General features: G+C 40.6%; 2 protein-coding genes and 1 non-coding gene across 5 annotated transcripts; all 3 read left to right on the top strand.

Annotated features, from left to right (window-relative positions):
• Window positions 1-19271: 19271 nt before the first annotated feature.
• Window positions 19272-21241, top strand: MRLN (myoregulin). The gene is made up of 2 exons (XM_013063050.2): window positions 19272-19503; window positions 21006-21241. The coding sequence occupies exons 1-2, from the start codon at window positions 19377-19379 to the stop codon at window positions 21164-21166; spliced, it is 288 nt and encodes a 95-aa protein (XP_012918504.1). The 5' UTR covers window positions 19272-19376; the 3' UTR covers window positions 21167-21241.
• A 16513-nt stretch (window positions 21242-37754) lies between these two features.
• Window positions 37755-91853, top strand: SLC16A9 (solute carrier family 16 member 9). Of its 3 annotated transcripts, XM_004765659.3 has the most exons (6): window positions 37755-37843; window positions 60851-61084; window positions 72741-72884; window positions 85618-85713; window positions 88381-89298; window positions 89722-91853. In XM_004765659.3, the coding sequence occupies exons 2-6, from the start codon at window positions 60889-60891 to the stop codon at window positions 89898-89900; spliced, it is 1533 nt and encodes a 510-aa protein (XP_004765716.1). In that variant the 5' UTR covers window positions 37755-37843; window positions 60851-60888; the 3' UTR covers window positions 89901-91853. The 3 variants fall into 3 exon arrangements, with proteins under 3 accessions (XP_004765716.1, XP_012918510.1, XP_004765718.1); XM_013063056.2 differs by lacking the exon at window positions 72741-72884; XM_004765661.3 differs by lacking the exons at window positions 37755-37843; window positions 60851-61084 and adding an exon at window positions 67539-67629.
• On the top strand, window positions 45477-45583 carry LOC123389129. Its single transcript, XR_006603657.1, has one exon. It is a non-coding gene; the product is annotated as a U6 spliceosomal RNA (small nuclear RNA).
• Window positions 91854-144179: the final 52326 nt, after the last annotated feature.

Below are 144179 nucleotides of genomic sequence, written 5' to 3' on the forward strand. Positions count from 1 at the left end.
TTGACAGAGAGAGAGAGATCCCAACTAGGCAGAGCAGCAGACAGAGAGAGAGGGAAGCAGGCTCCCTGCTGAGCAGAGAGTCCGATGCGGGGCCCGACTCCAGGACCCTGAGATCATGACCTGAGCTGAAGGCAGAGGCTTAACCCACTGAGCCACCCAGGCGCCCCCAATATGTATTTCCTAACCAGTTCCATAGGTTTCCCCAACTTTAGTTAGCCTATGTATGGCAGCCCCATGCCTCCAGCCTCCAATCAAGCCATACTTAGGGCCTTCTTTCTTATGCACTGTAAAGTGTTCCCAGTGTTCTGCCTGCCTTTGAGTCTCCACCCAGTGTATGTGAGGGCCAACTCCCTTGCCAGAGCAGCCTCTGAAGAAACAGATTTGGTGGTTCTCATTTGGATGGTTTTCATTCATTTCCATGGATAGAACGAAGTTCTGTTAAGCTGTGGGTATTCTGTTCAATTTTTTTCACTCTTGGATCCATTTCCCTTTTCTTAGAATTCTGGAGAAAGTTTTCGTCAACTACAAATATTGACCAAGATTAGGCACGTTCTTGCTGGAAAGGGCATTGTTTTGTAGGAGATCAGCAATAGCACCCAATTCCTACTCTGTCATGGTGCTGGGACTGTCAGCCTGTTCTTTGGCCTTCTTATAATTCCACCTCCTTACCTAGAAAATGGGATTAAGAAATTATTATCTGGGGTGCCTGGGTGGCTCAGTGGGTTAAACCTCTGCTTTTGGCTCAGGTCATGATCTCAGGGTCCCAGGATTGAGCCCCACATCGGGCTCTCTGCTCAGCAGGGAGCCTGCTTCCCCCTCTCTCTCTCTCTGCCTGCCTCTTTGCCTACTTGTGATCCCTCTGTCAAATAAATAAATAAAATCTTTAAAAAAAAAAACTCTAAAAAAAAAAAAAGAATTTATTATCTGCCTAAAGTCTGGGACCACATCCATGGTTCTCAAAGTCTGTGTCTAGCAGTACACCTCTCAGCATTTTCTCATTAATCCTGGTCAAATAAAAACAAATCCAGACTAAGGTATGGAGAAATTTTATTTGAGAAGACTATTGCAATAGATAGATGGGACTATTGCAATGGTGAGAACATTCTGAACGGAAGATTGATTGGCAAGCATCTCATAAGTTTCTGCAGACTGGGGTGGTGAGGAAAGGCTGTTCTGTGTTCTAATCAAGGGCCTGTGGGAAGGGGAGAAGCTTGACTAAAGTTTAGCCATTATTTAATCCAGATTGGTTGGTAGGAGCGAACAATTCAGCTAATCATTTTATGAGACAAAGAAGGGGAAGTTGGAGAGTGTGTGTCTGGTCTTGTCTTAGATAAGTAGTTGGCCATCCATGGGTCTTATCTAAATCACAAAACAACTGTGGTTCTTTGCAGAAAGCCATTTTGAAGCACAAAAGTGTGAGGGGATTTTTTGACTACTGTTTTCTAGGAACATAAGGCTCAGGTAAAGTTCAACGTTATCATCCACTGATGGATGAATGGATAAACAACACATGGTAAATGCATTTAATAGAATATGATTCAGCCTTGAAAAGGAAGGAAACTCTGACATGCTACAACACCCATGAATCTTGAGGACATTGTGTAAATGAAATAAACCAGTGGCCAAAAGACAAATGCTGTACAAGTCCACTCACACCAGGTCTCTAGAGTGGTCAAAATCATAGAAACAGGGGTGCCTGGGTGGCTCAGTGGGTTAAAGTCTCTGCCTTGGGCTCAGGTCATGATCAGGGCTCAGGGTCCTGGGATGGAACCTGGCATCTCTGCACAGTGGGGAGCCTGCTTTCCCCCACCCCACCCCCGCCCTGCCTGACTCTCCACCTACTTGTGATCTCTGTCAAATAAACAAATAAAATCTTTAAAAAAATCATAGAAACAGAAAGTAGCAGAGTAGTTTACAGTGGTTAGCAGGTTGGGAAGAGAGGAAAATCGGGAGTTATTTTTGAAAGGACAAAAAATTTCAGTTTTGCAAGACAGAAAGAGTTCTGGAGATTGGTTGTCCAACAACGTGGATGCATTTAACACCACTGAACTGTACACCTGAAAATGGTTAAGATGGTAGATTTAATGTTGTGTGTCTTTTACTACACTCAAAAATTTTTAGAAATTCAGCATGGTCAGTCCCTTCTTTTTTTTTTTTTCTTTTTAAGATTTTATTTATTTATTTGAGAGAGAGAGAGAGAGGAGAGGAGAAGCACAAGCAAGGAGAAGGTGCAGAGGCAGAGGGAGAGGGAGAAACAAACTCCCCGCTGATCAGGGAGCCCGACTGGGGCCTTGATTCTAGGCCCCTGGAATCAGGACCTGAGCCAAAGACAGATGCTTAACTGACTGAACCATTCAGGTACCCCATGTCCATCCTTCTTTTGTTCAAGATGAATAGATATCATTTATCACTAACAACTCAGAGGCAGTCATAAATCTCCTGAGTGGAAAAACCATCTAAAAAGTAGTCTCCAGAAGACTCTCATTGGTGTTGTTTCTGAAACATCAGTTAAGTCATTTACTGAGAGGTAGTAGATGAGATTGGTTGACTAAGAATCCCACTGATCAGGCCTTTGAAGAGAAAGTTGACTGGAGTAAAATAGAGAAATATCAAAAATAAAGAGTTATTTTAGGTAAAGAGCCAGAAGTTGTCCTGGGGCTGTGTATTCCAGTAAGTTCTGAGAGGCAGGTGGTAATCTAGCACTGGTCATTGCACTTGTCGATGCTAAGATGTCAGTGCTCTTGGAAATGCTGTCTGTGGTCATGGTTGCCTTATATATAAAGGCATACATAACCTGAGCATTTCACCAGGTTTCTTTGCTAGCCCAATCAAGGCCCTTTCCAGGGAGAATTCTGGTCTGTGCATAGGCTGCTGCGGGGAATTCTTTTGAGGTCTATAGAGGTTTTATTTATTTTTTAAAGGAGTTTGTTTCTTTGACAGGGAGAGACACAGCGAGAGAGGGAACACAAGCAAGGGGAGTGGGAGAGGGCCAAGTAGGTTCTCCGCTGAACAGGGAGCCCATGCAGGGCTCGATCCTAGGACTCTGGGATCATGACCTGAGCCAAAGGCAGACACTTAATGACTGGGCCACCCAGGTGCCCCTACAGAGGTTTTAGGTTGCACTGCTGCCTCAGATGCTGGGGATGAAGCCAATGACAAGGCAACCTACAGTCCCAAGGAGGATCTGCTAAGTCATATTTTCGTTCTTGGTGATGCCAAGACAAGGTGGGGAGGGGGAGAAAAATTGGAAATATTAGTTTGGATGGTTGTACACAGATACTGAAGGAAAATAACAGATGTGAAAATTCAACAAGTTTTGACGATGTGTGCAAGATGATAGGATCGAGTTCAGTTTACAGAGGTGCATATTCCTCAGTTACAGGCAATTACAAAGACGCCCAGGCTAGCTCAGAAACAATGAACAGGGCCAGAATCTGATAACCCACAAGTTGTGCTACTGCTTTCCAATGAAACAAAATTCTCTCGAGAGTTATCTCCCTTTTGATCAAAGACAATCACAAGGAAAGATCATTCTCAATCATAAAATAAAGATAGTCTTATTAGATATGACTTGATTATTGGCAGAGGTTCAGCAAGAATGATGATTTAATGTGCAGGCCTTTTTAAGTTTGCTTTGTTGGAAGCTTTCATAAGAAATATCAGAATGGACTTTTAAAAGCTTTCTTGAGCCTCAACTCCAGTCATGATCTCAGGGTTGTGAGATGGAGCCCTGCATCAGGCTCTGTGCTGGGCATGGAGCCTACTTAAGATTCTCTCTCTCTCTCTCTGCCCCTCCCCACCCTGCAAATAAAATAAATAAATAAATAAATAAATAAATATGACATGATCATAAAGAAACGTTAGCTATTTCCAAAATAGGAAGATTTCATTCATCTAGCAAAGACAAAAGTTTAGTTTTGCATCAGTGTAATATTTGATACTAAAACTCTTCTCCTTTTTTAAGGTTTTACTTATTTATTTGAGAGCGAGAGACAGAGATAATGAGAGAGAGCACAAATGGAGAGGAGAGTGAGAAACAGCCTTCCTGCTGAGCAGGAAGCCCAATGTATGGCTGGATCCCAGCACCCCAGGGTCATGACCTGAGTCGAAGGCAGACACTTAACCGGCTGAGCCACCCAGGTGCCCTGACACTAACGCTCTATTAAAGATAAACTTATAAATAAGCCCATCAAACTTTCACCAGCATTGACCATGACAAATGAAATTATCTTTCTATGAAACTTCTAACCCTTTCTCTATCCATTCAGATTTTGTCCTACATGTTCCTCTTCCTCGGTCTTAAACACCCAGTCATTACTTTAGGACAAATCTACTCTCCTTTCCCTTAACAAGGGTGCATCCTGGTTATCTTGTATTATTTCTTTCTGCAATTGTGTGTCCCAGAGAGTTTCATTCAAGGGTAACATTTTTTTTTTTTTTCTTGAGAAAGAGAGAGAGGGAGAGATATGTCATTTTCTGAACTGTGAATAAAATTTTGGACAAAGGGCTGAGAGGGACCAAGTCGCCCGTCTAAGTGTCTTAAATACCCCATCTGTGTCCAGTTCGTTTTTTCAAGTGTCCTTGAACCCCTTGAGGACCCTGACAAGGGGAGGGCCACCTCTAGCTCCAGTGACTATAGAAGCTGATGGGCCAGCCTGGGAAGGGTAGGGTAGAAATAGAGATGGAAGACGGAAGAGTTTTGAAGGGGAACAGATCAAACAATGCAAGGGAATTTAAAGGAAGGTCAGACTTAGTAAAAAGGAGGAAGAAGGAGCCATGAGGGACAGGGAATGACAGGAAGGAAGATTTTAGGTGAGGACCAGACTGAGGAGTTGTCTCGTTTCCTCAAGAAGTCACTCGAGTTCTAAGGGGTCTTCAGGAAAATTTGGCCATTACTGAAGATATTGAACTGAATCAGTGTCATCGGGGCAAAGTAGAGGGAGGGAGAAGAGGAGGGGAGTGCCAGAGAGAGAATTATTGTCCTGGATCAAATTGTGTCCCTTCTAAAGACACGTTGATGTCCTAACTCTGGTACCTATAAATGTGGTTTTACATGGAAATAGGATGTTTATAGGGATAAACAAGTTAGGCGGAGGTCATTGGGGTGGGCCATAATCCAACATGACTGGTGTCCTTATAAGAAGAGAAGATAGAGACACACAGGGAGAAGGTGACTGTGCGGAGCCAGGGAGGGGTAAGGAGGGCTCTTCCCCTATAGCCTCCGGGGGAGGACACCTCCCTCCCTGGCCCCGGACCCTTGATTTCAGACTGGAGGCCTCTAGATCTGTGAGACAACAAAACTCCATTGTTGAAAGCCTCCTCGTTCTGGTATTTTATGATGACAGCCCAGGGAAACTAATATATCCAATAACCCAGGGGATTAGATGATTTAATCAGGCATAAGACCTTAAAGAAGACAGAAAAGATACTACTTGTTTTATTTCTCTAGTTCTCCTTACACAATCCCAATCACCCTTTGTTCAGACCTCAGTGGAGGAGCTGAGGGTACTTCCTTACAAAACAAATCATTAGAGAAACAGGACAAATGGAAGAAGCCTCGCAGAAGAGACAGAGAAAATTCTCCTTGCATGAAAGAATCAGTGTACCTCCTTAGAGTGTTACAACACACAAATGTCCAGAGCCCTGGATCCACTCACCATCATGGATGCCACACCCCCAGGACGCAAAGAGTCCGAGAAGCCAGCATGAACACCAGGGTGAAGACGGAGGGGTCCGGCGGGGGGGGGGGGGTCGGCGCACTATGTAAGACACGGCACCAGAAAACCGTCAAAGAAAAACAAATCTAGATTCAGGTAAGGGGAGACTTTATTTGAAAAGACTGTTGCAGGTGGTTGACAGGGTCTGAGGCTGGGGAGAAGGGGGAGGGGAGAGTTGCTGTTTAGGGGGTATGGAGTTTCAGTTTTGCAAGATGAAAAAGTTCTGAACCTCTGTTGCCCAACAGTGTAAATATACTTAACATTGCTGAATGGAAACTTAAAAGTAATTAAGATGCGAGGCACCTGGGTGGCTCATTCAGGTAAGTGTCTGCCTTCAACTCAGATCATGATCCCGGGGTGTTGGGATTGAGTCCGGCTTCGGGCTCCTTGCTCAGCTGGGATCCTGATTCTCCCTCTGCCTGCCACCCACTACTGCTTATATTGTCTCTATCTCTCTGATAAATAAATAAATAAAATCTTTAAAAAAAATGATTAAGATGGTAAAGATTATGATATGTGTATTTTACCACAATTAAAGACATTTTAAATTATTAAAAAGAAGAGACATGATATGGCAGGGACCCATTAAAATTCAGAAAACAGTGATCAAAATATCTACAAGCATCTCAAATTTCAGGCAGAAAATGGCTTTTTCGGGACACCTGGGAGGCTCAGTTGTTAAGCATCTGCCTTCAGCTCAGGTCATGATCTCAGGGTCTTGGGATCCAGCCCCACGTGGGGCTCCCTGCTCAGCGGGGAGTCTGCTTCTCCCCCTGCCTCTGCTGCTTCCCCTGCTTGTGCTCTTTTTCTCGCTGTCTCTCTCTCTTATTCAAAGAAATAAAATCTTTTAAAAAAGGGAAAAGAAAATGGCTTTTTTTTTTTTTAAATAAAGAGGAGTAAACAAAGCTGAAAGGACTGGGTGTCCACAATTAGGTGAGAGGGTGTATGATCAGACAACTGATCAGAGAATGTCTGTGGTCAACTTATTTTTAGAAAACATGCTAAGGAAGGGCTGTTCTGTATTCTGATGCAGGGGGGTCAAAGTTCAGGGGACCGTGGAGCAAGAAGCCTGAGTAGAGTTCGGTCAAGACACGTGAGCAGGTATTTTGTTCAGATTAGTCAGTGGGGGCAAAAGACTCAGCTGACCGTTTCTGAGACAGAGGGCAATGGAGAGGGTTTGTGTCTGGGCTTGCTGCCGTGAACAAGGGAGTGACCCACCAGTCTTGTCGAAGTCATTTGTAGAAGGGTGGTTATTTGTGGTAAACCTCTTCCCGGAACACAAAGTGGTAAGGAATTTCAGGGGAACAGGATTCAGGTAGAGCCCGGCAGTATCACGCCACTGCCCCTTCTCCCCGTCCCCCACCGCCCCCACACGAGTTGCCGAGTGGCAAGTTTTTGAAGGAGTGCTCCACCAAAGTTGGCCAGCCCCGGTCCTTGCTCGTAAGGCTTCCTAAAGTGCAAGCTATTTTTTGAGTGTTCCTGGTGCCATGCTGAGGACAGGGCATATCTTATGTCACTCATTTCTTGAAACAACCTGATCCCATTTCGATTGCCATTTTACAGATGAAGAAAGTGAGGCACAAGAAGAATATGTCACATTACTAATGTCGCATTGCTAATATCACATAATTAATATATTCGTTTCCTAGGGCTGCGAGACAAATGACCACAAACTTGGTGGCTTAAAACAACAGAAATGTATTGTCTCCGTTTTGGAAACTGAAAGTCCAAGATCCAAGTGTCCACAAGGCCCTCCTTTCTCTGAAGTCACCGGGGAGGATTCTTCCTTGTGTTGTCATAGCTGAAGTGGTTGTCAGCAGTGTTCCTGGCTCATGGACCTACCATTCCGTCTCTGTTTCCTTTGTCACATGGTGTCCTCTCTGGGTCCAAATTGCCCTCTCTTCTAAGTACTACCAATCTTAATCCAGTAAGAGCTCATCTTAAATGGATTATACGAGGATTATATAAGATCCTACTTCCAAATAAGGCCACAGTCTCAGGTCCTGGGAGGGAGGACTTGAACATATCTTTTTGAGGGACACAATTCAACCCATAGCAGGTAGTAGGTGAGAGCTAGGGCTTGGAACCACTCCCCAGTCATCTGCAGAGTGGGATCTCGGGCCGCAGTACTGGTCAAAATGTCCCTTGAGGGGGTGTTAAGATGATATCAGAATGTCTATTTTTAAAATTTCATCTTTAAGAAAATTCCATTTGTGTTTTAGATGTACGTCATGTATTCGCAATAGTACATGAATGTGTTCTATAAAGGTACGGATATTCAGTGGGTACTCAAGAACTGTAACTGATCAGTGAATGAAAAAGAAAATTAAGGCCTTGTACCTATTTGACGAGATTTTTTTCCCTTCAGTTTGTATCCTTATGTATTTCAGTAACTTTGTCTAATGGTCAGTTTCCTTTTCAACACCCACACAGACAGGGAGAGCTAGTGTTCAATAAAATTTAGGTCTGAAGACATGCTGTTAATGATCCAAACAATTTAACATCAGTTGTTGGGGACTGGGGAGGCGTATCTTTTTTGGGCTTTTTGTGAGATGCAGTTTTTCAAAAGGAGAAACACTACAACCAGTAGCCAGGTTGTGACTGACTTCAAAGCTGCAGCTTCCCTGTTGTGATATTATCCCGAGGCCTGCTTCCTTCCCCCGACACACTCACATACATACACTTCACCAGGAATGCTTTCGGGTTCCGGTTCCGTAAGGGGAAGACAGGGATATGCTCACAGGTAACTAGATCTCAAAATGATAATGTGCGTTTGAAAATCCATTTGTTTAGTGTTTCTTTCTTTCTTTTTTGAAAATCCACTTGTTTATATATTTTAAAAACAGGAGGAAGTCAAGGTAAACAAGGCAAAATGGATACATGTGAAAAGATACTCAGCTATCCATGGACAAGGATCGCTCCGAAGAACAAAGGGTAGTATGACGTTGAATGAGTCATGGTGTTCTCCAAGAGAGTAAAACGGTATTCTTGTAAGTTATGGTTTGATTCTTAGAACATCTGACAGAGGGTCTATCGATTACTGGGGCGGGGGAGCGGTTCCCCTCCTCACGGGCTGTTTGAGCTCCTGTGGGGCCAAGCATATTTTTGTTGTAATTTATCCCACCTGTGCCTGTCAGTTCCTTTCCACTTGCCTCCTCCCGTGACAGCCTGGCTCATGTTTCTTCATGAAGCTCTAAGCCAGTTATTAATAATGGCCCAGCGCGTCTCCTGACCCACCTAAGAGCATATGGTGTTTTTCACAAAAGAGAAGAGACATCATTCTCCTTGGCTTTGGACTTCACTTACCGAGCCCCTGAGCAGTAAGTTTGGGTGTTTAAACTATAGGACGTTTTGCAATGTGGACGTGGGAGGGAAGTTTATGCAACTCCCGTTTGCTTCTGGTAGGGGGAGAATGCAGTAAGCCAAAACTTAGACTCCCAAAGCCAATTTCTCTCACTCTGTTTCAGCCTCCCTTCAATGTGGATGAGGCTGTTTGCACGACAGACGAATGCATTAGAATTCGCTTCCTCTCATGTGTTTCTGGCTAAGTAAAGGTAGGAGGAGAAGCAAGGGAGTAATAAATCCTAAATGACTTGCCCACACCTGGTGGTACGCTTGGTCTTCCCGTCGCTCCGGTGACTGCGAAAGGAAGTCTCCCCCAGGGAGAGTGTTCGCATGGAGGGCTGCCCAGGAGCTGTGGGTCTTGTCGTTCCCCCGTCCTGGAGTCTCCATTCAGACACGGCACCTGCCTTGTTCCAGCGATTCATCGCCTTCTTGTTTTCTTTTAGCCGAAGGCTTTGTCTTTGCAGCCTCCTTTATAATGGTTGCTTCTGAGAGTCCTGAAAAGTAGGTCACTGTGTTTTCTGTCTGGAAAACGAGGACCAGCTTGGTCCCCGCGAGCTCAGCTAAAACCAGACAATCCAGTCATTCTTCCGGACCGGGGTCGCATGCAGCTTCCTGCTTTGGTTACGATGTATTCGGTGCTCTTGAACGTGGACATCAGGCTTTTCTAAGTGACATGTGTGAGGGAGGCATTGCAGCGAACTGGAAGGAGGCCGGTGCTGGCCTGGTGTGGAGCCCTGGCCTGGAGCGCTAACCAACTGTGCGAGTTCAAGCAAGTCCTAAGCTCTCTGAGCGGAGTGGGGTTTTCTCATAATGTATATAAGTGGCCAAGTATACTAACGGTATTTATGAAACCCCTCATTTGAATGTCTCCTGAATCTTCTTAATCATCTCTTGTTTGTTTCAGAATCAAATCTAGACACTCCGGGGTGGGTCTTTGACAGAAAGTATTAATCTAAATGGTAGAGACGAAGGAGGCAGGTGGACCGGGGATGGGGTAAATCGGTGACGGACATTAAGGAGGACACGTGTTGTGATGAGTACTGGGTATCATATGTAAATGATGAATCACTAAATCCTACTTCTAAACCCAAACTACGCTATTTTGTTAGCTAGCTTGAATTTAAATTAAATCTTGGAAGGAAACAACAAGGGGGACGAAGAAAAAAATAAATGGTAGAGACAATAATTGGTTTCCTCTTTAGGATGGGCAAGCGGTGTGGAGGTCGAGGCTGGAGCATACGGTTGGTTGGCAGTTCGGGACGTTAGGCTATAGCTAAGATCAAGGAAGATGCCAAAGCTTCCAAAACAATTTCAAAGTGTAAGCTAGTATTTTCATAAACTTGCCAGGTTTACCCGTATTCTAACATTTGTTTTTCGGTTATGTGTTTCTATGGCTAGAAGGGACTGGTTCCCCCGGCTTGCCAGATCGATTCTGTGCCTGGAGGAAACAGGAGATGAGATTCTTGCTTTCCTCTACAAGCTTTCATCATGCACACATTTATTTAATTCCTACTGTGTGCAAGGTTAGCAAGGCATCAGTGAGCTCTGTATTCAGTAGGAGAAAGAAGTCATTTTGTGAGTAACTCAGGCGTAAGTCAGAACGGGCTTTTTCTGTGATACTTGAGAAGTTCAGACAGAAGACAGACAGGGCCCGGATTCCACAGGCCTTCACATCCAAAACTGACCCACCAAAAACAGGCATTGTTGGTTAGGCTTCCCCTTGGAAGGCTGTAAATTCTTGGAAAATGATTCCGGAATTTTCAGGGTTCCTCCTAAGATTCACCTTCTAAGTAATGAGCTGGTGAGGCATAAAAGGACAGCACCTTAAACCGGCGCCTCATTCTTATCCCTCGACCTCCCACTTCCCCAGTTACTTTTTTAAAAGATTTTATTTACTTATTTGCAAGAGAGCGAGAAAGCCCATGCGTGGGAGAGCAGGGGGAGGGCCAGCAGGTAAGGGAGAAGCAGACTCCCCACTGAGTGGGGAGCCTGACTTGGGTCCCCAGCTCAGGACTCTGAGATCATGACCTCACTGAAACGACTGAGCCACCCAGGTGCCCCCACTTACTTTGTATTAAACACATAGTTTTCTTCTAGGGCCTGTGCTAAATGCTGGAAGTATAATTCTGCCTTTAAAGACTCACAGATTTTCATTTAACTTAAAATTCTGTTCTCCCCCCAGCCACCTACCTTCTCAGCTAAACTTGACTCCAAAAAACACTTAACTGGTTTCAGAAATCAAATCTGTGCCTTAATGAATCCAAAATTGCCATCACAGAATTTATGCAGTGTGTGTGTTGCAGAAAGTAGTTTGAAAGGTTCTGCCAGATGCTTTTTAGAGCTCCAAAAGACCTCCAGACAGGCCTCCGCTCTCCTGCACTCACCAGCCCCCCAGCCTGGAAGGGCCATTGTGTGGCTGTACGAATTCTGCAGATAAAAAACGCAGACCTCACAAACATCACCCTCTGTCTCACTCCTGCTTCCTCACACCAGGGCAGGACAAATATGTGCTGGGGCTTCCTCCTAAAACCTTGCTGAGCTAATCCCCACCACCTTGCAGAGCTAATCCCCACCCAGACTCGGGGCAGTTCATCCGGCCTTGTAAGACGACACTATAGCTGTGATTCATGGAGGAGGTCGGGGAACTTGTCAGGGAGAAGATTGATAACATTTTGATTATTGTGGTTCCAGAAGACTTCTTCATGTTAAGTGCCCATTAACTTGGGGGCAAGGCACAATCTTCTATTTGGGGCAGGAATGTGCCAGTGAGATATCTTAACCTTCAGAAGTCTTGGTCATGGATGATTAAGAGACGTTTGTTCATGTGTCGAAAAATAGTTCATTTTAGGGCCGAGATATTTACTTAACAAAAATCTGAGGCATGGTCAGGATGGTCTGGGAAGACCCCAACTGCACAGGATCAACAGAAAGAAAACATGAGAGAGGGAGAGTTGAAGAGAAGTAGAGTAGATCCACCCAGGTTGGGGAGCCCCCTCCCACCAGCTCCCTAAGAGTCAGGGGGACCCTCGGGAGTGCTGCCAGGCAATCCAGCCCACATACCTGCACGCCTGTCTCCACCTCCCCTTTCCATCTCTAGATCCACTTGTTTCCTCTCCTTCATCAGAGTCACTATGCTTTCCACGGTGCTGGGCGGCGGGGAAGTGACCATGTTTCTAATTCCTCAGCTTCACTGCAACAACGACTGTTTGCTCGAGCACCAGGCAGCATGCTGGGCTCCTGGCTTCCCTTCTTCCTGATCCTGAGATACAGCGGCAGCGGCAAAGTCTGTGGGGTCAGACAGACCTTCATTCAGATCCCAGTTTATCCCTGGTGTGTGATGTGAAGTGGTTTATTTAACCTCTCTGCTCTTCAGTTTCTAGAACTAAGGAAATGGGAGTGCTAATTACTCATGGTATCAGGCTTTACGTGATGACAATCAAAGCATTCATAGGCTTTTCCTAATGATAGTGACGAATAAAATCCTTTCAATCCCCTGCAAGACCGATAGCGTCTCTGAGTAGCAGGTGAGGTTAAGGGCAGGGTCTGAGGCTACAGGGTTATACCACCTAGAACCAGGATCTAAAACCAGTTTGGTCTGGCTCTAAAACCTATATTCTCTCCTCGCTGCACTTTGCTGACCGACCATCTGTGACCAAGCGGTTTTTGTCCTCAGCGGAAGTCTACTTTGTCAAGTTGAGACCTGCCAAAAGTGCTCCAGTCTTCGCTTGTAACTTCCTTGGTTTTGGACTCGCTCGTCTGACCCTGGCCGGAATCGGAGAAGTTGGGAGGTGAGGAAGGTAGAGTGTCTCCAAATAGGCGAGTGAAATGCAGAAATGATTTATCTCAAATGTCAAAACATGGCTAAGGCCATCGTGATGGTCTTTGTGAAAGACAGTAGCTGTGGAGGAGCCTCAGACAAGTCTCTGGAATTCCTGTCCTTCTCTGGGCCTCGTTGGTCGGATGGGAAGTGTCAAAATCGCAAATACCTTTTCCAGAGCCAGCATTTCTGTCATATTTCAGACCTTTCACTGCTATTGTTTTTCTTAGCTGGAAAGAGAAAAATCTCTTTGAAATCCTATCTCAAGCAGGAAACAAGATACAATGATCATGCCACAGTCATTTAAGTGCAAAGCCATATGCCATTTATTATGATTCTCATTCAACAACATTTCTCTCATACAAGACTCATATCATTGATGAATTAATTTTTCAGATGTGTGTTAAATTTCCTTTCTCACATAATTTGGCTTTGGGCAGAATCTAAGGGAGGCTTAGCTAGTTCAAAAAATGCAATTTGAACTCAAATTTTAGAAACTTATGTAACGCACAATACTGTTGAATAGGTCTGAGTTTTTGGTTAACTTCTAAATGACTCAAATTTGAAGGTCTCCTGCCCTGCCACAACCAGTGGCCATTTCTAGAGACCCCAGGGGACAAATCTCCATGATGCCATAGAAACGGTAGCCATCCTAACAGGATGTTCCTATCCTAAAATCCCCTATGGCTGCTGTCAAATTTTAGTTGCCTTCTAGCAACTAGACTCGGTTCCCTAATTACAAATAAAACATAAATACAGAAGCAAAACCACCAACGAGATATAACTCCCCTATGATTTCCGAAGTGTCTAAAAGTAATTTTATTAAACATAAACTTGAAAAGAGACATTTTCCATGTAGAAAGCATCCAACTTTGGGATTTTGGATGCTTTTCAAATATTGGCTAGAAAAGGTAGACTTAATACATATGTTTTTCTTGTTGCAATTGTCATTTAAACCAAATGGCCTTCCAGTCTTCTGAAAACACTTCTACTTTACATGCAGCTATTAAATCAATATTTGTTGAAAATGGATTGGTGTCAGATACTGTGAGGCACTGGGATCCAGGGTGGGTAAAGCCATCCTCATCGCAGTTTATGCAGTGCTATACGCAAACCAATAATCATAATGGGGTGTAGTGAGTTGAAATGTGGGAGAGACAAGCTGGCTTCAGTTCTGCCCAAGGAAGTCAGGATAGATCACAGAGGAGGTACCATCACAGAGGAGGTTTCAAAGGTGTGTGACAGTTCTGTGTGTTTAGGTGTTTAAAGAGAGCCCGAGAAGAATGACTCATTCAAGGATACCCTCTAGGAGGTAATATGCTAGATTATAATTACAATAATATTTACCATTGCTTATGATGTGTACTTGCCAGGCACAAGAATCATCTCATTTCATGCTCATACTGCCCCATTTTCTAGAAGGGCTAATGAAGGCACAGAGGGATCGTCTAAGGTTTCATGGTAAGTAACAGATCTGAGGGAAACTCTATCAGTCTGATTCTACACCCATCGCTCAACCATCATGTGCAGAAAACATTCTTGTTATTTCTTTGTCTAGTTAAGGTTAAGGAGGTCAAGGGGGAAAAAAAAAACCTATCAGTCAAAGGTTGATAAGTGGATCAAAAACAAGGTAATAATAAACCAGAATAAAATTGCAAATAAAAAAGCTAATAAATATGTTTTAAAACCTGTACTTTCAGCAAACCTGGCTGCTAGAGTAAGGTCACACTGGTGGTCTGTGACTGTCCCATTCACAAAGAGCAGGCTATTTTGATGTGAGAGAATGGACAGCTGACTGTTGTAGAGATTTTCCAGCAGATTCTGGGTTCTCTCTCCCAGAAGGGCCATTGCAAGACAGTATATAGCATTATTTGATCAACAGTTCACATACACAGAAAGGAGTTGGGACTGAAGAGGAAGAGTGGCCGTTAATAATTACATGCAGGTATTTCCACTTCAGTATGGTCAATTTCGATTGTAAAACAGATCTTTTCAAAAGTAACTTCTTGTTTGAAAACATTAATAAATCTATGTATTTGAAAGATGGTGCCATTTGGAGCCCTGGGCTAGGAGAATCTAGGACCCAGCACAGAATACTGAGTGGCCCTGGGTAGTTGCTCTATGTTCTCATGGCGTGTCGCCACAGCCTGGCACAGGCTAGCTCCTCAATAAATGGGAATTACTGTACTCTACTGGAGTGACCTAAAGGTAAAAATGGACAGACAGATTTCAATTATGTGTCATTTTCAACATGTGTCTTTAGGCAACTTTGCTCAGTATTATTTTGACCATTAGATACTGATGGAAACAGGAGTAGGATGAACAAATTCTTGTCAAAAAAGAAAATATTTTTGAACTATGACTCAAGAGTTTAAGACTATAAACTTGAATCCAATGAAAATTGTTTTTCTTTTGACTGAAAAGAGACTTTCCAAAGTATGTTCTGTTCTTTGTCTCGACCAAGAATCCATGCCCAGTAAGGGGAAATAGTAGAGGTTAAGAGAAATTGAGAAAATGGTGAGGTCTTACTTGGGGGGGGGGTGAGGTGCAAGCCATTTAGTAAATCCACTCTTCTTATGGTTGCAGAAGTCAGAGTTGATTTGAGAAGCCTCATTTTATATAAAAACAAATTCATGAAGGTTTTAAAGGCAAGAGCCTAGGGCCACCTGGGTGGTTCAGTCGTTAAGTGTTTGCCTTAGGCTCAGGTCATGATCCAGGGGTCGGGATCGAGCCCCACATGGGGCTCCCTGCTCGGTGGGAAGCTTGATTCTCCTTCTCCCACTCCCCCTGCTTGTGTTCATTCTCTTGTTGTCTCTCTCTCTGTCAAATAAATAAATAAAATCTTAAAAAAAAAAAAAGGCAAGAACCTACAAGCTGATGGCAGGAGGAAAAATAGGGCATACAGTGAAATTCCATTCCCAGAGACCAAAGTTTATTGCTACTTTCTATTTGTCCAACTTTGGGGGATACCACTTTTCAACCACTGATAAACAATGAACAGGTCACTTTGAATTAGATTATTTGGACTCTTTCTGGAGTCAAAAGATAAAATAAATACAAATTTTAAAAAACAGATGAGAGTATTTGCAGTACAACAGTCTATAAAATAATAATTTGATTCCCAGTACCTTCTGAAATAGGGAAAAGAAAGGTAGGTAGAAGCATTGTGAATGAGATGATAAATTATTCGCAATCTTCTGAAATTTCTACACGAAGGTCCAAAATAATCGGGGATGTCTTAGATTAGAAATTGGAGATTATTTTAGTTATGACTTTTAAATACTATATTCAAGATAAGCCTGTGGTCTCGAAATAGTCACACTCAATATGGTCTATCATACTCTTAAAAGTGTCCTAATTTATTTGAAATTTGTTATTTATTTATTTATTTATTTTAAAGGTTTTATTTATTTATTTGACAGAGAGAAATTACAAGTACACTGAGAGGCAGGCAGAGAGAGAGAGAAGGAAGCAGGCTCCCTGCTGAGCAGAGAGCCCGATGCGGGACTCGATCCCAGGACCCTGAGATCATGACCTGAGCCGAAGGCAGTGGTTTAACCCACTGAGCCACCCAGGCGCCCCAAAATTTGTTTTTTTTTTAAGATTTTATTTATTTGACAGACTGAGATCACTAGTAGGCAGAAAGGCAGGCAGAGAGAAAGAGAGAGAGGGAGAGGAGGAAGCAGGCTCCCCGCTGAGCAGAGAGTCCCAGGATCTTGGGATCATGACCCGAGCTGAAGGCAGAGGCTTTAACCCATTGAACCACCCAGGTGCCCCTGAAATTTGTGATGCGTGTTGTACCCAATAAAAAACACTAGGAATCTTTTTGCTCTGAGTATTGCTGTTGCTAAATAGCTTTCCCCCCAAAAGAATGTCCCTCCAATCCCAAAGAAAAAAACACCTGATTACAAAGCTTCTAGCCATGTAAGAATTAGACAAAACATAAATTAAGCTGCAGTGACACTCATAATTTTAATCCACAGTAAAATCTGAGCACATTAGTAAGCTTGTGATGATACAAGTCTGTGTCCTTCCAGTGACTGAGATCTAAAAGCAGATCTATCATCAAGCAGAAGAGCTAAACAGGAACCACCCATATTCCTATTGATCATGAGTGTTTTGGATGAGACAAGAACATGTTCTTTAGCAAAAAAGACTTACAATGAACTCAAGGAAAGTTAAGTTTATCAGTGAAACATTTTAATTGAAAATATCATTTGTACTGATATGTTTTCAATTAAAATGTTTCATGGATAAATCTAATTTTCCCAAGTTCATACTTGCTTAAATGATCGGTTTCACAAAATAAAATTAGTATATGTTACTGTTATATATATGAAGAAAGAAGAAGACTGGCGGTTTAAACTATTTTCCAAAGTTATATAAGCAAGCAATGCCCCTTTAAATGAAAATGGGAGAAATGGAAACAGAAGGATAAAAAACCACATACTGTCCTTCCTTCCAAAATTGACCACTGTGATCATTTGTAGGTATTTCTTACTGTTCTGTTCTTTCCTTTCTCCACCCCCACCCCCATAGTCCCATTGTGGAGTTTAATATACATACAGAAAAGTGCATAAAACTTACAGGTACAGTTTAACAAATGGTTAAAAAGTGATTGCCAGTGTGGGACGCCTGGGTGGCTCAGTGGATTAAAGCCTCTGCCTTCAGCTCAGGTCATGGTCCTGGGGTCCTGGGTTCGAGCCCCACATCGGGCTCTCAGCGGGGAGTCTGCTTCCTCCCTCTCTCTGCCTGCCTCTCTGCCTACTTGTGATCTCTGTCAAATGAATGAAAAAACTCTTAAAAAAAAAAAGTGATTGCCAGTGTCACCACTGCCCAGGACGGGAAATTAAACAGTGTTGGGGGCTCCTCATCCCACTTATCTCTTCCCTTAACCCTCACTGAAGTCACCCATCCTGACATGGTAGCCAATCCCTTGCTTTCCTTGATAAATTTACCTCCTACACAGCTGCCATTCACATTCACCCCTTAATTGTGCACTCTTTAAAAAAGATTTATTATTTATTTGAGAGAGAGAGAGTGTGTGCAGTGGGAGGGGCAGAGAGAGAGAATCTCAAGCAGACTCCATACTGTGTGCAGAGCCTGAGGTGGGGCACGATCTCGTGACCCTGAGATTATGACCTGAGCCAAAACCGGGAGTTGGACGTTTTACCCAACTGTGCGAAGCCAGGAGCCCTTTTGGGGCCTTGCTTTTTAAGACTTTGATATTATGATCATAAAATTTACCCCTGCTTTTATATGTAGCTATAGCTTAATGTTCATTATTGTGCAGTATTCCATTCTATGAATTTATCTATTTATCTGCTAATGGTCCTGTGGGTTGTTGCTGAGTGGAGAGTATGATGAACAATGGGTGCCCTAATGCGGATATTCATGTATCTCGTATGTACTTTGGAGTGTATGGGTGGTCATAAGGTATGGGTTTCAATCATATTTAAATATTAAACATAATTTTCTTTTCTTTTTTTAAGATTTTATTTATTATTTATTTAACACAGAGAGAGAGAGATCACAAGCAGGCAGAGCGGCAGGGGGAGAGAGGGGGAAGCAGGCTCCCTGCTGAGCAGAGAGCCTGACGTGGGGCTCAATCCCAGGACCCTGAGATCATGACTTGAGCCGAAGGCAGAGCCTCAGTCTGCTGAGCCACTCAGGTACCCCTAAACATAATTTTCTAAGTAGTGTTTTTATTATTTTGTAGTTATAATAACCATCATTTTATTGGATAAATAATCTTCCATTGGTACCTTAATTTTGTAGCCTGGTCTTTTGTAATAAATTTACTCCTGCACTTTTTAATTTGTTCATAAAAGTGGTACAAAGTCCTAAAACTTATAGAATTTATAGCAGACATACAGTCACATGAACTATGGTCTTATGTAGACAGTGGCGTTTTGTTCATTGTCATAGAAGGTATTGAAGCAATTATATTTAAAACAACTCTTAGGGAATTTTTTGGTTGTGTTGTACAGTATGATTGCCGTAGTAGTATTAGCCAATACCTATATCATACCACATAATTATCATCTCTTCTTGTGTTGAAAACAATTAAAACCTAGTCTTTTAGCAAGTTTAATATTATAATACAGTTTTATTATCTATAATCACTGTAATGGGAATTAGGTCTTTAGAATTTACTTACTAGTTGCAAATGTATGTATCTTTAAACATTTCTCAGAGAGAGAAATGTTTAATATCTTTAAACATTTCTCAGAGAGAGAAATGTTTAATCAGAGAGAGAAATGTTTAAAAGATACAGTGAATGTTTTCCCTGCCAGGAAAACCTTAAAATTCAGCTTAACCTTTCTGTTAAAGTTTTACTGTTTAGCTGCACAAATCTGTGATAAATTAAAATTAAAGTGTCATATTTTCCGAAGTCTGACCTTTGACATCTTCCTGACTTCTTTTAGAAGTTTCTCCAAGCAGGCTCCCTGCCCCTCTACTTTGTACACTACCTCACTATCTACTAAAACCTTTCAATGTGCTTTGACACAGGGACCAAGGTTGCTAAGAGACCACCTGCGCTGAATGCACTTTGTTCAAGCAAGAGCTTGCGGAGTGAACCCCAGGAGTGGGGTTATCTACCATTACCTGGGATCAAGTCAGGTGAGAAATGGGTTTCTACTCACTCATCAGTCCCCACCCGCTACCTGGTCTTTTCCAAACTTCCTATCTCAGTCTCTTGCTGTTGTTGGAGGAAAGTAAAAGTGTCCTTCAGAGCACAGATGAAAGAAACACAAGCTGGAGGCCATAGGAATGAAAAAATCACTTTACAAACTCGTATATTCTTCTCACCCATTGCTTCTGAAACATAGGTGAAAGGAATCTTTGGATGTCAGGGAAATTCTAGGTGTTTACTTTGCCAGTGACTGCTGCGTAGTTTGGGGCATGTCATTCCCTCCTCCAGGATCGGGGCTAGTTATTACAGAACTTAAACCAGATTGCTGAAATGGGAGAAGACAATACCGTAGAAACCTCGTCTAGTCCTCTCTCTTACAACTCAACCTGCCTTTTTGGTTTTTGAGTGAAAATAGCAAAAAGTATTCTTCTACTCCAACATTGCCACTTTTAAAAAGTATTGACACTCCTTTTGAGTGTATAAAAGGAACTCTGATGCAAGTCTTTGAAAACTGCTTGATTTATTTGACCTTGCATTCCTGAAAAAGGAATTCAGAACGGTTCTAAACGCCCTCCCTGACAGGCGTTCATTTGGTAAAATGTTCCAACAGTGTGCTGAACTCACATTAATACCTTTTAAAATTCCGTAATATTTTTTGAAATTGCTCTTGTTTGTAAAAACTATCTGATTAACACAGAAATGTGGAGGAAATTAAATGTTTGATATCTTGTTAAGTGACCAAAATAATGAGAGAGAGGATCTTGAGGAAAGATCAGGACAATGAAAAAGACCTTTTGTTGCTTAATTAAAAAAACATTTTGTCACCTGCCTTTTTCTGTGTCTTCTAATTCTCATTTCCTGGTGATGCCACCCATATAGGTGGGAAGAATGGCAATTTCACTGATGCCAGTAGAAATGATGGTAAATAACTTTGTAGATAAGATTTCATACAAAACTAATTACATGATAACATGACAAGAGAATGGCCATTCTGCTAGTCCCTTGAACTGTTTCTTTTTCTTCCTTTTTTTTTTTTTTTTAAGATTTTGTACATTTATTTGGCAAAGAGAGATAGAGCAAGAGCACACAAACAGGGGGGATCAGCCGGCAGAGAAAGAAGCAGACTCCCTGCTGAGCAGGGAGCCCTATGCAGGGCTCAATCCCAGGACCCCAGGATCATGACCTGAGTCTAAGGCAGAAGCTTAACCGACTGAGCCACCCAAGTGCCCCAAGCTGTCCCTTTTTAGAAAGAAAGGCATATTTGACATGTAGAAAAATGTCTGATTATGACATAAAGTGGTCAAAATGAGTGTGTAGAAAATGTTTTAATTAATTAGGGGGAAAAGTATTTTAGTTTATTGGTAGGTTACAGATGTGTACAGATGTTCCCTCATCACTATTTTTTACAGTGCAACTATTCCACTGAAGTTAAAAAATCAGGATTATAAATACGTTTATTTCAGGATACTTTTCTCTTTTCCCCCATCAGGGAGCAAGAGCATTCTGGATATGATGTGTAAAAACTGGATATTAATGTCTACTACTATTCCTGCAAGTCCAGAAGATGAAATTCTTGGAAGACTTCTAAAAATTTTGTTTGTTATCTTTGTTGACTTTATGTCTATTATATATGTCATTATAACTTCCTAAAGAACTGAATTCCCTTGCTTCACATGTAAATTTCACATTAATTCCACTGAATAAAATTTGTAGTTTAATTTTTTGAGTGATTTTAATTTGCTAATATTCTAGAAGCCAAAAGGACATTACAATCAAAACAATACCGTGTATTGCTTAGTACCTTAAGGTTTATAAAGCATTATAAAAATTCATGTTTTTTTTTCCCCAGAAATCTACACTATTGACTTATAAAACTTCTTGACTTTTTAATATGATTGTAATTTGGTATATTGACTAAAATTTATAAGTGTAAGTATGGGTGATTTTTTTTCAGGATGCATAACTATGTGAAATTTTATATGGTTCTATTTTTAACACACCAAGCTTAACATATGACAATCTTTCCATACGATATGCCAGTAAGTTATACTCATTTTCTTATACACTTATCTCATCTGTGTGGAGGTAGGTATGTTTTTCCAAACCCTGGACAATTTTATGTTTCTATCAACAAGAACTTAAAGTTAGGAATAGAAATACCATAAAGAGATTCTTTTAAGAAAACAGAAGTTACAAGAGAGGAGAGAAAACAGGAGCAACGTGTCGATTTTCTATTTGGGTCTAAAGGCTTCCCGTATGTCATTTAATGTAAGGCTCACAAAATTCTAGGAGACAGCTTTGTTGCCCTCATTTTACAGAAGGAAAAATGGGATGTTGGGGAGAAATATGCTAGCGTGAGACTAAAAAGAGGAAGTGACCAGAACCAGGTCTTGGGCCTTCGCAATCCAAAGGTAAATAAGAAGACGAGTGTGATTAAAAACCAATCTGCAGAGCTCAGCTTCTTCTCACAATGTTTTAGTTAAGTCTTTAGGGTTGTATTTTTTTTTTTTAAGATTTTATTTATTTATTTGGCAAAAAGAGATCACAAGTAGGCAGAGAGAGAGGCAGGCTGAGAGAGAGGGGGAAGCAGGCTCCTTGCTTTAGAGGCTTTACCCTACTGAGCCACCCAGGTGCTCCTTAGGGCTGTACTTTTATATCACCACTATTTATTTTCTTATTCTGCATTTAAAAATCTTTTATGAAAGAGACATCAATTACCCTGCTTGACAATGCATTCTCTTTACTTGTTTTCTTGATTTCCTCATTTTCTGACAGTGTTAAAATATAACTGTTGAACTTCTGCTTTTTAAGCTTCTGAAAAGCAAAGGTCACTCTGTCCTTTAGACTTTCTGACTTTTTACATTGGACACACATGCTTCACCAAATTCTGATTTCCTCCATGTGATGACCATTTTCTCAGATTTGGCCCAGTCATTAATGCAAGCTTTCATAAGAGGCCTAATGAAGTGTGAAAGGAATCTGGGACCTTTGAGACTTATTACTTAACTGACTCTTACTTAACCTTTCAGTGGTGTTGTGTATTTAACCATAAGCCAAGCAGAGTCAAACTCCTTGCACACTTGCTGTAACAGAAAATCCTACTTTTTCTACACTATACATTCACACCCTTCCTTTTGGATATAAGAGTCACGTCCTGGGTGCCTGGGTGGCTCAGTTGGTTGAGCGACTGCCTTGGGCTCAGGTTATGAGCCCGGACTTCCAGGATCGAGTCCCGCATCGAGCTCCCAGCACCTTGAGGAGTCTGCTTCTCCCTCTGACCTTCTCCTCTCTCATGCTCTCTCTCACTCATTCTCTCTCAAATAAATAAATAAAATCTTAAAAAAAAAAATGTCATGTCCTGTTGATGTATAACAGGTTTCTCCCCACTTCCCTGTATTTGGGATTTGTTGGGGCCTATATTATCAGGTTACTGACAGGAGAGCAAAGTCACTCCATCTTCTAGAAATTGTTTTTCTTCCACCCTGTCTGCTTCCAGGCAGTAGACAGTGTGGTTAGAAGCACTGACTATGAAGCCAGATTACGTGTGTCCAAATCTGGGCTATGCCTCCTACAGTTTAATAACCCTGCGTCTCCCCTCCCTGACCTATAAAACAAGTGCCTGTGTCCCAGGTTTTTAGAGAGGATGAAATGAGCATGCAAAACGCTTAGCATAGTTCTTGGTGTATGGAAAACAGAAAACTGTGACAGACTGGTGTTATCAGCATCCTCAGGGAGAAGCACAGGTGACTTGGCTTCCTTCAAGCTGAATGTTAGTGGGTCTCAGTCAACCGCCTGTCCTATATGCCCCCCTTGCTCTCAGAATGACCTCACATTAACCCATTCCCTGCGAGTGTGACTGTTTGCCACTGGGCCCAGCAGAGTTCTGGGCGAGGTGTAGGTCTAAACCTGTTGACAGTGCAGGCCTCCTTTGGGGATGTTATTTTGGGACCTGGCAATTACTGCTAGGTACAGTATGACTTGCGACAACAAAGAAACACTGGTAAATATCTTCTTGCAATAAGTAGAGTCCTGGCTTTATAATCAGAAATATATCTTTTTTTTTTTTTTTCACTCTTCAAAAATACTCATTGAATATTTTTCATGGTATTGAATAATTCATGGTATTGAATAACCTGGGCAAAGTAGTGAACAAAGCATACTTTTCCTGCTCCCAGGGAGCTCAAAGTCCAGTGGGGGTGGAGGTGAATGGATACCCAAAGGGTTCAATTGCCATGGGGTGAGTAGTAGACAGAATATGCCTGGGAGGGTGTGGTGTTGTGGAGGACGTTCTCCAGCAGCAGAGTCCCGGGATCCTGTTAGACATGCAGAACCCTAGCTTCCCCGCAGACCTACTGAATTCAGAAGCTGCACTGTAACCAGATCCCTAGTGATTCATATGCATGCTACAGTTGGAGAAACACTTACGTGGAAGGAAGCTTACTGGACTAAGTGTTCCTACTGTCTGGCTAGTGGACAGATAACGTGACCTCTGGGCAAATTGCTTAACCTCTCTGGGTCTCATACTCCTCCTGCATTAAAATGGGACAGAATGAACAGAATGAAGAAATACCGAAAATGGCATAAATACTACCTGCTTTGCAGAACATGTAGAAATATTGTGAATTTTAAACGAACTGAATGGAAACACACAGAAATGCGTTACAGAAAACAGTTATATAAATCTAAGACTTCATAAACATCAAGAAAACAGGAATAGCTCTGGGAGGTAAGGGACCCATGACTCCTTTTAGGAGAACTGGAAACGGATTGTTCTTCTAAATGGCAACCATATCCACTGCACGGATGCAGGTCTGCAGCCCGGATTAGGTAACGTGTGTTTTCTTGGATGAATTTCTGTGGAGTTTCGTAGAACTTAACATCCACAGGCACTGTTATAGTCAACCCTCCAGCTGAACTGGGTGATGTTTTTTTTTTTAACTTGCCACTAATAGGTATGAATCGTCTGGCCATGCCTGAGCTCATGTGTCTACACGCTGTCAATTTCATAATCTCGGTATCAACTCAAGTGCCCTTGCACCTTTCCCAGTTCTGCAGTCCTTGGAGAACTTCAGAGAGACGTCAGAAGTTACTTGCTAGAATCCTCCTAACTCATCAATGGCAAAACCTGAAGTTGGAATGGGCTGTGCTAAATGTTTTGCATACATTATGCAATTTAATTTGTACTGAGAGATCTATGAGGTATTTCCACTCTGCAGATGAAGAGATGCCCCCTCAGAGGAATTAAGTACGATGGCCAAGTTCGCACAGGACATCCTGACGGTGGTCACACCGCTGAAAGTGAGAGAACCCAGACCCTCGATGCAAAATGATCTGCCTCCAGAACCCTGTTCTTGACCATGCAGTTATCTTCACATCAAGTCATAGAGGTTAATTTCCTCACTGGCTTTTTGCTTGGAAGGGCAAGAAGTTTGACTAAATGAAGCAGTCTAATCCTACGCTGAGGGAGGCAACCTGTCGCATATAACCTATTGTATTGTGACACCTTGCAATGTGATGACTATTCACCTTACGGGCGCTGGTCTTTCTAAGGCTTCTGTCTATAATAAAAGGGCATATGTACTCTCTGGTCATTGAGTCCCATTGCTGCATGTTATCAAATATGAAGTCAGTCTTTATAAAAAGGAAGTCTTGGATTATTGTGCTGCATTTGGTACACAAAGAAATAGAAATTGTGTCTATAAAATTATTTCATGTCAATTTCTTAATAATTGAAAAATCTCAAATACTATTTTGAGCAATCTGTCCCCAAAGAACTCACAAGGGACACCTTGGTAAATGTGCCAATTGCCTGGGCTTAATACTAGCATCTTTTGAGTGATAAGCATTCTACAGTTTACGCATTAACTTCAGTGTTTACTTGACTGAAATGACTTACAAAAAACAATAAGCCAGGTAGCCCCTCTGAGTTAGCGCTCCAGGGTAGGACCGGGGTGGACTACTGCCGTAGAGACTGGGACCGAGGTTTGGGAGAGAATCTTCAACGTGTGGTGTTTGTGTGAGGACGCAGAACAGGTTTTTGTTCTGGGCTGCTCTCCGCGCGATGGTTATTTGCTAACCTGACGGGGAGCAGTCCTACTAACTGAGCAAACTGAGGGCGTGTTGCCATGTAGGCCAGTCTGGGATCAGCCATGAGCACAGACTTATTTATAAACCTACAGGAAAGGCCCCTTGAGTGTGCTCTGCCTTCCGACCGGGAATGATGGTGAGAGATTAGTGAGAGAGCACGGGAAGTCCTTGAGGGCCAACTGGGTTTCCAGCCTGGGCATCTGCCCTTTCAGCCAGGAGCTAGCTACAGACTGTTCTCTGGATGGTCAGTGTCCCTCGACTGGTGTGATCTCAAGGCACAGAGACTGACCTTTGGGTGTTGTTTACGAAGTTGATTATAACTTGCACTATGGAGATCATTTGCTCAATAAATATTTAACAAGCACTCATTGCCTGTCTGGTAGTGCTGTAGGCACGGGGCAAGATTACAGGTTCTGTCCTCGCAGAGCTTGCCTTCTGATGGGGGAGGCAGACAACAGGCTGATAAAGTCATGAGAATTTTGGATAGTTCTAAATGCTGTGAAGGAAATAAAACAAAGCAATGAAAGAGAGAGTTTATGTGGGATAAGACTACTTTAGCTCAGAGGATCTAAGAAATGTTTCCCGAGAAAGCAACATTGGAGCAGAGCCTCGACTGATGAGCAGCCTGAGCGTTAGGACTTCAGGTACAGAGAACAGTATGTACAAAGGCCCTGAGGTAGGCCGAGCTCAGCAAAAACATTACGAAGGCCAGTGTGACTACAGATCAGTGAACAAGTAGGGAGAGTTTTTTTTAGCATTGATAAAAATCAGCTTCTATATGACTTCTTTAATATTTGTTGCATAACCTGGATGGTTACTGAAACTTTCTCATGGCAAACTGGAGAAAGAACGTGAGCATAGCTCATGTTCTGTGTCCTTTGTATTGGCACACTCTCAATAAATATTGAGCAGACAACCAACCCTCTCTGAAGATTGTGATTTTTCCATGGTTACTCCAGGCTGACCATAACTGGCCCCTAACTTGTTGCAATGTGAGGGAGCTTCATTGCTTGACTCGTTAACTTTAAAAGTCACGTTTTTAGGACAGCTTTTTAAAAACCACATGCAGAGCAAAAATTGTATCTGCTGTGGTTTTTTAAATAACAGCTTTATTATTATAATTCATATACCATACAGTTCATCAACAATGTGTACAATTCTGTCATTTTTAGTATATTTACCGAGCTGAGTAACCATCAGCACAATTAATTTTAGAACATGTTCACCACCCTAAAGAGAAACCCCACGAGCACCCATCAGTAGTTATTCCCAGCTGCTCCCAATGACCCCTCCCCCAGCAGCCCCAGGCAACTACTGACCCACTCTCTGTCTCTATAGATCTCCTCTTCTGGGCATTTAATAGAACTAGAATCATCCAATATATAATATTTTGTATTGGCTTCTTTATGGTCATCCATTACATGGATACATCACCATTTAGTTACCTACTCATCAGTTGATGGACGTTTGGATTATTTCCATTTTTTGGCAATGATGAATGGTACTTTTAGGAACACTCATGTATACATTCTTTTGTGTGTGAAAGCATATGTTTTCATTTATTTTGGATATTTACCAGTTTGTGGAATTACTGGGTTGTATGATGACTCTACTTTTAAACTTTTTTTAAATTTTAAACTTTTGAGGAACTGCCAGACTATTTCACAGAGGAGCTGCCCCACATCTAAGTTTTTGAAAAGGTTTTCTTTTGATCTCTAGGGACAGAAAGAACATTTAAAAGATATATATACTTATACATATATATGTATATATATATATTTTTTTAAATTTTATTTATTTATTTTTTAATTCTATTTGAGGGAAAGAGTGTGAGTGGGGTGGAGGGGAGGGAGGTGCAGAGAGAGAGAGGGAGATAATCCAAAGCGTCAGGCTCAATTCCATGACTTTGAGATCATGACCTGAACCAAAATCAAGAGTCAGAGGCTTAACCAACTGAGCCATCCATGTGCCCCTAGAGAACACTTTTGTTACCTTGATAATCCGTAGGATTTCAAATATTAAATAGGTGGATCATGAAATAAGGGCTAAAGATGAAAGCATCTGCCCTTTCCTCTAGATTTGAGTTTTAAAACCTTTAATAAATTTCTTTAAATCTCTATTTTATGCTATCTGCAATCACAACTTGTTATCTGTGTTCCTTATTATCCATTTCATTTCAAAAATTAATTACATAAAAAATTCCTGGGGCGCCTGGGTGGCTCAGTGGGTTAAGCCGCTGCCTTCGGCTCAGGTCATGATCTCAGGGTCCTGGGATCGAGTGCCGCATCGGGCTCTCTGCTCAGCAGGGAGCCTGCTTCCCTCTCTCTCTCTCTGTCTGCCTCTCCGACTACTTGTGATTTCTCTCTGTCAAATAAATAAATAAAATCTTTAAAAAAAAAAATTCCTGACATTTTCTTTAAGTACTTTAGGTCCAGTTAAAAAAAAACCCAAGTTAGCATGAGATACTTTTTCACTGACGGAGGTTAGATTTATTTGATTACTATTCATTGGATACCTACTCTAAGCCAGGCATGTTCTAGGTGTTGGATAGTTCCTCTCTGCTTTCTACTTCAGAAGGTTCACTTTATTAGTTATGTGGTTGGAGGAATACTCTGTAGTGTAATTGATTCTTTTTTTTTTAAGGTTTTATTTATTTATTTGAGAGATAGATCGTAGGAGAAAGACAGTGATCATGGGCAGGGAGGAAGAGCAAAGGGAGAAGCAGACTCCCCACTGAGCAGGAAGCTCGAGGTGGGGCTTGATCCCAGGACCCTGGGATGACAACCTGAGCTGAAGGCAGATGCTTAATGACTGAGCCACACAGGTGCTCTATAAATGATTCCTATAGTTCATTTTCCACAAGCAGACCCTTCGCAGATTGAATTTTTGGCTTTTGATATTCATTAGCTTACTTTCTCCAACATATACTATTTGGGCTGCACATAGGGAGTCAGATCTACTGCAGCGTTGTCAGCATGACGAGAATTCCAATAGGTGTTTCTTTATTCACCCCACAGCAATATTAATTTCTTGGCTTATCTGGTGGTATATTGTAACACTATTGGCTAAAGAATCTGTTGAAAAATAATCTTGGCCAGCCAAAGAAAAGTTCACCTAACAGCCTTCCCAAGAATTACACCTAAGCCAGGATTCAGCCCTTGAGTTCATTAAGACCATAGTTGACAGAGCATAGACCCATGTCGACACCGGAGGAAAGATTCAAGTCTTCTTGGTTTTAAGGCTAACTACCATATGAGATTATTCTACTCATTTTCAGATGAGGGAACAGGCACAGGAAGGATAAGGAACCTCATCAAGGTTACAAAGCTATCTTCGACCACATTATCCAAACCAAGAATTAGAAAACTTGAATATGATCAAAGAATTTTGTACCATTTCAAATGGCAAAATAAATCTCGGAGACATATTTTAGATCTGGAGTTTTGGGAAACTTTTCATGTTTTATTGGAGCAATGAATATAATATTTGAAATTTGGCCTATTACATGAGGGTCTTTCAGGGTGTCCCTTTATTTTCCTATTAGTGTCCCTAATTTTCCAACAATTCCCTATAAAGCTCTTAGGGGAAAACTGGAGGCCACAATAGCCTTTCCTTTTACCAATCCTCATGTGGTACTTCTTAATCTCTCAAATTGGTCCCCTTCTCCTTTCATAATCTCATAGGTTTTACAACTTCCTAAGTTTTTTTCCTCAACTGTTTAATCAGCCTCCTAACTAGTCTCTCTCTCTCAGTCTACCCTTCAGTGGTTTCAAAGATTGATCATGTTGAAACACAAATCTAACCATGTCACCCTTCTGTTTAGAATCCTTCAGTGCTTCCTCTTTATTTCCCAGATAAAGCCTTCATATGGAGACAAGAACTCGCATGGTCTAACCCATTGGAGAAGACATTTGTTGTGTTTTGGCTAGTCAGCAATCCAATTTGCTTTTGGAGAATCTTCTGCTGTGGGTAACTCCATGGAGTGCTTCTCCATGTGCCCCTAGTTGAGAGATGGTTATCTTGCCCAAGCCAATGTCCGTTTTACCTTTCCTCTGGAACTCTGAATCTTGAATAGAATCTGGCAAGGAGGGAGAAAATAGAGCCCATTCATTTGCTGATGAGACTATGAGTCCCTGCCAACTAGATCTCTAAGTGGACTCATGTCCACTTGGGTTCTCCATTTATGCAATCCTGCCAAGAGATGGGAACTACTGCTTTCAGTTAAAAGCTCTGTTGCTGTTTACTTTCTACTTCCCACAAATATGCTTACCCTTAATCCTTTGTAATTATCCACTGTAGTTCTCAGTGTAGTCCTTAACAGAAGAAGCTTTCATGCCATTAAGACTTTGTAAACGTAAAGACCTTTTAAATGCTCTTACCTCTGTCTTGGGATGCCTCCTTCTCTACCCAAGCTGTGTTTCTGTTTCTGTGTTCCCTTAATGCAGCATGGGTACCTTAACGGAGGTACTTAGCACATTCTCCTTACTATTTACCTGTCAGTATTCCCTCCTAGATAGTAGGACCCTTTGTTTTGTGAAATGCCTGGGGCAAAATAAATGATTAAGAATTTTTGATGAGTGAGTAAATAAGAATAAATAAGAATTGACAATATATTTTGTAGTTCATGCATGAGGTTTTGTGTTATGGACAACAGATTTCAGAAAACAGATTGCAAGTTGTAGATCATAGAATCGACATAAATTGCAAGAGACTAACCATCAGGTAAATTGCTGATGAGATTAAGATAAATTTATCAGAATAAGGGTGGTGATCACTAAGTCTTACAACAAATAGATAGCATTTGTTTTACTGTTAAGCTTTTATTTTTTTTTAAAATAGATAGTAATTTTAAAACATTATTTTAAATACAGCTTAGTTAAAGAGTGTAGCAGTTAAGAGCACAGAATGCCAGAGTTAGACAGTCTGGATTTAAACTTCACTACTTCTTTTTTTCCATCTATAAAATAGGAGAAATAATATTCTTAAGTGCTTAGCACAGCCCCTAGTAGTTCTGGTCATCTCCATTTGCCAGTTTCTCCCATTCAATTCAGTTTCTGCCCTTCTTTGTCCTGCTCTGGACCCAGGAGGCTGACCACTTGTGGGGTTCTTGGTGCATGGCTTCACCTTGGCTTTGGCCAATGGTGAGCACCATTGAGAGGCGTGCAAGCAGAGAGTGGCAGGGGTATTCTCTCCACACTCGTCTTGGCACTTTGTCTCTGACACTCAGACTATGTCTCCTCTCAATTCCAGCTCCCTTTGGTGGGGGGGGGGTGTCAGGGGGTGGGGTCCATCCTTTGCAAGCTCTGCTTTCCTAGGTACTGGTAACACTAGGTCTTCTCTTTGTTACTTAAGGCCCAGCAGCAGCAATCACATCCCACTGTCTGGTCTTTGGATGCCTCTTGTTTATGCCTTTAACCCTGCCCACAGTGCTAAAATTATTTCCCTTAAGATTCCTTCACTTAATTATCTGAGATGTCTTCTGTTTCCTGCCTGGATCTTGACTAATACACTCTTATATATAAATCACTTAAAAATGTGAACTATTTTTATATTTAATTATTAATATTAAATGTTCAATTATTCGATTTTAAAATGAATATTAAACACCATTAATGGAACATAGGTAAGTTGCCATAAATAGATTATTGTAAATATTAAATATTGTTATGATATTAAAACATTTACGGCTATTGAGTAGAAAATAGGATTCACACCTTTAAAATAAAGCAGAGGACTTCAAGCACATTTCAGCTGTACAGTTGGCTGTTTTGCCTGTGGTTTGGAACAACTGCCAAGTACTCAGATGGAAAGTTGAAGAAGCTGTCCAGGGTGTGGGTAGGAGGGCGAGAGCCGAGCACACCTTCCCACGTGAGCACGCCTGGGATGGTGGGAACAGTCTGCTCGCGCTGTTGGGCTGATCCCACCCGCACTTTTCCCGCCTATGCCCAAACTCTTACAGAACTTGGTTGACTGTACACTTTCGTCCCTCAAGGGTGTATTTTTTTCTTTATAACTTCGAGTTTCATAGGTTAGCTACCATGTTTGAAATCAGGCTCAACAAGCCAAAAGAGGTGACCATTTTTCAAACCCCAAAACCCCGAATGTTTACTCACTGAGACCATGTGGTAAACTGGTTGGATTGTCCACGGTCTTGGACCACATAGACCCTGTGCACAGAGTAGAGGTCAGGCATTCTCACCTCCATCATGTGGTGAGGAAGGGAAGACTAAAACTTCCCACCTGGGGGCGGAAACTTTGTTCCCGGCTGTCTGAAACACACAGCACGTAAGTCAGATATCAAGGCAGAACCCCATGAACAAAATAGGCTCTGTTTCACAAAAAGGTTCAGTTCAGTGGCCTTAGGTTTATTTTAAAACAACATTAATCAATTCCACCTGTGTTTTCAAAAAAAGACATTGAATTCATTGGTACATTTGAACCTGACAGCCTGCCTTTGGGATTAAAGCCTTTTCTGGTGATCTATTATCCAATAAGATTACATCATAAATCATACAACCTGAATTTGTAACAGACACGATTCTGTGAGTCAATTAAAATGTAAGAAATAGTCTGAAACTGTCCCGGACACATGAGGGAGTTCTCTCCTTCCCTCCTTCAGTATAGTTCTGGAGACTCTCCTACGCACAAGCGCGGTGCTGGATCCTGAGCTAGTGCTGTGAACAGGAGAAAGGCAGAAGCCATACAGTCTCATCTCACAAGCGTGGTCTCTGCATTCCCACTGCCTGTCTGCTTCCATCTCTGCTGCTTTGTTGCCTTCTGACTTTGGGAGTTCACTGAACCTAATGGGGCCTTAGTTTCCCATCTATAAAATGGAAACTCTAATTTAAAAAGAAATATCTATCTATTGATATCCCTGTGTTCACCACAGTATTATTTACAATAGCCAAGATATAGCAGTAACCTAAGTGTCCATCAATAGGTGAATGGATCAAGAAGACGTGGCATGTGGGCGCCTGGGTGGCTCAGTGGGTTAAGCCGCTGCCTTCGGCTCAGGTCATGATCTCAGGGTCCTGGGATCGAGTGCCGCATCGGGCTCTCTGCTCAGCAGGGAGCCTGCTTCCCTCTCTCTCTCTCTGCCTGCCTCTCCATCTACTTGTGATTTCTCTCTGTCAAATAAATAAATAAAATCTTAAAAAAAAAAAAAAGAAGACGTGGCATGTATATACACAATGGAATATTACCAAGCCATAAAAAAGAATGAGGTCTTGCCATTTGCGACCACATGGAAGAAACTAGAGGGTAGCATGCTAAGTGAAAGAAGTTATACAGAAAAAACCAAATACCATATGACTTCACTTACATGTATAATCTAAAAACAAAACAGACAAAAAAAAAAAATAAAACAGTAACAGACTCATAGATCCAGAGAACAAACTGATGGTTGCCAGAGGGGAGGGAGGTGGTGGATGAAATCGGTAAGGGGGTTCAGAGGTACAATCTTCCAGTTATAAAATAAATAAGACATGGAGATTTAAGGTATAGTATAGTTGTTACAATATTGTAACAACTTCATATAGTGTCAGATGGTAACTAGACTTATTATGGTGACCCTCTCATACTTGTATGTAAATACTGAATCATTATGTTGTACACCTGAAGCTAACATAATATTGCATGTCGATCATTCTTCAGTTAAAAAAAGTAATAGAATAGAGCTTGGCAGAGTACGGGCACTGTTGCAGCAAAAAAGCCACCAACAGTTTGAGCATGTATTCATGCATTCACGGCTCATTTGGCCACTCACTCATCAGCAAAAGTTCATTAAGCAAAGTGCTTCCCTACTGCTGTCACTGTGCCCTAGGGAGCAGTGATGAACAGGACAGACCAGGTACCTGCCTTCAGGATTTTATTGTTGCCCTGTGCAAACAATGAGTACATCATAGATGTCTGGAGTCCCATATGTGGATATAAACTGGGTGCTCTGGAAACTGGTACCTATAAAAATGTAATTTTTTTTTATGGCCTTGAAACCAGGCAAAGCAGGTCAGAAGGCTGTAGAGTGGAACGTGTACACACACACACACACACACACACAGAGAAGGACACACATTCTATGTAGTTTTACATTTCTGATTTCCACTTCCATGAAGATAGAGAGTAGTGGTTCAGAGCATGGATGCCTAGATTAAAACTCCAGCCCTACTGTCATTCACTGTGTGATTAGAGGCAAATTATTTAACTTCTCTCTGGTTCATTTTCATTAGCAGCCAACGTGGATGATTATAATAGCGCGTACTTCGGTCCACTGTGGATTGTAGTGAGTTTAGTGAGCTGACGGTCCACAATGTCAGCTCTTACCAGCCTTGGATCATTTTCATAAGGTAGAGTGGGAAAGGCACAGGTTTAATAACCAGCCAGACCAGGGCCTGAGTCCTACTTCATCACTTACCAACCAAGCCAGTAACTCAGCTTCTGAATTCCAGTTTTCTCACCTGTAAAACAAAGATAGCAATACGTAACTCTATGAGATTGCATAGTTCTTGGCAATTACCAGGCACTCAAAGAACAGCATTCATCCCTCTTTATCCCTCCCCTAAGATTAAAAACCATTTGAGCCCAATAATGGGATGAAAGTAAAGGCAAGAAACAGAAGAAACAATATTTTGGAGAATTACAAGTAAAAATATGATGCAGTATGTTTTTTAAGGTCATTTTTAACATTTGAAAATGTGTCTTTAAAAACAAATCTCTGTAAGTATGTGAGAGAATGGCTTATCCACTTCTAGTTTTGTTTTTCATCTTTTGTCTGTTAGAGTGTGAGTGAATGAAATGGAATTCATAGAATGATCTCTAGATCTGAGCTAACTGCTGTAAAAAACTCTATTTTCTTTATTTTTATTTTCAAATGTAGTGTCTATGTAGCTATGCCATCATTCATAAACAGGGGAAGAGCAGCATGTACAAAAGAAGAGAAGCATGTCCTGCTGTAGTAAGTCAGGAAAGAAAGGCTGCTCAGCTGGGCAGGCTCTGGACGGATGACTCAGGTGTTGTGCAAGTGTCCCACCCTCCCCTGACCCCTGATGCGTCCATCCACCCTCCGCATTTCTGGCTTCCTGGCTGGTGTGAGGTCTGCACAGCAATTTTGGGTTAATTTCTCTGTCTTTTCTCTAAATGATTAAATCAGCAAATGGTCTACGTGGGGGGTGGGCCTTAGGCTGTCTCACAAATCACCAACTTCTTAGTAAGTGCTCCGAACAATAATAATAATGCAAGACAAAGGACCAACTTCTCAGTCCAGGGTACTGCCTTTATATCAATTTTTCTTTAAATGCACATTCAGGTTTTTGTTCTTCCCAAGGGAGTTTTATTAAATCCAGCTTATTTGATGACCTGTCTTTTTCTCTTACTCTGTCTTGCAAGTACATATGCTTCTGGGCCGAAGAGAGGCCCGAAGGGCAAGGCCTGCACACAGCTATAAAGCCAGAATACTGAAACTCATCTGACCCTTACCTCGCTAGCAAATCTTGCTTCTTCCAGTCAATGGGGACGAAAATTCTGGATGATAAGGAGGTGGTTTTGGTCTTGTCTTTGCCAACCTGCTCTCCACTTCCTCTGCACTGTGAGAGCAGTGTGGGAGCATGTGAGATCAGAACATCCCCAGCTTCTCTGGGTCAAATTCCACTCATGGGTAAAGTGTCAGGGTTGGGCTAGATTTCTGAGCTCTCTTGCATGTCTAATTGCTCTGCTGAGGTGTGACTGAACAATGAACCTTCACAAGCGGGTAGGGGCAATTCTTACATTCTAGTAATGGCAGCAATTCCCTAAGCCAGCATCCACTGCTCCCAGAGCCACCTTCCTAACTCCTGAAGTCCTCTGGGCTTCTTCTGCCCACTCTGTTCATTGCAGTAGAAGCCTGGACCCCCAGCCATGCGAGTTTTGGACCCAGTCTTTGGGATCCAGTCTTACACTAAAGTTGGGACCATGCTCCCGTGTGTAAGAATGAGCTCATTTTCAGTTCTTACTTGATAGGTATGGACTGGCCTGAGCAGACATGGGAGTACTGGTCATACACTCTCCTTTAAAAAAATCTGGGAGGGGCCCCTGGAGAGTGCAGTCTGGCTAAGTGACCACCTCTTGGTTTCGACTCAGGTGGTGATCTCAGGGTCTTGGGATCAAGCCTCGCATGGGGCTCCATGCTCAGCACGGGGTCTGCTTGGAATTCTCTCCCTCTGCCCCTCCTGCTGGGGCTTGTTCTCTCTAGAAATAAAGGATTAAATCTTAGGGAAAAAAAATTCTGGGAAAACTTGGTGGAGATGAGAACAGGGACAGGCACCTTCAGAAACCAACTGGTGAACAAATATTTTCAAGAACACAAATATTTTTCCTTGTCCTCAAAATATAATTTTATATACATGGATTTCTTCAACCAACTAACTACCAAGATGACACTTTTTTTGGTGGTTAGAAGGTATTTGAATCAAAGATAAAACTTTCTAAAATATCTTTTATCAAAACATATGGAGAAAAAGACACATGCGATCAATGTGCAGGTCAATACATTCTTATAAAGTGAACCATTGAGTAACCAAAACCAACTCAAAAGTAGAACATAGTGAGAAGTCCTTATTCTATCTTCTCTCCTTCTCAGGAATATGTTTATGATCTTATTGACAGCATCACCTCTCTGTGTTCCCTTCCAGAACCATTCCTGGGGCCACCCCCCTCTCATTCTCACGGTTACTTCATTCCCCGCCCCCCCATCTTCCGCCCTCTTAGGACAAAACAAAACACCCTGTATCAACTAGCACTGGCCATTCTCTTCCTCATAACCTGAAAGTCAGTAAATTGGGTCCAAAAGGAATGGTGGGGCGCAAAGGGGATGAACCACTGTTTTCCTATCAGTAAGAAAACTGGATATGTGCTGTCAGGGTCCTCAGGATTTCGGGGAGACCGTACCATGCAGCCAAGATGAGAAAAGAGAGGCTCAGGAAGGTGAGGCAGCTTAATCTCGATTTCAGAAAAGAAACCTTTGCAAAGTGTGGAGTCTTGGCCTAGGTCAGAACCAGAGGCTTCAGGGTATAAGGAGAACTCTCACCTCGGTAATGAATAGTGGCCCTAGGCCTCTTTGAGAAGCTGGTGGAAGGCATGGTGCTTTTTCCCAGAAAAATGTATACACCGAAAGCACCTATCAATTTAGGGGTTCCCCTCACCAGTGAGCCCCTGGTACTTAGGAACTGTCCCCCATCTGCTGCAGTGCCTCTCTGTGGGGATTCAGCACACATCCAGTTCAGCTCCCATGACCATTACCTTTCAGCCACAGACAGGTGTACTGTTAATGCAGTGCGCCTGCCCCACAGACGGAACTGTACTTAGATGCACCCTCTCTCCCAGCAGCCGTGCGCACTGCAGGGTCGCCCTCCTTTCCCATGGAGCTGTCACAAAGGACAGCACTTGGCATCCTCACTCCTCACTGCCCAGGAGCACCGACTCCACAAAGTTCTGGTGCCCGGTTCTCTGGGATCGCTGCCAGCTGGGTATACAGCTCTGGCCAGGAGGGCGCCCAGCGGCCCCAGGAGACTAGGAGACCGGAGGCGGCTTGCCCTCATCTCGGCTAGACCCCGGCTTCCGCAAATACACTGGGTCTTTGGCGAGCCGGTGCGGGCACGCGGTGGGCGGCAAGGGCGCAGAGGCGCGGGGGGGCGCGCGCGTGTGCGCACCGATAGGGCGCCTGGCCGGCGGTGCCCCGCTCTCCCGAGGCCTTGGTGGCCCGGGGCCGGGCGGGGGCCGGAGCCGCGAGAGCAGGAGCAGCGCCCCTACCGCCCGCTTTTCCGCCTCCATCTCCTCCGCCTCCTCCTCCTTCCCCCAGCCACCCGCGCAGTCACAACCGGTTCAGACTGGCCAGGGTGCCCCGCAAAGGAAAGAGGCAGGGGGCAAACTGCGGGGAAGAACTTCCCGGGAAGGAGTAGGAGGAGGAGGAAGAGAAGGTGGAGCCCCGAGGAGGGGGCCGGCTCCCTCTCTCCCTGCACGCGGCCGCCGCCGGCGCGGGGCTCGGCGGGGGCAGAGGGCGGCGGCTCCCGGGGCCGCGCGTAGCGGGACCGATTGCCCAATACTCCGGCAGGGGCCGGGGCCGGGCCCGGGCCCCCGGATAAATACCTCCTGCAGGCCGCGAGCAGCAGGGGAGAGCAGCGGCCGCGGTTCTCACCGCACCACCCGCCCGGCTCGCCCGGGGCTCTGCGCCCGCAGCTGCGCCCCGGAGCCCCGGCCGAGGCCGCTACCCAGGTAAAGGGCTGGAGCTCGCGGGAGGGCGCCAAGGCTCGGCGGGCACCCGCGCTGCCTCGCCTCCCAGAGGCGAGAAGTAAACTCCTCTGGCTCGGAGCGGGAGGCGGCGGCGGCGACGCTGTCACCCGCGGTCAAGCACTTTGGAACAGGTTTCTGGTTTAGGGTGTGTACCGGGGGGCTGAGCGTCCTCCGTGTGCCCAGCCCTGGATACCCGCCCCTATGGAAAGGTGCTTCTCCGCGGTGGGCAAGTTTTCCCAGCAATCTCAGGGGGCATTTTGCGCGGAGGTGGAAGAGGGAGACACAGATATAAAGAAAGGGGTCCTGGAGGAAGGACCGTGCTCAGGTCCGGCTCAGAACTCCCGAGACAGCAGCTGGTGGCAGAGAGGGGCTTGGGGGGCAATGCGACCGGGTGGTCCCCTCTTTCTCAGAGAGCAGAGAGGACTCCAGGTACCTCGCTGGTGCACGCTGCCGCCCCCGGGAGGGTCGCGGCCGGGGCCCCCGGGTACTCCAGGGCTTGCGGGGGCGGGCGGGAGGCAGCGCGCGGGGCTAGCTGCTTCTACGCCGCCGCGCCAGGTTCAGCACCACCGGGTCAGTCCGGGCGACCGCCGCGGGAGGCACAGCACCTCGGCCTCCCGGACACGGGCGGGAATTGGGAGGACTTGGAGATTACCGCTCCATCTGTGGTTCGCGGCGGGTAACCTGCTCAGCTGTCCGCGGCGCCGGAGGCTCTGGAAAGTGCTGAAACCATTTAAAAACTTGGTCATCAAAAGCAAATCAATGCTTCTTTGGTTGCCAGGTCTAATTCATTCAGCACAGGTCAATCCATCCGGGCTGTTTAGGGGGGATTTACACTAAACAATATACTTAAACAATAAGTTATTTCATATAACATTTTGGGGACCAATTTCCTGGGTCACAATTAGTTTCGGTGTTTTTTTGTTTTTTTTTTGTTTTTTTTTTTTTTTAAATCTCCAATTATCTGGGTAGTAGTTCAGAACGCAGATGGATTCTTCCTTCCCCCCAGTAGGATATTTAGTTGTTCCATCAAATTGTGTTAATTTAGTATGTTCTGATAGTTTCTTAGATTCAGGTTGGCTTTAGCTCTGAGAAATTGTTCTGACCGCAAGAGTACTTATATTTTGAGCTAGTTGGCCTTTTCTTTGGGAGAGGCTTTGCAGATACCGGCATATTTCTTGTAGCTAATGAGATTGAGCAAGTATTTAACAACCGAGTTTAAGCAAAGAACACATGGTCCCTGCCTTCAAAGAGTTTAGTCTAGTGCGAAATGGGTATGTTTACAAATATCTACAATACAAGATAGTACAAATGGAGTCAGATGGCAGCAACATCATTAGTGTGCTGTTGATGGCAGAGAAAAGGGAAGGTTCATTCAAGGTTAAGAACTAAAAAAAGTTACATAGCAGGTGTAGTGTTTGAGCTGGTATTTGAAGAAGGAAGAGGATTTCCTCCATTGAAGGGAGCCTTGCTGGAACAAGTGAATGGCACAGAGTTCTGGAAGTCCAATGTGTCCAAAGGAAGCAGGGTAGTTTGGAGTGGCTGGAGCCTGGAATTTCAGATAGATAAGGCTGGGAGGTAGGATGGGCTAGATTGGGGAGAATATGACCAGCCATGTGAAGAAATTAAAAATGTGATTGAACATCATTATTATTGTTATTATTATTATTTATACCAGCAATGTTAGCATCCTTAACTATAATTTATACCTTGAAGTTCATTTTTGTTTTTTTATTTTTTAAAAGATTTTACTTATTTATTTGACACAGAGAGAGAGATCACAAGTAGGCAGAGAGGCAAGCAGGGGGGTGAGGGGAGGCAGGCTCCTTACTGAGCAGAGAGCCTGATGTGGGGCTAGATCCCAGGATCCTGAGATCATGACCTGAGCCAAAAGCAAAGGCTTTAGCCCACTGAACCACCCAGGCGCCCTCAGTTTTGTATATATCCTAAAATAAATAAAGGGATATAATCTCAATGGTATTTGCTTCCTATAAACATTACTGTAAAAGAGTAATATATTTCAAGTAGCCTTTAATGCTTTATATAAATCCAATAGTTTTCCCTCCAAGTCTGCAGTCTTATGGTATACCGACTCTTAGTTTGATGAAAATTCCGGATAGGAAGACACGTCCACTTTCCTGAGCAATATGCAGAGTAGAGCCACTGTCTGTTCTGTGTTTCCACTGCCAATAATAATAATTATTATTAATGTTTATTAAAGATGATATGTCATGTGAGCCACATGCCTTATTTTGTCAAGGAAGAAGGCATAATTTTGATCTTAAGCTGATAATGTTAATAAGATCACTCAGCTAAGTAGATGATGGGACCAGAATTTGAAGCCCAGAAATGTCTCTCAAAAGCCCATCCTTTGAACTTGAATCCTATTGTTGAACTGTCACGCAACAAGGGCATAATACATGATAGCTAGTTAAAAGAAATTAGAAATTGAGCCTGCTACCAGTAGAAGTGTTTCTGTATTTTTTTAAATTTGCATCCTCATTCACATCATTCTGATTTTATTATTTTAATTGTTATAAAGACGTATAGCATTGTATTACTTTTACATGTACAGCATAATGATTCGATATATGTATATATTGTGAAGTGATTACGACTGTAAGCTTAGTTAACGCCCATCATCACACATACAGTTCTTTGGGTGATGAGAACTTTTAAGATCCATTCTTTCAAATATATAATATACTAGGTCATCATATTGTACATTACTCATCATTCTGATTAATTTCACTTTATAAATTAATGATGCAACATTAAAAAAATTTTTTTTAAAGATTTTGTTTATTTGTTTGACAGAGAGAGACAGTGAGAGAGGGAACACAAGCAGGGGGATTGGGAGAGGGAGAAGCAGGCTTCCGGCTGAGCGGGGGCTCCGTGTGGGACCCCATCCAGGACTCTGGGATCATGATCTGAGCTGAAGGCAGACGCTTAACGACTGAGCCATCCAGGTGCCCGAGACATTTAAATGTTTTAACACATCTTCAAACTATTCTATGATCTTGTGTTTTTATGACACACCCAAAAGAAACTCTTTAGCACTTTGAGAAAAGAGAGATAGGTTATGGATGGGTAAAACATTAGCAAATATGACACAAAGACCAGATCTGCCAGATTCTCTGGAAGAGTGTTAATTTCAAATATCCTTCTCATTATTCCCAATAACCCTCCCGAATGCACCAGATATTTTTGTGTTTCAACATCCCATATAGGTTGCCTTGTGTCTTGAGTTTTTATTCTGAAAGTGATACAGCAAATATACTGGTTTATACATGACATACTCAATTGTGTGCTCAGACAACAGATTGGACTCTACATAATCATGTACAAATTATGCAAAACATATACTAAGCAAAAGAATACACCGGTGTAGATACTATCATCACGCGAACCATATCACTCAAAGCATGGCCCAAATAGTAGCTACCACTCCAGGGAAAAGCTAAAACAAGAGCCCAGTAGCATAGGACACATGATAAGAGTATGGGATGCTGCGAAATGATTATACCAAATTTAAGCATCTGTCTCTCACTTGCTGGTTCTTAACTCTGTTAAATCTAGATCTTTCCATCTTTTCTCAGACTCTGCGTGGTTTACAAATTTGGCCATTTTCTCTTCTGAGCCTGAGAACGGTACTGGAAGTAGGTGACTGTTACTGGATTAGTCAGTGAGGGACCTGGGTACTGGCCTCTCCTCTAACCACACACCCCCAGATTGGTGGAAGCAAGTTCACAGGGTTCAGCCAGGGGAGACAGGCAAGGCAGATGATGGGTAGAGTGGGGAGAGCACAGGTGAAACTCTCAATGCAGGTCAACCTTGGTCTTGTGTCAGGGAGCTCTTAGAGAGTGGAAGGAACTGGAGAGAACATGGCCATTCCGTGACGATGAAAGCAACTCAGTTCCAGCCAACTGTTATGTGGGAATAAGGGCCCAGTGTTGCTGGGTCTTCTGATGGATTTTCAAGAGAAAATGTGAAATCTTCCAGTTTTAAATTCATTCAGAATTTGCAAAAGTAAAATAAAAATAAAATAAAAAAATAAAAAATTGTGCAGGCCAACAAAATACCTTTGGAGATCTAGAGATCAGATCTGGTTTGAAGGCTGTCACTTTGCTAGATGATTCCTAAGGCTCCTTCTGGCTTCAGGCTTCCATGATCCTATACTCAATCCGTGTTATCTCTAACCTATTTCTTCCATTTTGGTGAAACATAACACCATATCTAAGTCATGCTTTGGAGGATAATTTAGCTTTGGAGGAGCTCTTTGCTAAGTGCTGGACTGTGATCGATTTGTAAGGCCTTAAAGAGAAAGAATGTCCTTTTTTGATGGCCAAGCTGTTTTCATAATTCATAGGTTCCAGCAGTTAATTACTTGTGTTAATTATCTCTTTTGGGGATGGTTAATGTGATTTAATTCGAGGGCCCAGAGTTATTTCTCTAAACATTTTCCTTCTCACTCCAACCTGAGATAATAACCCATCAGGAAATTGATCCTGGCTCCCCCTTGGGCAACTTGTACTCGTGGTCTGACTTATGGCCCTTGGACAAAGAAATCATCGTCTTTACCCTGGCAAAGTTTCACTGTGTAGTCTGTCTCTCCTTTTAAACTTGGAAGTATTTGGGAATGTTCTTGAATTGCATACTGAATTAAGAGTTTAGCTTTTGAGTTGTGTTAATTCAGCAGTATAGGGCCTTTTTTTTTTTTTTTAACATTCTTATATGGACCCCAAAGTAAAAATGAAAACAAAAAGTAATGCATTTATGTCTGATTCCAATTCCAAATTACCTTTAATAACTCTGGTTCCTCTGCAGTGAAAACTCTTTAATATAAATTTTTTTTAAAGCTCAGTGTATTGGATTTAACTGGCTAAGATGTGTTCCTCACTTTATGTCAATGAGCCATTTTACAAACAAAAGAGTCTGATTCTAACTGAAAAGTTCAGAGCAGATGTTGACAATGAGACGGAAGCATTTGAATAAATAACACAAGAATGGCATGTTTAGAGAAACTACATATCTTCTTGTGACGGAGCTGATTTCAAGAGGACAGAGGACAAACAGAAGGCTCTGGATGACAGTTGTGAGCCACAGTTTGTCCTTGTTCTGGCTCCAGGAATGTGTCGCCCACCCCCACCTCCCAAAGTGCCCCCTGCCCTTGCCCCCCTACCATGTTGCCCTTCAGTGTGTCAATCATGTTTAACATTTAAAACCAAATCTAGAATCAGGTAACTGTCTGGCCATTAAAGACATAGCATTTGATATTATATTGGTAAAAAAGTTTGAATTAGAAAAAACCCTACAATTTCTTTATTTTTACCCACGTGTTTGGCTAGTCCTTCAGATTCAATGATGGAAGCAACCTCTAATCTCCATGGATGCAGGGACCAGGCCGTCTTGGTTCCACCGTGCCTTCTAATTCATTTTCTTCTAAATAAAGGCATGTTATCTTCTAAATGCACGTAATTCATTTTGTTGAATGAGAGATGTTTGATTCATCATTTTAATAGAGTTAGGTAAGTAGGTTTTTTTTTTTTTAGCATTCATTAATTTCATAAAGATTTATTGAGCTTTTACTATGTGTCCAACACAATTCTTAGTGCTTGGGATGTGGGACAGGCTTGTAAGTTAACAAATAGTAACAAACAATAACAGTTTATTGGGATGAATGTTGTAATAGCAAGATTGTCCAAATTGGTGTGAGATATTAGGGGAGGATAGATTGACTGTTGAAGAGTCAGGATGGCATTAAGTAGAAAGAGACATTTTAGGCTAAGTCTTAGAGGAAAAGCAGGAGCTTGTCAGTAGGCAGGTTGGAGATAGGCATTACAGCCCCTCTCTAAAGGACGGAAGGAGCGGGGCTCATGTGCTGAACTGCGACAATGGCTTGGGGACCACAGGCTTGTGGGACATCCTAAAGGGGTATAGTTGGGAGTTGGATTGTTGCAGATTTTTAGAGGAAAACAAAAGGCATCTACTAACTCGCTGGGTATTTAAAGATGTAAATACCTAATGTATGAACAAAACATGGATTTCTAGAACAAATTTTTCATTTTTATAAGTTTTGAATACTCATTCATTGATGGGGGACTGTCAGCTCCATGAGGGCAGGAAAAATCTTAGATTTTCTTATATGCTTTTACTAATGAATTAAACAGAGAGCTTGTGCCCTACTAGTGGATACACTGTGGGTGGTGAGGGATGGCTGAGAGATCTGAGAAGTTGGAGGCGGAATTTGAGATGAGGAGAAGCCTGGTTTGGCCGCAGCCTGCAGGTGCATTGCTGCAGGGAGAGAGCAGAAGCAGAAGGGTCTGTGAGCAGGCAGCTGTACGGATTTGCAAAGATGTAGAGGGAGGGTCCGACCCCAGAGCTCCTGCTTGGTAGGCCCAGTCCTGGCTGACCTGGAACCCAGGGGAGGAGGATCAGGGACGGGCTGCAGACGGCGCTTTCTGCTTGGTCCAATGAAAGCCTGGCTGTGTTGGTTTTCCAGATGAAATTCCAGATGAATTTGGGAGGAGGAGGTTGATGGCTGCATGGGGTGGGAGGGGCCTGAACCCAGCCAGAGGGGCATCTTGACATAGAAAATGATAAGAAATGGGGTAGACCTGTGGGTTTGGAGTTCTGGAGAGAGGTCAGGCCTGCGGATGGAGACTTGGGACTCCATCCTTTGCAGACATGCGGTCCCCCAGTGAGGCTAGAGAGCTTGTGGGGTCGGGTGGGTGCGGAAGACCAGGGGGGCGCTGGTTTGCAGAGAAGATTGGGGAGGGGAGCGGTGGTTGGGCACTGTCAGGAGGACGGTGGAAGGCAAGCCCGACCTGGCTCCGCGCTGAGGCGGTGGGGGCTCCACAGCCGGAGCATTTCTCTTGTGTGGACGCGTGGGAGCCAGACCACAGTTGCGGAATCATCAGGGGGTGAGAAAGTGAAGCCAGGGAGCGTGTTCTTTCGCGTTTTTCTCAGAAAACCTGTGAAAGGCGCAAGGACCGTGAGGAGAACGGTGCGCACTCACTCTGCCAAGCCCCGGGCTTTGGGTTGCGTGGATTGTGTCCTGTGTTTCTCCTAAAAGTCCCGAGACGTTGGAGTTCTTGCTCTTTCCATTCTGTAGATGAAGAAACTGGGAAGATCGTGAACTTGCGGTGAGTCTCGGGGCTAAGGGCTAGGTGCAACCACGAACCCCAGAGAAATGACTCCAGGGTCCATGTTCTAGCGCAGGGACTTGTGGCAATTTGACAGTGACCCGCAGTGCGATATGTTTGTGCGCCCTGCACACACACACACACACACACACACACGCACACACACACTCACACATCCCGAAGCGCAGTTTCCCAGACTGCCACGGAGCCCTCACCACCCTGCAGGAGCTGTTCTTACATTTTTGATTCTTACCTGTTTTGTTCCAATTAAAAAAAAAAAAATGTACTCACAATCAACACTTGATTTCATGACCTGCGATGCATTGCAGAGTTTGGACAACACTGCTCTAGCCCACAGCTTGGTGGGCTTCCCAAACTGCTGCTTAATACTCTTTTCTGTTACACTCAAGGAACATTGATTCAGTGCCTATTGTATGCATAGATGCAGAAAGAACGTAAAGAAGATAAGTTGTGTGCTTGCTTCAGCAGCACATATACTAAAATTGGAACGATACAGAGAAGATTAGCATGGCCCCTGCGCAAGGATAACACGCAAATTTCTGAAGCGTTCCATATTTTTAAAAAAATAAAAAATAAAAATCAAAAAAACAAAAACAAAAACAAAAACAAAAGAATATAAGTTGTGCCCTTTGCCCAGGAATTTTTGTTAGTGAAGAGGAAGGGAAGAAGATGAGTAAATGGCACACCAGAATGAAGTAAGAAGAAAAGAGTGATGTAAGCCACATCGCATGGAAGCCCAGGGCGCTTAATGCTGGCTCTAAATGTGTATGGATTTGACTAGTAGTGTCTGTTGTTTCCTGTGCTATGAAAATATTTAAAAAAAAACTTTTATGAAATGAATACAAATGTCTCTGGTAAAGACTTTTAAGAGTAGAGGCCAACGGAGATTTGAAGACCATGATATTCTGTGTATTTTTCTCAAAGCTCCTGAAGTGGTCAAAATATTATTTTTATCTAGACATCTGTTTGTTCAGTGTAAACCCCCTGGATGATGTTAGCAAATTCAGTCATATTAAAGAAATCCATTAAAGGGGCGCCTGGGTGGCTCAGTCGGTTAAACATTCAACTCTTGGCTCTGGCTCAGGTCATGATCTCAGGGTCATGAGACTGAGACTATGTCAGGTTCCACACTCAGCATGGAGTGGGCATGAGTTCCTCTCCCTCTGCCTCTCTCCCTCAGCTCTCTCTCTCTCTCTCTAAGTAAATAAAATCTTAAAAAAATAATAAAGTACATCCACTGAAACATTTTAAAATCCAAGAGCATCCGTTAAAAAAAGTTTACCATCAACTTCCCGAAGTAAAAGAATGCAACCATGCATTCTTCATGAACCTGCATTAGGCAACAGCTCCTCGGGTGGAATGGAGAAGCTTCATATAGAATTTGACAGAAAACCTATGGACGCTGGAGTAGAATGGGAATTATTAATAACTACCTAAGTTTTATGTAGGGTTGTATGCAGATTAAAAAGATAACGTTTGAATGGCGCCTGGGTGGCTTAGTCAGTTAAACCTGTGCCTTCAGCTCAGGTCCTGATCCCAGGGTCCTGGGATAGAGACCCCATCAAGGGTGACAGGGTTCCTGCTCAGTGGGAAGTCTGCTCCCCACCCCCCTACCCCTTCCCCACCCCTGCTCATGCTCTCGTGCTCATGCTCTCTCTCCTTCTCCTCCTCTCTCAAATAAATAAATAAAATCTTTTTTAAAAAAGATAATATTTGAAAGACCTGTCTGACGTACAGGAGGTGTCAATAGAAAATGGCAATTAGAAGTTATTCCATGATATGGCTAAGTAGTAGTACATTTAAACCTTAGAAAACTTTCTTCAGTCCACTGTTTAGGGACTTTTTAGCAAAGTATGATATCATTTTTGGGATTAAGGACATTTTGAAATATTTTTCCATAGCTGTGATTGAAGTGGGGAAAAAAAAAGAAAGAAAATCTATTTAAATAACTAAAAGCAGCCATGCCTTTCATTTTATGATTGTACGTTAGGATGTTATTTAAGATGGCTTGTAGTGCTGTTGTCCCCTTCTTTTGCTCAGAATCACATGGTAAAATCACCCAGAGCTCTCTAACAACCTGGTCTCCCCTCCAGAGATCCTGTTTTCGTTGCTGGAGGGTGGGCCCAGACATGGGTCATTCTTAAGCTCCCAAGGTGATTCTGCCAGGTAGTCAGATTTGCAATATCCTGCAGGTCTTAGTGTGCTAAGTGCTTAGTATGTAGGTATGTGTTTCTTACTAAGTGTGCTTAGGATGGTTCCATCAAACCATTAGAAGCAAGCTCAAGTGCAGATATAACCTCAAAATAGGATTCTGCCTTTTTGCTCCTCGATTGCATGTAGAGTCACCACCTTTCCTTGAGAACTGATTTAGAAAGGAAGATCTTAGGAGTCTTTGGAATAGGAAAGGGGGTTTTGAACTGGGACGATTAGAAAACTGGGGTGTGAAGAGTACAAAGAGGAGCTCGAGTTCTTGCAGTTCTTTGAGAGGCAAAGGAGCTGAGTTTAAAAGTTTCTGGCCCGCTCTGGTGATCAGTGCTTTCCTCCACTCTACCAGGTGCAGCAGCGGCTGGAAAAGGTGCTGGAAAGTTGTGTGGCTTCCTGAGTTGGGAAGAAAAGGAAGGGAGAAAATGAAAGGGAGAAAGAGAACAAAAGAAAGGAGATGAAAGCAAATCTTGTTTGGATTTCAGCACCTCCTCGTTCTGTCTTTTCTTGACTCTTGGTGACCTAAGAGCAGACTGTCCTTTTCATTGTGTTCTTCCCTCACGGAGACTTCCTTCTTTCCATTTGCTGAATTTTTCTTACTGCCAGGAAATTATCCATGATGTGTCATTTCCATATCTTTTTTTTTTTTTTCCTGGAGGGAGGAATTTGGAAGTGGAGTGAGTGAGTGTGTGTGTGTGTGTGTGTGCTTGTGCGCACGCACTATTGCGGCAGGGAAGGAGAGGTAGCTGTGGTTGTTCTGGTCAGCGGTATTTGTGGGTATAGTACTTTCAGATTTTGAGAGGATCTCTGCCAAGATAAAAAAAGAACGTTTTTATGACAGATGATTATATTCAAAAGGATAAGAAATAATAATGTACATTAAAATTGCTACGTGGGGCGCCTGGGTGGCTCAGTGGGTTAAGGCCTCTGCCTTCAGCTCGGGTCGTGATCCCAGGGTCCTGGGATCGAGCCCCGCATCAGGCTCTCTGCTCAGTAGGGAGCTTCCTCTCTCTGCTTCCTTCCTCTCTCTCTGCCTACTTGTGATCTCTGTCCATCGAATAAAAAAACAAAAAAACAAAAAAAAAAACAACCTTAAAATTGCTACGTGCCAGGCACTGTGCTGAGTGCTTTATGTAAAGTAACTCATGTCATCATCATAGTAGTCTGGCGAAGTAAATACTATCATCCCCTCCTCTATGGATGGAAAAAGTGAGGCACAGAGGAACTTGCTAAAAGTCACACTCTTGGCTGGTATCAGAGATGGGATGTGCAAACAAGCCACATTCTTATCCTTTATGCTAAAACTTCTAGAATATAGATCTTCCTATATTTTTAGATATAAATATCTGTGTATGTACTTGTATGAAGCTGTAGCTTTTTTTTTTAAAGAAGTGTTTATTTACTGAACTTGGGGCAGATTAGATACACAACCAATTTTAAATGTACATCTTTTAATTCAATTTTGAAGTGTTTTCACACCCCCCCCAAAAAAATTGGCATTGCAACTGTTGTCTTAAGGTAAAATACAGTCACCTTAAACTGTTGCAAGTATTTTCACCAAAGGTTGAAAAATTGTTTATCCTGAACATGAAAACCTGTAACAAATTTAAATTAATTATACAAAACTCGTTACTTGTAGCTTTCCCCTTGTAAAGATCCGGAAAAAATGTACAAGTAACTAATATACATCAGTCACAACATAATCCTGGATCACCCCCACACCACGACCAGATGCTCCTTTAATTTTAAACCCATCATCAAAGACCAAAAAAAAAAGTCATTTCATTTTATACAAAACAAAATCCACATGTGCCAAGAAAGACCCAAAAAACAAAAACAAAATCCTAGCTAACCAAAATCCCACTAACCACATTTGGGGACCTCACAATACCATTCCTAGAAGATCCCAGCTTCTCTCCCACTACCGTCCTCAAATGGAGAGGTTCCTTGACGAATGTGAACAAATCACTAGGTGACGCCATCATTCTGCGGGCAGATTATTAGAATTATCACCGTCTATCATCATCATCATCATCATTAGAATCTGCTCAGAGTTTCACCTGCCAACCGCAGGCCTGCTCTGCTGGGGACTATCGAGGCTGGGGCTGCAGATGCCCTCTGTTGGGGCATGTGACTTGGACCCAGAGAGGTGGGGTGACCATTTTTGCACCGACTGCCTGGAGGTTTTTGGAGCTACTTCTCCTCAGGTTTTGGCTGGGCTGCTGTGCTAGAGAAGCGTGGCATTATGGGTGATTGAGTGTTCTCTACAAGGAGTGTGCCTGGGCTTGGCCATTTGGGTCAGAGGAAGAAAGAGAGGAAAAATGTTCTCTCTTCTGGCTGGCAATGGGTGCTTGCTTTCTCGGGAGCCACAAGGGTGGAACTCTGCTCATTCTCCAGCCGGAAAGCAGCCAACAGATTTTGGGGAGTTGCCACATCAAAGTGTGGGGTTAGTAGCATGGCCACCACCAGTGGGGACAGAGCCAAGTGTCACAAATGAAGAGAGAGCAGGCAACTGTCCATTCCTTTGTTCTCCCTCTGCACGCTGGGGTAGTTAAAAAATAAAAGCCGTGCTCTCTTGAGAAGGTCCAATTATTCTGCTCTTTTGTTTTGTCAAGTTAGGATTCTTTGGAGAGGGATGCTTACTTGTCTCTAGCCTTCGAATTCACTAGGGCACATTAACATGTTGGAGGTTGTTTTTTGAGTCGATACACTCTCTGACGCTATGTTCTCCTGTTTTCATTAAAAAAAAAAAACAACAACAAAACTTTTGCAAGCCTTCAGATAAATGGATGTAATCATCTTTTAAATTTTGTATCATAGATAATGATCCCCTTTTGCGCCTTCTCAAACATTTTATAGAAAATCAAGAAAATACCTTTGTCGTGGCCATCACTTCTATAGCAATTTTTGCTTTGGGTCAATGGAGCTTTGGGGGTAAATAAGCTTTGTCCTTGGCCATGTTATAGATGACAGGGCTGAGCCGAAAGAGCAGAAAAGTACTGGCGCTGCACTGGGACCAGCAGGCTCAGGTAAGAGTTTGCATGTGTTCCTGTCTCCCACTTCGTCCCTAGCTCTCAATCTCTTCTCTCCCTCGCCTGTATTCCTTCTCTGCTGGGAAAGAAGATGTGATGTTTGGTCAAAGGTTGTTCTCCCTTGTAGGACAGTGGTTCTCAACTCTGACTGCACAATGGAAGGACAGAAAAGGTCAGGCCCTATCCCAGAGCAGTGTGTGTGGGGCCATCCATCACAGATGGATGATTAAACTCTCCAGATGATTCCAGTCAAGGACCCCAGTGGTTGGGCAGCCGTTTTCAGAGTGTGTCTGTGGATGACCTCCGTTAGAGTCACAGGGTGATTTTTTAAAAATGCAATTTCTGAGGTTCTAACACACTAAAAATGCTTAGGCCTTGAACCTGCAATAAAAGGAAACTAAATCTGGTAGGAAACAAAATTTTTGAATGATTCAAGTTGGAATCTGGTAATATCCGGATCTTGGTATAACTATTATTCTAAATATTAAGAGATAACTGAGATTAAAAAGTCTTAGAGGGGCACCTGGGTGGCTCAGTGGGTTAAAGCCTCTGCCTTCAGCTCAGGTCATGATCCCAGGGTCCTGGGATCGAGCCCCTCATTGGGCTCTCTGCTCAGCAGGGAGCCTGCTTCCCTTCCTCTCTCTCTGCCTGCCTCTCTGCCTACTTGTGATCTCTGTTTGTCAAATAAATAATTAAAATCTTTTTTTAAAAATTAAAAAATTAAAAGTCATAGAAACCCTAGATTTAAATATGATTCAGTAACTAGTTGCTATGAAACTCTTACATGAGTAACTAGTAACTACTTCTTGAAGAGGCTATCAAGTGATCAGGAATCCTTTATGGTTTTTAAAATAATGGCTAACATTTATTAAACCTTTTTACTGCGTGCTAGGCACTAAGGTTTGCACTTGAAGTTCACTGTTATCCCATTTTAAGATGAGAAAAGTGGGGCCTAGAGATAGTAAGTAATTGGCTCAAAAACACATGGTAAGTAGCATAGACTAGGTTAGAAGCCAAATGTATATGTGTAATAACAAAGCTCCTGAAATTCTGGAACTACATATTGGAAAAATTTCCCTCTTCCTCTCTACCCCATCTTTATGGTAAAATTAAGAGGAATAAAGAGAAGCTATTATGCAATTGAAAATGTTAACTTGCTTCATACCATTTTCTTTACATCCTTCTTGTGTGTAGACATAAAACATCCAGACACCATGATGTACTCCAGAAACCCTGAATTTACGTTTCATTTTCATCGCTTAGATTCTTCTTTTATGATATGTGGTCACTCCTGCACCTTTGTTCGAGGAGCTACATGTTGAAATAAGCAACACATCATCTCCTGATTTCATTTCCTTAGTATAACCTGTTTTCTAGGTTAAAAGTCTGGGCATGTGTGTTGGGGGAGTGTGTGTGGGGAGAAGGACTATATTGGCCCCGGGGAATTCCTCCCCTGGGTGGAAGACCTTCTACAAAGATTATCGATTTTACCTCCAGATCAGATCATATATCTGGCGATTGTAACTGTGTGTGTGTTTATAGAATTATTTTTTTCCTTCATAAAGTCAGCTTTATTGAGGTATAATTTACCTATAGTAAAATTCGATGGTTATTAGTGTGTAATATAACGAATTTTGGCAAATATATACAGTTGGAGTTTACATTAAGTTTTTGATAAAGGTTTATCAAAAATGTAACCCACATACCCTATAATGCATATTTAAAGTTTGTTTGATTGTTTTCAGTATATTCACAGACTTGTGCAACCATCATCAGAATTTTTTTTTTTTAAAGATTTTATTTATTTATTTGACAAGCAGAGAGGAAGGGAAGCAGGCTCCCTGCTGAGTAGGGAGCCCAACTCGGGGCTCAATCCCAGGACCCTGGGATCATGACCTGAGCCAAAGGCAGAGGCTTTAACCCACTGAGCCACCTAGGTGCCCCAGGATTAATTCTAAAACATTTTCTTCACCCCAGAGAGAAACTTCATACATATTAGCAGTTACTTCCTGTCCCCCCTACCAAACCTCCTAAACCTAGGCAACCCCTAATCTACTTCCTGTCTCTAGATTCCCTATACTGAAGTTTCATATAAATGAGAATCCTGTAATAGGTGGTCTTTCGTGTTTGGCTCCTTTCATTTAGCATCATGTTTTTAAGGTTCATGATGTGGGAGCATGAACCAGCACTTCTCCCCTTTAGACCACATTTCAGTCATCCAGTCATCAGTGGATGGACATTGGGGTTGTTCACCCTTTTTTGGCTGATAGCATTAATTTTTAAAGTGCAAACTTTTAACAGATAATCTTGATTTCTCTAACCTCATTTTGGCTTTTTTTCTTCTATATTTAATATACCAGAAGTCTGAAATGGCTTATTTCTTTTAACTTCTGAGACCGTCCGATTAAGGCCACCACAATTGATTTCACAGTAGTATTAAAGTTGTTATTTGGAGTTGTCTTCCTTTTATAGCTCTGCCATTTTGTAGAAAATGCTTACAGAATTGTAAATATAGAAATCTGTGTGTATGTCTGTGTGTGTATAAAATAAGGCTATCTCAATATGACTTTACCAAGAGTTCTAATAGTTTTCTAGAAGGACAACAAGGTGGATTCTTTTCCTTTAAAAACGACCTTGATCTGGGGCAAATAATACATTACATGTTTATTAAAAAAATGTTTATATATGTTAAAAAAAGACCTTGATATATAACTAAGTTTATTTTACTTCAGAAGAGAAATCGTAAGCTGTACTGATTATGACATGTCATTGGAAAATGACAAAATTCATCCACTGACTATAACATTTAAAGGACTAACATTGGTGTTAATGTGTCTGTGTTCACTAACACATGAATCGCCAAGTGGAGTAGACTCACTTCAAAGTTTATATTATTGGCTCAGAGGGAATTTCTACTATTTTAAATCTTTATGCTACTCCCAAGTAACCAAAAATCAGTCATAAGTGTGTTGACTCTTGCAAGTGATGAGTACACATGCTACACTTTTCACTCCTCAAACACTGTAGAACGAAGCTACTTGAGAATAGGAAAGTGAAAGAGGTGGCGTCATAGGCGAGCTGGAGGCGGGCTCAAGCGCTGGCCACAGGCACAATTACTTGTACCTCTGAACTGCCTCTCTTGTGCTCGTGTCCCACTAAATGGAATTTAATTAACTTATAGTTGAATTATGAGCCTCAATATATGTTAAAGGGTATTTTTTTACCTATATATTTTTAGAATTCCCAAATAATTATTTCCTTGTCTTCATTTTTATTAAAACAAAGAATGATTTGTTTACTCACATTTTTTATGAGAATTCCCCCCATTTTTTTCCCCCTCAATTTCCAGCATCCCTGGACCCAGACTGCAGTGGTGGAGGATCTATGATGGATGTTTGGGAAAGCAGAAGTCACCGTTGTGCAAGCGCGGTGTCAGTGCTAGAACTGCTTCCCACAGAGCAGTAGTTTATGAAGCTTGTTACTTGCATTGGAGTCAGAACCAAAACCTAATATCCAGTAGCTTTCGAATGTGTTTTACTCTAAGGGGTTTGTGATAAAGCTCACCTACTTAATGTGTTCAGGTCTGTTGATTCTAACCAGGAGTTGTGCAAAGTGTATCATAATCTATTTTTAAAATACTTCAAAATAATTTGAAAACATTTCCATTACCCCAGAAAGAAATCTTGTGCCCTTGACAGTCCACGCTCATGCCCACTTTCAAACGCTTCTCAGTAGTGGCTGCCGTGTTTTCATCCCCAACAGTGACGTGCTAGGGTTTCAGGTTGCCTCATCCTGGCCTCTGGTTTAGAGCCTTTCATTTAACAAGAGTAGCATCAATGTAACTGAGGAAAGTCACAAAGCCCAGGTTGACTTAGACTTTTGACACAGCTGATGGATGACCAGGTCAAGACAAAACCAACCTGGAATCAACCATTTCCTCCACCAGGATGTAGTCATGTGATCCTATGCTCCTAATTAAAAAAAAAAAAAAAGTGTTTCAGCATCAGGTAATTTGGCAGTGATTGAGATTGAACAAAAGAAAAAAAAAGTTCTCTTTTACCTCCTAAGATTTGAGCGAAAAATGTATCTAGGACTCTTTACTGACATATAGGTAACACTCAAAAGGGGTAGGGTGATTGGGTTATGGACATGGGGGAGCATATGTGCTGTGGTGAGTGTTGTGTATTGTGTAAGACTAATGATTCACAGACGTGTACCCCTGAAGCAAATAATATATTATATGTTAATAAAAATGAATGAATGAATGGTAAAATGCTTTCTGGTATAAAAACTTAAAAATGGACTATTAAAAATTATTATCGTGGGGGGAACAAAGGCAAGAGGGACCATCAACTGAAAGTAAGATCAATTGTAAATCACTCCCAATTTGGCAAAAAGTAGTATAGTATGTGTGTATACATTTCAGGGACAAAAAGCTTCTATGTCAACAGTGAATATTCATAAATGTCAAATATGCAGTTCTGGGATCCTATATGTGGAGAATAGACATTTTCAGCCAGTGGATGCTTAAGGAAATAGCAAAGAATTGGCATTACTTGAACAGAACTAAATGCAGTCTAAGGTATTAGAGCTTAATCACCATCAGTGAAATGTAGACTTTCATCAACAGTTGGCATTTGCCTTTGACAAAACAAATTCTAGAGTTAAGAGATACACTGTCCTTTATACTATGATAATCTGATTTTCTTGAGTAATAATATGTTGCCATGGTAAGTTTTATTTCATGCTGTTTTCTCTCCACTCCAAACAAGGTTTATAATATGTAGAACGTATTTACTGTTTAAATTAAAAATAAGAAGTGCACTTAAATGATAAGTTAACATTAATTTTGTGGTGTTCCCTTAGACTGTAGTGTGACAAAGAATGGTCTTCTCAAAATGGCTTGTAATTTTGAGTTTTATAAGGTGTCTTGTTATGCAAAGTCTTGGTGTGTGAACACTCCGATTAAAAAAGATTCCAAATTTTCAAAGAATGTACTAGAATATGCTACAATGTGTGTGTTTCCTAGAAGCATACTTTCCTACAGTTATATGTGTAAGAGCCCCAAACTTTGAATATACTCATGGAACTCTAGTCCAAATAAAACAACATTCTCTGATGTTACAGAGCTTGTTATTTTTTAGTACAAAAAAAAAATCCATCGTTTAGGTAATATAAGTGGGTTATTAATGCCAGCATACATTATGTAAAATATGAAAAAAAATCCTATCTTAGGATTATAGGTATAGGCTTCCTGAGATACTTTCTTCTTCAGTTTCAACTGAGAGTGCTACCTTTCTAATCTTGTTTTCCTCTGTGAGTCCTCTAAGATCTGCCTTCTTTACCTTCCCCCAAACGTAGCAGGCCTGTCCTGATTCCACACCCAGGTGCATGTTGTTTTTCTTGCCAGAGCCACGCTTTCCCGAATCTCTCCATTGTTCTTTAGAAACCTACTTCCTAAGGCCTTCCACTCCTGATTTCATTTTCCTCTGACTCCCAAACGTTTAATAGCCGGACACCTCTTTGGAACTCAGAGATCACACGTTATCTTAAGGCCATGTCATATTTCTTCTGAGTTCACTTGCTGTCTAGGGCAATATAATTTAATTTGTAAGTGATCGAGAAACTTATTGTGTAAAAACCCCTTTTATAAAGCTGCATTTCTGTAGATATTAGTGTAAGTGTGCTTAGTGGAAATTTCAGTTAATTTGAAGTTTTTATTTAAATAATGCCAGAGAAGAGATTGTTATCATATATGGAATCATAAGATATGAAGAAGGAAGGATAATTAATTTCAGAAAAAAATATGACATATCTATATTTCCTATATTATGTGGCCATAGACTATATCCCTAAACTTGCCCTTTGACCCAAATGGAACCAAGTAGGGCATAGAAAGTTAAAATAATCAATTTGAAATTATGGGGTACTCAAATTTATTTAGTCTGTTCTAAGTAAAAGAAACAAACACCAGCTAACTTCACAACTAATCTTTTGAGTTAGCTCATGGAGTGAAATGAAAGCCTGGAGAAACCAATCTTGGGTTTCCCCTAGGTAGTCAAGGTAGTAGGAACTGACAGAAGGTCTCTTCAGTGTACTATCTTTGAAATCAATAAACTTCAAATGTCTGTTTTTTTCCTTATGGCATTTCACCTAAGATTCAGAAACCTGATAGAGAGGTCCTGTTGCCCTTGCTTGGGTTAGATACTGTCCTATGGGTCAAGATCAAGGAATCTTAATCAGCAGTGTTACCAACTGTCTACCTATAGAGAAGATCCAAGTCTTCCACAGGAAATTGGGAGCCATTACAGAAGGGGGGGGAGGGAAATAAAGATTAGTTTATTTGTGAAATCAACTTGCAGAATATATAATGTCAGAGAAATAGCAGGTGAGAAACACCTAAGGAATAGAGAGACCTGTAGGAGGAAGTTATTCATTACCCTGACAAGAAATCACGAAATGGTATTTTCCAGCATGTTCTAATGAGACTACATGTATATCAAACTATGAGACAATTAAAGATTAGAAACTGTTAGCCAACTCGTTGTAAAAACTTGTCTTTCTAGTCAGAGTTGATATACATGGGAGCTTTGTATTTCAAAGGTTGTTCTCCCAAATATTTATGGTGAGAAGAATTCTCTGGCTCTTGTCCTATGTGTTGAAATGTCACCCTAGGCAAAGCAAAGTAAAGCAAGGCCAAGGTATTTTGTGTATAAAGGCATTTCTGTCTCCTGAAGTGTGCACACTGGCAAGGGAGATTCTCCTCACCCCTTCACTTTCCCCACCCTCCAGAAAATACTGGGGCTTTCTTTGCAATTCTGGTGTTCTGCCTATGTAATTGTATACTTTTCCTGAAGTTCTGTAATTTGAAGATTTAAATAAACAACAGTCTCATATGCATTTGTTCTTATATAGCTTTTTAGTCTCGCTAGCTGTTTGGCTATTGCTATCATATAGTATCTAGTTTAGGGAATCAAGACTATATTTTCTTTAAAAGAAATTTTGACCAAGAAAAATGGCAGAATACCCAATTGTCATTAGAAGGACCAGCATTATATTATTTGCTTTTATAGTAGAGTAGGTACTAGAAAGAGTTAGTTTCTGATGGTTATTTCAAAGGATTTAGATATTTGGAAGTTTGCAGTATTCTGTCTGCTAACACAATCATTTGGTCTGAGAGGCTGGCCTTTAGACTCTGCAATTTTGTGTACAAATTGTAACCTCTTCCAGTTTTCAGTTATGAAATACTGAAAGTTAATTTATACAAAGGCCTGTGGCAGGTGGGGATGTGATTTTTGCCTAGTGTTCTGAATGTCAAAGTGAATACATTCACTGAAGCGCAGATAAATTGGTGGTTGTAACCATGACTCTCTTAAGATAGCCAAATGCTCCACCATCTAATTAGGGGCATGCATGAATGGCTGAATGATATTTTCCACTGTCTTTAGCTATTATCTGATGAAACAACAGCCAAGGGAATGGCTAAGAAAGACCTGTGGTCAAAGAAGACTCTGTTGAAACTGTAAACCTGACATGGTACAGGGACATAGGAAGTGTAGATTAAGTGGGAAGCCTTGCGGGGGCAGGGAGGTGGAGATTTGGCCCTCCAAATCCATTGCCATGTAAACTGTTTTAGAACTTTGGAAGAAGTAATATTTTCAAATTCTTTGAAAATATTACTTTGATTAAAAAAATTTAGTAAAAATTAAAAACAAAAAGAAAAATCTCACTTGTCAATTTAAAAATCCTTCCCCTGTCCCCCAAATAGGCAGATATAATCAAAATAGTGCATGAACCAAGGATGATTTAATCCAATAATGCAAGGGTGGTTCAAGGTAGAAAAATAGAGTTTTAGGGGTGCCTGGGTGGCTCAATTGCCTTAAGCCTCTGCCTTCGGCTCAGGTCATGATCCTGGGGTCCTGGAATTGAACTTCACATCTGCCTTCCTGCTCAGTGGGGAACCTGCTTTTCCCTCTGCCTGCTGCTCACCCCTGCTTGTGCTTTCTCTCTCTTTCTGACGAATAAAGAAAGGAAAAGAAAAGAAAAGAAAAGAAAGTACAGATTTTATTACATTTAAAGTTCTATGGAAGAGATCATAATCATCTCCCTGTGCACCAGAAATGCCTTTGATAAAACATAGTAAGCATTCTCTATAAGAACACTCAAAATTAGGGAAATAGATAGATATATTTTCTTAATTTTGTGGAATAAATTGATTTAAGCCCCAGAGGCAGCACCTTGGCATTTGAAGGTGTTCTAAGTTAGGAGCCAGAGACATACACCCTCATTATTTGACATTATCCTGTATACCCTGTTTGATGCAAAGGCAAAAGAAGGAAATCTGAAGTGTAAAAATACAAGGTAAAAATGTAAAACTATTACTGTTAGTAGATGACTGTGGAACTTTATTGTATTATATATTGTATATACCCAAGAGAATTGTCCAAGCATCTAAGGCAAATGAGAGAATTTAGTAAGGTAGTAGGACACAAAATTAACATACAGACATCAATAACTTTTACGCACAAAAGCCAAAGAAATAACCCCAATTATAATATTAGCAAAAAGAATAGAGTACTTAAAATTACCTTAAACTTAATAATTAAACTAATGTGGTAATGGTGAGTGAATAGGCACAGAATGGAAAATCCCGAAACACACCCGTATATACATACCCAAGAACTAGGTAGGAATTACAGATAGCTTTTCATCTATGAGATGACATACAACATTCAGGGAAAGCTGAAAAATGCAAGTGAAGTCTATAATGAAATACTGTTCTACAGTTACCATATTGGCAAAAATCCAAAAGTTTATGACACACGGCAAATTGCCGGGCATGACGTAAATTGGTTTAATCCCTTGAAGCCAATTTTGTAATATTAGTTACAATTACAGTGTACATAGCTTTTGACTCTGCAATTCCTCTTTTAGGTTTTACCTAACAGATACGCATATATGCAAAAAGATATATGTATATGTAAGGTTATTCACTGCGGTGTTGTTTTCATTGTAAATCACAGGGAACTAAGAGAATTAGTTAAGAATTAAGAGAAAGCCCTATACTGAAACACAGGGCAGCACAAAGAAGAGAATGAGGAAGGTCGCTATGCATTGATGGGAAAGATCTTTAGGATATTTTCCAAGTGAAAAAAAGCAAGACATATACAGATACATATGTATATATGTACATATATATCATGCTATTTTTCTGTGTAAAAAATAGAGGAAAGCTATATTTGAGTTAGCAATATATGCATAAACAAACTCTAAAGAAGGATATAAAAGAAACAAGAAGCACTGGTTTCCTGTGGAGGATATGGGAGTTAGGCGAGAAATAGGTAGGTGTGGATTATATACCTTTGGTCCCTCTTTTTCATTCTTGAACTAGATAATAATCTAGGTAATAAACAATAATATATGATAACAATAGCCAAACACCTCAAGAGACTAAAAGGCTGTGTAATGTTTTGCTTATTTGGTAACTAAATAAACAGTGTGCAACCATATGGTGAGATACTTTGTGCTTAATTAAGAAAAAAATGACTAGGGATGCTGTCTATGTATTGATAGGGAAAAATCTTGGGGATGTTAAGGGCATGAGACAAGGTTTGGAATAGAATGTACAATATGCTATTTTTTGTCAAAAAAGAGGAAATTTCCTGTACATTCGTGGAGAAAGTCTGGGAGGATACTCAAGTTGGTGGGTGTTATGATGTACTACCAGTTCCCCTCCAGACTCCCTTTGGGACTGAGAGATTCCTTGCCCTAGCTGCACTGTGTGGATGCCTTCAGCTGACACCCCTACAGAAATGATTGCCTCATTTGAAGGGAGCCCCCTCACCAATGGTCATGCCCACTCCCTGGATGGCCTGAACCCGGTGAATGACCAACATGGGAGTGTGATGGGCCAACTCTCCATGCCTAACTCTTCAGAGCAACTCTGAAGGGCATTCCAGCTTTAGAAGTCCCCTTCCTTGACACTACATGGCTGCTTATCTTTTTTCCTCTCCGGCCTATTACCTTCCAATGGAAAAGAATAGTTCTAAAAAACTTTCTTCTTACTAAGAACCTTCTTCCTGGGGAAGCTAACATGTGGCAAGAAACCAAACCTGGTGAATGGGGACAAGGTGTTCAAACTGTGCCTTTTTGCAATTAAAAAATTTCTTTTGAAGCATGTGGATGTATTCTTTACTCAAATCAAGAGTAAACATTTTAAAGTTAGGGCACCTGGATGGCTCAGTGGATTAAAGCCTCTGCCTTTGGTTCAGGTCATGATCTCAGGGTCCTGGGATAGAGCCCCGCATCGTGTTCTCTGCTCAGCAGGGAGACTGTTTCCTCCTCTCTCTCTGCCTGCCTCTCTGCCTGCCTCTCTGCCTGCTTGTGATCTCTGTCTGTCAAATAGATAAGTAAAATTAAAAAAAAAATTTTTTTTAAGTTAACTTGATATGTCAGTGATATTTTATGCTTTTCCATGTGTATTTTTAAAGAAGACTTTTATGACTTAATTTAGGAGGAGATATTTTTAATCCAAAATACTGTGCCCTACCACACTCTAAATATGTTTTTCTCCTTTTTTTTTTTTTGCTTAGGACCTACAGAAGAATACTTTCTTGATCTCTTACCTACGATGGAATTTAAAAAGTCACCTGATGGTGGATGGGGCTGGGTGATTGTGCTTGTCTCCTTTTTTACTCAGTTTTTGTGTTATGGATCACCGTTGGCTGTTGGAGTCTTGTACATAGAATGGCTGGACATCTTTGGTGAAGGAAAAGGAAAAACAGCCTGGGTCGGATCCCTTGCAAGTGGAGTTGGCTTGCTTGCAAGTAAGTGGATAAATGCATGCTTCTCCTCTGTCCCCTATCGTTGAATTAAATTTGCGGCCTCACTAACACTGTGCAAGCCATAGAAAGATATATATATATTTTAAGTATAACATATTCCCTGCTTTCATTGAAATTTTAGTACCTTTTCACTATAATAAATCTATGTGAAAATACAGGGATCTGGAAGATTGTCATTCATCTCTTTATCCATTTATTTGCTGTTATATGCCAGTCAGTGTGCTAGATTCTGGATATAAAAAGATGAACAGTAAACACACTGTTCCTGCCCTTAAGAGACTCACAGGGAGATGAGGGCACAGATCCAGGCATGTCCAGTGAATGCTGGTAACCAGAGGACCACGTGATGTTGGGCAGTACTAAGCAGATCCTGTATAATTCAAAGTTAGTTCTCTGCCATTTAGGCACACTGTGATCAAATTGTATGAACATCATTTGTGTCCCCTTTATAAGAGAAGTGTGACATAGCAAGGGGTTGTCCCATCTCACAATGGTGATGCTATTCAGAATTCTAATGCAGTGTTATGCATGATGTAGATGTGATATATTTGTCTTCAAAGGCTTTTTATAATGTCTCCAAGAGTAATGTTCTTCATAAACATTTATATATGATATAATGTGATTCCTGTCATCTTTAGAAAGAACAATAGAGGGTTTTAATTTACCTTTAAAGGATGAAAATCATATGACCCTTCTATTTCTGAAGTAATAGTTTGAACTCTGCAGCAGTGTTTAATGATCATGTAATTTACTTGGAACTATCTAAGCACAGGAGTGCTAGGATGGTTTGGGGTCAGTTGCCCCGGAGTCTCTTCCTATTGCTACGAAGTTGACGTGGTTCATTGAACAAATCACAATCTCTGTTCTGTGGGAACATAGGGAGAAAATAAGGACATTGGATGTGGTGATTTGTAAGGTAATTTTCAGTTCTGAAATGATTTCATGAAAACAAAATAAACTAGCTGTACCTTCTTTTGAGTATGTTATCTTTCCTGATCTCTAAAAGGGATTTTTTAAAAGATTTTATTTATTTATTTGAGAGAGAGAGAGAGAATGAGAGAGAGAGAGAGCATGAGAGGGGAGAGGTCGGAGGGAGAAGCAGACTCCCTGCTGAGCAAGGAGCCCAGTGCGGGACTCGATCCTAAGACTCCAGGATCATGACCTGAGCTGAAGGCAGTTGCTTAATCAACTGAGCCACCCAGGTACCCCTAAAAGGGATTTCTCAAAACAAAACAAAAACATTTGCTTCCAATTAATGTATTACCTTGTTAAATTAAAAGCAGGACTTGAAAAACAATCCTGGATCATCTGGTCATGCCAGATAAGATAACTAAACATAACTAAACAAATGAAAATAATACTGTCATTATGAACTCAAGAAAAACAGGAAGAGTTTGCTCAAGATTTGTTTGAAAGAGTTTTTTAAAACGCGGATTGTTTGCAAAGCTGTCAAAGTACAAAAGGATGATAACTGATATGTTAATATACGGGTTTGCAAGTACTGATTTCTTGAAAATGATCAGGTATGAAGAGGAAATAGTTTTTTTTAATTTAATTTAATTTATTTTTTTCAGTGTTCCAAGATTTATCGTTTATGCACCACACCTAGTGCTCCATGCAATACGTGCCCTCCTTAATATCCACCACCAGTCCTTCCTTCCACCCCTGTCCATCCTTCCACCCCCGTCCCCTCCAAAACCCTCAGTTTGTTTCTCAGAGTCCACAGCCTCTCATGCTTTGTCTCCCCCTCCTATTTGCCCCAATTCACTTTTCCTATCCTTCTCCTAATGTCCTCCATGATATTCCTTATGCTCCACAAGTAAGTGAAACCGTATGATAATTGACGCTCTCTGCTTGACTTATTTTACTCAGCATAATCTCCTCCAGTCCCAGCCACGTGATACAAAAGTTGGGTATTCATCCCTTCTGATGGAGGCATAATACTCCATTGTATATATGGACCCTATCTTCTTTATCCATTCGTCTGGTGAAGGGCATCTTGGCTCTTTCCACAGTTTGGAGACAATGACCATTGCTGCTGTGAACCCTGGGGTACAGATGGCCCTTCTTTTCACTAGATCTATATCGTTGGGGTAAATACCCAGTAGTGCAATTGCTGGGTCATAGGGTAGCTCTATTTTTAATTTTTTGAGGAATCTCAACACTATTTTCCAAAGTGGCTGCACCAACTTGCTTTCCCACCAACATTGCAAGAGGGTTCCCCTTTCTCCACATCCTCTCCAACACTTGTTGTTTCCTGTCTTATTATTTTGGCCATTCTAACTGGTGTAAGGTGGTATGTCAATGTGGTTTTGATCAATTTCCCTGATGGCTAATGATGAACATTTTTTCATGTGTCTATTAGCCATTTGTATGTCTTCTTTGGAGAAGTGTCTTCTGTCTGTCTTCATGTCTTCTGCCCATTTTTTGACATGATTATCTGTTTTTTGGGTGTTGAGTTTGAGGATTTCTTTATAGATCTTGGGTATCAGCCCTTTGTCTGTGGTAGGACAGAATTTTTTAATGTTCTCCAATTAGTCACCATTTTTATTAGCAAATACTAAGTTAAACAGAAATGTCATTACTTCATCTTCCAGCAAGGGTCAGGGATGATGAAAATGATATATACCTCAGTTAGCACATACTCAGAAAACAAATTTTTTCACAAAGTCTGTCCAGGTAGGTGTTGAGGGTTCAGAGGAGCTGAGAGCTCCTTAGGGATGGATGGGGCCCTGGTTGTCAGAACTCAGGCTGAGACTCAAAGTGAACTGCAGCTCTGCACTTACTCCAACTTCCCTCTGCTTCAAGGGCACCCCGTTAATCTGTAGCCAGGACCAGCTACATAATTTGCAGGCCCCATTGCAAAATAAAAATGCAAGGCCCCTTGTTAAAAATTAAGAATTTTGAGACAACAACAGCAGAGGAGTCAATCAAGTTTACTCTCTTCAACCCTCAGACATTCTAATTCAGTCAATCTATGATGGGGCCCACATACATGAATTTTTGTAAGCCTGAAAAGTGATTTTCAATTGAGAGCTACCATTGGCTTAGACCCTCTTGACTTAGATTTCAATCTTGCCCTTCTTGAGAATTCTCCAATGTATGATTTGCTTTGACTTATTTGTAAATGGAGCTACTGTAGGTTTCTGCTTGGTTGTAGCACCATTCATGCTATATAAAACATGAAAAATAATGTCCACTGACTCTGATTCTGGTGAAAAGAAACCCCACAAAAATGGATGACCTTGCATCTTTTTGATAAAATATAATGTATACATATGTATATATATATATATTTACATTCATACATTTTTTGATAAAGATGGGATTTATACACATACATATATGTATGTGTGTGTGTATTTGCTTTTAAATTCAGGAGTGTATGTAAATTACTCAAGCTTGTCTAAAAAGGCAATTTCCTACCTATCAGTGCAGTGGGGTGGGGGGAGGAGGGGTCGTCCTGGGCGTCTTCATTTTAACTAGCTCCCCAGATGACTATGATGCAGGCGGGCCATATTATATCTGAGAAACATGAGTCATTGCCTTTACCCAGTTTTGTCCAGAGAAAACATAGAAGATGTCATCCTCAGTTCTGTGATCCAATGTCTGAAGCTTTATAACTGAGCAAGGCACAGAAGAGTAAGTACTTTTGCCAAGCAACATCTAAATTCTGAGGTTCTTGTGCTTGTCCTTTAACGTTCACTAAGCACCCTTTTGTGTGCTTGGCTCAGTATCAGCCGCTTTCACTTACTTGATCTTAGTTGATCCTCCGAACAATGCACCGATATAGGCATTATTGTCCTTAAGATATAGAGCCTAAGATGCCCACACAAAGATGACGCCCAAGGCAAAGCACATTCTCTAGGAGGAATAGTGGTCCCCCAGGCTCCAGTTTTCCTAACGTGTTCAACCCATTTCTTCATCTTTAAATTGGGGACAATAAAGTATTACCTTCTATGATTGTTGTGTAGAATAATGGAGATGGTGCTTGGTATGACTGAGATGCAGGTGCTCAACAAATATTAGCTATTAGAGGACAAGAATCAGCCACAAATAAAATTACTTTAACAAGCAATTCAGACCAAACTGTGGAAGCCGCAAAAGAAAGGGACCCTTCAGAATGAGAGACAAAGATATTTCTGGGCTATGGACTGGAGGGAGACTGGAACTTTGGTAAGATTGTACCTGAGCATCTCAAATGTAAAGGCCCACCCCTTTTCTCTGGCAAACCTAGACTTGGACAGTAGCTAACAGTAGAATATTCGAACCATGCAAGACATGCACTCCTTTACTTCACACTCTTCATCATCTTAATTCTTCATTCCTTCTCTTTGAAACTCGAGCAGTTGAGGGGAAAATACTTCTTCCTCTCGTCTGAATTATTTGCTTATTCAGATGATCCTTGCGTTAAAAAAAGCTGGGAATTGGGGTTATATTGTAAACGAGCTCACCTCCGTTACACATCTCCTCCGTGCTCAGGATTCAAAAGCTTATCCTCTGTGCTTATCAGGGATTTTAGTTTCAGGGAAGAGATAGAAAAAAGGCTTACTGATAATTTCAGACTTCGAAAATGCAAAGGCAAAGCAATGTCTGGAGTTTTATAGAGATGGGTTGTTAGATGGAAGGAAGGGCTGTGCATGGTGGGCTGACAGGGAGAAGGCCATCCACACTGACTCCCTCTATGCAAAGGTCTGCAGCCTGCACTGCAGGTACGCCAGGTAGAGTAAATCCGGCAGAAGGAGGCCTTGCATTGGGAAATGTGATGGTCAGCATCCACCTGGGTAGCCTGTATTCCCCAGTTAGTCAAACACCAGTGTAGGTGTTATTTTAAAGGTATTTTACAGATGTGCTTCAAGTTCACCATCAACTGACTTTAAGTAAGAGAGATTATCCTCAATAATTTGGGTGAACTTGACTCAGTACATTTAAAAAGACTTAAGAGCAGAAATGAACTTTCCCAGAAGAAATTCCGTCTTCATGCTGTAGCTTCCGCCTGTGCCAGAGAGTGTCAAGCCGCCCCTCCTGGTGGCCTGCCCTATGGGTTTTGTACTTGCCTCGCCGGGTCTCACAATCGCATAAGCCCGTTTTTTGCAATAAATTTCCCAACACACATCTTCTGGTTCTGTTTCTCTGGTTGAAATGTGACGGATACAGGAGGGAAGGAACTTAACTGAAATCAGGGGCTCTCATGGCCCTGCATTGTTTTCAGATGAGCTCAAACACTTTTCCTTTAGACGTCATTCTTCAAATTCAAGAAGGGTGGGGCCGTTTTTCAGGCAACAGTGTTGCTGAAACAGCAGGGAGACCTTTTGTTCTCTATTTTTGTGCTCTAAGCAGATTTAACAGTCTCTCCCCTCCCTTTTCTCCTTAATTTCTCCAAAGGCCTGCAAACTGATAATAAGTCAATAAATCTATGCTCAGCTTAATAGTGACTCAGCATAGCCAGTTGGGCTTGCTGAATGAGTTGTGAGTGCAGGCAGAGTGGTGTTAGAGGATATCTGGACGATTTTACTCTCAGGCACTGTTACTCCTTCAAGTAGGACTGAATTTCTGCCTCCTGCAAGGGTTCTGTTGCATCGGCCAGTTCCCAGGATGCTAGGCATTTCCAGGATTGGTGAGAATGACTCCAGGTTTTGCTTAAGCTTTCCGTGCTCTTTATAGATCAGCAAACCAACCAGCAAGCAAAGCAGCTGTATGCATGATCAAGAATTTGAGTGGGTTTGGCTCCTTAGTGCCTTTCTCTTCCTTTAGGGAGATGAACTTGAAATTCTGGTCTCAGCAGGAACAAGGGATGAGAACCTACAAGAGTTTGCTGGGCTCCCTGCATTGTGGGTATCGGGGTAAGACTTTCCTGGCTCAGTCATCTGCTCTCTTAGGAAATGCTTGCTCTGCTGCCAGCATACAACCTGGTTACAGCTCTGTTTTTTTTTTTTTTTTTTTTTCCCCTCACTGTGCTGTCAGCCTACTTACGGCTTCAGTGCAGTAGGCCTCACCATCTGACCACTCTTGGGATTCTGAAACATTTTAGGAGAAATAAGTGCATGGAAGTGATTTGTTTCCCAAAAGGCATGCTTTCTTTCCCAAAGCTATCTTATAATAATGACAAATTTGAAAACCACATTATGTTTCGGTTTTCCTCCATTTAGAATTTTCATCCCTTTGTTGATATAAGCACATTTTAGGGCCCAGTTCAAGGCTTTTTTTTTTTTTTTCCCATGGCGGTCTCCCTTTTCTGAAATCCCTAAACACATGATTTGAGCCTTTCTTTCGGTGCCTCTTATCTGTGACCTTGGTTTTATTTTATTTTATTTATTTGACAGAGATCACAAGCAGGCAGAGAGGCAGGCAGAGAGAGAGGAGGAAGCAGTCTCCCCGCTGAGCAGAGAGCCTGATGCGGGACTCGATCCCAGGAACCTGGGACCATGACCTGAGCCGAAAGCAGAGGCTTAACCCACTGAGCCACCCAGGCACCCCATGACCTTGGATTTTAATTGAACACTTGTGTGTTTATTTTGTCTTCTGGGGTAGGTCTTATATTGTGTGTCCTCCTCTCTGTGCTTCTGCCATGATAGGAGACTCCGGGGCTGGGCTGTCCAGCACAGCTGCCACCCACCACATGTGGCTACTGAGCACTTGAAATGCAGCAAGCTCAAGTTGAGAAGTACTCTAAGTGTAAAAAATTCACACTGGATTTCAAAACCTTACTACAAAACAAAAGAATTTCAAATGTCTCCTTAATGATATTGCAGTGTTGAAATGATAAGGTTTTAGATGTATCGAGTGAGATAAAATGTATTACTTAAATTAATTTTACCTCTTTTACTTTTTCTTTTTTTTTTTTTAAAGATTTTATTTATTTATTTGACAGAGAGAAATTACAAGTACACTGAGAGGCAGGCAGAGAGAGAGAGAGAAGGAAGCAGGCTCCCCGCTGAGCAGAGAGCCCGATGCGGGACTCGATCCCAGGACCCTGAGATCATGACCTGAGCCGAAGGCAGCGGCTTAACCCACTGAGCCACCCAGGCGCCCCTCTTTTTATTTTTCTAATGTTCCTACGAGGGAGTTTAGAGTTCCATATGTGGCTCACGCGTCCGGGTCCTTGTATTTCTATTGTGTAGCGTTGCTCGAGAAGACACTTGGTAAATAGTGAAGGGATGACAGTGAGCAAATATTTAGTTTTTCGTTTAATGAATGCAGACCTAAATATAATGTTACCAACGTATTTTAAAATTTTAAGAAATATATTCTTCCTCCATGCTAATTTGAACAGCCAGCAAAAATGTAGCTCTGTTGTTTCTTCCTAAATTACCCTGAGGGCTGAAGGAAACAATTTCACCACTCACTTGTAGATCGTTCCGACTTCCTTATAATAATTCGTTCTTCTCATTTTCTTAATTCACCCGTGATCATAACAAAACGCTTTTTCAGTTAGAATTTTCACTTTCACTTCCTTTTTTATTCCCTTCATTGGCTGAAAATTACCTCAATCAGTCTGATTTGCAGATGACTAGTAACAAATTATTTTATGTTTTTAGTTTCATTTTGTACTGACGAGGTTGCAGGGCTCAAAATCCCATCCTTATCTTGCTCACTTTCTTTGCTCCTTTCCTCAGTTTGTAGGGTTATTTCCTAACATACAGGTTCTTACTTTTTTTGAGTGAATGTGTCCCCACTGTGCCAAAAATGTTGCTAGAAGAATAGAATATCTTTAAGAGCCCTGACTACTGTACGCTGGGAAGGAAGGAGAGAGCTGTTCCCCTCTTAGTGCCCTGCACCGCCGTCTACCATCCTGAGACCATTCTGTGCTGACTGGCGGCTCCGCCACTTAACATTTAGCCAAGGACTAAAGGACTTTCAGTTCCCCCAACTTGTCAACATTAATCTCCCAGACAGAATGTAGTAATAGTAATAATGTCTCCCAAACACCAGTATACACACAGTTGTAGTTTCGAGAAACATTTTCACTGAAGGCAAACTGAATATGAAGGCATTGATCCTTGGTGTGTATTAGCTTCCCACTATCTTCTCACGCTTTTCCATTTTATTTGCAAATGATATATTCTCACTATTTCCTTATTAAAAGATTCCTTCTTTCTCTTAAATGAAATGGCAGAGATAATAGACGGCTGTTGCATTTTAAAAACTGACTTTGCTTGTTAAAAACTGGCACACAGACGATGAAGCTTCCTTCTTCCTTTTTTCTAAAATTTTACAACTTTCCATAGATGGAAGCACTGGCTCATATTATGAGTTAACTAACTTTTGTTCCAGAGGCGCCTTCTGTAAAGTACAAGACCTGAAGCGTTAAAAGTAATCTCCCCTGAGAGCTGTCCTTCCATTGTATTTATCTCTTGAAACTCGTCCAGCACTGAGGAGTACTCTATGGTTTCTCATCTTGGGAAACTTGCCTGCTATTACTGAGAACTAAACACACAAGTGTGTCATGTCTTGCAGATGTGACTTAATGGTCAATTCCAGTTATACTTTGCCCTGATTGTTATTGATGAAATACGGGACTGCTGTGGTTTAAATCCATATAAACAGAATCTAGAAATACTGTGGTTCTAGAATGAGAATAAAATAATTTGCTCTGAACTTTTAAACACCAAAACAAGCATGGATGTTACATTTTCATCTGCCATAAATTCATAGGAACTCTTAAGCTGTAAGATATTAACAAATGTACATTGGCGTTTTTATTAATATTTTGATTTTTAGGTGTCAGTTGAAATGCTTCTCAGTTGGGAAGAATGCTAAGCTGACTTTGGCCTTAGCCCTCTCATTGATTGGCTCTGGATTCTTGGTCAAATTGCAGGATCTTTCTGAGTTCCAGTTTTATCATTCTAAAAATGTGGTGTTTGGACTCTATCCAAGGCCTCTTTCAGCTCTAAAATTCTGTTTTAAATCTCTGAGACCAAGATATTTTTCTAAGTAAACAGCAGATGGCAGTATGAAAGTAGAGAAATTTTTAAAAACGAGTTTTCAATTTGCTCTTTTCATCAAAGAAATTCTGCTCATGTCTTCCCTGAGCTTTTTTTTTTTTTCAAAGATTCAAGTATTTAGACCCACATGGTTTATGAACTTATCACATAACTGATAATAATTATGTACTTTTTAGCATGTAATAGTCACAGTGTAATTGTACATGCTATTAAATTATTACCCTTCATCCACACCCCTAGTTTCCCATACTTTGCATCTCCTTGTGGAGTTATCATGCATCAAAGAGCATAGATTTAAAGTCTTACTTTGAGGATGGAACTTGAAACTTTCCAGGTATGCCAATAATAATAATCTCTGTGTTTTAGTTCCTTTGTGTTGTTGAATTTGTTGACACTAACTCTCAGTGTTAACGAGGCTGGTAAACAACTCGGAAGGATCATGCTTTTATGATGTCACCCATCCATTTATGAAATTTGACCCTTAAAATCATTTCTATTTTTGAAGTGTCTAAGTATTTCTCATTGGGTATACAGAGAGCTCAACTATTGGATAAGTTTGGTCTTTCAAGTGGGTTTTCCTTTTAAAACAGTGGCACGGAGTATTCTCTTCTGTGTGGCGTATAACTGTATCAGTCTGCCCTTCCGTAGCGGCTTTCACAGAAGGCCTGAAAAGTCAGGGGCCAGTTCATGACCAGGGAGAAATTTGGGAGAGCTGTGTGTTTTGAGAGCTGTGGTATCTCAATGGTCATATCCTGGTCTTAAGTATGCACTTGAGAGATTCTCTGGTATTAGCAGGAATGTTGGACTTGGGGTGGCTGGATCCTGGCTCTGTCACTTATGAAAGATATATACAGAAAAGTGTGCATATCATGAGTATAGCTTGGTGAAATTTTCACAAAACAAATTATACTCATGTAATAAGCACATTCACATCAAGAAACAGAACGTTGGTAGTACCCTGGAAGTGGGGCTATGCCCCCTTCTGGTTAAACTTCCTACCCATTACCAAAGATAACCATTATCCTGACTTCTAAGCATAGAGTAATTTCACCTATTTTTGCAAATTATGCAATTATACAAGGTATTCTTTCTTGTGTTGACTGTCTTTCTCTCTCCATATGTTTATGAGATACTTCTGTTTGTGTAGCTACAGATCATTCGTTCTCATTGCCATATAATAGTCCATTGTATGACTATACCAGAATTCACTTCTGTGTTCTCTTGCTGATGAACATCTGGGTTTCTAGGCAACTCTGAATTGTTCTGCTATGAACATTACATACTTTGGTACAGGAATTTCTTTTGAGTATATACATAGAAGCAGAATTTCTGGGCTATACAATATGCTATATTCAGCTTCAGGAGACAATACCAGCAGTTTTTAAGAGTTCTGATCCTTTCCTATCCTTGCTAACACTTACTGTTGTCTGTCCTTAGCCATCCTGGTGACTATATTTTTTAAAAATTGGGAATAATAATTTGTATTTTGAAAGGCTGTTGTCAACTTAATTAAGATGTATTTCTCTTTGTTTTTAAATCCTGGGCTCTCTCTTCTGCTATGGGCTTAGACAACCTCTCTGAGGCTTGGTTTCCTTCCATGTAAATGAGACTAATGGGCTGAATAATCCTTAATGTCCTTTCATTTCTGATAAGCTCAGCTCTGTAGTTGTAGGTGCTTTCTAGGTACACTTCTAGTGGGAGAGAATTTCACTATCACTTAAATCCCATTACTTACCATGGTTATCCATGTCACCCACTTTTCCATAGAACAGATCCAGGTAGTGTCACCGTTACCTGTCACTCAACAGTGTACTTCCTCTCACAAATTCCAGGTTACACATAGACTGTAGGACAGTGGTACTGATGGACTCTTACTGGAATGGGGGGGTGCTTCTCCATTTAGCCTCACCTGCCAGAATATTCTCTAGGAAATGAATAATCACCCCTACATCCCTCTATAGGGTCATGATTGGTTGTGTTCAGCCAGTCATCAAGCTTGTTTTCCTCATCAGTGTATGATGAGGGAAGTTTAACCAGGGGGCAAATGCAGGGGGCAAATGCAGGGGGCAAAATCCTCAGCATAATATGATGGATAAGACGCTGGGCTCAGGAATCAGACTGCCTGGGTTTTTACGTCTTCTTCTGTTACTATTCTGGTGGCTGCTGCTGTTCTCATCACTGAAGAGCTGGCAGTGACTGGGGACATCCTTGGGTCAGGCCTCGGGATCAGCTTGACATCTATGCTCTCATTGGTCATCATGGTAACCCTATGAGGTGGTACTGCCATTACAGTCATTACAGTCATCAGATGAGGAAACTGAGGCACAGAGAGATCAGAACAGTTGCCTGAGATCATATTGCCAGCAAATATTAGAACTCGAATTTGAAGAAGGTCTGACTCCAGAACGCCCATTTCTTAACTCTGTGGCCTTACTATCCGGAAACTTTAATTTCCTTATCAAAAAATGAGGTAGTATCTACCTTCCTGGGCTGCAGTGAGATTAAAATGAAATGTGATTGTTTATATGAAGTATCTCGCAGAGTGTCTGGCGTGTAGTAAACACACGGTAGCTGTTTACTTTAGTGTTATTGTGTGATGGAAGGAATCATTTTGAATTTATGATGGGATGGAACTTATGATTGTGGGAAGGAGGTTATTGTTAAATAAGTGAAGGTTTCATTTATTATTTTAGGTCCTGTCTGCAGCCTCTGTGTCTCCTCCTTTGGAGCAAGACCTGTGACAATCTTCAGTGGCTTCATGGTAGCTGGAGGCCTAATGTTGAGCAGTTTTGCCCCCAATATCTACTTTCTGTTTTTTTCCTATGGCATTGTTGTAGGTAAGAAACCTGGTCACTATAATTTTTCTAAGATTCAAGAGTTCAACATCATTTTACCAACATCAGGTTTATTATTCAGTTAATATGCAGCATGAAAATGATGGAAAATAATTTACTTTCAGTGACATGTCACCAAAAATTACTGCCTTAGTAACATGGTCTGCCCAGTGAATCAAAATATTTGAAAGCATAAACATGTTTTATCAATGCACATTATGTTCTCTTGCAAGGCACAAGAAGGTTTTTCATTTCAGCACAGCACAAAAAAGGCAAGGGGCGGGAGCAGGAGACTAACAGCGCTTCTCACTGACTTAGGGAGTGGTCCGTTTCATATTGGCCGGTTCAGCAGGGCTCTGTTGAGTTGTTTGTGTTCCAAACATCCTGTGCTTCCAGGGCCCATATCGCAAAGTTACCACAGAAGTAAAAAGTGGTTTTTAAAACATATTATTATTATTATTATTATTACTATTACTATTATTATCATTATTATTATTAATTTTTTAAAAAGATAAGACAAGAGTGAAGAAAAACTGAATGGTGGGGAAAAGTGATGATGATCCTGGTTACAGGAGAGGAAAAACAGAGGGCTCGGGAGCCTGCGAGGACATTTTTGGGGCAGACGCCTTTGGGATGTATTATACTAATTGTATTCAATGTTCAACCTCATCAGATTATTCCTAGGGGCTGTCGTAGGGAATTTGGAAAGATGATGCCAGCTGCCGAAGTTTTTCTTAGTGTCTGAAAGAACCTAATTTTGTTGACGAGTGATACTCCTCTTTTTCACTTGGGACTGTTTCCTGAATAATACATAATAGAAATAAGAGCAGCTAATATGCACGGAGTACTTCCTATGTGCCTGGCTCTGTGCTGAATTCTTTCTCTGACCTCAGTTAATCTTCACAAGAACTCACATTACAGAGAGGGAAAGTGAAGCTCAGAGAAGGGAAATTACTAACTGAAGCTATGTAACTAGGAGATTTGGGGTTGAATCCACTCAGTTTGACACCAGATACCAATCTCTTTCACATTTTTGTAACTATTTTTGGTGCTTTTCCAGTCCTTGAAGTCTATTTTAAATTTAACTACATACTCTAATACTGCTGAGACCTGAATTCCATGTTAGTTCTTTGAAAGCATGCAGTACATTTTTGGTATTTTATATTTCCTGGTGGTTAATATAGTTTTGGACTGTGGGTACAAGTACATTAGTCTCTTGTGTAAAATCTGAGAGTTCCACTGAATAATCATTTTGCTTTATTGTCTAAAGTCATAAAAATAAAAATGTAGGTATCTGTGTTTACACATGAATATTGGATTATTCTTTTTAGGATAAATCCCTTTTTACGTAGAAAATTGAATGATGATGCCATTAATATGATTTGGGCTTTTTCCCCAAACTCTGGACTCCACACTTAAATTTTCTTGGGATTTTCCTCCTCCACATGGTTTCAAGGTTAATCTAGGCATACGAAGGTGTTACGGACTTAAAAACTGATGAGCAGTGAGTGATACCATAGCATTTGCATTACCTATAGATAAAAATAAATTTCTAAGAAGAAAAAATCTGTTTTCATGTCTAAGAGTTATATACATTTGATTGTTTTGGAAGAATATCTAATGATACATAGAAAGAAAAAGACAATATTAACTAACTCCCATAACTAAGATATATAGAAAGAAAAAGACAATATTGACTAACTTCCATAACTAAATTTCAATTTCTCTAGCAATGGAGGGAGCTTTATCACCTGTGAAGTTATTTTTGGTTTGGCATATGTTGTTGGAACCTTTTGAGAGCTAACTGTGCCCCCCACCCCCACCTCCATGAGTCCATGATTTTCAATTAATTAGATAGGACTTGAGATTTGTCTTGGCTGGTGATGATGTTATAGGTCTCTAGGCTTTCTCTACTATGATAACTCTTACCCCATTGGCCAAGGAACATTGTAGAGGGTTATACCCTCTACCCTCACCATGATTGGGTGAGCCAATGAGGAACTTGGATGGGTCCATGGACTCAGTGGATCCATTGTGAGCCAGACCCGGGCCATGATCCTCAGGCCATGTAAATGCTTGAGGACCCTGGTTAATTTTGCCAGCTCATGTTCTGTGTCCAACCATGGTCAAAAGGTATCCCACTTTCACTAGTGTACAATTACCTAAATAAGAAGTGTTTGCAGTACCATTACCTACATACTTGTCATAGCATTTACTGTAATGTCTTTCCTCCTGGAATGCTGGTCTCTCTTTCACTTAATGATTCTGGGTCAGAAAACAGGCTCATGTCTGAAGACTCTGATTTGGCAATAGGTTCTGAATCCCTGAAACTAAGAAGCAATGGTTAGCTCTTGGAGGGAGTACTGGGTTTAGGGTTAGGAGACAGAGATTCCGTAAGCCTGAGCAAGCTAAATGACAAATGGCCATCCCTTCATCTGTGAAGGCGGGCTGGGAAACCTAACTCACACAGGTTTTGTGAGGACTAAATAAAGTCAAGTGAAATATAAATACAAATAAAACAAATAAAAGAATTGGGTTGGATTTCAGTTAATAAAGAGATCGCTTCCACTGGTAATTACTGGGGCCCTGTGAATTACTCCTAGCCAGCAGATAATTAATACTTAATGCCATGGTCAACATCTTTGTGTCTCTTTCTTTCCTTTTTTCATCGGTATGCTCATAATCCATGGCTCATTGAATATTTCTGGGATAAATAAATGAGATAAAACTGAATAATACTTCCACTGTATCATCATTTAGAATCTCTAGTTGAAAAGGAAGTGACAGGAAATTATTATGTTCTAAAGGCATTTTCCTTTTTGTATTGAGTTTCTTAGAAAAATTAAAAAGATTCACTTTAAATATTTTATTTATTTATTTGGCAGACAGAGATCACAAGTAGGCAGTGAGGCAGGCAGAGAGAGAGGGAGAAGCAGGCTCCCTGCAGAACAGAGGGCCCGATATGGGGCTAGATCCCAGTATTCTGGGATCATGACCTGAGACAAAGGCAGAGGCTTTAACCCACTGAGCCACCAAGGTGCCCAGAAAGATTCACTTTAATTATATTATTCATTGAGCACCAGTTCTATGCAGAATTGTATACTAAGCATTTTCATTTGCCTAGGATGAACTAGATGGTCTCTTAAGAGCGAGAGTATGGGGAGGGAAGGAGCCAACACCAAGAGGCAGTCTCTGGGCTCCAATCATGTGGGTTAAACTTATCTTACTCACTTGCCAGCTGTGTGACTCCAGACAAGTTACTTAACTTCTATTTTCTTTCTTTCTTTCTTTCTTTTTTATTTTTAAGATTTTATTTATTTATTTGACACAGAGAGAGAGAAATCACAATTAGGCAGAGAGGCAGGCAGAGAGAGATGGGGAAGCAGGCTTCCTGCTGAGCAGACAGCCTGATGCAGGGCTTGATCCCAGAACTCTGAGATCATGACCTGTGCCGAAGGCAGAGGCTTAACCCACTGAGCCACCCAGGATCCCCCTATTTTCTTATTGTTTTATTTTTAAAACAATGTAATAATGACATCCACCTTCAGGTTTTGTGAATTGAGGATGTAATTCAATAAATATTAGTTAGCATAACCGTTATTAATAGTTTTGTGACCTTGGAAAGTTATTTGATCTCTCTGAGCTTTTCTTTTAATTTTTATTGGATGACTTCATGAAGCTATTGTGCCTTTTCATGAGATAATGTATATAGAAAAGCACGAGGAGGTGTTTCATACATCCCTTCCCTTAAATTCCTTTCTGAACACTTAGTTCAAGACCACAGCATCAGTTTTTTGCTACTGAGGAAGCTTTTTGAATCAGCAATATTTGTATGACAGATTTAAGAAGATAGAAAAAGAAATTAAACCTTTTTAGTATGTTTAATTATAATACACAATATCAAAAAAGATACTAAAGTGTATTAACGGGTACAATTCTGTTTTACCACTTAACTGATGTTTTAAAAAGTATCATCTTATTCAGATTTTCTTTTCTTTTTTTTTTTTTTTTAAGATTTTATTTATTTATTTGACAGAGAGAGACAGTGAGAGAGGAAATACAAGCAGGGAAGCAGACTCTCTGCTGAGCAGGAAGCCTGATGCAGGGCTCGATCCCAGGACCCTGGGATCAGGACCTGAGCCGAAGGCAGATGCTTAACAACTGAGCCACCCAGGAACCCCCAGTTTTTAATAGCTACCATGGAACGACCATTTCCCCTTTTTCAAGTGACTGCAGACCACACTGCCAAACCTGGGAATTCAGGCTTCTGTTTTCTCAATTACTTTATTAAATCAGGAAAAATGAAGTCGGGTGTGGGGTGCGGGGTGGGAAATGTGTGCTGAATGAGTTGTTCAAGTGTCTCCCCAATAATTTCTTTTGGCTTTTCTGAGTTGTTCAAGTGTCTCCCCAATAATTTCTTTTGGCTTTTCTGAGTTGTTTAAGTGTCTCCCCAATAATTTACTTTGGCTTTTCTGAAAAGCACAACTCAAAATCCATGTCTTCTGTCTCTTTTCTTCAGAGTGTATTGTTATTTAGCTACCTGGGTAGTGTTTTCTTACTATTCCTTCTCAGTTTTTGGAAAAATTCAATTTTCTCCTCCTGTGTGTTCATGGTAATATCTGCATATGTCCTGAATCTGCTCAGGTTATTGAGATTGAGGAGGGAAAAGACCACGTTTGCTCAGTTATGGCAAATGTAATGAAGGTCATTTCCTGAGGTTCATTTTAGCCATTAGAGTTTTAATAAGTCATTTTGTTTTGTTTTGTTTTTCATGGTTATATCATTAATGATAGTTCTTTTTTGTCTCCCAGATGCTTAGTTGTAATAAGGAACTATGATTTTCTAATTAGTTTGAGGCTGTTATTGATATAATGCCATAATACTCAGTGAAAAGTGAAAACATATTATCAATACAATGGTTATTTTTTAGTACTTATTATATTCCAGGCACAGATACTAAATCTTTTACATTTTTTATGTTTCCTAATCTTTACAGCTATTTTGTGAGATTGTTTTAAAGATAAAGGCACTAAGAATTAGAGATTAAGGAAACTCTCAAGTCCTCAAGTCACCCAGCCAGCAAAGTTAGAGCTGGGATTTGAATCCAAGCCTGCCTGATTGCCAAGCCTGTGCTCATAACTAGTCAATGTCATGTTAAGGGTATTCATGCTAAGCTACAAAAATCAGAGCCACTTTATTAAAAATGCTAGCCAACCGCTTGAACTTTTAAGCTCTCCATGCAGATGTTTAAAGCTAGTTGCATAAAAGTACCTGCATTTGGGGGCACCTGGGTGGTTCAGTGGGTTAAGCCTCTGCCTTCGGCTCAGGTCATGATCTCAGGGTCCTGGGATCGAGCCCTGCATCGGGCTCTCTGCTTGGTGGGGAGCCTGCTTCCTCTCCCCACCTCGCCTGCTGCTCTGCCTACTTGGGATCTCTCTCTCTGTCAAATAAATAAATAAAATATTTTTTTTTAAAGGGGCTGCACTTGGATATATGCTAAATTTATTTATCTTTTTTGGTTCTTTAAGTTACCTTCCCACAGTTTCATTTCTAGAAGTAGATTTTTCTGGAACACTATATGCAATTGTCTCTCCTAACCGTTGGTCAGGATAATAAATCATCTTGGCTCAACTATTCTAAGAAGTGGTTCAAATACTTGCTTTAAAACATACAGAAGGGGACTATTGGGTTTTCCAAGATATGAGACTTCTAGTAGCCAAACAGGGAATGTCCTGGGCACTGGCCCTTCCCCCAACTGCACACAGTGTCGGATTCTGTAGCTTCACCCATGTTGTTTAAGATTGCCATTTTAAAGTGCACTGTTACTAAAATGTTTCCTTCTCATTAAAGTAATACTGCAGGGAAAAGCTTTCATATATAAATGTAGGGGTTTGATAGATATCCACTCAGTTACATGCAAATATATATATATATATATATATATATATATAATGGCAGGATATTTAAAACAAATTCATGGACATTTTCAAAAATACATATTTGATTTCAGATGTTCTATTGCCTGTCTTCCTAAAATAGATCAGACTTCTACTTTACATGCTTTCATTCACATACTAGTTCTTTAGAGATGCTTGCTTTAGTTATTCTAAATTTGAAGTGTTTTATAATATCAGAGCGTTTTACTTCAGTTATATTTTCTTTTCTTTTTTTTTTTTTTTAAAGATTTTATTTATTTATTTGACAGACAGAGATAACAAGTAGGCAGAGAGGCAGGCAGAGAGAGAGAGAGAGAGAGAGGGAAGCAGGCTTCCTGTGGAGCAGAGAGCCCGATGCGGGGCTCGATCCCAGGACCCTGAGATCATGACCTGAGCCGAAGGCAGCAGCCCAAACCACTGAGCCACCCAGGCGCCCCTCAGTTATATTTTCTCCTCGTAGCTCTCTTATTAGTTTAATTGATGTAGGTGTTTTGTTTTTTGTTTTTTTATTTTATATGTAAGGATTGAGGAAAATGAGAAAATGAGGAAGTTTAGTGTGATTTGCCCAAAGCATCATCATCCTTTAATGCATAGAAGTAGCAAATTAGTTGTCTTTTTTTTCAAACCATGTAATTCTAATTCTGTCTTTCTAATGAGGCTATCCTAATGAATTAATTAATGTAAAAGAAAAAATATTTAATATTTTTTAAGCTAAGATTTAGTTTTTGGCTAAAATAAAAAGTAAAAAAAAAAAATCAGCATCATTGAAATGGGGAACAGATATAAGAAGTTATTTAAAAAATACATATGGTGCACCTGGGTGGCTCAGTGGGTTAAGCCTCTGTCTTAGTCTCAGGTCATGATCCCAAGGTCCTGGGGTCAAACCCCGCATCAGGCTCTCTGCTCACTGGGGAGCCTGCTTCTCCCTCTCTCTGCCTGCCTCTCTGCCTACTTGTGAACTCTGTCTGTCAAATAAATAAATAAAATCTTTTAAAAAAATTAAATAAAAAATACATATAATACACACGTATATACATATAGAGTGATTGTGTTTGTTATATGTATAGAGACACAAACAGGAAGAGAAAAATGTAAGAACGCAAATGAGATTTATGGGTAAAGGTAGTAGACTAACTTCTATGGGGAGTTCATTCAACAGATTTTATTTAATTTTTATATGTATTTTTTAAATATTTATTTATTTATTTATTTGACAGAGAGAGAGAGATCACAAGTAGGCAAGCAGAGAGAGAGGGGGAAGCAGACTCCCCGCTGAGCAGAGCGCCTGATGTGGGGCTCGATCACAGGACACTGAGATCCTGACCTGAGCTGAAGGCAGAGGCTTAACCCACTGAGCCACCCAGACGCCCCCATTCATCATATTTTAGAAATACTCTGTGCCAGGCTTGGACCTGGAACCAAAATACTTGGATGAATAAGACACAGCCTACCATCAGATAGCCCATTGTCTAGTTGGGGGGATAAACTTGTAGTTTTGCCATTTGTGGATGAAACCAATATTCCGTGCCGGTGTCGTACGTACCTGTAGGGGAGGGGGTGCTGAAGCAGGCTTCATGCAGGAGTTGATACGTGAGCTGGGTGTGGAAAGACGAGTAGGATGCAGTCAGGTGGGCATGGGTTTCGAATGGGGAGTGAGGGGGGTGGAATCAGCAAATGCTCAGAGGTGTGATACAGGGTGGATAAGAGTGTTCTTACAGATACTTGTTTAAGGACTACAGAAGTCATGTGGATAGAGCAAGTACCTCAACGCCTGGTATGCACCAAAGGACGACAAAATGTTTTTATACAGACTTGACTGTAGGAGTGTGACGTAATGATAATTGTATAACAGCAGCTTAGAAGACAGATTGTTGGAAAAAGAAAAAAAAAGAAGACAGATTGGTGGAAAAAGTACTGGACGTTTGAGACAGCGATGAGGAAGCCGGGATTCAGCTCAGAAAAGATGAGGAGGTGAATGGAAGCAGTGGTGAGGCCCAGAGGGAGGCTGATAACTTAGGCAGTGAGCGTGATAAAGAGCACGGGTCTGGTTTGATGGGAGGAGATAAGGGAAAAGAGGCCTCGGAAGTTGTGGTCTTGCCCAGAGGTGTGTGAAATGGAACAGAAGGTGTGGAAAGGAAATGTCAGAACATGTAAGTACATTTCGTTTTTACCTCCTTAAGTAAAGGGAAACAATAATATTTCACTAACGTTCATGCTTTGAATTGCTAATATAGGTATTTAGTTTAAAAATTATACTGCAGGCGGATGCTTAAGATAGTCTTCACTGAGAGGAGTCTGACCAAAAATGACGGGAGACTAAGGGATGCTTTAAGACACTGATTTCCAAACTTTATATTCTTGGGACCCTTTACATTCCTTTTGTAGGACCCCATGGAGCTTTTGAATATACAGATTATACTTGTAGATATATATTCTGTTAAAATTAACTGTATTAAATGCTGAGGAATTTGAAAATATTTGGTTAGTAATTCATTTAAAGAGAATAACAAATCCAGTACATGATAACATAAATAATATACTTATTATGAAAAATACCCCTATTTTCTCCAAAGAAAAACAGAATTTAGTGTAAAGAGCTACATTATTTTATAGTTTTTCAAATCTCTTTTTAATGTTTGGCTTCTTAGAAGACTTCTGGATTCTCATATTGGCTCCATACACAATCTGTTGCAATCTGTTTTTTTGATTGAAGTGTATGAAGTAAATCTAGTCACAAAGATGTATGTAGAAAAGGGAGTATTTTTTAATAGCCTTTTCAGGTAATTATAGATATCCTTCTTTGGTACTATATCAAAACTTGATGAGGGATGGTTTTTCAATGTTAATTGTAATGTGGAGCCTGGTACCACATCAGCATACTTTTCAAACTCTGTTATATTAAGCCCATTTATTTATAATGCATTTCTCTTTTTCTTTTTTCATTTCTTCAGTGATTCATCACTTACATGCAACACCCAGTGCTCATCACAAGTGCCCTCCTTAATAATCATCCATTAACCCATCCTGCACCCACATCCTTCCATCAACCCTCAGTTTTTTCTCTAGAATTAAGAGTCTCTTATGGCTTATTTTCCTCTCTCCATTTTTTTCTTTTACCCCTTCCCATATGTTCATCTGTTTACTTTCTTGAATTCCACATATGAAAGAGATCATATGGTATTTGTCTTTCTCTGACTGACTTACTTCACTTAGCAGAATACTCTGTAGCTCCATCTACATTGTTGCAAATGACATGTTTCTGCACTTTTTAAACAATTTTTTTTTAGATTTTATTTATTTATGTGACACACAGAGATCACAAGTAGGCCGAGAGACAGGCAGAGAGAGAGAAGGGGAAGCAGGCTTCCCACCAAGCAGAGAGCCCCATGTAGGGCTCGATCTCAGAACTCTGGGATCATGACCTGAGCCAAAGGCAGAGGTTTTAACCCACTGAGCCATCCAGGAGCCCCATGTTCTGTCCTTTTAACAGATCTTCATTCAAGCTTCATTTTATAATAACATGAATTGGTTATTTGAAAAATATTGGTTCACTGAGTTATGAAAGAACTTTTAAATGTTGACAAATTTCATTATACAACATCAAGAATCACTTTTGTTACTATCACCAACAAACTCATCAGAAAACTTTTTATATTGGGAAGCTGTCCAAATTCAAGCTGTCAAAATACAAATTTTCTAAAATTCTATTTTTTTCCCCTGGAATGTTTGGATTTTATCATTGGTAACAGTTAGTGCCAGTTGTCTCCCTTCTTAGTTTGTTTTCAAAAAGATGTCTGCCAAATACCCAAGTCTGAGTAACCATAGTTTTTCTGTTAGACATTCTTTCAAATACAAATGGTTACACTGGAGAAGAGGGGCTATTTGAGCTGGCAACTGAAACAATTGCATATGGGCTTTCCCTTGTAACAATTGTCATCCAAATGCATTTTTAAAAATTTTTGTTTGTTTTTATTGTGAGTATGTAGTTAGGTAGCATAACCTGATACAAAATTTTGGTACCAATACCTTGATTTGTGCTAAGGCCCTTGTGGTTATACTCACCCTCTATTTTTCTCCCTCAGCATAAATGTAAACACAGTGAAAAAAAAAAAAGCAGAGATCATGTTAGTATTACAGTTGTCACCACTTATCCATGGGAGATACAGTCTAAGACCACCAACAAATGTCTGAAAACATGCATAGAAATGAGCCCTATGTTTTCTCCTATATGTACATACACACCTATGATAAAGTTGAATTTATAAATTAGGCACAGTAAGAGATTAACAATAACTAATAATAAAATAAAACAATTATAACAATATACTGTAATGAAAGTTATGTGAAGTGGTCTCTCTCTCAAAATACCTTACTGAACTGTACTCACCCTTCTTCTGATGATGTGAGATGATAAAATGCCTGTGTGATGAGAGGAAGTGAGGTGAATGAGATAGACACCATGACGTAGTGTTAGGCTACTACTCACCTTTGGATGGTATGGGAGGAGGATCACATGCTCCTGGACTGCGGTTGACTGTAGGTAACTGAAACGATGGAAAGCAAAACTGCGGTTAAGTGGGAGACTAGTTATGACTATGATGAAAATAGTTTTGACTTTATGGACTCTGGGAAAGATCTTAGAGGTTCTAGGGACCTCTCTTCAATAATTTCCAGTTTAAGGTCAGCCTGATTCAGGTGTAGGAAAGCATCATGCTACCTTTTTTTTTTTTTCAGATTTTATTTATTTATTTGACAGACAGAGATCACAAGTGAGCAGAGAGGCAGGCAGAGAGAAAGAGGAAGCAGGCTCCCTGCTGAGCAGAGAGACTGATTCAGGGCTCTATCCCAAGACTCTGGGATCATGACCTGAGCCGAAGGCAGAGGCTTTAACCCACTGAGCCACCCAGGTGCCTATCATGCTACCTTTTTGAAAAGTTTAAGGAGAAAGCATTTCAAATTTCTGCGATGTTAAAAAAATAAATAAATAAACTTAACTGAAACCCATGGCTGTGACATAATTTTTAAAAATGGCTTTTTTTGTCTCGGGCTAAAAGTTTAAAAGTTGCTGCTTCAACTTTTCTGACATTGACATTTAGCAATCAGAAATGTCTTTTTTTCCCCTTGTCTCTAATGCCTAACATTTGACAGAGCCCTGACAAGCAAATCACAGAAAAGTAAATTCATTCGCCCTCCCTAGGCTTTCTGACATATAGTCTCAGTTAAGAGTGATATTTTTTGGTTTTGAAATTGGTTGTTTGGAAACATTTATTTTGTTTATTTTATTTATTATTATTTATAAAATAAATAAATACATTTATTATATAAACATTTATTATTATTTATTTCATATCGCAAAGTGTCCCATATATACGTAGTAACTGTGTAAATCAATCCAACTCATATTTTAGTTGATATTTTTTCCCTTAAATCATATAAAAAGGGCACATTGTTATAAAAAGCTTACTTAAAGTGTAATTGTTTTAGTTTATTTCATTTCTTTAAGAAGACTTTTTATGGAATCCCAGACGATCCTCAAGGTCTTAGGTTGTTTAAAGTCTTAATTTCCTAAAACTTACAGTATATTTGTGAAGCCCATGTAGTCTTTCTAATCATAGTTTAGGTACCAATTAAAAGTACTGAAAATGATCTAACTCATTAAATGGGCAATGGTTAAAATCCAGTTTTTAAACTATGGCTTATGTGTTTTTTATAGAATGATCTCCAAGAGCAGATAATGTTGCGGAAGAAAGGAAAAAAGTCGTAAGTTAGAAGCCAGAGGAAAATTTTGTGAAAGACAAATTGGGTTTATCAGGTGCTAAATAGGGAAGAAAAGATTAAGTTAATAAACAAAAGCCTTGGAGAAGATCTAGAGATAAGTATTGTCCTTTGATTTCAAGAAAGGGAAATTTGGTAAGGTATTATTTTTTTAATTATAAAAGAATTTCAAATCTACAGAAAAGTAGAGAATCATACAGCAAACAACTGTATGTTCCACTTAAATTTGACAGTTGTTAATATTTTATTTTATTTGCTTCCTTTTTTTTTTTTTTCAAAGATATCTTAAACTAAAGACATTTTATTCCACATCGGGCTCTCTGCTCGGCAGGGAGCCTGCTTCCTCCTCTCTCTCTGCCTGCCTACTTGTGATCTCTCTCGTCAAATAAATAAATAAAATCTCTTAAAAAAAAAAAAAGACATTTTACTCCCAAATAAGGTAGTTTGCATCTCTGCAAGGAAAAAACTCACAAACACATATTTTACTGTGTTGGGATGATCTGAGAACCCTAGAGGACCTGCAGGGGGGCCTTTGTTTTGTAGACTGGGGTGTGCAAACTATAAGCCCTCCTAAAATAGCTTGCACCGGTGAAGGGAAATTTCTCAAATTGTTTAGAGCTCTTTGAGGAGGAAGGGACGCTGAGCTCAGGGCGAGGATTTGGAAGAGAGACAGAAGGAAGCGTGTTGGATAAAATTTTATTATTTGGTAATGTAACCATTTTCTCTCTCTGCCCATAATGTCTTGATTTAAATTTGCATTATTCATTCATGCTTTAGCAATTGGACTTTTTATTTTTATTTTTTTTAATTTGAACCCAACCTTATGATGGGTATAGAATGAGAACTGAGCCTACCCAAATATATTCATTAAGTGTAAAGGATCCAGGAGTCCATGCTCCGAAGAGTTTTAGTCAGTCACAAACAGAACGACCTACAGGACATACTTAATTACTCTTGTTGGTTTTTGTTTTTTCAGTGAAGAACTGTAGTCCATCTGAATTTATGCATTGTCTTCTTATGTTTAGGACTCGGATGTGGATTATTATACACAGCAACAGTGACCATTACATGCCAGTATTTTGACAGCCATCGAGGCCTTGCCCTTGGCCTGATTTCAACAGGTACGTTTTCAAAATAAGTATAGCTTTATCACCATCCATCCTTCTAATCAAAGTCAAAAGTTACCAAACACAGATGTTTAACCAGCCCCTTCCCAGATCCCACTTAGGAAGCACCATTTTTTTACTCTAGTCCAAGAAGGAAATGTTATTTTCCCCTGTAAATAAGGGTACAGCTTCCAGAAAATCTTAGGATACATATACAAAAAATCTGGGGAATTTGATGACCAATATAATGAAGGAAAGAAAAGCTGATGGGCTTAGTCAACGGAGAGACACAAGCTGGTGAGAGCTTTACTCAGAGAAGCAGAGGGCACTTAGGAGAGGCCCCTTCTGTCCGAGAGGGGTAGGAGAAATGCCAGGAACATGGAGACCCCCGGGCTCTGTCAGGAAGCCTGATGCCGCTGTCTCGCCATCTCCACTTACTGCAGAGTGTATAGTTTTTTCAAGAGTCCTGATTAGTGAATGCATCTCTCTGGCCATGTGCATATCCTCAGGACAGACTGTTGACTCTTGTTCTTTAATAATCAAGAGATGATCACTGGGGCGGTGGCGGGGCACGTAAATATAACAGCCTTCCGGAGTTCCTCTGATGCTTTAAAGTCATGTTGTACTATTCAGATGGACTTTTTCCTACACTGTTTAGGGAACTTACCAAATCTTCTGTGGCCAAAAACTTTATGAGTCTGCTTCGGAGACAGAGCTGCCAAGTTTGGTAAAAGTTGTACATTTACATATGCTACTTACTCGTTAATGAGCATGTAGTCCTGGGAGGTCAGATTTCCAGAGAAACCGAGTAAGTTCAATGATCTTTCTGGCAACAGAATCCAAACGAATGTTTTATTCCTGAGGCTAACCCAGTGGCAACAAAGTGATTCCAGATTGAATTAAATGGAGCGGGATATTTACTGAAGGTGGTTAAAGGAAGCATTGCCAGGTGAGAAATGTGAATCATGGTTTAAGAGGAGACAGGGCCAGAGTCTGAGGACACAGTTAAGGTTAAGGCAGGACTGGGAGAAGAAATAGCAAAAACAGAAGACGGAGAACCCAAAGCAGTTGGAATGCAGTTCAAAGAACCTTACAGGCTGTTGCACAGGGGTGGGAGGGAGTGTGAGGGCAGGCATAAGCCTGAAGGACAATAGGGCTTATCTGCTGTTTTTGTTTTTTGTTTTTTAAGATTTTTATTTATTTATTTGACAGACAGAGATCAAAAGCAGGCAGAGAAGCAGGCAGGGAGAGAGGAGGAATCAGGCTCCCCACTGAGCAGAGAGCCCGATACAGGGCTCGATCCCACGACCCTGGGATCATGACCTGAGCTGAAGGCAGAGGCTTTAACCCACTGAGCCACGCAGGCGCCCCTGCTGTCTTTGTAGGGGCATAGAGCGTAGCAACGAGCACAGACCCCAGACCCAGACCACCTGGTTTTGAATCCTGCCTGTGTCACTCACTTGCTGTCTGGTGACAGACAAGTTCTCTAACCATTCTGTCCAGTTAACTGCTGAGTTAAGCTCAGTTTTCTGAACTGTAAAATGGGGATAATAGTACTCATCACATCAAGTTATTGGGAATATTAAAGGAGCATCCGTGTAAGGGACACAGCAAGGGCTCTAACACAGGGAGTTTTATGATTATGATCTAGGTTTCCCTTAATGTCCAAATTTATGTGTCCCGACCATGGCAGAAATTGTATGCTGTATGCTCTCACTCAGTCTAGAAAGGAGGGCCTAAGGGCTTCGGCCACGGAACACTGAAGTAAAAGTGGTTCAACTCTGGACACCTAAATTGGCAGAATCAAGGAGTTTTTAGCTTCAACTCACAGGGAGCCCAGTGAGGCAAAATTAGGGAGAAATCATGGATCTACTTAGTGTGATAACAAGTCCCATGGATTAAAACACAAATGTATTTCTCCATTCTGGAGGCTGGGAATCTGACATCAGAATACCAGCATGGTGGGGTTCTGGTGACAGACCTTTTCCAGGCTGCAGAGTGCCATTTTTTTGCTGTTTCCCCACATGGTGGAAAGGGAGTGGTCTCTCAGGGGTCTCTCTGCTGTGGATGCTAATCCCGTTCATGAGTGCTCCCTGGGCTCATGACCTCATAACCTCCCAAAGACCCCACTTCCTAATACCACCATGTTGGAGGTTAGGATTTCAACATAGGAACTGGGGTGGGGACAAGGACATTTAACCTACAGTATCCGCATTCAGTGAAAGAGGACAAGCAAAGCAGAAATCACAGCAGAATTTTTTAAACATCGAAAAGAAACCAAAAATAAAAGTATGTGAAATATTGTGACCTCATCGACAAAAAGGAACATGGTGCGCATGAAACAAAGATTTGAGGGATGCAATCTTGTCCCGTGGTGCACAGCAGTTGGTAACGAATGTCCACAGTCCAGAGCTGGTCTTCTGCCTGTTTTTGGAGAGCTCATGGGCAAAGAATGATTTTTACATTTTTTATGGTTAATAAAAAAAATCAGAATAAGGATATTTCAGGGCATATGAAAATTATGTGCAATTAAAATTTCAATGTCCATAGATAAAGGTTTATTGGAATATAAAACCATGTTCCTCCCTTTACCACTCTTATTTGGCCAGTATTAATAATGGTTGTTCTGAGAGTCTCAAATTGTAAGAGATTAAGACTGAACAGCTCCCATTTCCTTTTTAGGTTCAAGTGTCGGACTTTTTATATATGCTGCTCTGCAGAGGTTGCTGATTGAGTTCTATGGGCTGGATGGATGCCTGCTGATTGTAGGTGCCCTAGCTTTAAATATATTAGCCTGTGGCAGCCTGATGAGACCCCTCCAGTCCTCTGATTGTCCTTTGCCTGAAAAAACAGCTCTGGAAAGTGTACCAGATCAATACTCCATTTACAGCGAGAAAGAAAAGGACCTGGAAGAAAACACAAACATTCCTGGAAGGAGCTACGGTGCTGAGGAAACTTGCAAGAGTGCCTTAGCCAGTGGTGGCCAGAAGCAGGAGAGCCTACTTCATAAAAACCCAACAACAGGGGCGCATACAAAAGAGGCCGAGACGTACAAAAAGAAAGTTGCAGAACAGACATACTTTTGCAAACAGCTTGCCAAGAGGAAGTGGCAATTATATAAAAACTACTGTGGAGAAACTGTGGCTCTTTTTAAAAACAAAGTGTTTTCAGCGCTCTTCATTGCAATCTTTCTTTTTGACATCGGAGGATTCCCACCTTCATTGCTTATGGAAGATGTGGCAAGAAGTTCAAATGTGAAAGAAGAAGAGCTTATTATGCCTCTTATTTCCATTATTGGCATTATGACAGCAGTGGGTAAACTCCTCTTGGGGATACTGGCTGACTTCAAGTGGATTAATACCTTATATCTTTACGTAGCTACCTTAATAAGCATGGGCCTGGCCTTGTGTGCAATTCCATTTGCCAAAAGTTATGTCACATTGGCAATACTTTCTGGGATTCTAGGGTTTCTGACTGGTAATTGGTCCATCTTCCCATATGTGACCACAAAGACTGTGGGAATTGAAAAATTAGCCCATGCCTATGGGATATTAATGTTCTTTGCTGGACTTGGAAATAGCCTTGGACCACCAATTGTTGGTAAGATATTTCTCAAAGTCAACCTGTTTTACTGCTCTTCTTTATAACATCCCTGGATATAGAAATCCAGATTGTAAGAGTAGCACAGACGAGCAAAAAATAAACCTGCATAGATGTCTCATGGTAATGATTTATTCACAATCACTTTGATATAGTTGAAAAGGCCAGCATACTTGCTCAGGGATTTGTGTTCTTTTTTTTATTTGGGAGAAACTAAACATACCTGTTTATCCTTGTCCAAATTTTTCAGGAGGTTCTGCTCTGCTAACTCCTAATAGTCCTTTAGAGAGTACATGGGGTACTATGTAACCTGGTCCTTACCGTAGCTAAGACTGTAGGTAAGACTGATGAAATTAGCGGAGGAAGAGGCTTCCTCTTCATACACTTTCTATCCAATTCACTTTTTTCTTGCTCTCTTTTCAGGTTGGTTTTATGACTGGACCCAGACCTATGACACTGCGTTTTATTTCAGTGGCTTCTGCGTCCTGCTGGGAGGCTGCGTCCTGCTGCTGGCCGCCCTGCCCTCCTGGGACACGTGCAACAAGCTGCTGCCCAAGCCGGCTCCAACAACCTTTCTGTACAAAGTTACCTCTAATGTTTAGAGGAATGCTGGAAGGCACTACAGACTTTTCTCACAGCAAGATTTCACTGTGGCTGACTCTGAATGAAAAAAAAAAAATTTTTTTAAACAAATCCTATGTACTCTATGTACTGTATATGTAGCTTCTATCTCTTGTATATATTTTTTCCCTTTTTTTTCTTTTTGCAAGAAATGGGACTATTCTGTTTTACTATGACTCATGGATTCTTGATGTTGTAAAAATTTGGGCCTGTCTCGGAAGGCTTTCTCTGCGTAAAGAAATATAATTTCTCTGTAGGCTACATTAGTTCCCCTGCAAGGAATCCAGAGGGGGCTCTTCTGTTTTAAACCTGATGCAGGCAACGTGATGAGATCTATGTGAAGGCCATTAGGGACTAAATCATTCTCCTCTCTATGTTACACCGGCTAGCACATGAAAACAGTTACTTCAATGGCATTAAGAATTGTGGTGGAGCAAGCCGATCTTTTTTTTTTTTTTTTTCCCAAAGATATTTTAAATTACAGTCACTAGTTTTCACTGTTTGATTTTATTTACCTTGAGGCGGCATCCCCTGTTTGGACCCACTGCGCTTAAATCGTTTCAATTCCCAAGGTGTTTCCTGAGAGGCAGGCAGTCTCGAAACAGGGACCCTCCCCACAGCCTTGTGTCATGGTTGGCTGCTAGAACCACGCTCACTCTTCCCTGTCAGCATCCATGGGACGGATGTTTCCCAGGAAGTGTTTCCCAGGAAGTGCTCATTTTACCTGTTTCCCAATGGGGAATGCGTAAACCATTCCGTTCTGGCAAAGGGTCAACATCCATTTGCTTCGGGCACAGTGGGAATGAACTGCAAATCCTTGCATAACTTCTCAATGAAGCATTTATTTGCCACTATCAGATTTTACCACTATCAAATTTTAATTCAAGGCCAGAACTAAAACGCGCGGCGCGTGTGTGTGTGTGTGTGTGTGTGTGTGTGTGTGTACTCCAAGTCTGTGTGGGACATGGGAAGAGAAAAAGGCAGTAAGAAATTGATACCCTGATCCAACATTATTCAGTCTTATAAAAACTTTTTGGAAGAAAATCAATGTTTAATAAATAGACATTTTTCTAAAGAAATATATTTTTAACCTTGCTATAAGTTGGAATCCTCTAGATGGTTTAAAAAAATATAGTTACCTGAGTACTACTCTTAGAGATTTTAATTCTGTAGGTGTAGGCTGTGGGCCAAGCATCAATATTTGTAGTGAACTCTTCAAGGAATTCTAACAACACAGCTGGGTCGACAATGGGTGTTATAAGACTGGCAATAGAGAAACAGTCATTCTCTTAAATGAAACACAAAAAAGCAATAAACCATTGAGGTGAGGGATTTTTACAAATAGCCAACTGTGGTTCTTTAAATAGGACTCTTCCTATTGTGCCAAAATTGTCTTTTCATTTCTTTTGAAATATGTAAGATTTTATACTTCTATGTTGCCTTTCTTGGAAGGCGCCTAAAGCACTTTATAATCATGAAGCCCCACCACACCTCAGTGAGGTAGGTAAATAGTACTTTTCTATGCAGTAAACCTGAAGTGTGGGGGAATTTCATAACTGAGTTAATCCTACTCAATAATGCAATAATGGGGCTCCAAAGTGCCTTTGGACTTCTACTCCATACTCAAACTTCTGGAAAGTTTTCTGTACCTCATTCTTTAGTCACTGTCAAGGTTAGTAAATAAAACAAGTGACATTTTAAAAAGTTGAACTGAACGTTTTAGTGTTGAAAGTTCCTCTTTGCCAACACTGTCTTCAGGAAATCGTATAACCTGAAAAAATTTAACTTTCATGACATCCTCGCATTCATCAATGTTGATAATTGTCCAAATGCATCTTCCCTTTGTCTACTAATGTCATCCAGTGTGTGTGTTTTCCATTGTCTAGGGAATGAATTTTATGTTAAAATAAAATATTTTTTTGGCTTGTTTTGCATTGGTTTGGTTGCTTTTTCTCTTCTTGGCCATCCTCCTCCCCCAAATTGCAGTGACATTTCACTGAATGTAGAAAAATTAATTACCACATGTTCACTTCAGACCCCAGAACTGGGTGATTGGGCCTCAACATTTTCAAGTCAATCTGCTAAACTATTTTGACCATTGCCTTCCAGAAAGCTAACATGTCAATACTACAGAATCTTTTTGAGGGAAAGGGGATAGATTTCTCTTCGAGATTCTTAATAATGATCTTGGCAATCATTAATGGATTTCTTAATAAGTTCTAGGCACATTATATTATTTATCTTTCATTATAGCCCTGTGAGGTGGGGATTTTATAGTCTTCATTGTATGCTACAAAACATAATTATCATGATATGGAAACATGTATAAGTAGCTTCCAAAAGCAAAATGAAGAAAGTTTCCACTAAACCCAATGATTTCCAACACGGGTAGGAAATGGGACTTCAGTGGGAGGGTTACTATAAAGCCAATCCTTTAATGAATAGTAAAGTCATGTTTATGTGAATAATTATTCAAGATTTGCCCATTTCTTAAAAATTAGCATTTTTTAAAAAGTTTATGTATCTGTTTGTGTTAGGGGCTGAACTCATGACCCTGGGATCTTTGGACTGAGCCCGCCAGGCACCCCAAGAATTAACATTTTAAAAACACATTTAATGAATAAAAAGAAGAAGAAGAAGAAGAAAAGAAGAAGAAGAAGGAGGAGGAGGAGAAGAAGGAGAAGAAGAAGAAGAAGAAAACACAGTGAAATTACATTGATTAGAATATGATCTTTCTTTTGTGACTCAAATGGTATTTTTTAAACTTGGAAGTGCCTGGAGCTGTGCTGGGGTCGTTGCAGAGCCCCTCCTCCTGTCAGCCTCTGCTTCACTGTCTCTGAGAAGCCTGCCGGGAGCCAGTTGCCTATCCAATTTTCTCTAGGGTGACCATGTCATCAAGAGAGAGGTTTCAGCCACCAACTTTTAAAAGCCCCACGAGGAACCGTTCCCAGGAACCAGGAGTTGACGCTGCGGGAGGTCATGACCTGGGGGGCTGTCAGCTGTGTCCTGCTGGCTGGAAAAGTCCACTGACCTCAGAAAACCTCCACTTCTAGCAATCAATCTTGGATTATCTTAACTCGAAATGTTCTGGGAAATAAAGGAGAGCCCCTTTTTGAGGGAAAGAATGCCTCATTTTTTCTCTTACTTAGGAGTATTATTTTAAACACATCAAGGACACAGTTTATATGAGCAGGGCCATACAATTTCTCCCTCATTAATAACTAGATCTTGGGACCTTTTGCTCTGCAGTCAATTGTGGCTGAAGGATGGCAGTTAATAAAATGCCTCTTTGAGTCAAGAGTCCAACGATAATCAGTTAAAATGATCAGAGATGTATGAGTACATGGATAATATTCACAGATGCAGTACACATATTTGTTAAGGTTATGGTTTCTGGGTTCTAATCCCAGCCCAGGTCCTGTGCTAGGTGATTTGTGAGTGTATCATTTAAACTCGCAAAGCCTCAGTTTCCTTATCTATGGGCCATGTCCTAGGGCTATTAGGGGAATTGAATAACATAACCCATGTACATTAGCTATTATTAGCTAATGTATATTAGCTATTATTATTTTTGTTGCTATCGGTATCCCTTAGTGTGTGGCCTCTCAGTATCTGAGGGAGGTGTCAAGTGTTCCTGGGCACAGGTGTGGGGTAAATGCTTGTCTCCTAGGGCCTCATTTGGTGGAAGAATGAGCCTTCTGTTATCCCTAACTGGTAACAGCTCTCACAATATTGCCCTCCCCCACGCATGTTCTTGTCAAAATCTTTTACCCTTAGGGATTCATGACTCAGCACATTTTTTCTGGAATTGCCATTCAGAGGCTCCGACACAAAACAAAACACAAGCTGTTCCTCCACAAATCAAACAGCATTCACTTTGTAAATTGAATTGCTATGGGAATTTGAACTTTTATTTATTTCCTTAAGAACTCATCATCTGAGCTGTTTGGAAGGCCGGCCTGAAATCGGCAGAAAGTGCAATGCTCTCATTTGTTTATTGAACACTAACTGGCTTCAGCTCCCGGCTCTCATCTCCCTCTGCCTTCCCCCGACCTCTTTCAGATTTACTCTTGGGGGAGGGTAATTCCTTGCCAGGTGTTCTGGGAATCTATTCCTAGCAGGTTTGTCACATTAGTTCCTTCTTTCCATATGCATTCTTTGTCCTAAAGAGTCATTTACTTTTTTTCTTTCTTTGCAAAAATTAAAAAAATATATAATATATATATATAATATATATATTTAGAATTTAATAAATTTTTCTAAGTGATAGTCCACAAACATTGGTAAACAGCACATTTTCTTTCTTTTTTTTTAAATCAAATTTTTTAAGTCAAGGGAGGGGCAGAGGGCGTGGGAGAGAGAATCTCCAGCAGGCTCCACATTCAGCCCAGCATAAAGCCCAGTGTGGGGCTTCTTCTTATGACCCTGACTTACCACCTGAACCAAAATCTGCGAGTTGGACACTTAATCGACTGAGCCACTCAGGTGCCCCAGCAGCATATTTTCTATAACAAATAATTAATTGTGGTCAAGTAGATCATCTTAAACTTACAAACCCATGGAGACATGCATGTTTTTCCTTCCTGGAAAATGCCTAATGTGATAATACAAGCTGTTATTCCTCCAGCTTACATCTGAAAGCCCCTCAATATCTACAGCTTTAATAGGGCATCTCTAAGTGTAGTCCAAAGGACCCTAGGACATCACAAAAAAGAAGAACAGATGGAACTGGTTATATTAACCGCTAAAAGATGAGGAGCCGGGCTCAACTGTCCAGTTTCATATAGTGTCCATGGTTGCTGGGAGGGTGCCATTTTGAGAACTCCTGGGCAGGATCATGGTCAAATGTGAACAGGGACTGATGGAGAAATCAGTTGACGCCAAGGAGACTGCCATGCTACACACAGAGGCAGAATGAGCTAAGGTTTCTGGATGCAACTATAGAGTGGCAGTTTGTCTGATAAAATGGGATAATATATGAGGACCCCCCTTTGCTCAAGATTAAAAACAGCTGTGACTTCCAAGGGGCATTTTATGAGTCTGACTTAGGACCTTCCTCCATGTGGCATTTGCTGTCACTAGCAGAGAGGCATGAGCTGAGATAAGAGCTGTCTCTGTGCTTTTTTCTTAAAGCCCTGGGAAGTGGTGTGAACCAAGGAAAGGGGTCAACAGAAGCATCAAGGATCCTTGGCAGACAGCTCTGACGGAACTGGGAATCAATGTTGCAAAGAAATCTGAGAGTAAGTGTGTTGTGTGTGTGAGAGAGAGAGAGAGAGAGAGAGAGAAAGAGAGAGAGTTGTAAAGCTGTGGGTGTTCAAGAGAGGGATTCTCCTCATTACCTTAGCCTAAGTCCACTGAGGCGACAGTTATGCAATATCTCAGAGGATGACCTTGTTTCAGGACCTGAGGCATCTTGGTCTTTCCAGAAAGACCTGAAAATTGAAAATCCCCAGGTTGTTTTTAGGCAACAGGAAGCCTCCTCTCAGTTGGACTTCTTGAGGAAGTTTGAGGTCAACTTCCTTTGTGGGTTATTGGCTTTGCCTTAGGAGAATTTTCTCCCCTCTCCCACCCCTCCTTAAGAAATCTTTGGGAAGGGTGGGGGCTCTCAGTGAAGGAGAGGGCAGCTTAGTGAATAGTTAGCCAGGACCGTTCTATGAATAGGAACGTGCCCCAAGAAGTCCATGGAGCACCAAGGGCCTGGTAAGTTGAACACTGGGGATAGATGTTAACAAGAAAATAGACCAGAATATAGGAGAAAGCATGGGATCTGGAGTCCAACAGAGCAGGCTTGACCTTCTGGTTCCTCCAACTACCATCTTACTAGGTGAGTAAACTTAGTTGCATTTGTTAAACTCTCTTAGCTTCACTTTTGTTATTGGTGAACTGTATTGTTGGAAGATTTAGAAATAATAGTTGCAAAATGTCCAGTGTGTAGTAGTTTCTTAAAAAAAAAATAGAGATTATTTTTAACCTCTGCTCCCATAAAGTGAATCCCAGTATTATAAAAAAGTAGGAAGTATATAGTAAAATGTTGGATATACAATGTATGTGGTAGATTAGATTCTTACCACACTGCTGTTATGATGTGGGCATGTAATCAAACTATTCTGCTAACAATGTTTGTTTAGTGGTAGTATGGTGGAGGGGGAGGGGTGTATCACTCTCAGGGGCGGTCCTAGATTCTAGAAATACAGGAACAAATAAGAAAGGCTCTTGCTCTGAGAAGTTCATGGTTCAGTAGGACCAACTGATATCCAATTAAGTATAAATTCAGAAACCACTTTTAAGAATTTTCTTGTTAATTTATGTATTCACTCAACTAGTTTTTATGTAGCACACACCATGTGGCAGGTACCCTGGCATTGAGGTGATGGCGATAAGCAGACAAATGGGGTCCCTGTGTTGACAAAGATTTTTTAAAGTAAAAATTAGATCCCACAGTATTCTAACTAGTAATTGTGCTTTAAGGCCATTTCTCTCTCTAAGATTGTCCTAGGGAGAGGGAAACGTACGCATGTATGGTTGCTATCATAGTAGATGCTGTAGTGTGCCACCCAGACCCCTTCAGGACCTGAGCACTCATTCCCCTGGGGACTGGGATTGGCTGCTGAGAGCTCACAGCTGAGTCTGGCTCTGGGAGGCTTGTCTGGGCCCCAGAGCTGGTTCCAACAGACACCTCAGCTCCTATGGGAAGCTCTGGAGCTGAGATGGCCCCTTAGCATTGTCCCAATGGAGTTGTCACCTCTGACTCATGCTAAAGTTCCCAAAAGAATGGATATAGGAGCCAAAATGCAAATACTGATTTGTATGATGAGCAATAAAACAGCCAAGAGGACTGAACGCGCCAGCTCGCCTGGTAGTCTTCCTTTCCAAACCATAGCTAAGTCCAACGCGAAGCCACATGCCACTAATTGGAAGGTGTTTGAGGTTCCTGGGATTGGCACCATGTTAGTTCACTGAGTAATATGAGTGTTTAATAGCATCGTGAGAAGACAGCCTGGTTCAAACTTTGCCACTCTAAGGAACTGCCTCTAGACAGTGCGGACTTGGGCACAGACAGTATTTATCTACATGTCAATCTTCTTGTAAATGGATTACGGCTGACCAGCCCCTGTTCTCTCCCCAGTGTGTTAACTGTCTTTGATCAGGTTACAGCTTAGTGCTACCCGTCAAAGCCTCTGGGCAATACCTGCTCACTCGCGACTGCTATTTTACTGCTCGGAAGGCAGTCTAGGTGGACGGTGCTTTTGCGGAGGGAGCCACCATCAATCACCCTGGGACAGATGAAGAAACCAAACACTCAAATGAGCCATGCAATGTGCTCAAAGTCACCCAGCCCGTGTCTCAGACACAGGCCCAGGTCCTGCCTCTTTATGGAGGTGGAGAAGTGAATGTGCATATGGAAATGATCTGATGCAACCCCATGACTTCACAGAAGAAAACACTGTGGGCCGGAAGGAGACAGGTTCAGAACAGAACTCTCCTGCATCATTATTTATATCTAGAAATTCATGACATCACTCCTGCCCCTTGAAAACAGGCATTTAATACGTAAGCAGAACTTTATTTTTAGCAAAACCGTTCTTTTTAATTTCCCCCCAACAGGGTAGGCACTAGAAATTGTAGCTATTGAGCACTTGAAATTTGACTAATTTCATTTGAGCTGTGTTTTAAGTATAAAATGTACAATACCCTGGATTTCAAAGGCTTAGTACAAGAAGTAAAATAACTGAATAATTTTAAATTTTGATCATATACCTCATGATCATTTAATGATTAGAAGATACTATGGACATATTAGATCAAATATATTATTAAAATTAACTTCTCTTTCTTTTTCTTTTTTAATGTGGCTATGAGAAAATTTAAGGTTCTACATATGGTTTCCATTATATACTTACTGGATAGTGCAATTGTAGATATTGTTATCCAAAAATATATTTTAAAATTCTTACACGCATTATATTTGGTTGATAGGAATCTCAGTCCTCTTTTAGGATTTTCCTTTGATTTATTTGTTAAAGAAATCAGATTTGTATCCTATATCTTCTCTTGCTGATTGTAACTCCCTGGTATTATTTAATATATTCCTTTGTACCCTGTATTACCTGGAAACACATAGTTATACCTAGAGCTTGATCACAGTCAGGTGTGATTATTTTGGTAAGAAAAAATTCATTGGTTGTGTGCACTTCCATCAAGATGCATTAAATGTCTGGTTGTCTGATTTATTTTGTGTTAAGATTGAAGAGTAGGTCCAGTATGATTATCCATTATAATTTCCCCATAATATTTTCTTCACCTGATGTTTTTTTGTAGCTAGTTATTAGCATTACCTATGCTCATTATTACATTAGAGGGTGCAAAATGGTGATATTCTAATTCTATCGTTCCTTCACATAGACATACTTCTATAAAGAGAAATTTCCTTCTGTCAACTATCACTTTCCCCCAAGGAACAGAAAAGCAAGACACTTATTTTCTTATTTAATTGTTTATCAGTTTCAGAAAAAAAGTTGGTTTTTCTGGCATCCTCCAGATGTCACCAATGAGTCGCCCTCCTCTGCAACCCCCCCCTCCCCACCCAGGCCTCTGGAGAAGATACCATCATGAAGTCATGGATTTTAAGCAGGGGGCATGGAGGGGGTGGTTTCAGCATTTTCAGGTATTTTCTGATGCCCAAATTTTCCCTCAAGTTGACTCTTAAGTACTAATGACACAAGTTCATAGTCTTTGCTGGTTTCTTTACTTATGACAAAAAGTTTTAGCCTGACTCATTTTGTACATTCTCTGCCCCAGATCTGGAATTGGCTATTCCTCCAAGAAGCACAAGGGGATGGTTTTTAGACCACAATCTGGGCACTTGGGATTGTTTCTACAAAACAGATACTTTTAGGGGTGCCTGGGTGGCTCAGTGGGGTTAAGCCTCTGCCTTTGGCTCAGGTTATGATCTCAGGGTCCTGGGATCCAGTCCCCCCCCCACCAAATCTGGATCTCTGCTCAGCAGGGTGCCTGCTTCCCCCTCTCTCTCTGCCTGTCTCTTTGTTTACATGTGATCTTTCTCTCTCTCAAAGAAATAAATAAAATCTTAAAAAAAACCCATACAGATATTTTTATTTTTTCAACAGAAAATGCATCATGTGCTAATATTGATAATTCAATTTAGTTTAAATAATTGAGGATCACATTTTAAACCTAATTTCATCGATTTTATATTTAAACTCTTTTCTTTGATGTTGGAAATCCTGATTTGATAATGACAGCATTTGCTCTATCATGTCCTGTGTTTAACATTTTCAAAATAATGATATTACTATTATTATTGGTAATACATTTACTGAAACACTACTTTGCAGTTCTTCTCATCTGAAGGTAACTTATTCAGAATGTGTACTTAGATTATTGTATTTTAGCCCACTGAAATAGTACCTCTCTGTGTGATTAAGTCACCTACTTGCAACTCACTGAGCCTTATTTGTACAGTTCTAATTTGCTTTCTCCTACTGTGTGTGAGCTTAAACATCTTTTCATATATTTAAGGGACATTTGAATTTAATTCTTTGTAAACTGTTTTTCTCTCGGGTTATTGGTGTTTTTATTCTTTATTTTTTAGAAACTCTTTATGTATTAGGGATATCTGCCCCTTGTACTATAAGTTTAAAGAGGGACATTTGAATTTAATTCTTTGTAAACTGTTTTTCTCTAGGGTTATTGGTGTTTTATTCTTTATTTTTTAGAAACTCTTTATATATTAGGGATATCTGCCCCTTGTACTATAAGTTTAAAGAGATTTTTCCCAGTTTGTCATTTGTCTTTGTGGTTTTTTATCTCTTTTACCCTGTTTAAATTTTTTTGTGTTTGACAGATTTTTTACTGAATGTTTTCTTACTGATTTTAAAAACAAATTTATGTATTTTAGATACCAGCTACGTGCATGTTTCTAAACTTGTATTACCTGCTTTTTTTAAAAAAAAGATTTTATTTATTTATTTGAGAGAGAGAGAGAGAGAAAAAACGTGTGCGCGCCTATGTGTGCATGCACGAGTAGGGGGAAGGGCTGAGGGAGAAGTAGATTCCCCACTGAGGCAGAGCCCATTTCTGGACTGGATCCCAGGACACTGGGATTATGACCTGAACAAAGGCAGACACTTAACCAATTGAGCCACCCAGGAGCCCCAATACTTTATCTTTTTAATCAGCTCTCTCATGTGAGTTTCTAAAAGGAAATATTGAGGAAAAACATCTTTCATGTCTTGGGAATTTTTTTTTCAAGATTTCATTTATTTATTTGACAGACAGAGATCACAAGCAGGCAGAGAGGCAGGCAGAGAGAGAGAGAGGAGGAAGCAGGCTCCCAATGTGGGACTCGATCCCAGGCCCCTGGGATCATGACCTGAGCAGAAGGTAGAGGCTTTAACCCGCTGAGCCTTCCAGGTTCCCCTGTCTTGGGAATTTTTGATAAAGCCTTTTAAGTTTATGATGTCGCATAAAATCCTGTGAGATAGAACGTGGAAACTGCATTGCTCACACATACCAAGTCCATACTATGAAAGCCAGAGATGTTCTCTGTCTCTACATCTGAAACCCAGATAACCATATGGAATATAACTTAAAAATCATTACTCTTATGCTGAGAAGTCATGTGAAATGCTAGTAATATTTTTATTTTGAAAGTTGAATGTTTAAATATACTTATATCTTATTTATCATAAAAATAACAAGATGTCAACTATCTGCCAGGCACATAGTATCCTGTAGAAGCTTAAATTTTAAGTAAGGATGAGAGTCAACAGCAAATATACGGTGTGTATGTATGTGCATATGTGTATATGTCTATATATGCATGTACACATGTATGTGTGCACGTATATGCATACATATGTACACGATGCACGTGTATGCATGTATATATGTGTGTGCACGCATGTGCACGCATGCACATGTATGTGTGTGTATGTATACACACACATACAGTAGAAGAAAGGCAGGTAAGAGGGATGTGAGTGCCAGGGTATGAGGAGTTTTTAAACTATGATTGTTGGGAAAGCTTTCACGGGTGGCATGACTTGTGAGTAGAGGCATGGTGCAAACAAGAAAGACGGGGAACCGAGTGCCAAGGCCCTTAGGCAGGACTGTGCTTGGCATTGGTGGGTGGAGTGGAGAGAATGATGCGGACATGAGATCAGAGAGTGAAGGGGCTTATAGGCTTAGGTATGGGCTTTATATGCCATTGTAAGGATGTTGGCTTTTCCTCTAAATGAGGCTGACGGCACCTAGTGATGAGGGGCAGGAGGGAGAGAGGCTGAGTGAGGGAGGGAGGAAGGAAAGAAAGTAGGAACCAAGGAAGGAAGGGAGGGAGGGAGAGAAGAAGATTTAATGTTTTAAGAAGATTATTCCAGGTTTTGTATTGAGAATGGACTATAGAAGACTAGGGAAAAAGCAGAGAGACAAGGCAGGACGCTATTGTAGTAATTTAGTTGGAAAATGAGGGTGAATTGGAACTGATAGGGGTGATGACACGTAACGAGATTCTGGATATACTTTGAAGGTTGAGCCAGGAAGATCCGTTGACACAGCTGACATGGGATATTACAGAGAGCGGCGAGGGCGATCCCAAAGCTTTTGGCTTCAGTTGCTGGAAGGATGGATTTGCCATTTGCTGAGATGAGAGAAATTGTGCAGGTTGTAAAATAGAAGTTCTGCTATAGGTGTGTTAAGTTTGAATATCTATTCCACGTCCAGGGAGAGATATGGAGCAGACAATGGATGCACAGGAGTTCTGTGCACGCACTTGGGAGTCGTCAGAGAAAGTGAAGCCTCAAGTCTGGGGAGACCACTAGGAGGTGATTGTCCATAGAGAAGAGGAGCAGGGACTGAGTCTGGGCATTCAGTCATTTAGAAATCTGGAAGATAAGATGGAACCAGCAAAGGAGGCCCCAAAGGCTCAAGCAAGTGGATAAATAGGAGGACAAAGAATGGTGTCCCCGAAGCCCAGGAGAGAAGGTGATTCAGAGAAGAGGGAGAGTCCCCTGTGCCATCTGACAGGTGGGTCCGGTGATGGGAAACGTGATGGAGGACCTTGAATGCAAACAACTCCTAAGCAGTTTTACTCTTCTGTGTGATGAAAATGTCATTAGCTCTGTTGACTAATTTGGGACTATGCTAATTAGCCCCAAATTACTATTTCTGTTACTCTGTCAGGTTTAAATACAGGGTCAGTTTGGTTTGCTTTGTCTCCTGGCCAAAAATGAATTCCTGACTTTGATTATCCGGAGTAATCACCTCTGAAAATGACCCGCGAGAGTGTGGGCAGATGATTATAAACTCATCCATGGTCTTGGAAGAAGAGCTTGAGATCTCTGACTCACAGTGAGCCCCGGCTTTATTTCCGATGGAAGTTATCTCTACTGCATCGAGCACACTGGGGCGAGCCATTTCCCTTGGGCCTGCGGGCTGGCAGGTGCTATGGGGGGTGGTGGAGGGTGGGAATAATAACCCCCTTTGATTCTTCAGCCCTGCTTAGCTTACAAAGTGTCTTTTATCCAATATCTCATTTGATCCTCGTAACAGCCATATGGCGTAGGAAGGCAGTGATGCTTTCACCATTTTATAGAGGAGGGAACTGAGGATTCCAGCGTCTAAGGAACTGCTTTAGGCTACAGAGCTGGGATGGGCACCTAAAACTTCTGACCACCTGTCTCCCATTCAGTCAGATTCTCCTGGTAGCTCAGCCCTACTGCACTTGGCTCCAGAGAGCAGCAGCTGTTCTTTTTCCCAAGGTCATGTCTTCCTGGTAACAGGATGGCATGGAGCCCTCACATGGTACTTCTACAGCCTGAGGCACCCCGGCCCTGCCTCAGTTTCTGGAAGTCAACTCTGGCCCAACTTCTGCTCTCCTCTCCCGGGCCCTTTCAGTCAGTCTGTTTTTCATAGGTTGTGCCTCAAAGTGTGATGGGAGGTGACAAGCCTATCAGATCGTGCTGGATGACCTCCACTTCTATTAAAATCAAATGTAGCTCCTTTTAAAACCAGGAGATTAAAGCATTAGACAAAATGACAGGTGTTCCTCCATTTTGTGTTCTTGAGATTATATAACTTCTCTTCCATTTCCAAGAATGTTCCAGAACTAATTTTAGAGAGTGTAGTTGACATACTAATTAACAAATGAACTGTATCTATATGTTATGCTTGGGTGGGAGGGCATTCGAGGGAGAATTTGGAGCTGACGGGGCAGAATTGATGAAGCTGAATTTAGTCTGAAATCTGATCGGTCCTCCTTTGAGATGTTGTAATGGCTTTAAAGAGGTGTCAAGGTGAGATTACTAGTATCTTTCAGCAGCAAACACATACTGAGTGTCTGGATGTCTGCAGAGTGGAAGACTCTGGTCTGATTACTGATTACACAGCAAAGTGCATTCATCTATGACAGGATTCATTTTTCTAGGTTAACCTCTATTTTTCTGGTTCTCGACACTTATTGGAATTATTAAGGACATCCTGAACTCAGGAGGGAGAGAAGACGGATAGAAAATCTGCAATCCTCCACTTGTCACACTTGCCACTGTAGCCCTGAGAGGCAAGTATCATGAGACCATCTACGTGAAGGAAAGTCAGAAAGACCGTGAGGGAAATAAGGGAGTGAAGCCACACACAGTCTGAGAGGTCTTCCTCCAGTCCAGCAATAAGTTTGTATACAAAGAGATGTGTGCATGCCTGTGTGTGTGCGTGTGGTGGGGTGTGGTGGGGTGGGGTGGGCTGGGGGAAGGCAGAAGAGACAGGTGAGAGGACTGTTCATGCTGGGGAGATCTTGAACCAAACAGGCTGCTTTGAAAGTAGGGAACATGCACCCAGTCAGCAAGTGTGGAGATAGCCTCTCTCACATACTCACCATGGTGTTCACAGGTAATTTGATAGCATTCATCAAAAATGTGCATGTCTTTGACCCAGCAATTTCACAATTAAAATGTATCTTCATCTTATAGAAGTGTACAAAGATGTACACAAATGTTCATTGAAGTATTATCTGTAAGAACAAAGCCAGGAACCACCTCAGTGTCTAAGAAAGGAACTCAGTAACTACATTATATTATATTAATACGGTGAGTTGTTCTGCAGCCATTAAAGACAATAACTTGGGGTGCCTAAGTGGCTCAGTCTGTTAAGTGTCTGCCTTCAGCTCAGGTCATGATCTCAGGGTTCTGGGATCGAGCCCTGCATTGGGTTCGCTGCTCAGCAGGGAGCCTGTTTCCCCCCCACCCTCTGCCTGCCGCTTCCCTTACTTGTGCTCTCTTTCTCTGTCAAATAAATAAATAAAATCTTAAAAAAACAAAAAAATACACAATGTTGTATTGTACAATGTTGTATTGTATTGACTGAGATGTAATGTGTTTCATTACACATTAAGTATGAGTGTGTGTGTGTGTGTGTGTGTTGTGTTGTATATGTTAGTCAGGATCCCATCAGGAGATAGACTTTGCCCCTGATGGGACAAATGAGTGGGTGATGTACAGAAGTGTGGGTGGAGGCATTAGCCGTTGTACCAGTACCAGTGGGAAGGCGCTATGATCCTATAGCAGAACCTAAGGGTCTCCATCCAGGTCTCCTTTTCAGAGCTGAGGCACCCATTCACAGGGGCGGAAAATACCAACCCTCGTTGACTCACAGATGACCCTTCGTTTGGTTGCCCTCAGCCTCTATAGGGGACAACTTCATTCAGGTTATATTCCCCCTTGGGAGCAGCTATGGTCAATGACTATCTGACATAGGGATGCAAAAGCCCAGCCCCGTCTTTGCAATTTGGGACAATTCTGAAGGAACATCCCAACTCCAGAGCTCTTTGTAGTATCATCTGAGTTCTCATTCAAATGCATTTCATGTTAGCTTCTCCTTCTGGTCAGTCCAGCTTTCCTCCTTTCCTTATAGGTGTGTATCCAAAGAGCACTCCTCAATAAGCCATCTGCATTCACCTCTCCGTCTCAGTGTGTCTCCAAGAAACCTAGTCTAGAGCATATCCCTAGAGCTGAAAGGGCTGAAGGTGCTGGAGCCTGGGGTAGGGGCTGTATGCAGGAGCTGTGGTGTGGAAGAGTGCTGTTACCACCCGGATTAGGGGCTAAAGCAGCAAGAAGAGATACCCAAACTTCACTCTCCTATCCTCCAAACCCTTTCCATTGTCTCTCACTGGGTAAACCCAACTGGAAACCAGCCAACCAAGGAGGCTGGGTAATGAGGTATACAGGGTCCACCTCTTGGGGGGCAAAGAATAGGACAAAAAATACATGGGGAATGGGAGTACCAAATGGGAAATAAGTGACAAAGTATCTCCCACTTATATAAACAGGAGGGATATATAAATATGTACATATATGCAGAAATGGTACACACTTGCTTATGAATAGAACATTTATGGAATGAGTTAGAATAAAACATAGTGGTTGCTTCTGGTTAGGGAAACTGTGCCCTTCATTCATTCACTTCTGACCATTTGAATATTTTTTACATGCACATGTGTTTAATATTGTATTTGGAAAAAATACAATAAGTGTAGGGAATTAAGGACAGAGATTAGACTGGATGATTTGTTCCTCTGGTTATGGTTGATACTAAGTGCCTTATCTTGTGCTGCATGAATACAAAGGAAAGGTCCTGGCCCTCCAGGAATTTGCAGTTTAGTGTGGTGTAGACAGTAGCAATAATGCAATGGGACAATGATATCGTGGAGGTAGATTGCAAGGTATAATTTACCAGAGAAGAATGGTCTATGTCTCTTAGCAAGTCTTGAGCTTCTAGGAGACAGAGCCAAAGCAGAGGGTGAAATGAGTAAAAGTTTTAACACATTTAACCTGTAGGATTCATTAAAGATAATGGAAGGATAATGGTTAAATAATGGCAAGAGAATGAAGGACCTTGTAAGCCATTATTACGAGTTTGGGTATTGAGAATCCGTGGAAGATTGTTGTTGTTTAAATTAAGGTAAGATGAAGTGTCCAAAGTGATGACTTCTGCTAAATGTAGCCCAATCAACATTCCTAGTACCCTAGAAATTTCCTTGAGGATCTACTCCATTTAATTTCTACCTCTCAGTGATAACCACTGTTCTAATTTCGACCAGCAAATATTAATTTTGCCTATTGACGAACTTCATAGAAAAAGAATCATTTAGATCTGCTCTTTGCATCTGACTTCATTTACTTAACATTATCCATTATGTTTTTAGGATTAAGCCCCGTTAAGTTTGCCAGATAAAGGATAGGATGACCAGCTAAAGTTGAATTTCAGATAAACAGCAAATAATTTTTAGTAAAGGTATATCCCATGCAGTATTTGTATTTTTATTTGCTAAATCTGGTAACTTTGATCCATATTGTGTTTTTAATAGTTCTTAAAAAAAATAGTTCTTTTTTTTTTTTTTTTAAATGCTGAGTCGTACTTAGTAGTATGAGTGTACCACAGTTTGGTGATATTTAGGTTGTTTTTGGTTATTATGCATAAAGCTCCTATGGATATTCTTGTACAAGTCTTTTTGTGGGTATATGTTTTTATTTCTCTTGAGAGAAATACCTAGAAGAAGAGTAGCTAGGTTGTGAGGTAGAAATGCATTTTTTCTGTTATAAGAAATGCCCACTTTTTCATTTTACATTCCATGGAAGAATTTTAAGCGGATGGAGTGGTGGGCACCTCAGGGCCGAGAGACTGAGAGGCCAGAGTAGCGGGACATAGGAAGGACTTAGGGACTAGGCCAGGGTTCTAATCCATCCAGTATGGAAGTATCTCAATATTTTATTTTATCTCTACTTTACTCTACTTTATTTTATTTATTTTTTTTTAGAGAAAGTGAGAGAATGCGTGGACAGACACCTGCTAGCAGGGGTTGGGGGTGAGGGAGAGGGAGAATCATAATCAGGCTCTATGCTCAGTGTGGAGCCTGGGGCCAGGCTCTATGTCATGACCTTGAGATCATGATCTGAGCCAAAATCAAGAGTTGGACACTCAATCAAGTGAGTCACCCAGGTGCCCCCAAAGTATTTCAATACTTTAAAGGTGGTATGGCTATCCCAGTACCTAGATCCCAAGATGCAATGTCCAATAGAAAAACAACGTGAGCCACATATATAGTTAAAAAATTTCTAGGAACCAAATAAAAGAAAGAAACGGGAAATTGATTTTAATATTTTATTTTACTCAGTAGATCCAAAATATTGTCATTTCAACATATAGTCAATATATAACGTGATTAATGGGATCAATTTTTTTTTTTTTTTTGAAATTCAGTGTGAATTTTAAACTTAGGGTATTTTAAACTTAAGCCCATCTCTCTTCAGGAAGTACCCAACAGCCACAAGTGGACAACGCTGTTCTAGGAGGACTGTGGGGGAAGGCTGTCCTCTTTTCTTTCTCTTTGATCCCTGGCTTTTGTGGAGGAGACTAGCCATTTACAGTTTCCTGCAGGATCTTCCTAGGGTTTCCTTCACTGCTTAGCTCACCTGCAAACACACACAGCCCTTAACAGGTGTGGAATCTACAACATAGATTTGATGACTTTTTTAGCTCTGAGCTCAATTATATTAATCAACTAGCCCATTGCTTAGTGCTGGGTTCATTACCAAAATCGAAGTGTGGCTTAATTGCTCTTTAAGCTCCTTTGAATTTTCAGGCCTCATTTACCAGCAGCCTCGAGCTCCTGGAACTCAGGCATCTGTGGGTTTGCTAGGAAGAAGTAGGAATTCGCTGTGCACGGAGGTCTTCCTCGCAGGGCCCAGGTGAGGCCGGTGGTTTCCTTTCTTATTCAGCTATTGGAGATAAATAATCTTCGCCTTCTGGAAGTTGGCGACACCTGCCCGCTTAAGAAGCATTTCCTGTGTTTCAGCCCCACCTTGTGGTGCAGGAGAAGAAGTCCAAAAGTCGGCCGCATCCATCTTGGATCATCCAGCATCATGAACAACCTTGGAAGGCCATCTGGCTTTTGCTGTCTTCTTCAGTCTGAGAGGAAATGAGATTTATTGCTGGTTGTGGAATGTCTCCTAGAGGCTAAACCGCCCGCTGAGAAATCAGGCGGTGTAGTGGGTCCAATTTGAATGAAGCAGGGAGTCACGCAGAATCACAAATCCAGGCTGCTCCTGTTCTATTATTTAAATTGAACTGTGTCCACATTTCACAGATGACTTGGCTCAGCCAGAGAGCTTGGCAGCTCTGTTAGCTGTTACTGTAAAATGTTGAGTTAATGCCTTCAGTTACTCCAAGTTACAGATTCGCTTCTGGCCATCGACGATGCACCCTGGAAATTGCACTCACTTCATGGATCTGCAACCCAACCTGTGGCTGAATTTCACCAACAGACATGTTGGCTTGGCCAGCATAGGTTGAAAGTAAGTGGCATTAGAAAACTGACAGACGGGGCAGAAGCTTTACTGATATCCATAACCTCACATGCTTTCTTATTATCCTGCACCCATATTCCTTAATCCCTTTATTGGTTACTTCTCTTGGAAAGATGTGAGTTGGCAGTTTCCTTACTGGTCCACAAATGCTGATTGACTTGTTTGTGGTCATACCATTAGGCACTGGCAAAACCTTATTGATTAACTTACCACTCTTAATCATTGTTTCCTCCCACAAACTTCCTATTAAAAATAACTCATTGCGTTTTTGCAGAGATGCATTTGTACTCAGTAATGGATAGAGTATATATCCTTAGTCTCCCTGTGTCCCAACATCTCCTTGGCTTGATTGTGGCAATCACTTCACAATGCATAGGCATGTCAAATCATCACATTACATCTTAAATATATACAATTTTGAATTTGTCAATTGTAGTTCAATAAACCTGGGGTGGTGACAAAAAAAAACTTAGGGGACCTCTCTATTGTCAACTATTCAAATGCAAGCTTTACCATTCATTAACTGTGTAGCTTGGTCAGAATGTCTATTGGTCATATTTCTGTGATTCGATTTCCTCTTTTCATTCACTAAACTACTAACATCTAAAGGCCTTAAATTGAATCTGCAACCTAAATATTCACTATGAAGTAATCTGAGCTGGGACTGAGTGAGAGTGCAAGATGACTTGGATATTGAGTGCCTCCCTGGTCTCCCTGTAGTCCTCGCCATCACCATCATGGTGATGACAATGATGTTGACGATGGTGATGTTGCAGCTGCTGGTAGCTATATGGCCTTTGCCTGAGTCTGTTTGGGTTGTATATAAAAGTACCATAGTCCGAGTGGCTTATAAACACAGAAATTTATGGTTCTGGTGGATGGAAGTCCAAGATCATGGTGCCAGCATGGTTGGGTCCCAGTGAGGACCATCTGGTTTGCAGATGGCTGACTTGTTGTATTCTCTTCTGGCAGAGAGCAGAGAGGGAAAGCGAGCGAATTTCTTCCTCTTCTTATTTGGACTCTAATCCCATCATGGAGGCTCCGCTCTTTTGACCTAATCACCCCCCAAAGACCAAACCTCCTGACACCATCACATGGGTTAGGATTTACCCTATGAATTTTCGGTGGGTGGAGGAGAACACAAACATTCAGCCCATAACAGCATTATTTGGAATGTTAATATCATTGTGTCCAAGTGGGCTGGAGAGACACTTTGAGGAGCAGCTGGACAGCCCTGATCCCATCATCTCTGTGTCAGCCTTCTGGGATTTCACCCTAAGGCTTTGTTCCTAGGGTGAGCTTATCCTATCTTTTCCTATCTTAACATTTTTCCAAGATTTAACTGAGAGGATGTTCTAACAAGGACTACTGGGGAGAAAAACGGTGCAAGAGCCTTGGAAAGATAGGCTTCTAATTGAGAGGAAAGGGGCAAAAAGGGGTAGATGGCAGGGTCCTGGACACAAGCTTCTCTGACTCCCAACATTTGAATGAGCGCTGCCTTGCTGACCCTTTCCTGCTGACAAGTGGGCTGGGAATCCTGTGACCCAGAGTGGAGATCCTTCCATATTAAGAAATGGATATGTAGTGGACATAGACAATGGAATGTTACTCAGCCATCAGAAAGGATGAATGCCCTCCATTTGCATCGCCATGGATGAAACAGGAGGGGATTATACTGAGTGAAGTAAGTCAAGCAGAGAAAGACAATTATCGTATGGATTCACGCATATGTGAAACATAGGCAATAGCACGGAGCACCATAGGGGAAGGGAGGGAAATCTGAAGGGGGAGAAATCAAGGAGGGAGATGAACCAAGAAAGACTGTGGACCACAGAAAACAAACCAAGGGTTTCAGAGGGGAGGGGCGTTGATATTAAGGAGGGCATGTGTTGTGATGAGCATTGGGTGTCATACATAACTAATGAATTGTTGAACAGTACATCAAAAACTAATGTATTATACAGTGGCTAACTGAACATAAAAAAAAAAAAGAAGTGCACATCTGCCTATAGTATTCTAACTACATGTTCCAACAAAGGCAAGGAACAATGGTGATAATTAACAGGACCATAGAATGTATTACTCCGCCTCCCTCCAGCCTCCAACCAAACAGGGTCAGAAGGCATTTGCAATTCCAGATGCTAAATAAAAACAGAAACAAACTCCAGCCTTTGAGTGCTCCTGGATCAGGCAACACTGTGGAGTTCTGCTCTTGGCTCACTATTAATGTTTTGCCTAAGCTTGTGGACTGCCATGCCAGTCACAACCCTATCTGTGGGAGGGATGTAGGTGGCACAGGAAAGGAGCCTCAGAACTAAAAATTCCTTTCCACCAGGTGGCGTCAGTAGCTATAGTTCCTATATGAATTTTTCCTTTGGGTTAAGGCAGTGAAAATCCTTAATGTACAATTCTGCTAAGGGAGTAGATTTAAGCTTTTTTTTTTTTTTTATTAAAGATTTTATTTATTTATTTGTCAGAGAGAGAGAGAGAGTGAGAGAGCAGGCACAGGCAGACAGAGTGGCAGGCAGAGGCAGAGGGAGAAGCAGGCTCCCTGCTGAGCCAGGAGCCTGATATGGGACTCCACCCCAGGACGCTGGGATCATGACCTGAGCCATAGGCAGCCGCTTAACCAACTGAGCCACCCAGGCATCCCAAGCTTGCTTTTTTTTTTTTTTAAGATTTTATTTATTTATTTGAGAGAGAGAGAGAGAGCGCACGAGAGGAGAGAGGTCAGTGGGAGAAGCAGACTCCCTGCCGGGCAGGGAACCCAATGTGGGACTTGATCCCAGGACTCCAGGATCATGACCTGTGCCGAAGACAGTCTTTTAACCAACTGAGCCACACAGGTGCCCCTAGATTTAAGCTTTTATCTGCCACTTTAACCTTAGTATAAAAGTACATTACATGGCCTTTGTGAAAGGTGAGTTTTGATGTGGGAAAGTAGTATGCACTTACTTGCCAAAAAGCAATATTGCAAAGGGTAGGAACATTCCTATATATATATATATAATAATTATATATAATTATACATATATAGTATATAATTACACATATAGTGACATAAAAATATCTGACTATAGATTATATATTGTATATATATATGTACATATGTCATAGAGAATAGATAACAAATCTGTAAGCAGAAAGCACAGCTGCGAGGCCAATGAATTCTGAAGACTGAAAGCATTTGCCCAGCATTTATTTGGCTGGGGTTACCAGGCAGCAACGAAGCTCCTCTGTTGGCCCTTGCAGTTATGAAGAGGTTTAGTGCATGGGACGCCTTTCCCAGAGCTACATCCTAAGGGCATGTTCAAACCTCAGTGGAGGGATAGACTTGAGGCCAATGTTGGCAGCAGGTCACAGACCAAATCATTGGAAAATAAGTCCTAGTTCAGGAAGAGAGCAAAGTGACGTAGAGAGCTGAATGTCACGCCACATATTTGCAGGCAGCTGGGTGGAACTTAGCGTGGAAGCAGTCTCTGAGGCTCCAGTGAATTTGAGGGCCTAGAAACAAACCAGGAGAACCAGGGAGTTGAAATTTCTATCTTCATAGGAGACAGGGTGGGGTTCAAACCCTCACTCCTGGCTTTCTTAGGTGTATTAGTCGGCTATTTAGATGATAATTATGATCCCCTGTAAGAGGGAGTTGGGATCCAGGGCAATTCCAAGGCTAGTAAGGCAGCTTGATTCCATGAGGTACTCAGTTCTGTCCATCTTTCTGCTCTGCCACCATCAGTGTGCCTGCTTCTCCTCAGACATATTCTCTAATGGGAGCAAGATGGCCGCCATAGCTCCAGGTGTTACAGTCTCTCATGATTATGGCTGAAAAGAAAAATAGTGGAGAGGGGCAGATTCTTCTCAGGAACTTCTTTCTATGAGCCCAGGAAACTGACTGCAGAAGCCCCTTGAACACTTCTTAAATATCACTGGCCTGGATAGGTCACATGCCCATGCCCTAGCTGTGCCATTTTTAGCCTATAGAATGGGTGGTGGATTCTATTAGCGATGACGAAGTAAGGGTGATGTGGTCAGATACACAACTCTAAGTCTGAAACATAGGTCAGAAATCTAAATAACTCTATCCTCCGTTCCTTTATCCATAAAATTGGTATTATCCATAAAATTGGTATGTTCTACCATATAATGAGTGTGTGTGTTCCCCCAGAATTCATATGTTGAAACTTAATCCCCAGTGTGGTGGTAGGAAGAGGTGGGGCCTTTGGGAGGTGATTAGATCATGAAGACAGAGCCCTCACGAATGGCATCCATGCCTAGAGGAGAGGCCCGAAAGAGCTCCTTACTCCTTCTGCCATGTGAGGGCACAGAGAGAAGTCAGCAGCCTGCAGCTTGGAAGAGGGTCTTCACCAGAACCTGACCATGCTGGCATCCTGCTCACAGACTTCTAGCTTCCAGAACTGAGAAGTAAATTAACATTTATGAGATACCCAGACAGCAGTATTCTGTTATAGGTGCCTCACCTAAGATATGTTCCTAGCGGAATGCCTGGCGTCAAGATGAACTCAATTAAACTGTGTTCTTTCCCTTCCAGCATCCAAAGCTCAAGAATTTCAGGAACCTATTGTCCCAACAGTCATGTGTAGTGGGGTGATGGGGGCCATACAGGACAACAGATGGGGGCAAGTAAACTTGACTTGGATAAGGTTGGCCCCTTTCTGTTAGAGGTTACAGAGGAGCCTGATGGGTCAATGATAAGGGAGAGGGAGAGGAAGAGGGCAAACTCCATAAGGGAACCCCCCCCCCAGATTTTAAATATTTCCTATGCAAAAGCAAAGCACTTTAGAGTATGCCTATTTTCAATATCTAATTCATGATCCCATGTAGGAAGTTGATGACCCATCCCAGCTTCCCTTACATGGGTGTCATTTCAAGTAGTGTTGTTATAAAACAGAGAAGTATCAGGCACTTTTTCATGAGGATGTGACCAGGGTTAACCTTCTCCATGCTAAACGGTATGATACAAACGTAGACACTTGCACCTTCATGTATGGTCCTCATGGCAGGAAGGGTGTAGGGACCATTGGTGTGGCACCCTGAAAATCCACAAGTGCCTGGGACAATTGTCATGCTCAAAGGGAAATGGACGTTGTGCAAAAAAGGAAAGGAATAAGGAAATGTCATTTTGGAAACCATAATGAAAGTATTGACCCAGTCATGATTGACATGTTAAAAATCATTAGGTGGATGGTTGAAGGATGATTGAATGTCCCTATAATGCTAGGACAACAGCACAGAGTCACATGCTCAGAGGCAAGTGGAATACTTTCCAGTCCAATGTGACAGGAGACCATCATCATGCTAATCCAGGGGTCAGGCTGAGCATTCCAATGGTGTGCGAAGATACTTTGTCTTCTCATGTGATGCGATTTCTTTACACTGAATTTCCATTATATGAGAACAGCTAAAAAACAGTGCAAGGGAACAACAAATCCAAATTCAGAGGAGGAGGAGGGCAGCGAACTAGGTTAAAAGATACTGAAGGAAAAAGTTAAAAGATGCAATGTGACCACTCTCCTGGGTTTGATATTAGTTTGAACAAGCCAGCTAGAGGAGAGTTTGGGGTCAGTTGGGAAAATATGAATATTGTGTGGATATTAGTAGAAATAATGTAGAGGTTTTTGATTGAAAAATAGATCATAAAAAAGTATATGATCTCATTTCAGTTAAACCCACATACATATGTACATACATACGTAGAAAGTGACCCAGAATGATGTGTACTAGGTGTTCACAGTATAAATCTCTGCATAATAAGAATGTGATGTTTTTATTTTTTAAGTCTTATTTGTTTGCATTTTTATCATATGTTCTGTTTCTGCAATAACAGGTTATTTTAAAAGATTTAAAAAAATATTAAACCTAACACACAAAGAAGGGAGAGAATGAAAAAAGCACAAACTGTTTAATTTTCATTTTTTTTGAAGTCCAGCTTGATCTAGAGAAATAGCTATGAAGATTAGGTATACTATTTACTCTCACTCCCCTTTTCATCTGAGGAGCAATTGTTGAAGTGCTGGAAGTGGCTGGCTTAAACACTTTTTGTGACTGTCACACAATTGTAATCAATCTAGCTACTTCCACCCAGCAAAGGCATTTTCTCAATAGGGTTCCTGGAACATATTTTTAAGCCCAAGAACTTCCCGTACAAAGTATTTTGAATACTTTTGCTTTTTAACAGTTGGAATGAATAGCCTTTCCTGATCCCAGGCCAAGAAAAACTGAGACCCAGAGCAAGAATATGATTTCTCAAGGACAGATAGCCAGTTAGAGGCCAGGGAGACTGGTCTCCTGATTTCCTTCCCTGAGTTCATTCATTCATTCATCACATATTTATTTATCATTTGTCGTATGTGGGTACTAGTGGTACTAGTGCTGTTTCTGCCCATAGTCCTGACCCTCTCTTAGAGGAATGCTTTGTTTCTCTGGGAAAGACATCCTCTGAGCTCAAGAGATCCCTGTCTTTTGGTAATGAACTAAAGACCTAAAAGTGCCTCTATGAATATTCATATGATAGATGTGAGATTCTTAGTTCAGCATCAAGGTTCAATTACAGGGGCAAAAGTATGTTATCTCTTTCTTTGCTGGGAGAGGCAATAATCTAATGGCTACATATGGGAAAATAAAAGAGAAAGAATTCTATGGAGAGTCAAGGCTTCTGTCTGAACCACCATGCATCCTAGGGAAAATGTCATTTACTGCATTCTCTGACACTCAGACCTCCCTCTTGAAAGATGTAGGGCCTCACTCTTTCATTGATTAATCATTTTGCAAGTACTGTTTAAATGAATGATGCAGGCAGAAGCCACAAGTCAGTTGTGGCTGGAATGGGAAAGGCTGGGCTCAGCATTTCACTTTCAAACCTTTCTATTTTCTGTAGTGGAGCACCATCCCCAGAGGGACAGAGCTGGACCTGGAAATAGATTGTTCCAATAAATAGAATCAATTGTTTGAGCAGCACGGGCAGAGCCTATGTTCCTCTGGAACACTATTTTATAACTCTGTGAAAGTACATTTTCATAGAGCCTCAAATATGAGATAAATATCCTTGAGTTCATATGGATATGAGTAAATGAATACATTAATAAATGGGGCAGAAGAGACGACTCTCCTATGCAGAAGGATTCCAAATAATTTCTGGAGATATCCCACCCTCAGTGAAGTGAAGCAAAACACCCCATTCCTTAACTCTGGGCTGCGCACAGTGAATTTCTTCCAGAGAGTACTGTATGGGAAGTGAGAGGGATAAGAAAATAACTGTACAATGGAGAAAACTGCCAAATACTACTTAGCCAATTGATCAAGGTCAACATCAGTAATTATATATTATGTTAATAGCATATACCTTTGATATGATGTGATGAAAAATGCTACTTTACCCCTTTGATCCTACTCCAAAAAAAATTCATAATCCTAGGTGAATCATAAGAAAAGCATCAGACAAATCTCAATGGGGGGACATCCTGTAATATACTTGACTAGTACTCAAGACTATCAAGGTCATCAAAACAGGGGAAGTCTGAGAAACTCTCACAGCCAGGAGGAGCCTAAGAAGATATAATGACTGAATATAATGTGGTATCCTGGACGAGATCCTGGAATAGGAAAAGAACATATGGTAAAACTGAGAGGGGTGCCTGAGTGGCTCAATGGGTTAAAGCTTCTGCCTTCAGCTCAGGTCATGATCCCAGAGTCCTAGGATGGAGCCCCACACTGGGCTCTCTGCTTGGTGGGAAGCCTGCTTCCCCTCCCACCTCTCCGCCTGCCTCTCTGCCTGCTTGTGATCTCTGTCAAATAAACAAATAAATAAAAATCTTTAAAAAAAACCCACACAACTGAGAAAGTCTGAAATGCTTTGACTTTAATTAATAAAGTATCAATGTTGGTTTATTAATTGTAACAAAGGTAACCATCCTAAGGTAAGAGGTTAGTAGAGGAAACTATATGTAGGGTGGATATATGAGAACTTTGCATTATCTTCTGAAAATTTTTTTGGGAATATAAAGTTACTCTAAAAATAAACTGTTTTTAAAAAACACAACAAAGTTTGGGAGATCTTGTATTAGATCTTATAGGTGCATTGTGGGCCAACTGTGTTGGAGTAGACCCTACATACCTCGGTGGCCATAGAACAACATGCATGACAACATAGTCCCTTTTCAATGGCTATTCCTTGAGAAGACATATATGTATAATCTAAATAGTGCACATGAATACAATGGGATGCTGTATAATTTATTTTTAAATAGCCTTTTTTCTGCTTACAAAGGTAATACATATTTATCTTAGAAGATTTGAAAAATATGAAAAAGCTCAAAGAAGAAAAATTTCAAACCATCTCAAGAAAAAACTCTTGATGCACAAGACATTGAAGATATTTGGTAGGAAGCTGTAACTCTTCCCGTGGATGATTTCCATCTGAAGTAGCTGCTACATGTGTCTTTTCTTGAAGGCTGGGGATGACAAGATGGCCAGCAGCCATAGTGTGTGAAGGTCCCAGTTCCAACTCTCACTGCCACATCCCTAGCCAGCAGGGGGAGAATTGCTAGTTAAATTACCTGCAGTTAGTTTTACCCCAGACCTGAGAGGTTCAAGAACTAATAACATGATTAGCATTTGCTCTTCCTAGCAAATGGAATGTGTGAAAATGATAGTAAATTAAATTATCATCACACATTGTTCTAAAGCCCTATTCTTATTTGGATATTTTTAAAAAACACATTTTTTTCCACATTCAGGGTTATTGTGGGAAAACCAAAGAGAATATATTGATAGATCAATAGGGTTATGTATACGAAAAAAGCTTTTAAAAATATGGTACAAAGAATACTTTGTATGCATTTATTTGCATTCTTTTTATTTTTTTGTTTTTACTATTTATATCAGGGGGCAACAAAATTATTTTGTTTAAAGCTTTTATTTTTAAGCAATCTCTGCATGCAATGTGGGGCTCAAACTCATACCCCAAGATCTAGAGTTGCATACTCTACTGACTGAGCCAGCCAGGTACCCCAAAATATTTCTGTAAAGATCAGATGATAAATATTTTAAGTGGGATGGGGTGGCAGGAGCATATGACCCCAACTCTTCCCCAACATTTATGTTCCTCTTAGGATCATGTCTAATTCCTACTGATATCCAACTTTTTAGAATTCCAGCCCACCATGGACAATTGACTCTTCCCTTTTTTCTCACAGTACCTGTGAGACACAGCTGGGGCAGTCAGAAGAAGACTTTCCTAAGGTTTAGAGGATTGCAAAAGGGAAATATATTAGAGACACCACCATGAATCTGGCCCCTCTTGAGTGTGTGATTGTGTTTAGCTGTTGGCATTTCTGCACAACCCCCACAGTAGTGGGGACTGCAGAGAAAGAAACAAAGCCAGGACAACTAAAATATACAAAAACCTTACACAACTTAATACCAAAACAAAATGAAACAAAAAAAACAAATACCCCCCCAAAATTAACAAACCACAATATAATATTTAAAATGGGCAGAGCACCCAAACAGTCATTTTTCTAAAGAAGACATGCCAATGGCCAACAGACACATGAAAACATGCTGAACATCACTAATCGTGCAAATCCAATGCAAACCAAAACCACAATGAGATATCACCTGATACCTGTCAGAATGGTTAAAATAAAAAAGATAGGAAATAACAAGTGTTGGTGAGGGTTTGGAGAAAAAGGAACTGTTGTGCACTGTAAAAGGGAATGTAACTTGGTGTAGCTGTGGAAAACAGTATAGAAATTCCTTAAAAAATTAAAAGTAGATATACTATATGATCCAATAATTGCACAAATAGGTAATTACCCAAAGAAAATGAAAACACTAATTTGAAAAGATATATGCATCTCTGTATTTGTTCCAGCATTATTTACAATAGCCAAGATATGGAAGTAATCCAGGTATTCATCAATAGACAAATGGATAAAGAAGATGTGGTATATCTACAAAGGAATATTACATGGTCATAAAAAAGATTAAGATGCTAAGTGAAATAAAGACCAAAAAGACAAAAACATATGATATTAGTCTTATGTGGAACCTAAAAAACCCCCAAATGAATAAATAAATGAACAAAAAGTAATGTCAGACCTATAAATACAGAGAAAAAAAATCAATGGTTGCCAGTGGAAAGGGGAAGGTGGACAAAGTGGTTTGGGAGAGACAGGCTTTGCAACCAATATGGAATGAATAAGTTACGGGAATAAAAGTCACAGCCTAGGGAATATAGTCAACGGTATTGTAATAGCATACGATGACAGAGGGTAGGTTCACTTGTAGTGAGCATAGCATAACATAGAAAGATGTTGAATCACTATTTTGCATACCTGAAACTAATGTAACATTATGTGTCAACTTCACTTAATTTTTTTTTAAAGAAATAAAGCCAGGGAATTTTTTGCTTTTACTTCTTCAGTCAATGTCCTATTTTTATTTGTTTCTGAGTTGTTATTTTTGACATGGCGGGGGTGAGAGAGTAATGGTTTCAGTGTTGAGAAGATTAGACAAGAATGATTAGAAATATATACACATAAATATTTCTGCTAGTAACTTGACCTTGTCTGCCCTTTACCCCATAAAGTCCCAGTGCTGAGAACCCCAGAATTCTGTACTGGGGAAGTTACAATCCCATTAAGGCTTGACTTACCTGGGGTGCTTGGTGACATGGAAACACCTGGGTAGTTATTTCTTTGCTCTTTCTTTGTATTAGCTCCTTCAAAATTTTAGACCCATTCTTGGCCAATGCACCAAGAAAGTTTTGTTGTTACTGTTGTGTTTTAGACCATCAAACACCACAGTATGACTTAAAAGTTTGATTTCCTTTATGATGGTAGCTTTAAAATGTTGCCTATTTTAGATGGTAGCTTTAAAATGTTGCCTATTTTATACAATCCTACACAATCTCAATTTGATTGTTATCTTCAGAATTTAATGATCACTTTCTATCATCACTTACTTATAAGTTTCAAATGGTATTTGCCCAAGTTCAAAGCTTGTTACCTCTTAAAGAATATTTGCTACAAATTATTTTAATACAGATATTCTCTTGGAACAATTATCCAAAGAGATTTTTACTATATTCTCTATTTATTGCCTATATTTGCTAGAGATGGCCATCTCTTCTTCCAATATTTCTTTGAAATCTACCTGATTTAAAGTCACAAGCAAGATGTATTGGAGGTAGGGTCCCCCACCTTGTAAGGTATCTCCCTGACATTGCAACAAGATGATTCAACATTCAACATTGAAGAGGAAAAAGTAGTATCAGTTAGATATGTATTAGAACATGAACATAGCACCTAAAACCATAAAAGTCCTTGAGGAAAGCACAGGCGGTAATTTCTCTGACATCTCTGTAGCAACTGTTTTTCTAGATAGGTCTCCTGAGGCAAGGGAAATAAAAGCAAAATGAACTACAGGAACATCAATATAAAAAAGCTTCTGGGGGCGCCTGGGTGGCTCAGTGGGTTAAGCCGCTGCCTTCGGCTCAGGTCATGATCTCAGGGTCCTGAGATTGAGTCCCACGTCGGGCTCTCTGCTTGGCGGGGAGCCTGCTTCCCTCTCTCTCTCTCTGCCTGCCTCTCTGCCTACTTGTGATCTCTGTCTGTCAAATAAACAAATAAAATCTTTAAAAAAAAATAAGAAAGCTTCTGCACCATGAAGGAAACAATTAACAAAACTAAAATGTAAACTGTGGAATGGAAGAAGATATTTGCAAATGCCCTATCTGATAAAGTATCCAAAAAATATAAAGAACTTATAAAACTCAACATTCAAAAAATGAATAACCCAATTAAAAATGGACAGAAGACCTGAATAGATGTTTTCCCAAAGAAGACATACAGATGACGGACAAAAAGATGCTCAACATCATTCATCATCAGGGAAGTGCAAATCAAAACTTCAATGAGATATCACCTCACACCCGTCAGAACGGCTAAAATCCACAACACAAGAAACAACAGGTGTCGGAGAGCATGGGGAGAAAGAGAAACTCCCTTGTACTCGTGGTGGAAATGCAAACTGGTGTAGCTATTGTAAAAAACATTACAGAGGTTCCTCAAAAGTAAATAATACATCTGCCCTATGATTCAGCAATTCTTCTCCTAGGTATTTACTCAAAGAATACAAAAATACTAATTCAAAGGAATACAAGCATCCTGGTGTTTATTACAGCATTATTTACAATAACCAAATTATGGAAACAGTCCAAGTGTCCATCAATTGATGAATGGACAAAGATGTGAGATATCTATCATTTATCTATCTATAGATACAGATATATATAAAATGAAATATCATTTAGCCATAAATAATATATTAGCCATAAAAAGAATAAAATAGTGCCAGTTGCAACAACGTGGATGGAGGTAGAGTATATTAAGCTAAGTGAAATAAATCAGAGTAAAACAAATACCATATGGTTTCACTTACACATGGAATTTAACAAACAAAACAATTGAGCAAAAGGACTCTTAACTATAGGGAAGAAATGGATGGTTGCGGGGTTGGTGGGGGGAGGTGAATGGGGGGTGAAACAGGTGTTGAGGATTAAGGAGCACACTTGCTGTGATTAGCACAGGGCGATGTAGGGAAGTGTTGAATCGCTATACTGTACACCTGAAACTAATATTATACCCTATGCTAACTAATTGGAATTTAAGTAAAAACTTTAAAAAAAGAGTGTGGACACAGCAACGTTAATTGCAAGATAAAGTCACAGACTGGCATTTTTAAAGCTGTGACTTTTTACCCAGATATGTCAAAGACAAAAACAAACTGAAACTATGTCAGTAAGTGCCTCCTTCTCTGCTTTAATCACGCTATGCTCTTGTTGAAAGGTAGTTAGATCATCGCATGCAGCTAATAAGTGTTCTAATGACACAATTGTTTGGAATAAATTCAAGTTTGATTTTGGCTGAGGAGGTTGAGTTGCTGGGAAGAGTCTGTGCTACTAGGTTAGCAGTAGTGTATGAAAGGGATGAGGTCTGTTATGAAGTCTAAGAAGTTCTGAGTTTCTGGCTTGGGACATTTTGCTATTTGAACAGATGTCTAAAATTTTATGAATATGACTGAGGTCCTCCATGAATTTGTTCGGAAAAAAAAAAAGGTTGGGTCATAGTGTGTAAGTAGGAGAAATAGGAAAAAAATTGTTCTTACCTGCTTTAAGATACCTTAGTATGAGTAAGTATTTAGTAAGGAGGGACATTCCAAATACTGATGTTTTAAAGGAAATTGTGTTTGTGTTGTGTTATTACTAAAGGTCAAAATGGCTTAGGCTTTTAAAGAGGCAAAATCAGACTTAGAGCATAGGGTTCCTAACTACTATGTTAGGAGCATTTCCACCGTGTCTGGAATTTGAACCGCAAGCCTCTTTCCTGCAAGCATTTTTGTTGCAAACATTTCACTGCATAACTAATTGGTTGTAAGGCGCTTTTGCCATGAAAGATAAAAAAATAAATGTCTGACAGTTTGGCTGTCAGTTTGTTGGTTTCATCAAACTCAACGTTTGGTTTCATTTCTCCCTTGATGCAGTACCTCAGTTTTTAAATTATGGAAGTCTTAGCCCTTGTAATGGTCTGTACAGTGGCACAGAGTTTTGAACCCCATTTCCCACTTAAGTTTGGAATGGCTATTGACAGACACATGATGATATGCTAAGAACAGCTTTCACAACACAATATAAAATGCAGTTAGAAATATGCATCCTATGGGGCGCCTGGGTGGCTCAGTGGGTTAAAGCCTCTGCCTTCGGCTCAGGTCATGATCCCAGGGTCCTGGAATCGAGCCCTGCATCGGGCTCTCTGCTTAGCGGGGAGCCTGCTTCCTCCTCTCTCTCTGTCTGCCTCTCTGCCTACTTGTGATCTCTGTCTGTCAAATAAATAAATAAATAAAATCTTAAAAAAAAAAAAAGAAATATGCATTCTAGTATTAGAAATGAATGCTTCTTTTTAGGAAGGAAGAAATTTTAGCAAAAAAAGGAAAAATATGGGATGCCCAAGGTGAAAATGAATCAACAATCAAAAAAAAGAAAGGTATAATACTGTGAATGAAAGATTTTGAGGGTAAGTGTTTAAGTATAATTTGTAAAAGAAATCAGTTATTTGTGTGGTATTGCTGTGAGTCTACAGTACACATTTTGAATGTATTCAAATATTTGGTATTTCACAAAGAAATCTTTTCAATTTTATTAATCATTTTTTTTTCTTTTTCATTATGGTCTTTTTAATGTCCTTTTATTTTTTGTAATTTTATCTTTTATGTCAAAATACTATTTTTTTAAAAGATTTTATTTATTTGACAGAAAGAGAGACAGTGAGAGAGGAAATGCAAGTAGGGTGAATGGGAGAGGGAGAAGCAGGCTTTCTGCTGAGCAGGGAGCCTGATGGGCTCTATCCTGGGACCCTGGGATCATAACCTGAGCCGAAGGCAGACACTTAACTACTGAGCCACCTAGTTGCCCTGGCCAATTAGTTTTGTGGAGAAAATATTTGCAGCAAAAATGCTTTTGGTGAAGATGCTTATGGTGAAACTACCTAGTGCAAATTTCCACCACTCTTTTGTTGACATGTGAGGTATGAAAAACTAAGAATTCTTGTTGAGACCCAAGTCTGCTTTAATTCAGTACTGGATTTCTTTTCTTTATTTACTTAAGAGAAATAACTGATCAACCTTGGCATCAAAAATGTAAATAAACTCCCTACCCATCATTTTGTGAACGTAATACTCCATTTTAGTCAATATATAAACAGACACAAAAATTGTTACATTACATTGTCCATTTCCACTGTATTTAAATTTTTAAAACTTTTATTTTCAGATAATTATAGATTCACATGGACTTGTAAGAAATATTCAGAGTTTTCATATATCTTTGCCCAGCTTCTCTCGACGGTCACGTCTTGTGCAATTATGTCCTGTATTACAACCAGGAAATTAACATGGATACAATCCGTTGACCATGTTCAGATTTCAGTGGTTTGACATGCACTGTTTTGTGTGTGTGTGTGTGATATTTAGTTCCATGTGCTTTATCATATGTGTAGAATAGCAAGGTTACGACTATGTTTAAGGTACAGAACAGTTTCATCACAAGGAACCCTCATGCTGCCCTTTCATAGCCATAGCCTCTTCTTTTCCTGCCCATTCTCTAATTCCTGGCAACCACTAATCTCTACAATTTTGTCATTTCAAGAATGCTATATGAATGGACCCACACATAAACTTAAAAAAAAAATTACTTATTTATTTATATATATTTCTTTTCAGTGTTCCAGAATTCATTGTTTATACACCACACCCAGTGCTCCATGCAATACATGCCCTCCTTAATACCAACACTAGGTTCACCCATCCCCCCCCAACCCCTTCAAAACCCTCAGTTTGTTTCTTAGAGTCCACAGTCTCTCATGGTTTATCTCCCCGTCCAATTTTGCCAACTCACTTCTCTTCTCCATCTCCCCATGTCCTCTGTGCTACTCCTTGTGCTCCACAAATAAGCAAAACCATATGATAACTGACGTTCTCTGTTTGACTTATTTCACTCAGCATGATCTCTTTCAGTCCCGTCCATGTTGATACAAAAGTTGGGTATTCATCCTCTCAGATGGAGGCATAATACTCCATTGTATATATGGACCACATCTTCTTTATCCGTTTGTCTGTTGAAGAGCATCTTGGTTCTTTCCACAGTTTGGCGACTGTGGCCTTTGCTGCTATGAACATTGGGGTTCGGATGGCCTTTCTTTTCACTACCTCTGTATCTTTGGGGTAAATACCCAATGGTGCAATTGCAGTGTCATAGGGAAGCTCTATTTTTAATTTCTTAAGGAATCTCCACACTGTTTTCCAAGTGGCCGTACCAACTTGCATTCCCACCAACAGTGTAAGAGGGTTCCCCTTTCTCCATATCCTCTCCAACACGTTGTTTCCTGTCTTGTTAATTCTGGCCATTCTAACTGGTATGAGGTGGTATCTCAATGTGGTTTTGATTTGAATCTGCCTGATGGCTAGTGATGAAGAACATTTTTTCATGTATCTGTTAGCCGTTTGTATTCTTCTTTGGAGAAGTGTCTGTTCATATCTTCTGCCCATTTTCTGACATAAACTTTTGAGTTTTTTTTTTTTTTTCACTTGGCATAACTCCATTGAGATCCATTTAGGTTGTTATGTGTATCAATGTTTTGATCCTTTTTATTTTTGAGTATTTTTCCATCATATAAATGTACCGTTGCTTATTTAACTATTTACTGGCTGAAAGACATTTGGATTGCTTCCAAATTTTGGATTATTACAAATAAAGCTGCTGTGGACATTTGCATGCAGGTTTTGCATGAATGTAAGTTTTCATTAGTCTGGGATAAGTGCCAAGGATTAATTGCTGGATCACATGGTAAATGCATGATTCGTTTTGTAAGAAACTGCCAGACTCTTTTCCAGAGTGTATATAACAACTTTACATTCCCACCAGTAATGTAAGAGCAATCTACTATCTCCATATTTTTGCTAGCAGTTGGTGTTATCACTATTTTTGATTTTAGTCATTTTCATAAGTGCATAGTGATAGCTCATTGTGGTTTTAACTAGCATTTTCCTAGTGACCAATGTTGAGTATTTTCAGGTGTTTATTTGTGATCTATATATCCTCCTCATTGAAATGTCTGTTCATGTCTTCTGCCCATTTTCTAATTGTTTATTATTTACAATTTTTTTATTATTGAGTTTTGAGTGTTCTATATGTATTCTAGATGCAATCCTTTGTTGGGTATGTGGTTTTCAAATATTTTATCCCAGTCTGTAGCTTTCTTTTTTTCTTTTTCACAGGACATTTCACAGAGCAAAAGTGAGGATTCTTTTGGTTATTGGTTTTGTTTTGTTTTGTGTTTATTTGTTTGTTTTTGGTTTGTTTGCTTTTGCTTTTGATGAAGTCATTTTAAAATTTCTCAATCGGACCATCTGGGTGGCTCAGTCCATTAAGCCTCTGCCTTTGGCTCTGGTCATCATCCCAGGGTCCTGGGATTGAGCCCTGCATTGGGCTCTCTGCTCAGTGGAGAGCCTGCTTCTCCCTCTCTCTCGGCCGCTCCCCCTGCTTGTGCTTCCTGACTCTTGCCCTCTGTCTCCCTCCCTCTTGTGCTATCCCAAATAAATAAATAAAATCTTTTAAAAAATAAAATAAAAATTTTAAATTAACTTTTTCTCTAATAAATCATAATTTTGGTGTCTGACTTTATGTTTATCCCTTTCTATTTTCCTGAGGTGTGCTTATTTGCAGCTAAAAGGAAAACTTTTTGGATAGAGCACTGCTGTGAGTTCCCTATGTTTTCACACTTGGGGCAATGTACTCATGTTGGGTGAACTTGGATGTCTGTTTCACTCTTTGCTGCACAGCTTAGCAGTGTATACAGTAACTAAAGTCCTGGTAAGCACAAACTGCATTTATTAAGGCATTTTCCTTGTCTTGAGAATTGATATTCTTTTTCAGGCTTCTTAATGGTTTTTGGAGATTGCACTAGTCAGCATGTACTCCAAGCTCCAAGCCCAGGAAATGTACAAAATCTGTTTTATTTTATTGCAGGTAGTTTCTGCAGCAGACCAGAAAGTACCTGCATGAAATTTCAAGGCAGCCATGCCCAAACGTGAATCTTCTAAGCTATAAGAACACTCTATGCTCCATGTTCTCACCAGTAAAGTGGGGATAACAATCCTAAGTATTTCATGAAGTTACTGTGAAAATAAAATGAAAAGATGTATGTAAGGCCCTTTACAGACGATCTGGTATATTTTGTGCTGAATAAATATTACCCGTTAAGATCATAACCTTTTCATTTCTGAATGCATACACTCTCAGATTATTTCCACCTAAAGTGAAGAATTTCAAAGTTCAATAGACACTCCTGTCTCCTTATTAAGACCTGTAAGAAAAACATGAAGGTCTCAAGGGAAAATCCCTGGCTCCTTTTGATCCCCTAACAGGAGATCAAAAACAGTGGGTTTGAGCCTCAGGGAAGAGCACATCTTTGCTTATTTATAGGAGAGTAAATACCTCTGCTTTTGCAAGTGGCTAGCAGAAAACACATCTCCTGTAAGTTGTGTTCCTTCAAAAACAAATTTGAGGCAAGGATGCAAGTTTCTTTGAAATGGGGTCAAAGAAATCACTATAGAGAGTAGGCAAATGAAACAGGGAAGAAAAGGCAGCCAAAAAAAGGATGTGCTAATAACAGGCTACCTCTATGGCGACAGGAGTTTAATCCCTCAGAGAAGTCTGAGAGACAGTGGAGAAGACATGACTCAGCGTTACCTCACCAGAGGGAGGAGGGGTTCTGCTATTTCTCTACCAGTTCCCTTTGCTATTGATGGATGGGTGCTCCAGGATGGGGTAGATTAGTTTCTTGACACTTTCCATCAGCTCCAGGACAAAAAGGGCCCTTGAAAACCAAGTAAAGGTGATGGCAGTTGGGAGGTGAGTAAGGAAAGAGTAAGTGTCGAGGGTCAGAGATAAGACTCATGGTTTCTGCTGCTGTCTTTTCTTTGCACCTCATGCATCCACCCAGGCCCCATGTTCATGTTGTGTCCTACATTTCTTCAAGTTTGGGGCCAGTCACAAGGACTTAGTAGACAAGCTACACTCCCCACTGACTTGGTTTCAAATTTCAATCGGTTTCAAAGACATGATTGATTTTTATCATTCTTCTCGCCTCCATCCATCTTAGATCCCTCCTCTCTCAGCTGGCATGGCAGCGTGGGGAGGTTGCTAATGCAGGGCAATAACCCACGCTTTTATCTCCAAGGGGCCTCAGCCCCTGGTTAGTGTTTCAGCAACGCTGTGTTATTACGGTTGCGCAAGTGCAGTTAGAGGAAGGCATGTAAGCCTCAAGTAGAGGGGCTCCAGTGAATTCTCTGGGTTCCAGACCTACTCCTCCTTACCTATTTCCTTAGGATGACCAGAGACAAGGATTTCTGGCAGTGTAGCAGGACTCCTAATGTTTTCTCGGGTGGAACATTTCACTCAGCATAGGGCCATCCACATTCTTATTCCCCAGACCTAAACTAATGTAGGTGTTCTACCTGGGGTAAAAATATCATCTTAACTATGCGTGTAGGAACTGAGAGACTGTCCCCTGAGGGACAAACTTGGTCTGGGCCTCCATTTACTGCTCAGTCTTTGCTCCCGTCTTTGCTGTTCAGTGAACAGACCCTACACCAAACAGTCCTCAGTGGGCTGGTCCATCTTCTCTTCAGTGTACAACTACATGGGTAAATGGACAGAAGTCCTTTTGGAATAGGATTATGTTCTGCTCTATATACTTACTGTGGTGTCACAGGAAAAAGCCTTCAGTGGCTTCAGTTGATTGGTTCTGGGTGTGAGAGCTGATTCTGGCCAGAGGTGGGGTATTTATTTATCAGCTCCTGTCAGTCATTGGTTGAAGGCTGCCCGGGGAGCATCATTTCCCTGGTATTCCTGGTAAGCCCAGAAGGAGCAAAATGGGTTTCCTTAGAATGAGCTGCAGGTACTGGGCAGACAAGCACAGAAGTGGTAAGCACCAAGGAATCCCTGAGCATGGGCAGTCAACTCTGTGTTGTTGACAAACCCACTAGTTTGAGACAATTTTGTTATGGTACTACCACTGGTATCAGAGAGTTCAGTGGATTTCTGCATCAGCTAAATGCAGGGTTTATTTTCCCCTACAATCTGTTTATAAACTGACTGTGGCTTGTATTTATTTTTTCCCCTTTAAATTAAAAAAAACAAAACAAAACAAAAAACAAAGCTCATTGGTTAAAAAATTAAAAAACTATAAACAAACAAAAAAAAAAACCCTACAAAACATTATCAAAGCAACCCAGACAGTCACTGAGAAAATGTTGTAACATAAGGCATGGAGTAAGAGCCATAGAACGCTGAAGAGAAAATTGCTATTTTGATGGGAGAGTAAAGGGAAGGAAACAGACAGAGATCTGGAGCATCTCTGCTGACTCCCTTGTCTTCTCTCTCATCTCCTGCAGCATCAGAACATTCCCATGAGATAGATAACAATTTGAATATCATTCTCCCTTTACCAAAAAGGAAGAGGAAAAATAAAAAAATGAACACGTTCAAGGTTACACCGTGAATTTTAGGAATACAAAACTGTGCCTCTTGATTCCCGTTTAGAATTTGGATACTCCCTAAACTACTCTTTATCTCACTTCAATTGCTATCTCAAATTATACTGTTAAATTCACCCTCTACAATCTGTTTTCTCTGGGGGAATGGGGAATGACAGCCTATCTATCATCCATCTTTGCTTTAGAATGAGATGTGACTTTTATGTAACTGCAGTAATATATGTATGCTGTAAAAATGCCTTGCAGTTTGAAAATGCTACAAATAAACTGGGAAATGAAGACTAATGTGCTACTGAAAGGTTATAATTTTCAACTCTCTTAGCATGAGTCAGACTGCATGTGCCAACACTCACTTGAAGTGGGGTTGACAGTTCTCCAGCATGAAGCAGAGACACAATAGAATTCATCTCACACATTGTAAATATCTTGGACCCACTACCACAAATGAAGCATGGAACTTGTGACCTCTTGTTGAAGGAATGAACTCCAAAACCGCGTAGCCTAACATAATACCTTCCTGTTAATTTAATTTGTACCCAATGTATTCTTCCTGAAATTTCTCTTTCAGGGGTATTTTACATCAAATGGTCCTGTAATGTACTTTCAATTATATTCTTAAGCAGCATGCTGGCAGATTTGTGTACTGGGAGTGTCTAACCTTTACTCTCAGTATCCAAAGCAGGATACTGATGGGAAGGGATATATATGTGAATAAAAACCTGATTTTTCAAGTGGTTCATCCTGTGTACTTCACTTATAGATGAAAGATTGGGACTGAATGCTTGTAATCATTCAATTCCCAGGGAGTTTCAGGTGCTCATTTTATGAATCTTTGCTCCAAATCCTTGGTTTTTGTTCAGGACGTACAAAGGTAAAATTAACTGGGGGGAAAGGGAAGGGTTTGATTCCTTCTGTCATCTCCCAGCCAGCCGCATATCCATTAGCACCATTGGTACATGGCATTCGGCCTTCTATTTCTTCTTGGATGTTCAGAGCCTGTAGAATCCACTTTCTTCTATTTCGTGAGAGTGGGGAGTACAATTATGATTTTCTTCTCTCCGATTCCTCACAGATGACTAACAACAACTCTCTCTGCAATCCCTGCACTTGTTTCCTCCTGCTGGAAATTCATGTAGAGCACCAAATCCCCAATTACAACCTCTTTATCTATCTCTGGCTTCAATTCCCTCTTAACAATAGTAGTTTCACCCTTCCCAGTGTGACACCAATACTTTTAGACAGAGCAGATGGAAGGAAAATAGAAGCTGAATGAACACATTTCTTTTTGTGGTTTGTTAGGATTAAACCTTTGTCTTTAAAGCAGATTTAATAAAGCTTGTATCATAACTAAAAGCAAGCTACAAAAAATTAAAAATATAAAAATATCACCAACCCTCTCCACCCTCAATAGTTCAATTAAAAGAAAAGTCATCATTAGGTAAGTTAAATATTTTCTTCATTTTGGGTCTTAACTCTTCTGATTTATTAGTTAGAGCTCTTAATAAGCCACCTCCAAATTGTACATATTTTAGCCTTCTCATTTCACTGAAGAATATTATACCATTTTTATTCTTTTTTTTAAATTTATTTTCAGCATAACAGTATTCATTGTTTTTGTGTCACACCCAGTGCTCCATGCAATCTGTGCCCTCTATAATACCTGCCACCTGGTTCCCCCAACCTCCCACTCTCCACCACTTAAAACCCCTCAGATCTTTATTCTTAAATATTATTCAGGGCCTGAAAACTGACTCATTTATTTTGAATGACAATTAGTGAATTGAAATTGAGCAATGATCAGGACTTTATTATATTTCAAGGGTGAGCTTTGAAATCTGAAAGATTCTATCTTCCCCATTCAAACAATTGGATGACCTTCAATGAGCAGATTAATGCCTTTGAATCCTTATTTCCTTGTCTATAAATGACCTGTTAGGATTAAGTGTAATAATATTTGTGGAAGCCCTGAGTCAGGTGCCCAACACGTGACAGGGAATTTGTAAAGGAAGGTTCACCTGCCTTCTCCTTCGAATGAGTTGTGATGGGATTGAAACAATTGATTTTGGAGCATTATAGAAAATTAATTTTTGTAGGCCTTTATAAAATTAAGGCAACAAGAGTAAGTAAAATCATTAATCAGCGTTTTGAATACATTAAAAAAAAATCTATCAGAGTTTCAAGCTCTCAGGATATATTTCCCAGTCTTTTCCTAACAAGATTCATTTTTCAAAGTTTATAATTTATGATGACTGATATCAATAGTGGACAATTTGTCAGCTAATCTTTTAGTCAAAATGTATCCTTTCTCATAACCATATATGTAACCATACATATATCAGAGGCTCAGATAATTAAGGAAATAGTTATTAGCTAGTTTTGCACAAACTAGCATACTTTACCCTAAGAAATTTTTTCAGAGGGTGGGGAGTGGAGATTGGTTCTGATCTCTATTATTTTTATAAATCAGGCTGGAGAGAAAACTCCTATTGTCTAATTCTTTACTTCCAATATTCTTCAATAATGGAAGTAAAGTATTAGACAATACTTTACTTGAAGCGTCCCTGACCTTAACACAAAACGGGACCTCTTTTGAAATAGACAACTGAGTGGTAAAACTGGATTTAAAAATTCTCAAATCAATTTTTTTCAAAGTGAAGATCAGTTTCATTTTCTGCAGAAACCAAGATTTAAGCGCTAAGCAAAAGAATTAGACTCTGAGTGCCTGAGGGCCAGTACAGGCAGAAGATTAGGCCCCTGTAATAACGTGGCAGCTACTACAGGATCACTGTTCTAGGAAGGGGCACAAATTTCGATCTTAGCCCCATTTCTCCAGCCCAGGCTTAGCGCTGCATGGTCGGCATCACCAGGGAAAGCTGGTCAAGAAAGTTGATGATGGAAACTCGGAGGAGGCGAGGACCCTCAGTTCTCCAGCCAATGGCCAGGACGCTGCCACTCACTGTGAGCTACTTCTGAACAGCCCCTCTGTAGGGTTTGGCATCGGGGGTCAAGGGTCCACAGGTGATCTCTGCCTCCAAAGGGGACAGAAAAGGTAGGCAGAAGGCAAATAGGGTATTCTGTTTTCTGGTCTTCTGGGCAGTGGGAAAGATGTCTCCGTCCCACCAGTGGCCCATCATTCCTATGGGACATGCAGAGTTCCACCAGCTGTAGCATCTTCTCCTGGCCGCCCTGTCCATCCATTGGTCATGGGCCTCAAAACAATTTTTTAAATGTGTGTATGTTTAACTGTTGTTTGCTTAAAAAAAAAAAAAAGCCCAATTCAAACTGGGCTCAGTAAAAAGTAACATTTATTGGAAGATATTGGGGTATTCATGAAGAGAGGCCTCCATGTGGATAATAGAGGTGACATCGGGGCACCTCTAAGGCCATTGAGCCTTAGGATTAACAGTTCAAAATAGGGACTAGAACATAATCAAGACTCAATTTCTGCTCCATCTCTGAGTATCTCTGCTCTCAACCTTTTCTCTTGTCATAGCGTGGCTTTCTCCATGTGCCATAAAACAAGAGCTGGGGGCTCCTAAATTTATATCTTACTATTTCATCCAGTAGAGAAAGAACAACACTACTCTGATCACCTTCAAGACCAGCAGCCCTAGGAAAGGGGGTCATTGGCCCAACTCTGGTCAGATCCTTACTCCTGGACCAAGAAGCTGTAGAGTGGGAGTGGGGTCTGGTGAAAACATGGCGGTCCCTATGAAAACCATGTAAGTAGAGTGGGAGGCAGGTGGGTGGTCCCCAGGCAGAGAAAAAACAATAAGGGCCTTTGTGATTGGGCTCTGTTGTCTTTCCAGAGCCATCTCCAGGGTCCTTCTTGCACTTTTACCACTATGACTACTCTACCAACATCTTTCATCCATGGGCTTCTGCTTATAATGATTTTTTCCACCTGAAATACCATTTTTCTTCCCTTCTCCTTTGTTATTTCTGCTTCCCCTTTTATTTGCAACTTAAATATTCTGTCCACAAGAAAATCTTCCCTGGCTCTCAAGTGCAGGTTTCAACTTTACCTATGCCAGGGGATCTAAGTGTACCTTAAATTTCGCACACCAAGGCAGGTATATCATATTGACTCAAACCCTAAGAAGGCTGTAAAACCAGAAGAACTCTTTTATCTTGTTTGTAGCTATGTCTTTAGCCCTTAGTCCACTATGTGGCATGATTATTTGTTCAATAAACAATTGTTGAATAAATGAAAACATAAACAAAGGAACAGAGATAAGCATGGTTTTTAAAAAAAATTTAATTTTGTTTTTTAAAAATTTTTTATTTTATATTTTTATCCCCAGGGGTGCAGGTCTGTGAATCGCCAGATTTTCAGACTTCACAGCTCTCACCATAGCACATACCTTCCCCAGTGTCCATAACCCTACCCCCCTTCTCCCAACTCCCCTCCCCCCAGCAACCTTCAGTTTGTTTTGTGAGATTAAGAGTCACTTATGGTTTGTCTCCCTCCCAATCCCATCTTGTTTCATTTATTCTTCTCTTACCCCCTTAACCCCCCATGTTGCATCACCACTTCCTCATATCAGGGAGATCATATGATAGTTGTCTTTCTCTGTTTGACTTATTTCGCTAAGCATGATATGCTCTAGTTTCATCCACGTTGTCACAAATGGCAAGATTTTGATGGCTGCATAGTATTCCATTGTGTCTATATATACCACATCTTCTTTATCCATTCATCTGTTGATGGACATCTAGGTTCTTTCTATAGTTTGGCTATTGTGGACATTGCTGCTATAAACATTTCGGGTGCACGTGCCCCTTTGGATCACTACGTTTGTATCTTTAGGGTAAATACCCAGTAGTGCAATTGCTGGGTCATAGGGCAGTTCTATTTTCAACGTTTTGAGGAACGTTTAAGCTGTTTTCCAGAGTGGTTGCACCAGCTTGCATTCCCACCAACAGCGTAGGAGGGTTCCCCTTTCCCCGCGCTTTGCCAGCATCTGTCATTTCCTGACTTGTTAATTTTAGCCATTCTGACTGGTGTGAGGTGATATCTCATTGTGGTTTTGATTTGTATTTCCCTGATGCCGAGTGATATGGAACACTTTTTCATGTGTCTGTTGGCCATCTGGATGTCTTCTTTGCAGAAATGTCTGTTCATGGCCTCTGCCCATTTCTTGATTGGATTATTTGTTCTTTGGGTGTTGAGTTTGCTAAGTTCTTTGTAGATTTTGGACACTAGCCCTTTATCTGATATGTCATTTGCAAATATCTTCTCCCATTCTGTCAGTTGTATTTTGGTTTTGTTATGTGCTTCCTTTGCTGTGCAAAACCTTTTGATCTTGATAAAATCCCAATAGTTCATTTTTTCCCTTGCTTCCCTTGCCTTTGGCAATGTTCCTAGAAAGATGTTGCTGTGGCTGAGGTCGAAGAGGTTGCTGCCTGTGTTCTTCTCAAGGATTTTGATGGATTCCTTTCGCACATTGAGGTCCTTCATCCAATTTGAGTCTATTTTCGTGTGAGGTATAAGGAAATGGTCCAATTTCATTTTTCTGCATGTGGCTGTCCAATTTTCACAACACCACTTATTGAAGAGGCTGTCTTTTTTCCATTGGACATTCTTTCCTGCTTTGTTGAAGATTAGTTGACCATAGAGTTGAGGGTCTATTTCTGGGCTCTCTATTCTGTTCCATTGATCTATGTGTCTGTTTTTGTGCCAGTACCATGCTGTCTTGATGATGACAGCTTTGTAATAGAGCTTGAAGTCTGGAATTGTGATGCCACCAACGTTGGCTTTCTTTTTCAATATCCCTTTGGCTATTTGAGGTCTTTTCTCGTTCCATATAAATTTTAGGATTATTTGTTCCATTTCTTTGAACAAGATGGATGGTACTTTGATAGGAATTGCAATAAATGTGTAGATTGCTTTAGGTAGCATAGACATTTTCACAATATTTATTCTTCCAATCCAGGAGCATGGAACATTTTTCCATTTCTTTGTGTCTTCCTCAATTTCTTTCATGAGTACTTTATAGTTTTCTGAGTATAGATTCTGTGCCTCTCTGGTTAGGTTTATTCCTAGGTATCTTATGGTTTTGGGTGCAATTGTAAATGGGATTGACTCCTTAATTTCTCTTTCTTTTGTCTTGTTGTTGGTGTAGAGAAATGCAACTGATTTCTGTGCATTGATTTTATATCTGTCAGGATATTTTTGACTACTGTTTAAATTTCCTCGTGGTTATGGGGAATAATGCTTTTAATATACTGTTGAATCTTATTGGCTAGTATTTTGGTGAGAATTTTCGCATCTGTGTTCATCAAGGATATTGTTCTACAGCTCTCTTTTTTGATGGGATCCTTGTCTGGTTTTGGGATCAAGGTGATGCTGGCCTCATAAAATGAGTTTGGAAGTTTTCCTTCCATTTCTATTTTTTGGAACAGTTTCAGGAGAATAGGAATTAGTTCTTTAAATGTTTGGTAGAATTCCCCCGGGAAGCCATCTGGCCTTGGGCTTTTGTTTGTTTGGAGATTTTTAATGACTGTTTCAATCTCCTTACTGGTTATGGGTCTGTTCAGGCTTTCTATTTCTTCCTGGTTCAGTTGTGGTAGTTTATATGTTTCTAGGAATGCATCCATTTCCTCCAGATTGTCAAATTTGTTGGCGTAGAGTTGCTCATAGTATGTTCTTATAATAGTTTGTATTTCTTTGGTGTTAGTTGTGATCTCTCCTCTTTCATTCATGATTTTATTTATTTGGGTCCTTTCTCTTTTCTTTTTGATAAGTCTGGCCAGGGGTTTATCAATTTTATTAATTCTTTCAAAGAACCAGCTCCTAGTTTCGTTGATTTGTTCTATTGTTTTTTTTGGTTTCTATTTCATTGATTTCTGCTCTGATCTTTATGATTTATCTTCTCCTGTTGGGTTTAGGGTTTTTTTCTTGTTCTTTCTCCAGCTCCTTTAGGTGTAGGGTTAGGTTGTGTACCTGAGACCTTTCTTGTTTCTTGAGAAAGGCTTGTACCACTATATATTTTCCTCTCAGGACTGCCTTTGTTGTGTCCCACAGATTTTGAACTGTTGTATTTTCATTATCATTTGTTTCCATGATTTTTTTCAATTCTTCTTTAATTTCCTGTTTGACCCATTCATTCTTTAGAAGGATGCTGTTTAGTCTCCATGTATTTGGGTTCTTTCCAAACTTCCTCTTGTGGTTGAGTTCTAGCTTCAGAGCACTGTGGTCTGAAAATATGCAGGGAATGATCCCAATCTTTTGATACTGGTTGAGTCCTGATTTAGGACCGAGGATGTGATCTATTCTGGAGAATGTTCCATGTGCACTAGAGAAGAATGTGTATTCTATTGCTTTGGGATGAAATGTTCTGAATATATCTGTGATGTCCATCTAGTCCAGTGTGTCATTTAAGGCCTTTATTTCCTTGTTGATCTTTTGCTTGGATGATCTGTCCATTTCAGTGAGGGGAGTGTTAAAGTCCCCTACTATTATTGTATTATTGTTGTTGTGTTTTTTTGATTTTGTTATTAATTGGTTTATATAGTTGGCTGCTCCCACGTTGGGGGCATAGATATTTAAAATTGTTAGATCTTCTTGTTGGATAGACCCTTTGAGTATGATATAGTGTTCTTCCTCATCTCTTATTATAGTCTTTGGCTTAAAATCTAATTGATCTGGTGTAAGGATTGCCACTCCTGCTTTCTTCTGATGTCCATTAGCATGGTAAATTGTTTTCCATCCCCTCACTTTAAATCTGGAGGTGTCTTTGGGCTTAAAATGAGTTTCTTGTAGGCAACATATAGATGGGTTTTGTTATTTTATCCATTCTGATACCCTGTGTCTTTTGATTGGGGCATTTAGCCCATTAACATTCAGGGTAACTATTGAGAGATATGAATTTAGTGCCATTGTATTGCCTGTAAGGTGACTGTTACTGTATATGGTCTCTGTTCCTTTTGATCTACCACTTGTAGGCTCTCTCTTTGCTTAGAGGACCCCTTTCAATATTTCCTGTAGAGCTGGTTTGGTGTTTGCAAATTCTTTCAGTTTTTGTTTGTCCTGGAAGCTTTTAACTCTCCTTCTATTTTCAATGATAGCCTAGCTGGATATAGTATTCTTGGCTGCATGTTTTTCTTGTTTGGTGCTCTGAAATATCATGCTAGCTCTTTCTGGCCTGCCAGGTCTCTGTGGATAAGTCAGCTGCCAATCTAATATTCTTACCATTGTATGTTGCAGACTTCTTTTCCCTGGCTGCTTTCAGGATTTTCTCTTTGTCACTGAGACTTGTAAATTTTACTATTAGGTGACGGGGTGTGGGCCTATTCTTATTGATTTTGGGGGGCGTTCTCTGAACCTCCTGAATTTTGATGCTCATTCCCTTTGCCATATTGGGGAAATTCTCCCCAATAATTCTCTTCAGTATACCTTCTGCTCCCCTCTCTCTTTCTTCTTCTTCTGGAATCCAATTATTTTAATGTTGTTTCGTCTTATGGTGTCACTTATCTCTCGAATTCTCCCCTCGTGGTCCAGTAGCTGTTTGTCCCTCTTTTGCTCAGCTTCTTTATTCTCTGTCATTTGGTCTTCTGTATCGCTAATTCTTTCTTCTGCCTCATTTATCCTAGCAGTGAGAGCCTCCATTTTTTATTGCACCTCATTAATAGCTTTTTTGATTTCAACTTGGTTAGATTTTAGTTCTTATATTTCTCCAGAAAGGGCTTTTATATCTCCCGAGAGGGTTTCTCTAATATCTTCCATACCTTTTTCGAGCCCAGCTAGAACCTTGAGAATTGTCATTCTGAACTGTAGATCTGACATATTACCAATGTCTATATTGATTAGGTCCCTAGCCTTCGGTACTGCCTCTTGTTCTTTTTTTTGTGGTGAATTTTTCGCCTTGTCATTTTTTCCAGATAAGAGTATATGAAGGAGCAAGTAAAATACTAAAAGGGTGGCAACAACCCCAGGAAAATATGCTTTAAACAAATCAGAAGAGAGTCTAAATCATGAAGGGGGAGAAGGGATATAAAGAGGTTCAGAAAGGGGAAAAAAAAAGAAACAATTAAAAAAAGAAAATGAATAAAGATAAAGTATAAAAAAGAAAAAATATATATTAGATAAACTAGTTAAAAAACGTTAAAAAATGCTAAAAGTTAAAAAAAATTTGCAGAAGAAGAGAAAAAAATTGAAAAAGAAAAAAATTAAATTAACCTCAAGACTAAAGAATCATGGGGATAAAGCCATGAGTTCCGTGCTTTGCTTTCTCCTCCTCTGGAATTCTGCTGCTCTCCTTGGTATTGAAACTGCACTCCTTGGTAGGTGACCTTGGTCTTGGCTGGATGTCTTGTTTATCTTCTGGGGGAGGGGCCTGGTGTAGTGATTCTCAAGTGTCTTTGCCCCAGTCAGAATTGCACTGCCCATACCAGGGGCTGGGCTGAGTAATCCACTCGGGTTTGCTTTCAGGACCTTTTGTTTCCTGAGCACTCTCTGTAGAGTTCCGGAGGACAGGAATAAAAATGGCAGCCTCCTGGTCTCCGGCCTGGAGGAGCCCAGAGCCTGGGGCACCACTCCTCAGTGTGTCCTCAAAGAACAGCGCCCAGTAACTTTCGTCTGCCTGACCTCAGGCCGTGTTCTGAGCTCACCGAGCCTGCAACTGGTTCAAGGTAACCCTGAGCCTTGAGCTCACTGTCGGCTCTGTCTCTGTAGCTGGCTTCCCTGTTCTAATACGTGTAAGCTCTGTGACACTCAGACACCCCCGATCCTTCTGTCACCCTGTGGGATCTGAGGCCACGCTGACCCCACATGGGCTCCACCCTGGTTTAGCCTCTGGAGCGATGTCCCTCAGCGGAACAGACTTTTAAAAGTCCTGATTTTGTGGTCCGTTGCTCTGCTGCTTGCCAGGAGCTGGCCCCTCCCCCCAGGGTCTATCTTCCCGTTGCTTTGGATTCACTTCTCCGCCATTCCTACCTTTCAGAAAGTGGTTGATTTTCTGTTTCTAGAATTGCTGTTCTTCTCTTCAGTCTGTCGATGGATTGGTAGGTGTTTTCAATCTTTAGATAAGCTATCTAGCTGATTTCCTGGTAGCTGAAGTAGTCTCAGCCTGCTACTTCTTCACCATCTTGACTCCTCCTTGAGATAAGCATGTTTTAAGAGCTGTGGTAGCCAGGGTGGCTCAGCTGGTTAAGCATCTGCCTTCGGCTCTAGGTCGTGATCCTAGGGTCCTGGGATTGAGGCCCACGTTGGGCTCCCTGCTCAATGGGGAGCCTGCTTCTCCCTCTGCCTCTGCTCCCCTCCTTGCTTGTACATGCTCTCTCTCTCTCTCTCTTTCCCATGAGTCAATAAAATCTTAAAAAAAAAAAAGAGCTATGGTAGCCTGGAGAAGGCAGTAGTAATAGTAAACTACATACTTTGAGAGCTTCTTGAATAATCCTATTCAATTTAGAACATTTTCTACATATATGCCATACATAATCTCACTTAATCACTATGGGTTGGGTTTTACAATTCCCACTTTCTATCTGAGAGTTTAAGTAATGTGGCAATGTTTCCATTTTAAGTTCACAGTGTAGCATGGCTTAAAACTCAGTAGTTTATGCAGGGAGCAACAGATTTTGGTGAGGATGCTGAGAAAGAGGAACCCTCTTACACTATTGGTTGGAATGCAAACTGGTGCAGCCAGTCTGGAAAACAGTATGGAGGTTCCTCTGAAGTTGAAAATATGATCTCTGTCATATGTGGAATTTAAGAAACAAAACAGAGGACCATAGAGGAAGGGAGGGAAAAAAAGAGAGGGAGGCAAACCATAAGAGACTCTTAACTATGAAGAACAAACAAACTGAGGGATACTGGAGGGGAGTTGGGTGGGGGATGGGCTAAACGGGTGATAATTATTCAGGAGCGCACTTGATGTAATGAGCACTGGGTGTTGTATGCAAGTGATGAACCACTGAATTCTACTCCTAAAACCAGTATTACACTATATGTTAACTAACTAGAATTTGAATAAAAACTTGAAACAAACAAACAAAACTCAGTATCTGACTCAGTTCCTGTACTCTTAACCATTGCTCTGCATTGATTCCTTTGTTAGCAGTTCCTACTTGACAGAATGCAATTCCTCAAAGGCTGTATGACACTTATTTTCCAGGAAGGAAATCTTCCTGACAAAATTAATACATTGTCCTGTAGACTCTTTGACAACCGAACAAGCTGACAAATTCTTATTTTTCTTAGTACTCAATGAAAACATGAAAAATAAAATTAGCAATCATAGTTTAATCCAAGAGAGAAAAAGAAAAGTTATAAACTGATTAGTCATTTGTTGAAGCTTGTTGAGATTCAATAGGTATAAATTATGTGGAAGAAAAAATCTGCTGGATCTGATGATTATTTTCATTTTCTGGTTTTATTATGGGTATAAATAAAATTTCCCAGAATCTAATGAGTTATCAGTATCAAATGGTTCTCAATTTAGAAACAATACCATAATCAGCTAGGTGTTTTTCATTTGCTCTATTCTAAGTTTATGTTTACATGTGACAAGCTCCAGGTGACACCTAATTATCAAAAGTTCTTCCAATTCTATCTTTGGTTCATTTGATGGAAAATTAGTCTTTAGTAACTTCTCTAGAAGGCAAGTTTCTCATATTTTACTCTATTACAGAACAGAGTAATATGTTACAGAATTCAAAACAGCTGTATGACAAGTGAGAACTTAGCCTATCTTTCAGATGGCCTTTTCTTTTTGGTGCTGGGTCAGTACAGCTGTAGAACAAAATAGACTAATGATCCTGTCATTCACAGGACATGCTATTATATAAATATGAAGGCTAAAGATGGGCATGTGAAACCGACTTCCATTTATGTATTGATATTTTTAGCTGTGATCATTTCCTGATCTTGTAATTTTTGGATTTTTGAGTGTAGTTTATTAGAACCATAATTCTTTTTTTAAAGTTAAAATCAATTAATTAACATATAGTGTACTACCAGTTTCAGAGGTGGAATTTAGTGATGCATCAGTTGCATATAACACCCAGTGCTCATTACATACACATGCCCTCCTTAATGCCCATCACCCAGTGACCCCATACCCTACCCACCTCCACTCCAGCAGCCCTCAGTTGGTTTTCGAGAGTTAAGAGTCTCTTAACAGTTTATCTCCCTTTCTGTTTCCCTCTTATTTTATTTTTTATTTCCTTCCCCTGTGGTCATCCGCTTTGTCTCTTAAATCACACATGTGAGTGAAATCATATGATATTTATCTTTTAGAGCCATAATTCTTGATGAACTTGCCATAAACACATCAGCCTCTGATTAGTCAGAGTGTGTTCATGTCAGTGCTTAATCATGTGAAAAGTGACATCTATCTATCTATCTATCTATATTTGTTCTTGTTTTTCTCACTTATAAATTCATAAACTTTAAGAGAAAAAGATTCATCCTTTCTGTTTTTTTTATACTATGTTTCACTGTACCTCCTAGCAGAATGTTAGCACTTGGATGCTTGATAACAATGAGTAACTGACACTTCTCTCTTTGGGGTGTAGCTGTCTTTGGGGGAATAATGTGGGTGCTTCAATGTCATGTTCTATTCATACACTACTCAGTATTCCTCCAGAGACTGTTGGTTGCTTAGGATAGATTCCATATGACTTGGCAGTAATTTCATTTCTGTTTTTTTCTTTACCTCCTGCAACTAATCCATTAGCAAGTTGGGTTAGCTCTGCCTTTAACATATATCCCAACTTTCTCCATTTTTCTCTATCCTTACTGTTATTAACCCAGACCGAGTCAACATTTTAGGTTTACAGAATCACTCTCAAGCTGCATTCCACACTTTTACTTTTGCCTTTCATCCCCTCCCACCCTCATTCCTCTCATTTTTCACATAGCAGAACGAGAATGTAAATCAGATCCTGCAAACTCACTGGACATCAGACACTTCCAAGTTCATTCCACCTTGAAGCCTTGTACTAGTTACCCCTTCTGCCTGGAAAATTTGGAAAATTCTTCACCCTTTGATGACTAGTTCATTTTATCACTTAGGACTAGCTCAAAAGTTACCTCTTAGAGAATCCTGAAATCTTTTTTCTCTTGTAATTCTTCTTCCATCTTTGCTTTTTAAATAAATAAATATATATGGTAGTCACTAAATGGTCATATTTCATTTGGAGAATAATGATTTTCCAGAGGACTTTATATTTCAGCACTTCAGAAAACAAAAGCAACTTTAGAATTTTTTCTGGTTATAAAATTAATATATGCTTATTAAAGAAATTTGAAAAACATAGGAAAGAAAAGGAGGATAACCAAAACCACCCATAATGACATCTACCAGGGGTAACTTTTAAAAAACAAATTTATTTATTTATTTTAGGGAGAGAGAAAAAGAGTGCACATATACACATCTGCGAGGGGGAGACAGGGAGAAGGAAAGGGACAGAGGGAAATGGACAGGGACAGCAGACTCCATCCTGAGCATGGAGCCCCATGTGGGGTTTGACGCTGGGCTCAGTCTCAAGACCTGGAGATCATGACTTGAGTGGGAACCAAGAGTGGGACACTTAGGCGAGTGGGCCACCCAGGTGCCCCCAGAGGTAACTTTTATTAATATTCTGCTAGTTTTTCTCTCTTTTCACGTGCAGTTATGTATATCATACACTATTCTTTCTGCTTAGGATGTGTATATTGCAGTAATCTTTTTGATAATCTAGACAGTGTTTATCTCAATATATCTCATTAGAACTTTATTTTAACTCAACCAGCTTCAGCTGTATATTAATGTAAACTTTCCACCACATTCTAGAATGTTCTTCCCCATCTGTTCCCCATATCACTCACAGTCCCATCCTGTGACTTTTGCTTTATCTTCTTTTTCACAAAACTGCAATCGTATATTCATTCTTTGTTAATTTATTTATACAAATATTTATTGAGGACCTACAATGTGCTAGCCAGGTGCTGCTGTTGGGGCTGAGTACACAGCACTGAATACAACAAAGTCCCTACTCTCATGGATTCATAATTCTGTGGACAAATCATAAAATGTGAGATGGTAAAAGCCTGATAAGTGGGTAAGAGTCATGGTGGTGAGTGGGGTGCTATTTTAAAATAATGGGGTCAGGGAGATTTAAGGAAAAATCTGAAAGAGGTCAGGAGTGAGCAACGGGCTATCTGGAGGAACCTATATGGCAGAAGGAATGGCAAGAAAAAGACCCATACCCTGGAGTGTGCTTGGAAGAGTAAGAAAAAGGTTAGCATGGCTTGAATTTATCCAGGAATTAAGGGGTAGAAGGAGACAGGTCAGTGAGATCAGATAGGCATCATGGTAAGGACTTTGGGTGTTCATCTGCTCTGAATGAGATGAGACATCAGTGGAGGCTTTTGAACAGAGGAATTCCATGGTTGTGAGATATTTAATGAGATCCTCTGTTTGTTGTGTAGAAAATGGGCTGGAGGGAGCCAGTACTGGGAACAGGTGGTTGGTCAGGATGTCACAGAAGAAATCCTGGCAGAGGATGATTCTGTTAGTAAGCAGTGGTCAGATTATGGATTTGTTATGTATATAGAACCAATAAGACCTGACTTTGGAAGTGGGGATTGAGAGAGGAGAGGAGTCAAGAGTGATTACAGTGTTTTGGGCCTAAGCAACTTGAAGAATATATTTACCAAGATGAGGGAGATTGGACAGGAGCAGGGTTGGCAGGGGTGGTGGGTGCTGGAGTATATTAAGGGTTCAGTGATAAATGAACTCTACATGGACATGTCATGGATGTTGCTGGATATGTGAGTCTGGGTTTCTAAAGGGAATTGAGGTCTGGAAATAGGAATGTAGAATTGGTATAGTATAGATGGTATTTGAAGTCATAGGACTGGATGAGGTTACCAAGGAGTGGTTGTAGATAGAGGAGAGAGGAGAAAAAGGAAGAACTAGAAGGGAGGAGAGGGAAGAAAAGCTGTCTAAGGGCTTAAAATTCTTAAAAACTCAGTTTAATCCTAACTTCCTTTTCAAAACTTCTCTCATTATTTAGGCTATATTTATCTTCCTATTTCCTAGTCTTTCTCCATCACTTGAAGCTATATGCTGGAATTTAGCATTCAGCGATATCCTGCAGTATTCTGTAGTATTATAAGAATATTCGCTGGGTGACTATTATTTACATGTCAGGTGCATTACTAGGGAATGGCAGCACAATGGTGAACTGGAAAAATATGGAGCTTTTCTAGGGGAGATTTTGACCCTGTGGAATAACTATGTAGTCATATGTGTATATATGTATATTCATATATATGAAATATAGTATATAGTCTATGCATAGAGTATAAATGATGTGCTATATACATATAGCATATAGTGAAATAGTATTACTGACTACTAAATATTAAATATTAAATCCATATTCTCCCCTTCCTCTTTTTTCATATTTCTTCAGTGGTGTAAACTCTTTAGAATGGAAGCTCTGCAGTGATAAATACATCATTCCTTTGATTGCTCAAGGAAATATTTTTGAAAATATATAAATGCTTTGAAATTTGATGTGAACATTGCTTATTTAATCTGTGCATAGCATGTATTTTGTTGTAATATCAAGTAATACCTGTTAAAAATGATTTTCCATAATGCCATCTCAGCCTGGTTAATTCTGAATAATTTTTTAGTATATTTCTCTATTTTTAGAAAAAATATCTAAATTCAATTTAGTTAACATACAGTGTCTGATAAATTCATAGTTAACATATAGTGTATTATGGTGTTTCAGGGGTAGAATTTATTGATTCAT

Source organism: Mustela putorius, unplaced genomic scaffold, assembly GCF_011764305.1.
Source record: "Mustela putorius furo isolate JIRA1106 unplaced genomic scaffold, ASM1176430v1.1 tig00003949_pilon_pilon_pilon, whole genome shotgun sequence".
Taxonomy (NCBI): Eukaryota; Metazoa; Chordata; class Mammalia; order Carnivora; family Mustelidae; genus Mustela; species Mustela putorius.

What these genes read in the sequence shown, in the direction of transcription:
- MRLN (XM_013063050.2), top strand. Translation starts at nt 19,377, where the DNA reads ATGTGCTTTGACACAGGGACCAAGGTTGCTAAGAGACCACCTGCGCTG. An exon ending in ATTACCTGGGATCAAGTCAG is followed by an intron (nt 19,504 to 21,005) that starts GTGAGAAATGGG and finishes TTCCCCCATCAG; the next exon opens with GGAGCAAGAGCATTCTGGAT.
- SLC16A9 (XM_004765659.3), top strand. Translation starts at nt 60,889, where the DNA reads ATGGAATTTAAAAAGTCACCTGATGGTGGATGGGGCTGGGTGATTGTG. An exon ending in TGGAGTTGGCTTGCTTGCAA is followed by an intron (nt 61,085 to 72,740) that starts GTAAGTGGATAA and finishes TTATTATTTTAG; the next exon opens with GTCCTGTCTGCAGCCTCTGT. An exon ending in TTCCTATGGCATTGTTGTAG is followed by an intron (nt 72,885 to 85,617) that starts GTAAGAAACCTG and finishes TCTTATGTTTAG; the next exon opens with GACTCGGATGTGGATTATTA.